The sequence below is a fragment of the Dreissena polymorpha genome, chromosome 15, assembly GCF_020536995.1.
Source record: "Dreissena polymorpha isolate Duluth1 chromosome 15, UMN_Dpol_1.0, whole genome shotgun sequence".
NCBI lineage: Eukaryota > Metazoa > Mollusca > Bivalvia > Myida > Dreissenidae > Dreissena > Dreissena polymorpha.
This window is the reverse complement of record NC_068369.1, coordinates 44,169,887-44,302,542: the sequence shown is the minus strand read 5'-3', so window position 1 is coordinate 44,302,542 and position 132,656 is coordinate 44,169,887. Positions and strand designations below refer to the sequence as shown.

Sequence of the window (132,656 nt, the reverse complement as noted above, 5' to 3'; positions counted from 1 at the left end):
GGCACGAGGCAAGGTGGACGCAGCTCCCCGTTGCTCTACTTACTCTACATCAACGGGCTTATCAGTACCTTAGAGAAATCTGGGGCTGGTATCTGTGTGTACGATATTCGGGTCAGCTCACCTACAGTCGCCGACGACATGCTGTTGCTGTCATACTCTGTTCATGGATTAAATGCAATGCTTGAAATCTGTAGCAACTATTCAAAACAGTGGCAGTACCAATATATCTCGAGCAAATGTGCAGTCGTTGTTTTTTAATGCACGCTTGAAGGGAGAGACAAACCGAATTTTCAAACTCGGTACTCACACAATCAAAGAGGCATCTGCCTACGTTCACCTCGGTTTGAAGTGCGACCCGTCTCTACGTGCTACAGGAATGGCTGATGACGCGTGCAACAAGCTTCGAGGGACATATCTGAGTATCGTTAATAGTGGAATATCTCCCCTTGCACTCAATCCATCAACATCTATAAAAGTCTATAACTCTGTTGTGATACCTAAAGCATTATATGGCTGTGAACTGTGGACTTCAATAAGTGCAGAGGACATAATTAAGCTAGAACGCTCTCATAGGTTTTGCCTAAAACACATACAGGGTCTGCCACGAAACACTGCAACTAACTTTACTTTATGTGCTATCCATGCCGTGCCTATGAAGACAATAGTTGATTACAGAAAGCTGGTTTTTCTAGGACAACTCTGTAACCTGCCAAATACATACATGGCCAAACATTTGTTTAACAGCAGACTCTTGTATTATGAAAACTTTGACAAACAACACCATGGTTTTATTCCTGACATACGTGCGTTATTATGCAAGTACGAACTACACCACATCCTGGATCAATACATTGCAGAAGGCATGTTCCCGGTGAAAAGTGTGTGGAAAACCATGCTCCGCCGACACGTTACACAAACAAGGAATGTAAATCTGTTTCAAGAGTGTTCAGAGAAGTACCCCTTTCTTGGCTCAACAATATAACGGTCTGACGGAGTGTGTGGTTTATGGACTATCGCCAGAAATAATCCTGAACTCTCCTCTCTATGTAGTAAGACCATGCGAGTAATTGGGCGACTTACTATGCCCGCGTATATAAATACATGTGCACTTTGTAATGGAGTGAATTTGAATATAGTGCACCATCGTATTCTGCTCTGTAATATGAATTCTAACATTCGTGAACAGTTATGGAATACCATAATAGACACAAACGGACTAAGTGCTTTCAACCGGATGTGTCGCTCTAGTCTTTCTGAGCAGTGCAATTATATACTCCGGATGTTTCTTAATATAAACTATGACAACCTCAATCATACAAAACTTTCATCACTAGTCTGCAAAATGTTTTTACAGTAGAAAACTCACTAAATGATTACATTGCGATTACATTAACTTATATATAGTATATACAGTATATTTAAATAGTTTTTTTCAGCCAGGAATCGTCTGTCTAGCAATTTCGTGTTTCGGTGCTAGGCTACAGATATCCTGGGGATATATTTAACTTTATATAATGATCGTGATATCACGATACTCCTAGCTCCCTGTCTAAAATTTCGCTTTTGCCTCCTAGATGGGACAACTTTGAGACTCTTCTACGTAACATAACACAGTTTTAATAAATAATATTGTTTATAAAGTTCTCTTTTTTTGCTGATGTTGATATTAACATCCATATATATCGTTTATGTTTGTATCTATCTAACCATTGTTTATATATAGTTATATTGTGTTTTGCTCTTCGTGTCTTGTATATGGAGGAATAAAAGTATATATATATATATAACACTATCCGGATTCCGTACTAAACGTCACATTGATAGTCTTCGTAAACTTGGTGAGGACATTTGTTATAATGATGTCTCAGTTGAGTTCGTTCTGGTTCGTTTTTCTTTTTATGGCTATAGTCAAAACTTATTAACAATATTGACGTCACATTGTAGTCAAATATTCATTAAAGTTGGTAAGAACAATTGTTCTTATCGTCGCTGTTCTTCGAAAACCGCGTAAGTCAATTTTTACAACTTTTCAATAGGCAAAAAAAACATTTTTAAATATACTTATTTAGATAGTCTAAAAAAGGAACAAAATATTAAAGAGAAAACTGCGTAAGTCCATTTTTAGAATTAAAATGACAACTACAGGCCTTTATATTTTCATAAATAAAAAGTATGCCCATTTTGACATAGACTATCTAAATTAATATATTTTAAAACTTCAAAAAATATTTAAAAAATGTTTTTTGAAAAGTTGGAAAAATTGATTTACGCAGTTTTTGCAGAAACAATTAGTGCACCAATGAGTGTTCAGGATTTTCTCACGTGCTCATAACTATGCCTTCCAATTGGATATTAAATCCTGGCCCCGTGTTCACAAAACATTTTTTGCAATTGAAAATCGATTTTGCTTGTCATTGAAAATGGATTTCCATTGTAGTTGATAGGCAAAAATGGAAATTGATGTCAGTTAAAATCGATTTTCGATTGCAAAATTGTTTTGTGAACACGGGGCCAGTATTTTCGCAGAAAATGACCCGTGAACCAGCCGTTCTTATAAAAACAAATAACAATTTGCGCCAAATTTGACTTACGCGGTTTTCGAAGAACAGCGACGTTATGATAGCTTGATCGAGTTTAAATAAATTTGGTTCGCCGCAAAAAAAAAAACATTGCCGCAGTTTAGTCCAATCTTCATGAAACTTGGTCTGAAAATGTTTCCTAATTGCATCGAGGCCGAGTTTGAGACTGGGTCATGTGAGGTAAAAAAACAAGGTATTTTGGTCAAATTAAAAACAAAAAACGTGTTAAGACTGATGTCAAATATAATCAGTCTGATACTTGGTCAAAACATTTCTTCTAATGATATCTTAGCCGATATATCTTGTTAAAAAAATACAATTGAAAGTTTCCGACAACTGCTAGCCATCTTGGATAAAAGTTTGTTCTTCGAAATTCTTCTTCATTTTATAGGCTCACTTGAACACATACTGCTCATGAGGAATGTTGAGGTTACTGCGATTTCCGTCGTTCGTCAATCCGTTCGGTGCGTGCGTTAACCTTTTCTTTAAATGACTTTTTCTTCCTAGCTCCTTGACAGATTTTAAAGAAACACAGGAATGACCCTTGGGTGACCCACTTTTAAAGTTGTTTAAATTTTTCCGGTCAATTGCATGCGAAGGTCATCAAAGCCAAAAAAAATTTTTTTTAATGCAATCTTGAATTATTTACTTCCCTAAATCCGCAAGGGTCAGTGCTTTAATATTTGCGTGAAGCATCGTATAGTGGTCTTTTACTAAGTTTAACTAAATCATGCCACTGTGGCCAAAACCGGCCACGCCCGAAGAGTCATATGATTTATAAAGACATAAATAGTAAATAACTGTGACAGTCTTTAATGTAACCTTAAGGTCAGGGTTTTCATTTTCAGTGTGGTTCAGTACAAAGTTTGTTCAAATAATGCCCTCTGTGTTCAAACTGGCCATGTGACGGGGTTCCTTGGTTTCCTTATATGTATTTAGGAATACCGATAACTTAAAATAAGCTTCTGTGAAACCGCAAGGACTAGAGGTTTGGTATTTTGCATGTAATATTAACCAGTGGTTTTATACAAAGTGTGTTGAAATCATGCTCCTAGGGTCAACACCAGTAAAATCGAATGTTCACAAGATTTATATAAGATTTGACACGGCGTTTATGCATAAATAAGGTGTATTTTTCCCGACAGTTCATACAACGATGAAATGCAGAAAAATGCTATTCAATTCTTATAATTACAACACAAAATGATCTTAAGCTGAAATTGTATCGAGGTTAGGGTCATAAAAGTCCTTTTAAATCTAGCGTATGAATCTATTTTTAGTTTTGGTTTCATCTCCGTCAAACGGGTATATCGTTGAAGTTCGCGCAAAACTTAAACGTCATTTCGTTATCACTGGGGGCTGACGAGGTCAAAGCGTAGTCCGTTTCGCTACGACGTCGAGTATATGTTTTACTACGAAAACATTGTTTAAATACACATGACATCGAGAACGGATAAGTCGAAAATTGTGTTTAAAACATGTAAGATTATGATTTTGTAATAACAAAACTCTGAATTTAAGCACAATGTCATTTCATAGGTCTGTTACATCAAATTATAATCCAAGATGTGTCTGGTTTATGCGGTTAAACATGAAATAAACCGCTGATTTATCAAACCGAAGTCAGGTTTCACTTTTAAAAAATGCAATTAAGGTTTACAACTGTGTTTAATTGACACAATTTTACAATTTCCATATTGATCTATGTATTGTTAAGCCACTGGGGTGTTTAGAAATGTGTAGGGTGACCCAGTTATCAGAAATAAAGGCTACATATTATTATAAGGCATGATCATGTCTCTGACAGCATACGTATATGCCTCGCTACGACAACGCTTTAGCGTGCATGCGTTTCTCACAGAAGACGTATTGGTTATCTCTCAAAGGCAAAATAAAGAAGAAAAAAATTAATACAGAGTCATGGAGTGGCTGGATGTTTCCTTTGAGACAGAGGTAGTAACAACGGCACAACATGATCCGAAGCGCACAGTCGACATGGTAATGCACATTATTATGATATAATTACATTCACGACTAGGCCAAAGGAAACGATTAAAATCGAAAATCCATATATAAGATGACAGTTGAGAGTCGAGAACCTAATGTCGTCGGTCTCAATAAAAATGACGCATCTTCACCTTTTGACAATCCCTTATACGTTCATTTTGATAGAGACCGACGATAGGTTTTCAGCATACGGTACTCTTTATCAAATGACATTCGATTCTCGTTATTCCCAACTCGCTTATCTCGAAACTCTGCTTATGTCAAAGTAAATCCCATGTTCCAACTTCGATCATTATTTATCTCATACGGATTTTGATTTTTACATTGTATATATCAAAGCGATTTTCTTGAAAATCGGTAATCGTCAACTAATTTTGAGGTGAATTTCATGTTCGTATACATGATTGTACCTGTAAAATCCACACCTGTAACAGCCGTAAGGTGTGGAAAGTAGGACCCCAATGGCACAAATCCGCAATTGCATAATCAATATATTGTTGTAAAGTTGTGGCAGTGGGTTTGTGTCACATGTTATTGTTAACTGCGTACATGACGGCCGGTAAATTTACTTCGTGTTACAATGCGGTTAAGGCCCAGTCTCACTATGATGCCGGCGGAGCCCCAGTGCGTGATCAGGCATCTACCGGGATGAACCGGGGCCCTACCGGGATGAACCGGTGCTCCACCGAGATAAACCGTGGACGACCGGGGACAACCGGTGCTCCACCGGGAAAGTATTAAAATGTTTAATACCTCCGGGATGAACCGGGAGTCACCGGGTAGGACCGGCAACGACCTGCGTGGCACCTGGAACAACCGGGACTGTACCGGGAACAACCGGGACGGCACCTTAGCTCCACCGGGGCCCAAAACCACCCCGGCAGAGCTACGGCAACGCCCCGGTGAATGCCGGCAGAGTCCCTTTATAGCTACGTTACATAAGTAAACCGGTGCTCTGACGGTACCGTCCCGGTTGTTCCCGATGCAGTCCCGGTTGTTTCCAGTGCCAAGCCGGTTATTGCCGGTCCTTCCCGGTAACTCCTGGTTCATCCCGGAGGTATTAAACATTTGAATACTTACCCGGTGGAGCCCCGGTTGTCCCCGGTTAAACCGGGGCGTTGCCGCAGCTCTGCCGGGGTCTGATGCCGGTATAACCCCGGTGAGTGCCGGCGTAGTGACGGTATACCGGGGCTCTGCCGGGACTCTGCAGGCTTTCACCGGGTTCAACCTTTTCGTTTGGATGTTCATGCGCACAGTGAAGCACGGCATCTTTTGCACTGGGAAATGGCAGTCTGCAGTAACTGAAAACTGCATGTGATATGTCCAGAAATGGATACAGAAACTTCGTTGAGCAACCTATACATTATATTTGTACTTCGTTGCGCAACCAATACATACTCTGTGCGAAACCTTTAAATAAAACGACTTGTAATTTCCTTCGAAACAAAGAATTTGCATAATTAAAATATATGTTCGTAACCTGTTTTGTACTTTAAAATGTGTAATGTACACTGAATCGAAGTAAAATGTAGTTTTATTTAATTTAAGTTACCGTAATTGGCTATTTTAACAGAATAACCACCTTATGCATTGCTTCAAATCAAAATATTTCGATTTTAGCTCAAAATAAGCTTAAAGGTTGCAACTACGCGCATTTGTTATTAGTTTGTTATTGAAAATAAGTACCTACCATTACTGGATGTTCCGTTCTCTAATCCATAAACACCAGAAAATATGGAACTCGCCTGATTAGGTAGTGTATTTACACCATGTTTTCGTAGTAAAACATATACCCGACGTCGTAGCGAAACGGACTACGCTTTGACCTCGTCAGCCCCCAGTGGTTATTGACCAATATAAAACAACGCCATTAATTTTCGCGCAAAACATGACGTCATTTTGGCAACTTGTTTATGACCAGAAAGTAGCGTCATAAATATTCATGTTTAAATTTGCATACGAAGTGGGTTCATCGGAAAAATGAAAAACCGGTCACGTGAACAAATTATCCAATCAGAATGCAGCATTCATATGAAAGTGACAGAAGTTGTAATTATAAAGAATTGGTAGTAAATTATAGTATCTCGTAAGTACCTGTTATCGAACAGCACCTATTATCGGACGTTTTGTTTTGGTTCTGTATGCACATGCGCAAAAGTGCGCATGACGTCACATTGATAAACAAATGGTCGCACATGAAGTCCATGACCTACTTGCCTACTTAGCTTGAAACAAATGCGCCAAAAACAGGTTAAAGGGATGCATTTATTGTTATTTACACCGTTTTATGTGTTTTTTGCTATTACTTTTTGAATGCATTTATCAAAATGTGCATTTACACACCAAAAAGCATATTTCCGTTTGCAATTTTGATTGCAGCAGACGCAGATTTTTTCGCCAAGTCCGGGTCACGTGATAGTCATGTGACTTTGTATATACTGGAGTAGTATTTATGAAGTGTCGGGTAAAAAGCCATGTTTACATCGGCCGCCATTTTGTTTTGTCTGCTAGAGGTGACAATAACCAGGGAATCATTGTTATAAATTCTTGAAGGAAGTTTGCTGGAAAACTTTACAGATAAATCATTCAATGATTGAACTGTTAGTCATTTGTTAAAACAAAATGTTTTTGTCATTTTAAGTGTTTCAATTTTAAGGAAATTTAACGTAATTTCTTAGCTGTTCGATAACTGGTTCGTCCAACATAAATGATTTCCAAAACCTTTTGTTATTTCAAATACAAGGTACATGGTCTTACTTTTGGTGTGTAACATAGTATGGTGGTCGTTTACCATGTTTGTTTAAATCATGACCCTTGGGTCAAATTTTGCCCGCCCTAGATACTGTTTTTCTATATATATCGTACGATTACCGTAAGTCGACCATGACCTAATTTCGACCACTTTGTTTACATAAAGAACGCGGCCATTTGGATGACGTCACACGCAAGCGCTCCGAGTATTTCGATGAAGTGACATAACTACGCTTATAAACAAAAACAAATAAAAACAAAATGAGGAAAAAACAGGTAAAATTGCATTTCAGAATAAAAATTTAACGAAAATTACACAAATTTAACTATATCCCATACATTTTATTGGTCCTTTTTATTAAATTCCCTCAAAAATTGAAATGTAAAGAAGACGATCTTAACATAACACTTTCATTGACAGCGCTTCATATCGGAAATAGTAGTAAATCGTTGTAAATTTAAGGCAAAGTTTTGGGGTTTTTTTAAATTGGTTTTCAGACCTCTTCTTAATGGTGATTTTTTTTTACTTGTTTTCTTTTTAGGCTTATCCAAAACGACTTTTGTAAAATGGGCACAGTGTGACAATAGAGCCTGCAACCACTGGGTACACCTGTCATTTTGTACAGAAATAAAAGTCATCAGAAGAGCTGCAACATTTATGTGCCCATGCTGTGCTAAAGAAGATTGAAAATTGTTCTTAAGAAAAGTGAAAGAAACTTGTTCAATTGTATTTATAAAATATTGAAAACATATTTAATATGTATTGACTGTTTTAGTTCTTGTTAAAATTGTTCAAAGAAGCGAAGTTAAGTTGGCCTAATCCATTACCACTAGAGTGCTGTCCCTTTCCTGGATGTGACGTATCGACTTAAGGTAAACAACGCGCGGAGTTAATGTTCTTGTAGTGTGTATGGAACTATCGGCTTTGCGTAGTAAAACATGCTGTAAATAATCATTTTTGACATTGATTTAACGGGAATTAAATAAATCTCTGAAGGTAAATAGTATATTGCTGCATTTTGTTGCGTAAATTTAGAAATTCTTTTACTTGTTTCCTTAACCGGTCGACTTACGGTAATTGGAGGATATATTAGGGAAAATCCTTTCCCCACAAGGCCCAGAGGTTTATTATTTCGTATGTTACATCGTATAGTTTATGTATGTAACATCTGATCTGCTCAGTTTGTTAAAAAGATTCCCATTGGTTAAACAAGTGCCACGCCTTGGAGGGAAAATCTATCTAATAAATTTTGCTCTAAAATCCCAATGTGGGATTTAATATTTGGTATGTAGCATGGTATACTTTTCCTCAACTTATTTTGTTTATAGCATGCCCCTTTTATTATGGGAAAACCTAACCACGCCCAATAATCACATGATTTATAAAGACGTTAAGAGTATATTATTTTTAGAATTGTATTCTCTGAAACAGCGAGGGCTATATTTTTAATACTTTATGTGTCTTATGGTGGTTATCAAATGAGTATTTTTGAATTAAGCTCAACGGGTTAAAATTGACCCCACCTTAAGTGTTACTTGTTTCTTTAAATATTATTTTTATATGAAAATCTTTTATTGGGGTCTGTTACTGTCTCATACCATATAAAATATGTGTAATACAGACAAACAATCTAGATTAAAGCTATAGTTATATCACAAACATCCACAAACATAGCAGTTCAGATTCTAAATGTATAATGTCTTTGCGTGCACAATTTCTACATAGAAATGTAAGGTCAACAGTTGTGTGTTACACTATTAACAGATCAAAGTCAACGTCATTGTTTCTAAAACTGATGGCAATTGGTGGTACTTTAAATAACGTAAGTAAGGATCGAGACTTTGTGCACACAATTTTTGTGTAGGTATCTTACATGCTGAACTAGCGAGGTTTTGCACTTAGGGCCATAATAATTGTTACTGAAAATAAAATAAAAACACTTGTAAACTGTTGTTTAATTGGAGCTTTTGTTGACAAACGTTAAAATAAGTTGAAAATTCTTGTTTTTAGATTTGGATATGACAGGCGGCATATCACAGGTGGTTTCTAGAAGTTTTAACTCATAAGTATGAGTTTTTAGCCTAAGTTTTGACACATTTTTGAGTGTGGAGTTTTATCTCAAACAAAGTAGAAATCAGAGGTCTGATCTTAAACAAATGTTTGAAATATTTTAAATGAAGTGTCACCTGTTATAAACATGGACAGCTCGTTAAATGAAATCAGACGATGTGTAACTTCCGATGACAAAAGCATCATTTCACCTGAATACATTTATCAAATTGGTTTACCTGTATCCCTCTTAATTATCAGCAAAATGATTAACAATTGTATACAAGGCATTTTCGTAACTTTAATATGGACTTTGACTTCAGTATCAATTTTGTTGATACTGAATACAATGAGTATTTCGAAAGCTTTAAGATAATGAGGTTTATAAACTTTATACACTACTGCAGTATTTAAAAATTGTGTCTTCATGCTACACATTCTGATGTCAATAACACTCATTTTATAAATAAAACGAGTCAAAACTATAGTTAATACATAGCTTGTTACTCAAACGATAGTGCACAATACCCATTCAACATGGAAAATTCTGTCAATTCTGTACAGACAAGTTCAGATTTTGTGAAGGACTGTGTTTGCAGTGCTTGCGAAAGTACAAATTATGAAGAAAGTGCTGATATTTTTTGTGAAACATGTACGAAGTTTTATTGCGGAAAATGCATTAATCAACATGATCAATTATTCAAAAACCATTCCAAATTCGGGAGAGGGGAAACAAATAAATGGCCTCTCACAAAGAAAATGGAGGATTTGCTTCTGACATGTGATATCCACAACAAGAAACTAAACATGTTTTGCCAGGACCACGATCGGCTATGCTGCTCTGATTGCGTTCTATTGAATCACAGGTAGGTGACGCACAATCATAAAATAAATTAAAAATAATTGAGGTAATATAAATGCTGCAGTCATACTCATCAATCAAATATCTTTATAATGATCATTTTACACCTTCTCTATGAATTAAAATGTGCAAAAATAATTATAGGAGGAATTAAAAGAGTGCATATATTGTTTTTATGCCAAGTGTTCTATATATTAAGGGTTTTCACTGGTAGGGTACTACTGTATTTATTGAAAATATTGCCAAAGTTTTCTTTTTCAATTTGTTAATAGTTAGTTAATATTAGGAGACATGACGGCGATTCTTGTATGATAAGTTTCGGGACGTTATAATATAATGTATTTTAATATATTATTTACGCCAAGTTTGAAACATTTTTTTTGTAAATGATGTACTTTAACCAAATATGTTATACGTCAAAATGGTTAATTTGTTTATGATGCTAAATGTTTCTTTTTCAGACAGTGAACCAAGGTGGCTCTAATTTCTGAGTCAGTCAAAATGTTTTCATTCGATATGCAACAGTTGTCAATCAGCCTTCAAACTATTCTTAATCAACTTAATATGTTTAAAAGGACACAAGAGGCAAGCATTAAATGCGTTGATGTATCGTACGGAGAAAAACTGCAAGAAATCCGAGACATGCGTAACAAATTGAATGCTACTTTGGATGAGCTTGAAAATACAACCTTGAAAAAACTGGATGAAATAAGGAGCACTTTGCAAACCTCTCTGAAAGAAGACGTTGAAAACTGCAGAAGACTGAAGGATAAACTGCAACAACTTAGTGAAGCTGTACAGAACCTGGGTGAAAAGAGCAATAACGAAATTCAGTTCACAGCCTGCAGGAAATGTCTAGAAAAAATACAAGAGTCTGAGACCTTTCTGAAGGAAAACCCTGTAAAGGGTCTGAATACAATGAAATTCCAGGCAAACATTGACATTCAGCAGTACCTGTCTAAAAACTCATGTCTGGGAAGGTTTGTAGTAATGAATCCAAACCAGGTATTGACAGTAAAGAGGAAGTCCGAGTATAATGTGAAAAGATCGAATGACACTAGTTCGACTTGCTTCATCGTAGGTATTTGCAGCCTTCCTACTGGCCATGTTATTGTTGTTGATCATAACAATAAAAGAGTAAAGCTTTTTGATCAGCAGTTCAATTTAGTTAGTTACTTCGAAATGTCTGGTCAGCTAAGGGACGTTTGTCAGATTACATCCAGTGAGGTCGCTGTGACTGTTGAAAGTTGTGTGCAGTTCATCTGTGTGAAAGACGGACAGCTTGTTAATGGGGGAAGGCTTAATTTACGGCATCGTGCTGTCGGCATTGCCCATCATTATGGACAGTTATACGTCACCTCTAGCACTGCCCTGTACCACTACACTATGTCTGGGACACTTGTAAAAATGCTGTATGAAGATACAGGAGGTGGATGTAGAGGTATATGTTTTTTAAACATGTAATAATAAAACGCATACACAGTGCATTCATGTACCGATATTTAAATCCAACAGAAGGTCTAATAGAAACTCGTGTGAACTATTACAAAAGTAAGTTTAGTTTTGTTTGTGCAATGAACAAAAAGATTTATGTATTTAATCCTGATTTACCTTTATTTTAACATGTTTAATGTTTCACAGTGTTTAAGTGTGCAGTTAGTCCTGCTGGGGACAGGATCTATGTCACAAACTGCAACCAGCACACGCTCCTCACACTGGCCATGGATGGCAACCTGATATCCACCTTCACTGACACTGGCCATGGATGGCAACCTGATATCCACCTTCACTGACACTGGCCATGGATGGCAACCTGATATCCACCTTCACTGACACTGGCCGTGGATGGCAACCTGATATCCACCTTCACTGACACTGGCCATGGATGGCAACCTGATATCCACCTTCACTGACACTGGCCATGGATGGCAACCTGATATCCACCTTCACTGACACTGGCCATGGATGGCAACCTGATATCCACCTTCACTGACACTGGCCATGGATGGCAACCTGATATCCACCTTCACTGACACTGGCCATGGATGGCAACCTGATATCCACCTTCACTGACACGCAACTACAACAACCATGGGGTGTTCATGTTACCAATGAAGGGCAGGTGTTGGTCTGTGGAAGCAGCTCCAACACTGTAATACAGGTGGATCGTGAGGGCAGAAAGAAGCTTGCAACGCTGCTTTCACGGAAAGATGTTAGAAGACCGTTGTCTGTCTGCTCCTATGATAATATTGACCAGATCACTGTGGGACTAGACTTAAACAACAAAATTATTGTTCTGGAACGCCAATAGCATTTTCTGTTGAATATGTATATATATATAATGTTGTTAATGTAATTGACGATTAGTTTTTGAGTGACACCATTAACAATATCAGTCTAGACCACGTACTGGAAGAATCCTAGCTGTAAACATGTACAAACTGTTTATTGTTTTGTAAATAACTATAAAATATTTAATTTGCAATTAAGCTTCCTTAACCAGGTTTCTTAAAGAAGTAGCTTACATGCACGTGTATGATAGGATTGCAAATTGGGCAAGCTGGGGCAAGGTGACTGTTACTAATGGTAGAAAAAAAGGTTTCCATTCAACAACTTAAGTTTCCATGGAGGTTATGCGTTGTATTTATCTTTTTTTGGGTGTAGGTAATATATATATATATACACCTTTCTTGCTAAGTTAAATGAAACCAATTTAATTTATTTGTAAAATGGTTTAATATCTAGTTTCTTTTCATGTTAACGTTTGTGGTAATCATTAATAATTATTTTGCTTTAAATTTACATATGCTATATATTACCAATAATGTTATTTAACTTCATATGTGTATTTGTGGTGATAATATCAGGGGACTGACAAATGAAGAATAGTCGAGCGTGCATGTGTGTGTGTGTGGGGGGGGGGGAGGGGGGGGGGGGGGCTCTCGTTCGTCCAATATTTATGAAACCTGTGAAAACCAGCCTATTAAAACTAAGAATATATATATTCAATAATTTCTTAAAGTTTGAGTCGAACTTGGCATTAACGACCTCTTGTTCAATAGTTCTTTATGAAATAAATTTTACGTTAACGCCATTGGTAGCTTTATAACAATCCAAAACAGAACATTTTTCTATTGGATCATAGTATATTCTTTATTCTTTACCCATTTATGCCTAGTGGACTCTCCCATCCTTCTAAATTGGAATAATTTATTTCAAAAATTAGGGATGTCTAGTATATTTATTTCTAAATTTAGAATATTTCTTACAGAAATTCCTTTAAGCAAACAGCGCAGACCCTGATGAGACGCCGCATCATGCGGCGCCTCATCTGGGTCTACGCTGTTTGCCAAGGCCTATTTTTCTCGACGCTAGGCATAAATGGGTTAATTGAACTTAATTCTATGAATGGGTTGGCGAATAAAGGCCTCGGACTCGTAGGCTTGTGCTAATTTCTATGGGCTAAACATTAGGTTTTTACACTTAAGTTTTCCACCATTTTATATCTGAAGTGTATTAATGTTCATATACACGGTTATGTGTTAGAAAGGTTACTGATATAATTTCAACTGTCCACAGTAAGTTATAATTTGGTGCCTAGATCGAATATTTTTGTTTCATAAAGTACTACAAAATAATTTGTATTCGTCCGCAGGAAAAATCGCTGTTTTTCAATGATGACAATTTTGTGGAAATGTAAATTTGTATATTCCAGATTTTGGCAGATAAAAATCATAATTTACGTCGATCGTTTTCCGATGCGTTTTTAATTCTTTCCCGAAAAAAATCGCGATGTGCCGCGGGAATGACTTAGGTTGTCTGTATTGATCATATGCCATTTATTTCGTGCATTGTTATGATATGAAAGTAACGAGTAATGTTTATTGCATGTAAATTAACTAGGTAACACGTCATTTTTTTATTTAATTTATTAATTTCGACCCGCTGCGTGTTGTCTGTTTATGATTCAACATCCCTGAAAAACATAACACAGACGCTGGGCAAGATGGGTTTAAACATTTAGCGCTAGGCTCATCCTTAATAGTACATAAACAAAGTTAACGGCATCGAAACAGTTTTACAAGAAACTGTCAGCTAAATCAGAGGGGGTAATCACGTGATAGTCAAGCTGGCGACGCCCATGCCGAGACAGTTATACCCTTACTTACTTTTTTCAATTTTTTAATGACGCTCAATTTCGAGACAAAAGGTGTAAAAGGTGATAAGCGTTTATTTTGTATTAAAAATCGCTTTATATCTCGACTTTACTCCCCGCACATTTTCTTACTGGAGCTATAATTTGGTCATCCCGTAAAGAAATTTCGCAGCGAGTAAAGTCGAGATATAGATCGAATATGAATACAAAATAAACGCTTGTAACTTTCTTGCTGATATGGCTGGAAAGTGAGCGGCATTTTAAAAATTAATACAAGTAATAAAGGGTATAAAACTACAAAAATACCTGCCTCGGCATCGACGTCGCAATCTTGACTATCACGTGATTACCCCATCTGTAAGTACAAAGATTAATGTACTAGTTACCGTTTGTTTTGTATCTGACTTTATCTGAATTACAAAACAACCGCAGCAAGTGTGCGTGGATTACGTTTGATATGAATGTATTTTATGGCTACGGTAATATGGTCTGTAAAATGTTAAAACGGAAATAATTATTAGTTGGAAATTTAACCCGTTTATGCCTAGTGTCGAGAAAAAAGGCCTTGGCAAACAGCGTAGACCCAGATGAGGCGCCGCATGATGCGGCGTCTCATCAGGGTCTGCGCTGTTTGCTTAAAGGAATTTCTGTAAGAAATATTCTAAATTTAGAAATAAATATACTAGACATCCCTAATTTTGGAAATAAATTGATCCAATTGAGAAGGATGGGAGAGTCCACTAGGCATAAATGTGTAAAATTCGAAGATCAGTCGACCAACGCAGTCGATACATTTATATCCCATAAATAATAATGATTTTACATTTATTAATTCAAAGTTTGATTCCTGCAACTGTATGCACCAGATTTCATTGAATAATTAAGTCTTAATACAGGTCTGTAATCTTTATGAAATATATCAGTGTTAGAATTCAGTACACACAAAATATTTTAGCTCATCATAGCAAGGCTTTCTTATCCGCTTTTGTTTACCGTGGCATACCCGTTGTCAAAGTCTCTTTCAAGTTCGCCGTGGCGTTATAGATGAGGTGTCCGCCTAGCGATAGGGAGGTCACGGGTTCAATCCCCACTCATGGAGCATTCTCTAGATCTTCCACAAAGACACCAAGTTAACTTAACCAAAACATTCCCACAATGCATTTTCTAATGACGTAATTTTCGCGCGAAGTTTCACGCTTCGATTTCGTTAACAAACAAAATAAGCAGCGACATGTATTTTTTTTAATCAAATTTATTTACAAATGAATTCACAAATAAATTGTACATTTTAACTATGAATTCATCAAATTATGAACATATAACCAGGGAAATGTTTTTAATGATGTCGGGATTAGCATTATTTAGCGGAATCTCTGTTGCTTCCAACTGCGAGAGGGTGCTTGCAAAGACGCCTATTTTTCTTGTTGTTTTAAGTGATGTAACATATTCGTGGTCGTCGTAACATGCTAGCCTATTCTTCTAATTTGGCTTATAGCCCGTTTTCATGACTGCGTTATAAAATAATAACTTTCGCCAAATAACGATTTTTACACATTCAAAGCACAACGCTGGGTAGATCATTAACTTAAAATTACATCCGAAAATTACTCTGTCTGCAGTCCAATATTGACAAACTTCAACGAATGCGATCCTTTGATATTGTATTTGCTTAACCCATTTATGCCTAACGTCTAGAAAAAAGGCCTTGGCAAACAGCGTAGACCCAGATGAGACGCCGCATGATGCGACGTCTCATCTGGGTCTGCGCTGTTTGCTTCAAGGAATTTCTGTAAGAAATATTCTAAATATAGAAATAAATATACTAGACATCCCTTATTTTGGAAATAAATTGATCGAATTTAGAAGGATGTGAGAGTCCACTAGGCATAAATGGGCCTTAAATGATTTTATAGTTCCGGATTGGGTTTTGTAAAGTGCAGAGAGATAATATGGTATATAAACACTTTCACTGCATTGATTTAATCAAGATCGAGGTTTTCATCCACCACAATGTTATCATAAGAGATATTCAAACATTGAGCACCGCTCATATTGTATGCAATTTAGTAAACAATTATAACCCAATGTTAATCTTAAAGAGAGTATGTACGATTTTGTCAAATATTTATGAATTTATATAAAATGTGTAAAAAAAGTAAGCCAGATATTTAATTCTGAAATCGAAGATGTCTGTCGAATTCGCCAGCATGTATATCATTCATGTACGATGTGAATCTAAATTTAGTTTCAATGATCATTTTTAGATTTGAGCTTTAGCTAACGACTAATGTAGAGAGGCAGTTTTGCAAGTCAGTCTGCTTTAGCTACGCTTGGCACGACAACTGCAAGTCAGTCTGTTGTAAGCTACGCTAGGAACGATAAACACTGCCTGTCTGCACTACCTGCAGTAAAAGTATGCGGACGACGAATGCTAGGAGCGTCTGCTCTACTACTGCAGTGTAACAGCTTGTAAGACGACATTGGCCAGTCTAGTGTTTATCATTGAAATCTGTACATATTGGCTGCTTTCAGGGAAAACGGGGCTTAATGCATGTCAAATAAGATTAGCCTGTGCACACTAATTAGACTGTGCAATGCGCACAAGCTAATCAAGAACGACACTTTCTGATTTTATGGTGTTTTTCGTTTAAAGACAGCCTCTGGTACTGGGATGACAATTAATGCATATGCATTAACCCCCGTTTTTCCAAAATGAAGCTTAAATTCTCTTTTTTATTAATGATTTGAAAAAAAAACCCATCACATCTCAACCTGTGCTTTAAGACACACTCTTTATAAATTTGAATGTGGTGTGTTCTTTTCAAACGTTCGATATAAAAAGCTATAACATAATTTTGAAAACTGAGTTGCGTTTAAGATTATACAACAGCGAACAACTTCAGTGCCTTCAGCGCGTTGATAATTTCCTGCAAGGATATCTCTTCATACGACACACGAATACTAACTCCGATCCTAATAAAAAGACGAATGCTTCGGTTAGTGTAGGAAAATATGTACGAAATATCTTCGTCACAACCGGCTCGGGGCGCTAATTTGTCTTTGCTGCATTTTATGAAATTCGTCTTTAATGTATAATTGTTCTTGCCTATTTTGTGCTATTGTAACATATTTTTTTCAATATATTACAATTTAACGCATTTAAAAATCGTATAATCTCAATTTAAGTACGGTCACTTGAGTTAAGAAGATAATACAATTTCATAGCGGTTATTTACTAGTATTTTATATGCTTTGCCAAAGTATCGGTCATGAAGCATCTTAGAATCGTTCTTTAATAAAAATATCATCTCCAATTAAGTGTGTTAGCCACCTATATCCTTGATCTTTCATGAACGTCATTATTTTGTCTCTATGTTGATCCGTTTCTATGGTGAAGACATCAATGTCAATTTGGTTCCAGTCTATGGACTCCAGGATGTACAATTCCGCGCCTTCAACATCCAGTGAGAAGTAATCCACCTTTCTCGTCCCAATCACGTCCAGAATGTCCAAGAGGCTGTAACATTGAACGGTAACGGCTGTGTTGTACGTTTTGTCATTTTTAAAGTTGGCACGTTCGCTGTTTATTCTATACCTGTGTTGTGCAGTCATGACTGCATCTGCACTGGAAATCATACCGGCGATAGTAAATGTCAAGGACGTATTCGTGTATCCAAGACAACAGTTGATAGCATAACAGTTTCTGTTTACAGAAGCTATGTAAGAAAACATGTGGGGATTGGCTTCAATCAAAAGTCCCGTCCAGTTGTTCTTCATTTCAAAAAGTAATGTGTTTGATAGAGACTGTCCTTCATACGCTCCGATTTCAACAAAAAACCCATTTCTCTTCGACCCAAAGTGATTGCTAAGGTACTTATCTTGCCCATACTGCGAGAAAGAATCCTTGTTCCGTAGATCTGGGTGCAAATTATAACTGCCGTTCCCATGTATCAGTACCTGCCGAATACGATCGCTGACAGTGGGTGTGGAATTTACTCTCTGATCGGAAGATGCTTGTCCATCTGCCTTCAAGTCGACTGGGTCCCAATTCCTTCTTGGGTTTGTTAAGCTGTACACGTTTTCCGTTTTAGTCCGCAACACCACCACTACGACATAAAAAAGAAATGCACAAGTACAAAATCCCACAGTAAACGGCTTCCATGCGTTGTGTAACTTGTTCTTAAACATTTTAAATTACACAAAAAAACTTCAATGGGGTGTATTCCAAGTGGCAAATAAAACACAATTATTCGAAAGCATTTAAAATTACAAATCTAGTTAAGTGGCGTGTAGTTAACGCGTGTGTAAGCGGACCTCGACTCATTCTACCCGCCTAATCGAACAAAAGTTAGCGTGCCAACTACAAAATAACTACTGAAGCGTGATGTAAAGAAATGCAATTTACATTGTCCTGCAAAAAAAGAATTGACTTTGTTTACGTACTTTTGTGTGGTATTATTTACAAGTTTTATTATTTATATGAACAATTGTGGTCTTAAGAACCATTAAGAATTATCTAGCGAAATCAGGTGTACGTGCCTATTTGTACTTCTTTTTTGACCTTGCAGTCAATGATAACCCATGAAAGTGCAAGCACTTATTTCCAATGGAGTTCTTTGTTTTTTGACGAAGAGACAGCCAGCAGAAGAGACAGTATTGAGATACAAGGAATTTGGGTGCGATACCCTAGCTCTTTGCGAATAGATCCCTTGGTTCTTTAACGTGCTCAGTGTATAGCACCGATACACGCGAGAATTACCTGGGTTTCATACCAGTATATCTCTAGTTGTGTGGGAAACACTTGAAGCATTTCTGAAATTTCGAGTGCCCCGGCCGGGAATTGAACCGGGGACCTCTGGAAGACCAGTGTGTTACCACTAGACCACCGCACCACCTATGTACCCACATTAAGCAAATATAACAATTCATATACTTTTTTCAATCATCTGACAGGCGTCGCCAATCGCTTATAATGTGTCACTCAATCAACGCAAACAGGAAGAATTTTGATACAGGCGGATATTCGTTCTCACGTTGTTTTGACAAACCGGACATTCGTTTCTGCTTTATATTTACAAATCGGACAATGGTTTCTACATTGTTTTTACAACCCGAACATTCGTTCCGACGTTATTTTGACAGCCGGGCGTTGGTTCCTACATAATTTTGACACACATCATTGGTTCCTACCATAAGATGCAACACTTATTAACATAGTATACGCCGACCCACCAGCAAATATTAAAGATCGCGTATTACATTGTATTGTCAGTATTTTGATGGCAGCAAGTCGATGGTTGATACCGGTATCGTGCTAAGTGCTGGCCACCGAATTCGTCTTGGGCATTAGGGTGTGTTGTATTTGTTAAAAAATGATTTTATAATGCCGGTCTGGGTCTCTTAAAGTGTAGAGGGATTATATGGCGAATAAACACTTTCACTGGATTGATTTAATCAAGACGATTTCAGACTTAACCTTTGAGGTTCCCATCCACCACTATGTTTTCATAAAAGAAAGTCAAACATTGAGCACCGCTCATATTGTATGTAATTTAGTAAATAATTATAACTCAATCCTAATCTTAGTACGGTCACTTAAGAAGATAATACAATTTCATAGCGGTTATATTTTTTATTGCGGTAATGAATTGGTTATGTGCCATTCTTAATATTCAAAGCTCGGCATATATCAAGCACTCTAGTCATGATTTGTGACATGTATACACAATTCTGTTTGTTTCGGTACGCCAAGTAGACTTGATTTCGGACTTTTTATTGCATGCTCGATACATGTATTGACGAAAAGCAAGTTCAAATAAATCGATAATTAATTAAGGCGTCTTCTGTAGATATAAAATATTGTGCGAATATTGAAAGTGTGTCATCAAATAATATATTTAATATTGATTCCGTATACAATGTATTTATTTAAGGGACAGAGTTTCTGATCTATTATGTTTGACATGTATTTGAACATAACGCACAGCTAGTATGTTTGTATAATCAACATTTTGAACGTGATCATTTCGAAGATACACGAAAATTCGAGTGTACATCATCAAACTATTTTAAATGTTCTGTAATTTTGGCTTTGAACTGGTTGTAATGGTCTGACAAATCTGAAGCGATTTCGTCGTCAGTCATTTCCGCAGACTTTACGCAGATAGACTTTCCTGCGTGTTGTTTTCTCCCTAACTGCGTTCGTCCGAAAATAAATAAAATTGTTTCCTTACTTGCCGTAAGAACAACAATGAAAGCCATAGTTCTTTAGAAGGCTTTACTTTCATTCGTTTCAAATTTAAAAGCATATGTAATGTGATTAAACCATTTTGTCGTGAAAAAACCCCCCAGCTGATCAGCTACTCAAACACCAAAACACAGTGCAAACACAAAATCATATTCATCTATATCTCATTCACATTAAAGGCATTAACCTCCCCCCCCCCCCCTCCCCCCCCAGGGGCATCCACAGATAAAACCAGTTTGACCTAATGTTAAACAAGAAATATCTTTAAAAAGATATTCTGCGTGTATTTTCTGTACCACTTATCGTACAAAACGTTCTGTAACAGTGAAACGTTTGTGGGTTATAACATTACGTTTCAGGAGTTATATTCAAAACTTGACATGCTCTTCAACTACACCATGCTCTTTAATTACACAAGTATATCATACTCAACTTTATGTTACGTGATTTCACATGCCAATGTGCATGCACTTATCATTTTTCCCTTTTGATTATTGTTTTTTCTCTAATTCAATAAGCTAAGGCATGTTTGTTCGTTAAGTACGGCAATAATTTCATGATGATTCTTGAAAGTAGGCATGAGCACATATAGCCGGACCCGTGTCGTAAGAGCACTTAAATACGTGAGTTCGCCCATGAACACATGGTAAGGTTAACTTAATCTCCGCGATATGACCTAACATGTGTTGAAAACAGCAAACAATCTCAAACAAACGAATGAATTATCAAACATAGTATGTGCACTGAAGTGGCTCTGTAATTTCTGGTCCCACCAATACTAATGATAAATGGAATTGAAATGAGAATAACCAAATAAATGAAATAAACTATAAAATTGAACATAAAAAAAACAGATCTGCAAATATTATTTATCAGATTTTTTTTCCAAATCATTTAATACACATAACTACACGCAAGGCATATAAAACACTCCGGACTAAAATAAATATAAAACCAACAGCACTTGCAACTAACAAAAGAATTGAGAATAGTTATACCAAGATAATATGCATAAATCAAATTTGCTCTTTGAGTTGTTATTAAAAACATATACTTAAAATTAGCCTAATCCTGTGATAACACCTTTGTAAGTGACTTTCTAATGACTCTGTCCGTCTTATTAAAGATAATTCACGTGCAATATTACGCGTGACCTACTGCAGCGTGCCAAAAATATTCATGCTTTGCCAAAGTATAGGTTTTGTAGCGTCTAAGTTGCGTTCTTTACTAAAAATATCATCTCCAATTAAGTGTGTTAGCCACCTATATCAGTGGTCTTTCATGAACGACATTATTTTGTCTCTATGTTGATCCGTTTCTATGGTGAATACATCAATGTCAATTTGGTTCCAGTCTATGGACTCCAGGATGTACAATTCCGCGCCTTCAACATCCAGTAAGAAGTAATCCACCTTTCTCGTCCCAATCACGTTCAGAATGTCAAAGAGGCTGTAACATTGAACGGTAACGGCTTTGCTGTACGTTTTGTCATTTTTAAAATTGACACGTTCGCTGTTTATTCTATTCCTGTGCTGTGCAGTCATGACTGCATCTGCACTGGAAATCATATCGGCGAGCGTAAATGTCAAGGACGTATTCGTATATCCAAGACAACAGTTGATAGCATAACAGTTTCTGTTTACAGAAGCTATGTTAGAAAACATGTGGGGATTGGCTTCAATCAAAAGTCCCGTCCAGTTGTTCTTCATTTCAAAGAGTAATGTGTTTGATAGAGACTGTCCGTCATACGCTCCGATTTCAACAAAAAACCCATTTATTTTCGACCGAAAGTGGTTGCTAAGGTACTTATCTTGCCCATACTGCGAGAAAGAATCCTTGTTCCGTAGATCTGGGTGCAAATTATAACTGCCGTTTCCATGTATCAGTACCTGCCGAATGCGATCGCTGACTGTGTGTATGGATTTTACTCTCTGATCAGAAGATGCTTGTCCATCTGCCTTCAAGTCGACTGGGTCCCAAATCCTTCTTGGGTTTGTTAAGCTGTACACGTTTTCCGTGTTAGTGCGCGACACAACCACTACGACATAAAAAAGAAATGCACACGTACAAAATCCCACAGTAAACGGCTTCCATGCGTTGTGTAACTTGTTCTTTAACATGTTGAATTACACAAAAAGTTCAACGGCGTGTATTCCAAAACGCAAATAAAACACAATTGTTCGAAAGCATTTACAATTACAAATACAGTTGAGTGGCGCTTACTTAAAGGGGCCTTTAACGTTTCGGTAAATTGACAAAATAAGAAAAAATGTTTCAGATTAGAAATTTTCGTTGTAGTTATGATATTTGTGAGGAAACAGTAATACTGAACCTTTACCATGCTCTAAATTATCCATTATATGCATCTTTTGACTATTTAAAAACCTGCAAATTATAAAGCGTTGCAACGCGTAACGATTGGATAATTTGGAGAGTTGTGTTGCTGTCGTTATATTTTGTGATACTACGAAAATTGCTTATAAGTATAACATTCACCACTCATTGTATGAACGCGGATGGCCGAGTGGTGTAAGCGATAGACTTCAGGGGTCAGTGGTTCGAGCCCAGTTGAGGGTTACTTTTTTTCTTTCTTTAATTTTATTCTTGTTTTTTACTGGAGCCTTTTAGATCCAATGTTTACATTTATCAATATGAAGCACTTAATGACAAACTTCAATAAATACCAAAATCTGTGAAAAGGCCCCTTTAACGTGTGTATAAGCCGACCTCGGATAACCCGGCTTATCGAAAAAACGACACGTGATGTAAAGATAAAAACAATTTACATTGACCTGCAAGTTAAAGTTTGATAAGCATTGGCTTTGTTTACGTAGTTTGTTGTGGTATGTTTACAAGTTTCATGATTTATATGAACAATTGTGGTCTTTAGAACCAGCCCCTCGTTCATTTCCAAAATACCTACGTGACTCGGACTCCAAAGAAATTAAATGGATATATTTTTAGTTTGTAATTTAGTAATTTCCTTTACAACTGTATATATTAAGTCAGGTCGCGTTTTGGATGTACATGTACCTGCTTTTAAAGCTTGCAAACGCTGAGCGAATCAGATATTATTACGTAGTTAGATAGTTCATGTGTTTCAAGTTCGTTCAGCCACGTTATCGCGCAGTTAATTATGGCCAATTTACATGTTAATATATGCAGGTGTTATGTATACTTTATTTTTTTCGTGATGGATGATAGCAATTTTGGGTGTTATTTACTACATATGCGTCGCCGGCTACTTGATGCTCGTCATTTTTGCTTCCGTCGGTATATATTTGGATGTAATTGAAATAGTTATTTGTTATGTGAGTTTGGGCATGCAATAGAGCCACTATCTGGGTCGTTGTCAGATTTCTTAACCATAGTCGTAAGTTGAAAGTCGATATCAGGTCTTGAGAGTGTGCTTTGGCTAAAGAAAGAGGCACTTGCGTTTTAATATCATTAGTCTGGTAGTACCTGCCTAGCTCGAATCGTTCTGCGCGTAAGGGAGTCCGAAGGGCGTGTTTTGATTTCTTTTAAAGTAAGCTTGATTTAAAGCTACACTCTCATTAATTGGAAGATTGCTTTTCAGAGGGGCCGTCCGTGCGCGGAATTTCAATTGGTTAATTTCTCTTTGTTGGCTAAGTCACATCGCGGAACGCCCTCGGGGCTCCAACATGGGTGTTTTAAGTTGAAATCTCCAACAATAATATTATTATCTCTTTTATTCATTTTTGAAATATTTTATAATACTTTTTAATGGTATCTTTTGTTTGTGCATATACCCATATAAAAAGATATAATTGGTGTTTAGTCAGATACAGTGTGATGGCACACGATTTAATGGGACATTCCTGATTTGTCTAATTCGGCAAAGGGAATGCCCGATTTAACATATATTGCTACCCCAGTGCCCAGATGTTTTTAGTTGTTCGCGATAGCGGACAACTAATATAGAGGGAGTTTTGCAAGTCAGTCTGCTCTTGACTACGCTAGGAACGATAACCACCGCATCTGCCTGTTTATACTTCACCACTGGAACACTGCAGACAGCAAGTGTATGTGTGTATGTAATCAGTTTTGTTTGACAGCTTGTGCGACGACATTGGCCAGTCTAGTGTTTAACAGCTTGTGCGACAAAATTGGCAAGTTTATCATTGGAATCTATACATATTTCAAGATAAACTAGGCTTAATGCATGTGCACACTGATTAGCCTGTGCAATGCTCACAAGCTGATCAAGGACGACACTTTCTGATTTTATGGTGTTTTTTCGTTTAAAGAGAGTCTCTGGTACTGGAATGACAATCAATGCATATGCATTAAGCCCTGTTTTCCAAAAATGAAGCTTTAAGTATCTTTTTATTAAAAATTTGAAAAAAAAAGATAAAGGTGATAATAACTTCAAAGTAACCTCGCTGACAAGGCAAATACACAAAATCAGTTTTGAATCAAATAAACAACCAATGAGTTCTTAATTTTTACCTTGTGGCATTTTTTAGTAAACATCTAAAAAAAGACCTTTTCACAGTTTGTCATTAAATGCTTATTAATGATAAATTTTAACATTGGATCTTAAAAGCTCCATTAAAAACAAGAATAAAATTAAAGAAACAAAAAAGTGACCCTAAACTTGGCTCGAACCACTGACCCCTAGCTGGAATAAAAGTCTATCGTTTATACCACTCGGCCATCATTGCTCATACAATAAGAGATGTATTTGATACTTTATATGTATAAGCAATCATCGTTGTATGAAAAACATAACGACAACTAAAGAACTCTCCAAATTATAAAGTCGTTTAATTCTGTCAATTTTCCAAAACGTGAAAAGGTCCATTTAATGTCTTCAGACTTGAAAATTGAATGAGTTCAATACACTGTCAGATCTTACATCATGAATAGCTTACAGGTTAAGTGGTTGCCTGTTCGCCTGGGTCCAGAAGATTTAAGCCCAGGAAACTCAATTTCAAATTTGTTTCACAAGGTGCCTAATCCACGTGACTTTTTCGGCTATGTGTGGGACAATCTGATGTAAACAAAACGTCGATTCAGGTAACGTTTTTGATAATTTCTTCATTATTTCAAAACCATTTTCAAAAAAAAACAAAGACGAGTGCCCGGTCATTGTAAAAAGACACAACTTCGTTAAGTTTGCGCAAAATTAATTAAGTATTTTTTCCAAAAAGTGCAACCGCGTGTTTGAAAACACATGAAGTGAAATGCTATGTGTGGTATATTTTTTGTTCAATCAACAAAAACATTGATTATAATATTGTCGAGGGTTTAAAAAATAGGGCGGACATTGTTATTCTTCATAGATAAGCTACTTACATTGTATGTTTGCGCAAATACATCTAATTCGGAGTGTGTGTATATAAATGTTATACTGCTATGTGTGGGGCACATTTTTAAATGCTATGTGTGGTATACAAGAAGTTGCCCGTCAGTTCTGCATTTAATCTGAACACAGTTTTGTAAGAATCTAGAACATAAACTTTAGTCTGTCCTGAAAATATATCAAATTAACCAAATGTTACATTATTGAATACTGAAGTAATCGTGTAATGATTAAACAATTAATGTTTAACTGAACATAATTCTTATAAAAGCATACATGTTATGTTGAAATATAATGTTTCTTTGTTTTACTTATTGTCTTTCAATAAATATAATGATTGATATTTCTGCCTGATTATTGATTTTGGTCCATTTTTTAATGAATGACAAAGAAAATAAGAGCACATGCTTTAAAATGGGTTTTACTTCTGCCGTTTTTCAGACTTGAAAAGGATTAGTCGAAAGATCTGTAACGCTTTTAAGGTTCGAAGCTGTGTAAGAACAACATGAACACCATCAAACCACACGGAAGGTGATATGTGGTAAGTTAATTATCAAAACCACAGTGACAGAGACAGGTAACCCGCTTCATTCTGTGATGTTTATGGAAAGCTATTTCAACTAACTATGCAAACATACCATTTAACATGTATTTTTGCATAAGCAAAACAAAGTGTGTGTATTGATATGTGTGTATATCTATGGGTTTTGTATCTATGTTATTACTAAAATTGATTAGATGAATATAAAATCTGATTATGTGTGTTAATAAAAGAGGTGTTTCATAACAAATAACAATTTAAATCCAATGATGCTTGTTTGTGGTCTATTCCAATATCATTTCCATATGAACATCTTCGAATCCAATAATGCTTGTTTGTGGTCTATTCCAATTTTATCTCCATATGAATATCTTCAGTATATCAAAATAAACACGTCATTGATAATTAAATTACTTTATAACTAGCATGCACATGTAACAATAGAAATTAAAGCACCAAATACATAAAGAAGTACATTAGTATTTACAAAGAAATTGTAATCAGTCAATATATGAATTTGCAAATCTTGCTATTCAAACATATGAATGCTCCAATTAAGTCATAACAAATGATCATCGCCAAAACGTCTTGACTTGTGGGGGTTATTATACCAACAAACATATTGAATTGCATCAATACTTCATTTACTCAAATTCAAATGAAATCTGAATAACTGAAAATAGTTTGAGATGTTTAATGAAAATACTCATTCGCCCCGGTCATGAAAGGGCGCTGCAAGATCTTGTTACCACTGTACCAAGTAATTAACATTAAATCATATAATGTTGTTCAATTTGTTGAAATGTCAAATTTTGATGTTGTGTTTACTTTGATTGTTTTCTTTCCCTGCAATACTTGCACCATCTGGTAATAAAACAAACAGTCATTTAAACTTTGGAACATTTACTATACATGTTTGTATATGACAACTTTTCATTGATCAAGATATCAGTACGTCTCTTGAAGGTGCTTCCAAAAATACTTTAATCTCCGTGAAAAGAACAAAATACAAATGAAATAAACTGTTAAACTTACCAAAAAAAAAAGCATGCGTGATATATCAGATAGCTCAATAGGATTTAGATACAAATACATGATTTTCCAGAAAAAAAAATGTTATTGATCCTAGTGTCTATTTGTTTAAAAATGCTGTATGATCTCTTTATGCTTATTTAATAACTATCGTTACAGTCAAAAATGCCTACACATTCCTGTTTAAAAACACACAACTAACACTTTTTGTAGTTTTGTTGCAATAATATTCACATGACATCTTGCACAAACAATCCTTACGATTTTGTGTATTAAACAAGTGCATTAGTTGGCAGTAACAATTCACTGAAAATTCAACATTTTGTAACAATCAATTTTATAGAAACAAACAAGAAAAAGTTTGCCCAACGGAACTATTTTCCTGTCCATGCGTGGGTGGCTTTGTGTTTGGAGTTCCCCGACCGTGTTTTGACCTCTCTGCCACACTGTTCGCAAACAAATGGCATTCTAAAAGTAAACAAAATATGAATACAAGTTATCGACAATCATGATAATTTTGAGTAACATGGCCGTCTTGATTATCATATTTAAGGCGCGCAAAACACTACCAACAATGTTTATTGACCAATTTTTGTTATTCAGACAGACTTTAACTATCATTGACGTTAATGTCAATCTTTCGATTCTCTAGTTTTGTTTGTATACCAAACATAGCATTAAAAAAAAATTTGTCCCACACATAGCATCATTACATTTTCATACACACACTCCGAATCAGATGTATTTGCGCAAACATACAATGTATGTAGCTTCTCTATGAAGAATTACAATGTCCGCCCTTTTTTTAAAACCCTCGACAACATTATAATCAACGTTTTTGTTGATCGAATAAAAAATATACCACACATAGCATTTCACTTCGTGTGTTTTCAAGCACGCGGTTGCACTTTTTGGAAAAAATACTTAATTAATTTCACGCAAACTTACCAAAGTTGTGTCTTTTGACAATGACCGGGTACTCGTCTTTGTTTTTTTGAAAATGGTTTTGAAATAATGAAGAAATTATCAAAAACGTTACATGAAGCGACGTTTTGTTTACACCCGATTGTCCCACACATAGCCGAAAAAGTCACGTGGTTCAGGCACCTTGTTTCATTTGGGCTAAAAAGCAAGGCAACTAGCTTTTTCAAAGCTTGAGCAACTCAATCCAATTAAACATAAAATACAAATTGGCGACTGTGGTTCAATAAGGCCTAGGAAATTATTCAATGCCGGCTCACAACAAGACATGATACATTAAAAGTATTAGATACACATAACAGGACATGTACATGATTCTAGGCTTGTTGTTCTTTAGCAAGGCAACCAAAATTCTAAAGATGGTTGCCAGTGCAGCAACCAATTGCGAAAAAAAAACATAATTCATTGTTGTTATTTTGTCTGAGTTATCTCTATAACATAAATATGAGGACAAACAGTGCACACACATCTCGACCTGTGCTTTAAGACACACTCTTTATATATTTGAATGGGTTGTGTTTATTTCAAACTTGCGATAAAAAACGCTATAACATAATTTTGAAAACTGAGTCGGTCTAAGATTATGCAATAGCGAACAACTTCAGTGTCTTCAGCGCTTTGATTCGCTTTGTTTAGATCGTACATGTTCTTGGTAGCCTTTTAGGTTAACTTGCCAGTGATTGCTTTTAAAACTTGTTTCCTGTAGACATATAACATGCACATCATTATTGTTAACATAATGTTGTAACTCATACTTTTGTCATTTTAGTTAGGATTCCCGACCCCTCGGGCGTTCCACGACATGACGGTTAGATTGCGCTTATTTTTCTTAAAGGCAACGTGAGAGCTTAGTATGAATAAGGGGCTCAATAACGACCGTACGCGTAGCGGAAGAATACCGGAAACGGAGGTGCGAGAGCGCTCCATTTGCGGAGTCTTGTGTGAATGAGAGGGGGGGGGGGGTAGAACTATTTCTAGCTATGCGCAGCGGTTTTCTACGAATATATAGGGGCGAATATGCATAGTTCTCTTGTTTATTGGGCTGTTGCATTTGATTACATAGTTGCTTAATGTTGTTGTTTGGGTGGTTGAGTGTTAAGTTGGTGTTTTAGTGGATGTTGTGGTTGTGAGGTGGTCGGTTTTGATGTTGTTTAGTGTGTTGTTGTTTTGCAGCGGTTTAATTATTGTTTTTGTGTTGTTTGTTTTAGTTGTTAAGTAGCTGAGTGTTGCTGGATGAATGATGTAGTTTGTGCAGGTTGTTCGGTCGGTATTGGTGCAGTTTGTTCACAAACATATTCTGCCTCGTTTTCGGGAATATTTGTTTAAGGATAGAAATAATTTCGGTTTCCGATTTCCCAACCAACTGTTCAGCTAATTCTGCCATATTGGGTCGTTTGTTAATAGATTGTAAATCATTATGGTATTGGTTGGTTACTTTCAGATTTTTTGTCACGAATAGTAGATAGATATTTAATGTAAACCGGGCATCCTCTTTGAGCCGCACTGTGTCCCCCGCAACAGTTCGCGCATCTCTTTTCGCTCATCGACCGGCAGGCCGCGTGAGAATGATTATGGGCACTTCATGTTGTTGGTACATACTTTAGCCGAATGGGCGAACATTTGGCATTTGAACATGTGATGTTGGCAAGTAGCGCAGGTTTACATTATGACCGAACATTTTTGTATGCGCGTTTTCCGTCTTCAATGTTATGGTAAGGGTATTTTTTTTAGACCACTATAGACGGCTTCAACGTTTGCTTTGCTTTTTATGTTCTCCTTAATTATACCAATATCTGCGTTTTGAGGAATGCATTTGACGCCCTTTGCTAATTTTGGTTGTTCTATCGAATGCACCGAACGCGAATTTGTTTGCGTTATTTAGTCCGTCTTTCCTTATTTTAAACAGTAGCCCAGATCTTATGTCTTTTAGGGGCCGCACTGTATCGGACCCTAGAATTTAATAACGGCGTCCCCTCTTGTCTTAGCTTTTTTGCGAGGAAAGATAACGCCGTCGGTGCTAACGCATATTGTTAACCAAATAGCATGGGCAGGTTCAGGTTTCTGGGCAACGAAAGGCCCTTAGTTCGGAGGCGGGATATGCTTAGGAGTTTGATTTGAGGCAGGGATGGGGCTGACGCTAGCTGCCTCAAGGAGTTCGATTGGGGTTTCAGGGACGCCATTTGGGCTTTTCATCTTATTAGGGGTGCCTGTCTCCGAGTCAAAGGACAGGTCTTTGACGCGTAAATTTTCCCTCTTTATTTTCGGCGTTTCAGAGAAGGATGCGGCCGCGGCGGCGAAGGACTTTTAAATTTTCCTAACAGCTTTCTTCATTTTTAGTACTGATTTAGATCTTAAGATTTGCCGATAATGTTGTTTTGGCTTTTAATTTTTTTTATTGTATTATATCCCTAATTGTTTCTTAAAGTAAAATGTTTTGTTTCGGGGATCGGTCTGTTATTTTCGGCCGCAATTTCAGCCACAATCAGCCCAAGTACCAGGCTTTTTCGGCCCCATTTATAATTTGAATAAATCGTTTTAAAAATGTTGGTCGATACTCTTTATAACTATGGGATATTGTTTAATACAATATTATATTATCTTTATTAAAGTTACCGGTAATTCCATTTTTAAAATGTTTCTTCTGTCTTTTGCTTCAGGTATGTCGTCGTCGAAATGAGGCGTAACATTGCTAGAGACGGCTTTGAAATAAAACAATCTTCAAATTCATTAATATTACATGTATTTGGATAACTTTAACGTGATAACAATAAGGAATACACACGTCTTAACAATACATTCAATACAGTTTTGTAACACACGCACACACAACCATTTATGTATATTTGGCTTACAGTTCTCACACACAAACACATCATACACAATGGCATACATTTCATTTTACTTTAGTTTTTTTTTATTTTGCTCATTTTAATTTCAATAAAATGTTCAATATTTTTTCATATAAAACTAATTTAAACAACAGAAAACAAATTAGCACATAATAATAATAATAATAATAATAATAATAATAATAATAATAATAATAATAATAATGATGATAATAATAATAATAATAATGATAATAATAATAATTATAATAATAATTTTATTTTACGAAGATAACACATTAAGAAAAAAACATATCTTTTTTACAATGTGGTCTTCAAAAATACATTATTTATAAATATAACTCAACAATGTCTCGCATACTGCAGTCAGCCTTAAAATAATTACAAAAGAAACATAACTATAATAATAATGATAATAATAATAATAATAATAATTTATTCATTCATTAATATCAACATGCAATCACAAGTATAAAGAAGAAAAAATACCCCAAAAGGTGTATTACTCGAGACAATCGACATTCACATCAAAACAAGTTTTGCGTTGGTAGCACATCACACAAATATAAATAAATAAGCGATCGGGAATGCATGCAATGTGTTTGCAAATATCGTCATAAAATAACATAAAAAATAAAAGAATATGTATATAATTAATTTTTGAATTGCCACTAATGAACGAAACTGTATTTTATTTACATTAATATAATGTCCATAAGCAATCAAAGTAACACATTTGGTTCTAATTGACAGCATGCTATTTCCCGACGTGATACGCATGCATCGTGCGTATCCGTGTGTTGATGGTCCAATCTTTTTTCGATCTCAACTCGAATCCATCGCGTGTCCGAAGTCGGGTAAAATTTCAAGTGAGCCTTAAAATTAATCCGGACGACGCCCGATGCTTACCAAAATGACCAGATGACCGCGCGATCATCGGCCGGGCTCCAAGCCGATGAGCGGAACAATACGTCGTCCGCTTATCGGACGGTGATAGGTCTCTATTTGTGACTGAGGTATAAAACTAATTCCATCATCGGACGGCGGACAGCTCATACGTGTCCAGTCCTACCGATGCCTGGAGATCGGACATATCTGCCAGCGACCAGATTATTTGTTATTAAGGCATTATTTAGAGGCTAAACCCATACAAAATGGAGTGATTGTAATACAATTGCCTGTCAATACAGCGTAATTCCGTTAACCTCAGGCCTCTTGAACAGTATAACTCGAGTGGTATCGAGTGTCAGACTTCACCTTCGAGGTCCCCAACCACCACTATGTTCTCATAACAGAGATCGAAGTAGAACATTGAGCACCGCTCATATTGTATGTAATTTAGTAAACAATTATAAATCAATCCTAATCGTAGGTACGGTAACTTGAGAAGATAATACAAGTTCATAGCGGTTATATACTAGTATTGTAGTGCGGTATTAATTGGGTTATGTGCCATTCTTAATATCTAAAAATCGGCAAATATCAAGCACTCACGACATGATTTGTGACATTTAGACACAATTCTGTTTGTTTGGGTACGCCAAGTGAATTGATTTCGGACTTTGTATTGCATGCTTGATACATGTATTGACGGAAAGCCAGTTCAAATAAATAGATAATAAACTAAGGCGTCTTCTGTGGATATAAAATATTGTGCAAATATAGAAAGTGTGTCACCAAATAATAAATATTGATTCCGTATATTTATTTAAGGGACAGAGTTTCTGATCTATTATGTTCTATAATAATTGTATGTGTTTAAACATAACGCACAGCTATTACGTTTGTATTCTCAAAATTTTGAACGTGATCATTTCGAAGATTAAAGAAAATTCGAGTGTACATCACCGAACTAATTTACATGGGCTATAATATTCGCTTTGAACTAGTTGTAATGGTCAAACAAGTCTGGAGTGATTTTGTCGACAGTCATTTCCGCAAACACTAGGCAGATAAACTTTCTTGTCATTTTCTCCATCCGCAAATAAATCAAATCGTTTCCTTACCTGCAGTAAAAGCAACGTTAAAGCCAAAGTTCTTTAGAAGGCTTTGCTTTCATTCGTTTTAAATTTAACAGCATATGTTATGTGATTAAATAATTTCGTCTTGAACATAACACAAACAGCTGATCAGCTACTAACACACACACACACACAAACAGTGCAAACAGAAAATACATTAGTCTGATAAGATCACATTCATCTACATCTCGATCACATTTAAGGCATTCTTACTCGCCCTGGGGGCATTCACATACAAAACCATTTTGACTTCATGTTTAAAACCCTATCGAAACCCTTGTCTAGTCGCCCAACGCCATATTGCAGAGAGCCGGGTCCCACCAATACTAATGATACATTGAATTGAAAATAAACAGATAAACTATAAATTTGAACATCAAAAATACAGATGTGCAAAGAGTATTTATCAGCTAGATTTTTTATTCCAAAAGAGCATTTAATACACATAACTACACACAAAGCCCATAAAACACTCCTGACTAAAATATCTATAAAACCAACAACACTTGCAACTAACAACAGAATTGAGAATAGTTATACCAACATAACACTCATAAATCAAGTCTGCTCTTTGAGTTGTATTAAAAACATATACTGAAAATAAGCGGAATCGTGTGATAAAAGCTTTGTAAGTGACTTTCCGTCTTATTAATGATAATTCACGTGCAATACTACGCGTGCCCTACTGAAGCGTGCCAACAATATTCATGGTTTGCCAAAGTATCGGTCATGTAGCATCTTAGTTGCGTTCTTTAATAAAAATATCATCTCCAACTAAGTGTGTTAGCCACCTATATCCGTGGTCCTTCATGAACGACATTATTTTGTCTCTATGTTGATCCGTTTCTATGGTGAAGACATCAATGTCAATTTGGTTCCAGTCTATGGACTCCAGGATGTACAATTCCGCGCCTTCAACATCCAGTGAGAAGTAATCCACCTGTCTGGTTCCAATCACGTTCAGAATGTCAAAGAGGCTGAAACATTGAACGGTAACGGCTGTGTTGAACGTTTTGTCATTTTTAGCATTCATACTTTCGCTGTTTATCCTATTCCTGTGCTGTGCAGTTATGACTGCATCTGCACTGGAAATCATACCGGCGATAGTAAATGTCAAAGACGTATTCGTGTATCCAAGACAACAGTTGATAGCATAACAGTTTCTGTTTACAGAAGCTATGTAAGAAAACATGTGGGGATTGGCTTCAATCAAAAGTCCCGTCCAGTTGTTCTTCATTTCAAAGAGTAGTGTGTTTGATAGAGACTGTCCGTCATACGCTCCGATTTCAACAAAAAAACCATTTCTTTTCGACCCAAAATGATTGCTAAGGTACTTATCTTGCCCATACTGCGAGAAAGAATCCTTGTTACGTAGATCTGGGTTCAAATTATAAATCCCGTTTCCATGTATCAGTACCTGCCGAATGCGATCGCTGACTGTGGGTGTGGATTTTACTCTCTGGTCGGAAGCAACTTGTCCATCTGCCTTCACATCGACTGGGTCCCAAATCCTTCTTGGGATTGTTAACACGTTATCTGTGTTAGTCCGCGACACCACCAACACGACATAAAAAAGAAATGCACAAGTACAAAAACCCACAGTAAACGGCTTCCATGCGATTTGTAACTTGTTCTTAAACATTTTAAATTACAAAAAAAATCAAAGGAGTGTATTCCAGGATGCAAATAAACACAATTATTCGAAAGCATTTAAAATTACAAATACAATTCAGTTGCGTGTTCTTAACGCGTGTATAAGCGGACCTCGAGTGAATCTACCGCCTTATCGAACAAAAACTTAGCGTGCCAATAACTACCCAATATAACTACTGAAGCGTGATGTAAAGAAAGCCAGTTTAAATTGTCCTGCAAGTAAAAGCATTGGCTTTGTTCACGTACTTTAGTGTGGTATTACTTACAAGTTTGATTATTTATATGAACAAGTGTGGTCTTTAGAAACATTAATTATCTTCATTTATTATCTAGCGAAATCAAGTATACGTGCCTATGTACCCACAGCAAATTCACTGACTTTTTTCAATCATCTGCCAGGCGTCGTCATTCGCTTATATAATGTTTCAATATATCAACGCAAATAGGAAGAATTTCGATACATGCGATATTCGTTCTCACGTTGTTTTGACAAACAGGACATTCGTTTCTGCGTTATATTTACAAACCGGACAATGGTTTCTACATTACATTTACAACCCGGACGTTCGTTCCGACGTTATTTTGACAGCCGGACGTTGGTTCCTACATTATTTTGACACACATGATTGGTTCCTACCATAAGATGCAACACTTGTTAACATAGTATTCGCCGACCCACCAGCATATATTTAAGATTGTGTATTACATTATATTATCAGTATTTTGATGGCAGCAAGTCGATGGTGGATACCGGTATCGTGCTAAGTGTTGGCCACCGAATTCGTCTTGGGCATTAGGGTGTGTTGAATTTGTTTTTAAATGATTAAAGAATGCCGGTATGGGTATTTTAAAATGTAGAGGAATTATATGGCGAATAAACACTTTCACTGGATTCAGGGCCGGATTAAGTTGTTTTATGGCCCAAGGCTGCATATGTTTCGGGGGCCCCCTCCCTCTAGCCACTTCTGTATATTGAAAATTATACTTGATACTACAACTAAAAGATCAGAAAACTTGAATTTGAACACAGTTGACATTTATTTATAACAATACAACTTAGACAATGTATAACTATTTTATGAACTGAAATGTACATGCATGTTACATGTAACAGATTCCAGCCTGTAAGCTTCTTTTACGACAACTGTGTAACCATTCTCATAGCAGAGTTGTCGTTCGTGCCTCAACATACATCTCTGCAACTGGCTCACTGCTAGGAATCTTGGCAAAACACATCAAAGTTATTGTACGCTCTTTCATGGAAATATCTAGGACCCAAGGCATATTATTTTTAACTAATTACCTTAACAACTGCATATATTGTTAATTTATCGACATATTTAATAACTTTTATGAGAACTATTTTCACGCCCATTTACGCAGATAACATCACTCCGCTAAAATGTAAACAAAAACCGAACTGGTGATGAAAAGCTTGTGTTTATCTGTAAACAAATTGAAAGTTACATATCGTGTATGTTTATGTTAAAGATGTAATTATTGCAATGGTAAAACATAAACAGACTGTTTACTTTGGTCAATATTTAAATGTATTCAACATTTCTCATTCACTCAAAATCTTGTTCAAACAGCAACTCATTTTTGCTGCTTCTTGATAATTTAATATTATTTTCTAATAAAGATAAACAGCTTTGTCTCATTGTTAATATTGCAATATGTTAATGTAATTAAATATGTTCACGAACTAAAATTTAATAGCACGCGCCCAGTTGTAAACTTCAAATACTAGATGTTAAAGCACAGCCGATGGGCGCAGCCATTTTAAATATACGCATGCTCATGTGACTAAAAGTCACGTGCGGTGGAAAGTAGTCCGTGAGCCCACGACAAAGTGAATGAAATGAACCGCAGTGTTAGAGAGTGCTGTGTAACGTATAGTTCTCGGATGACTTAATATTCAGTAGACAGTAGCCCAATGCTGTCAACTTTTCCTGACTTATGATGTTCCGTAGATAGTTTTTAACACGTGAATATGTTGAAAATTACATCCTACCTGGACAGTTATCAACTGGAATTATTCGTAAAGCGATCACAAAGTTAAAAAAAGTTGTCTGCAATTTTACGCCATCCAACTTCAACAGTTTACTTATGTGGTTGATGGTTCTGTCTTGGTCCGCTTCTAAGATGGCTTTGAATGAACGAACTCGTCAACATAAGACGCCTCAATGTCATCTGGACTAGATTTCACTAGATGCGTTGCACATTCCCGTAGATCACCCAAGGTGAGAGACTCAAACTCTGTCATGAAACCAAACAGTTTGTCAAGACCAGAACATGCGCTCAACCGCTTGGGAAGTTCAACAATGAGGCAATCAACTATGCTGTAGAATGTGTGAATTAAAAAATTGTCGCGTGCCCTAGCTCCGAAATTGCATCTAGTGTCGTACTTTCGTCACGAAATAGTTTCCGCCGTTTCTTACGCTTTTTCGCATCCTACTTTTCGTTAATTGCAACAGACGCTTTGGCCTTCTCTTCAATGTCGTCAAACGTGACCAGATGATGTCAAGGCCATACGGGCAAGTCGTATAATAAACAAAAAAACGAATGGTTCTGAATGGATATACAACACAGAAAGAAAACAGCATAGTAAATCAAAGCGAACTAAACGGTTACAATTCGACATACATCGGGTGACTGGTAAAATTACACAATAAATTTCTACTGCAATACCGTTAGAGTCGTTCAATGGCGTAAAAAAGAAAGACTAAACATTGGAACACTGGTCTGCCGTTGGGGGCCCTTGAAAATCGGGGGCCCAAGGCTGCAGCCTTATTAGCCTAGTGGTTAATCCGGCATGACTGGATTGATTTAATCAAGATGGTTTCAGAATTAATCTTCGAGGTTCCCATCCACAACACTGTTCTCATAACAGATCGAAGTCAAATATTGAGCACCGCTCATATTGTATGTAATTTAGTAAACAATTATAATTCAATGCTAATCTTAAGTACGGTCACTTGAGAAGATAATACCATTTCATAGCGGTTATATACTAGTATTTTATTGCGGTAATTGGTTATGTACAATTCTAAATATCCAAAAGCTCGGCAAATATCAAGCATTCTAGTCTTGATTTGTGACATTTATACACAAATTTGTTGTTTTTTTTTTTGGTACGCCAAGTACACTTGATTTCGAACTTTTTATTGCATGCTCGATACATGTATTGACGAAAAGCCAGTTCAAATAAATCGATAATTAACAAAGGCGTTTTCTGTAGATTTAAAATATTGTTCAAATATAGTAATTGTGTCATCAAATAATATATATTAAATATTGATTCCGTATATTTATTAAAGGTCACAGTTTCTGATCTATTATGTTCGACCTGTATTTGAACATAACGCACAGCTTTTATGTTTGTAGTATCAAAATTGTGAACGTGATAATTTCGAATATAAACGAAAATTCGAGTGTAGATCACCAAACCAATTTACATGGGCTATCATTTTTGCTTTGAACTGGTTGTAATGGTCAAACAAATCTGGAGCGATTTCGTCGTCAGTCACTTCCGCAGACACTGGGCAGACAGACTTTCTTGCGTGTTATTTTCTTCATCACTGCGTTCGTCCGAAAATAAATAAAATTGTTTCCTTACTTGCAGATCGAACAACATTAAAACCATAGTTCTGTAGAAAGCTTTATGCATCTTTTCGGACCATTGTGTAGTTAAAGTCGTTACCAAAGTACAAAAAGAAAATATCAAGAGTCAAACAATAAAATTTCGAAATTTTGAAAACATAGCCAACGACCTCAATGAAATGTCAATTACAGCAGACAATGTAGATACTTTTGTAGAGCAATTTGAAGATGAAATCTGTAGAATTCTTGATAAACACGCTCCATCCATTGAGAAAAACAAAATTTGTCGTGCACCAAAACCATGGTTTAATGAAAGCATTCTTGAACTAAAACGCAAAACACGCAATCTGGAAAGCATGTGGAGAAAATACAAACAACCAGACCAATATGAACTTTTCAAAAATGCCAGAAATAAATACACTTTCGAGTTGAATGCAGAGAAGCAACGATCGCTTAGTCAACAAGTAATTGATTTTCACGGAGATTCTAAAAAACTCTACAAGTTTGTATCAGAATTAACAGGAAAAAATAGTGATAACCCTATGCCGGAAGGTGAAAGCGACACCGCGATAGCTGAAAATTTTGCCGATCCCTTCCTGGATAAAATTAACAAAATTCGAGATGCCCTTGTAAGTTTCGAAAAATTCAAACCCGATCACCAGGAAGTACGGTTGGTATTCAAATGCATTATTTTTCTCTTTCCGGGATATTGTTTTAGTATGTTGATGCTGCATTTACAAATATAAGTGTATATGAAGTGAAAACACCAAAAATAAACAACGGTTGCGATAGACACACATAAACATAGCATATACTGTTAGATGCGCATAATATCACTTTAAAAAATCTATGGAAACCCTTGTCCAGTTGCCCAACGTCATATTGCAGAGCGCCAGGTCCCACCTATATTTATGATACATTGAATTGAAATGAGCATAAACAAATAAACTTTAAACTTGAAATCAAATAAACAGATGTGCAAACAGTATTTATCAGATCGATTTTTTCCCTAAAAATGATCACTTGATACACATAACTACACGCAAGGCACATAAAACACTCCATACTATAAATATCAATAAAAACAACAACACTTGCAACTAACAACAGAATTGAGAATATATTTTTACCAAAAATAATATGCATAAATCATGTTGCTCTTTAAGTTGTTATTTGAAATATATATTTCAAATAAGCGGAATCTAGTGTTAACACCTGTGTAAGTGATTCTCGAATGACTCTGTCCGTCTTAGACGAATTACGAGCAATACTACGCGTGACCTACTGAAGCGTGCCAACAATATTCATGCTTTGCCAGCCCAAAGTATAGGTCATGTAGCATCTAAGTGGCGTTCTTTACTAAAAATATCATCTCCAACTAAGTGTGTCAGCCACCTATATCCGTGGTCTTTCACGACATTATTTTGTCTCTATTTTGATCCGTTTCTATGGTGAAGACATCAATGTCAATTTGGTTCCAGTCTATGGACTCCAGGATGTACAATTCCGCGCCATCAACATCCAGTGCGAAGTAATCCACCTTTCTGGTTCCAATCACGTTCAAAATGTCCAAGAGGCTGTAACATTGAACGGTCACGGCTGTGTTGAACGTTTTGTCATTTTTAGCATTATTATTTTCGCTGTTTATTCTATTCCTGTGCTGTGCTGTGCAGTCATGACGTCATCTGCACTGGAAATCATACCGGCGATAGTAAATAGTAACTACGGAAGCCCTTGAGGGACATTTTTTGTTACATGTTACGAGTTATTTGTTATTACTTATTAGTTATTACTTATTTGTTATGAGCTACTGTCTTACGCGGCAATCGGCCTTTTTGATCGTCTGCACTCAAGAACGACGTAGGACGTGAGTTTTCATTGATATTGGGAAGGTGATTGTAAGCTAGTGGAGCTTAATTAAAATATAGTTTTCAGTTTATGCATTTGAAATAAGTGAGGAAAATTAAATTTGGAAAATGTCCGAAAGATAGCGAACAAATAACAAATTTGCTAGATCGAGCTTCGTTATCAGCTTGCTTCTGAAGTAGCCATCGTTTTTATCTTTTCATTTAAGTGTGACTCTGGTCCTTCTTTTTGTACTTTATTTATTATCGGCTGGTAAAATTCTGGAAAATGGTCCTCGGCTAGTGGCTGAACGAAATCATAAAAATTTACTGTATAATTACCTAACTCAAGTGTTTGATCTTGCTTACTTGTACGCAGTTTACTTGTACGCTCAAGATGTGTAAAATGTGAAGATGTTAAAATGTGATGCATGTTTATTTTCAAAGATCATCACATAGTTGAGCGCAAGCGTATCCAAGAGGGTGAGAAACTGTTCAGTGCTGCTGCTTAAAACTAAACGAATGGCAAATGCTATATTCATCAAGCTGTGTCTATATATATATCTACAGTTTTATGCGTAGAGGGCGTAGTTCCGTCAAATATTCCAAATTCTGCGAATGGTCTCACAAGAAATGAACTTATTAAAATTTACTTTTTGGAAGGACTAAAATACATGGATATAGTCCTGTTTTTGTTCTGCCACCACAACATTAAAATAAGTGTTCGTCATTTAAAGCGTATCTTACGAAGTTTAAATCTTCAGAGACGCCCTACTCATTTCTCTGCGGTGCGCGATACAATAAATATAGTAAAACAAGAGATGAAGGTTAGTGGAGGGTGTATAGGTTATAGGACCATGTGGAAAGGATCATGGGCTTTCCGTAAAAAGAACTGAAATCATGCAAATAATGAAGCATCTAAGCCCACATGCTACGGAAGAACGAAAAGCACATAGGTTACAACGAAGGATATATACGGTTAAGGGGCCTAATTATTTGTGACACGTTGACGGGTATGATAAGCTAAAGCCGTTTGGCTTCTGTATTCATGGATGCATCGACGGTTACAGTCGCAGAATAATGTGGCTTGAAGTATCATCTAGCAATAACAATCCAGCAATTATCGCAAAATACTTCCTAGACTATTTAAAACATTTTAAACTTGATCCGCGAATTTAAGGGCAGATAACGGAACAGAGAACAGTAAGCCGAGTTTTCTACAACCACTCTTTAGATATAATTCGACGGACAATATGGCCGGCATTAAGAGTTTTATTTCTGGAAAGAGCACCGCAAACCAGAGAATAGAAGCATGGTGGGGACACTTCGGAAGCTTGGAATTCATTGGTGGATCAATTTTTTCAAAGACATAAGGAATTCAGGACTGTTTCATATCTAGAACCCAGTGATACAAGAATGTTTGAGATTTTGTTTCATGGATGCTTTACAAACGGATTTGGATAGAATTGCTCATAATTGGAATTCTCACAGTATCCGGTGCCAGAAACGGTACGCTGAACTGCCTTCGGGAAGACCAGATGTCATGTATTTTGTTCCTGAACTGATAAATGGGTACGACTTTAGGACATGCGTGAATCCTGAAGATGTAAACCTGTGCATTCAGTTGTATGGAAAAGAAAAAGCTTGCAGCAAGAATTTAAAGAGTTAGTCAACATTATACAACCTGGTGTTCGAATTCCGTTCCATCCCTATGAAGCATTGCGACTATTCATCTAGCTTAACGATATTCTTGAAGGCTACACATTTTAGAAATTTGATTTACATAAGTCAATTTGTTAGTACCGTTTCGTTTGGATTGCATATATGTTTTCGCCTTGTTCACGATGCTGTGTTGTTCTGTTGATATAACTCAGTAGAAACGTCATATAAAACGTTGAATTTCATCTAAATGAAGTCGGGTAAATGTTTCTATACCCAACCCAATTCATACACTTGGAACATCGTCCATGGGTAGCGTTTAACAATCCTACGAAAAGAACGCAACAAGTATGCAAAGGTTATGAATGCTTTTTTTTAAGAATTTTATTTTTATTCTGTGAAAAATATGAAACTGTTGTTGTACATGAAAATTGCGCAATTAGTTTTTTCCTCTTTATCGACAACCCTGCAGAAAAAATATTTAAAATGCCAAATTCTTGTGAAAGCGTCCGTGCTAAACTATAAATTTTACGACTGCCGTATTATCTAACCCTGGGTTAACATAAAATAACTAATTATAGCAAAGGGAATCTACGTCTCTGCTTAGAGAAATATTGTATTTGTCTAAATATTAATTTTTCGAGTACGTACAAACTTTAAAAGCATATGACTACATTATAATTGCAAAATTTGAAATAATATTAAACCCACTACAGGCGGGCCTAATGTACGAATGCCTGACAAGGAATGTTGTACATGATTTGTCGTTCGTCCCTCCATCACAGTCTACGGTTTTGCAGACGACCACATCGCAAACAAGCGATTCAAACCTACATCTTCTTCTGTTGAAAGAACTGCCATTCAAGAACTTAAAAGGTGTGCACTCGTTATTAACAACTGAATGAGAGAGAATATACTGAAAATGAACGTATCAAAAACGGAATTCATCATGTTCGGTAGTAGACCCCAATTAAATAAATGTCAATCTAAAGAAAAAGATATTGCTGGTGACACTGTTAAAGCAGAAAAATGCATACGGTATTTGGGTGCATATTTAGACGAAACACTAAATTTTAAAGAACACATCAAAATTAAGTGCCGTACAGCCATGTACAACTACCTTAAAATCAAAAACACAAGGAAATACTTAACAAAAGAAGCAACAGAAATACTCGTTTTGTCTTTGGTAATATCCCATCTAGATTATTGTAATCTCATCTTGTATGGAACAGCTCAATGTGAAATCAACAATATGCATCGTACCCAAAACATGTGTGCCAAATTGGTACTCGTCCGACAGAAATATGACAGTTTAAAAGATGCCTTGTATGAACTACACTGGCTACCAGTAAAGGCTATGATAACATTCAAATTACTGAACTTCATGTATAATTGTTCTGTTGGTAACGCGCCAAAATACCTTACAGAACTTTTAAAAGAAAAAGTACCAGCACGTAACCTACGATCTACCGTCTCGTATGACAGATGTTATGATGTGAAACGCACAAAGAGAAAAACTTTCATGGACAGGAGTTTCGGAGTTGTTGGTCCGAAACTGTGGAATGACCTTCCATCAAGCATCCGGACTTCCGCATCAATAAACATTTTCAAAAGGAATTTGAAAACATTTCTCTTCAGAGACTTTTACAACCTATTTTAATTTGAATACCTGTGATAAAAAAAATAAATAATCGAGACTCAGTTGAACGGGCTTATTTGTCACTAGGACTCATAGGACCAAGCAATTAAAGAATTGTGCGGGCTTCTTTGCTCGAAAAGGATATTTATTGTACAAGTGACTGGTAACCAAGAATTATTGGGCTTTTTTGCTCAAAGATTGAATTGCATCAACCAGCTGTCTTTTAGTCATGCTTAGGTCTTCTAGTTGTGTCTTATAGTCACACTGTAATTTTAACCTTCAAGTTGTGTCTTGTAGTCACACTTGGTCAGTATTTTTGTGACTTGTAGTCACGATAGTTCAAATAAGGTTGAAACCCAAAAGAAGTGTCCTTAAGTATGACAGGTGACCGGTAGCTGTGGGATCCGACAGCCAGAGTGCAGAAATATCCTTTTACGTATCCTTTTAGTTAATGAAAAGCAGTGTCTTTATGTTGCCAAATATTTGCTCATATTATCATTATAATTATTGTCTTAACTCTAGTTACTGTAAACGTATAGAAATTCGTCGGTATGAAATTTCGTGGTTTAATAAAAAACAACTAATTCGTTGACACGTAATTTCGTGGATTGCAAATGAAAAAACTTCTAATTTGTTTATACGTAATTTAGTAGATTTCAAATGTTCAGTGAAGACTGACCATCATAATAATTAAACTTTTACTAAAACAACCAGAGTAATAACGAAGCATAATCAGCTAATCTGTGTTGACAGCAAGACTTGAGGTTAATGTGCACTGAAGCATGAAAGTGTAGCCGATAATTGCCGAAAAGAGCGATAAAGTGGCGCACTTGTGTCCCCGTTGGCTAATTGTCATCAATGTTGTTATGACAATATTTGCACTTTTCAGCGCAGTTGGTCCCCTTGTAGTAACAATTGAGTAATAAGGTCATCAAAATACATGTGTGTAAACCGTTATGTGTCTTATAACTTTAATTGGCACTTATTCATATGTGATAAATCTGCAAACTGTTAATTTGACGACGTCACGTAATAGAGAACAATAGTTAGTGTACAGTTTAAATACCGTGCTTGATTTAAAAAGTATTATTACCCAAACACTTATCAAGAAAGCAACATATTGTATTAACTAGCATATCTCAATCAATAATGTCTCTTTCAAAATGTTTTCGGATTAAAAATGTATAAATAATCGTTGGTACTTGAATTCATGGTTCAGCGGACCAACGAAATCCACGAAAATTCGTACCACACGAAATTTAATGGTTTTACAGTATATAAATTTATAACATAATATTTTACTTTTACTGTGTTTTAATAGTGTAGCCGGTATTGTTTTATTGCTTAAGTTCCTTACAGCATTCTTATTTTTATCACACATTTTAAGATCATTAATCCTTTAATTAATGCTGCATAATATTATCAATACCTCTTATTTTTTATCAATTTTATGTACATATATATGTTTTGTACAACGCCATGGAATATAATTATATAAATAGGCGTTTCATCAAATTAGCAAGTTTCAAGTTATTTATGCATTAGTTCTAGGAATTATTATGTGTATGAATAAAGGCACCAGGGCATTGTTATAAATCTTTATTGAGATATTTTAAGGACGTTGTCAATAAGCATTTAATAATCAAGCTTGTGTTCACCTAAATTCTGAACACAGCAGCGCCTTTTCTCCATTTGTTGCTTTTTATTTTTTTAACAAATCATTTTACAAACAAAATTAGCTGTACGCGCGGGGCTATTAAAAGTTAACCGAAAGAAGCTATTTTGTTTGATAATCAATTGAAACTAGTAAACAAATGAAATTATTTGTCAGCACCGATGTGAATGCGAAAAATAATTTATCTTAATATCTGGTTTATTTATGAATCCCGTACGGCCAGTCAGTCTCCATACGGCACTCCCGTGCGGCTAGACTGCAACATTTTTTTGAATATACAACGAACATAAACTTTTGACCGACATTGATTCTAGCCGGGTCCGTACCTCTAACCACTCCAGACCATTGAGTAATTTACGTGCGTGTGTGTGGGCGGTGGGCGGAGAAAATTATGGAAAAAAATCACTTCACAATACCAAGTGCAGCCAATGTGCTTCTGCATCCCGTTCCTACATTTTATCATTCACATGTACATGTAATTATTAACTCTGGATTACCGATGGATGATGCATGTGACCGGGTGACCTGAAACCAACAAAAATGACCTCCGCGAGTCGGAAGTGTCGCAAAGAACGAATCTTTCTTGCATATCAGACCAGATAATCTGCCGTTTTAACTAGTGCTAGAAAACCCCACCTTACACCCTGCTGTTGTTAGAATATTATTGTGCGTTAAATGACGTTGTTTTTTTTATTCATAAATATTTTATGACGTTACGTATCGCACGTTTATGACGTCAAATGAACATTTAGGATTGAAATTCTTTTTTTAACGATATGCAAGAAAAGCAAGCAAACACTACTTTGCGGTACATACCAGGAAAATCTAGCTCTCGGAAAAGCCTCGTTACCGCCTTAAACAGCATCGAGCTAGATTTCCCTCGTGTGAAGATGCATTTGAACTGAATCTAACGGTGTTTTAGAAGTTGAACTTATCAAAATAAAAAGGAAGGTTATGTGCAGATTAACAGTTCTTGACAGTGCAGGTCTTCCCAATAAAATCTACCACATAATAACTTTCAAGTACATAGCTTGCAAAGTAAACGAAATATGGCCTTTACATTAGTAAAGAATGAACGTAAATTAAGGGCAATAACCTAAGTTATATTTGAACCAGAGTTCAAGTTCTTGTGCACTGTTCTTCTTCTCAATAATATATGTCCACACAATGCAAATATGATTAAATTGTGTTAAAATGTAAGTTTTTAAAAGGAGGCGTGTCAAGTGGTATTCACACTTTTCCTCGAACTTTGCAATGTATGCACATCCGATCCAGTGGAGATATTTTTTTAAACATTTATGGAACTAGTGTTACATCATGGATATTATATATATATATATATATATATAGATATATATATATATATATATATATATATATATATATATATATATATATATATATATATATATATATATATATATATATATATATATATATATATATATATAGACACAACATTAAAAAATTGTCATTGAAAGCGAATTGTGTCTTTGAACTCCAATAATATGTGCACTCATCTGGATAAAATAGCAAAAACGACAAAAAAGGTCATTGACAAGAAACTCTAATTACATTTTTATCACGTGTAGTGAGATGGACGCGTATAGTGTACATGTATGTTTAACACAATATATGTTATACATAATAAATGTATTTCAGGAAGTTTTACCATTTCTATCTAAAGAGATTACACTTTGCGTATGCCAACCCCTATTCTTTATCACGCAATGGATTTCATTATAAATTTGCATATCACATCAATTTTGATTGTTCAAGTTTCCAAATAAAAGCGACAGTTATACGCTCTGATATATGATAATTTTTGGCTCAATATTGATATTATAAAACATAAATAATAGAATCTTAAGGTCTCGAAAATCCAAAGACAACTCATGCATTCAGCTGCACTTCACCACTAAATGTCTAGGTTTTTCCAATCTTCCTTAGCAAAATATATATGTTGTAATGGAGACCACATTGCCTCTATAAACAGACATGTTGTCATTAGCACCAACAGAGTCCTTCAAACCCGTTTTCAAATCCACAACAGCAATCTGAGTTCTATCCGGAATCACTATACTTCGAACAAGTAAAAAAAATCACACAATCAGTTTTTAATTTTAATTTTTATGAATTCAATTATCCCTTTTTTAAGTTTCATACTGAAGCCTTATATAATTGTTTGTTAAAGGAGATAACCAATTTTGAGGACAAAAAGCACTTCACAAATAGACGACTCCCTGACCTCAAATTATCAAACATGAAAATATGTGTTGCACGATGAAATATGGTGACACGTTGAAATTCTAATTAATATAACGTTTTTGTAAGTGACACCCATATGCCCAATAACAGAGTATTGCCATGTGTCTACGATATTGTTGGACAGCTCTCGGAGTTGGTTCGAGCGATAATTACTCTGTTATGTAATAAAGACAAACGAGTTTATGAAATACTGTTCCTGGAAAAGAAAATTCATCATTTTCTTTTCAATGCATTAAACATCGCTATATCGAATAATCGTTTCAGTATTTTTTACAACCTAATCATTCGTGTTAAACCAAGTCGAATACACGTCAGAAAAGGGTTGAGTCAATCAAGCGTAAACTATAGCAGCAGCAGTAGTAGAAGTAGTAGTAGTAGTAGTAGTAGTAGTAGTAGTAGTAGTAGTAGTAGTAGTAGTAGTAGTAGTAGTTGTAGTAGTAGTAGTAGTAGTAGTAGTAGTAGTAGTAGTAGTAGTAGTAGTAGTAGTAGTAGTAGTAGTAGTAGTAGTAGTAGTAGTAGTAGTATCAGTAGTAGTAGTAGTAGTAGTAGAAGTAGTAGTAGTAGTAGTAGTAGTAGTAGTAGTAGTAGTAGTTGTAGTAGAAGTAGTAGTAGTAGTAGTAGTAGTAGTAGTAGTAGTAGTAGTAGTAGTAGTAGAAGTAGTAGTAGTAGTAGTAGTAGAAGTAGAAGTAGTAGTAGTGGTAGTAGTAGTAGTAGTAGTAACAGTAGTAGTAGTAGTAGTAGTAGTAGTAGTAGTTGGCTTTGTTAATTGTTGTTGTTGTGTTGGTTACTGTTGTTGCTGTACCGACCGTTTGAAGTTCTTTTTCTGCTGCTCTTCGTGTTCTTGTAACATTTTCGTAGCAATAAGATTGATGTGATGTGTTTTTATATTTATAACATGGTTCTTAGCATTAGGTTGGAGCAATTCAACGGACTGTTGATGGACGAATGAATCACCATGTAGTACTTTGCTTTATTATAAGTCTTTTTTTTAATTGATAAAATATTGCTTATCGTTATAACAAGGAATGAAGAAGCTCTTACCTGGCATGTACAAGTAATGTGTTTTCGTGAATTCACACCGTTTTCATGTATACATCCGCCATTCGGTCTCTATCTACAAAAGTTCCACTGAATAATTAATAGTGTGTCCTTACACTTATTTACAAATACACAAACGAAACAGCGTAGGAATAAAAGAGGCAAACCAGATGTGTTATTTATGCTTAAAAGAGACTAGGATATACTGACGTGCTTTGTCCATTGCTTCAATAAATTAGCATCAACCTTGTATTGGGTCATTGTATCCTACGAACAAAATATGATCTATGTGTTCGCATTGACGTACTGGCATTGTATAATATAATGTTCTTTTCATGAACATCATGAATATAACATGGAATTGGTTGACAAATATTGAGCCTTTTTGTCAACTTTGTCGTTTGCATCCTGATACATTTCTGCAAATATTTTCATCGTGCTATGCATTAACTGTGGGGGTTTTTTGCAATGAAAAGAACCAATGTTTTTTTTTAGCGTCAAGTATCATATTTACATTTTTCTATAATGTTACTGTCAAATGTTTATTGACACTCAACCACTCCAAAATGCAATGGTTGATCTGAACATCAACATCACCATACAAATATCATTTCAGCACAAAGAACATTTACGAACATTTTATACTTATGCTATATTCCGTGTCAGTAAATCACCTTCTTAATAAACTGTCAAATATTTTCAACCAATTCTCAGAAAATTCGATGGCAATCGTTCGACGTTATTATTTAATAATAATTTACACGTACAGCTTTAACGATAGAATCAAGTTCATTTTTTGTCTTCGTGCTAAAGCATATTTGTTAATGATGTTGTCCACCTCAACCACGATGCCTTGTGTTTGGGTTGCCGATAAAAAAATTGCTATTTCGGGGATCTCTCAATATAAAACGTGCGGAGCTTGATAGTGTACTCATGTTATGCACATCTTCACAGTCATCTAAGATAAATTGCGGTATACAGCCCGATACAAAACCGAATGAGCCGGATTAGACGTGGAACGATGCCGATGGTCACAGAATGTGTCTGGTCCCTAATCGACCTAGAGAGATACTCAAACATCCCGATTTTGCAAAATTCGCCTTCGTGAACAATCGGGAGCCCAAACGGCAATGGAAGCTGGTGGGAATATAACTAAAATTAATTTTTCTCATTTCTGATCGAATTATATATATATATATATATATATATATATATATATATATATATATATATATATATATATATATATATATATATATATATATATATATATATATATATATATATATATATATAACCTGGTGACCTAGTTATTTATCCACGTGACCCAGATTCGTATACAGCCTTGGTGTTGCCACAATTAACTTCAAATCATGTGTCATGTGGACGGTATAATGTTAACAAGGCTTTTGTTACATTCGACATTGTGGACTAGTTTTTTACTCGCGTAACCCAGATTCTAAGTCAGTCTAGAAAATGTAAAGGTAAACATTACAGTTATCAATCATACATTTGAATGTTTGCAAACCACGAACAATGCATGACATTTAAAATATTTAACAAGGCCATAAGTGAAAAAGAAACCCAATCGTATTGTTTAAAGTATTGTTTAAATATCGGTTCTGTTGAATGCCTCACTTCTCACCGCCAGATAGATCAGCTCTGTTGATGAAAACATTCGATACTGAAGTTCCATTGTCACATTGCGTCTCCATCAAAACAATTTGCGTAAAATGCACATGAGCCGTGCTCCGTTATAAGGGGGTTTAATGAATGTGCGTAAAGTGTCGTCCCCGATTAGCCTGTGCAGTCCACACAAGCTGATAAGGTACGACAGTTTCCGATTTTATGATGTTTTACGTTTCGAGAGAGTCTTTTCTGAGCAAAAAGCAAATTTTGGCGGAAAGTGTCGTTATATCAACCGAATCTTGTATCGTCAATTTTACCGACCGTTTTATTGTACATGTATGTAGAAATTGCTTAGTGTGGAGTTGCAACTACACACAACATTAGTTGAAATTATGATCTATCACAGTTTCAATCAAAGCGCTGAAAGCACTGAAGTTGTTCGCTATTGCATAATCTTAGACGCAACTCTGTTTTCAAAATTATGTTATAAATTTTAATATCGCAAGTTTCAAATGTTCACAACCCAATCAAATATATAAAGAGTGTGTCTAAAAGCACAGGCCGAGATGTGTGTGCACTGTTTATCCTCATTTTTATGTTATAGGGATAACTTAGACAAAATATCAACAATATGTCTTTTTTTCGCAATTTGTTGCTGCACTGGCAACCATCATTATAATTTTTGTTGCCTTGCTAAAGAATAACAAGCCTAGAATCATGTATATGTTCTGTTATGTGTATCTAATACTTAATCTAATTTCTTTAAATAATTGAGCAACAATTTTGCCGACATGACAGCCTTTTAATACATCATGTCTTGTTTTGAGCCGGAATTGAATCATTTCTTAGGTCTAATTGACCACTCGCCAGCTGTCAATCAAACTCACGTTATAATTAATCAGATTTCGTTGTTTATTGCGGCTACATGGTCCGACAAACAAAGACTGTCGGAGTAATGGAATAAGCGTTTTATGAAAACACAACTTAGTGGGCGGAGCGATCGCGTATTTGGTGACTCGTCAATTGATCCACAGTCGCAAATTTGTATTCTCTTTTTATTTGGATTGAGTTGTTTAAGCTTTTAATGTATTAAAGTAATATGTCAAAGGACTTCTTGACCTAGATACCGGTAAGTTTAATGAAGTTTGGATTCAAACGTGTTAAGTAATAGAGTGGACAAGACTCTGGTGTACAGATAGACAGACAGGCCGACATTTGTAAACTAATATAACCTGGCATATCTGATGGAGGGCATAATAAATCATGTCAACACAGAACATTTTGTAAATTTTACCAAAAATCAAGCTTGTCTTATTTTGTTATAACTTATTTCTTATGTGTTATTTCTTATTACTTTTTAGTTATTTCTTACTAGTTATTACTTTTTACTTATTTGTTATTAGTTATTACTTATTTCTTAATACTTATAAGTTATTTCTTATTGCGTATAAGTTATTTATTATAAGTTAACAATATGCCGGGTAAATATGTAAATATTGACAAATATTGATGTTTCAGTAAATGAGACAAAAGGGACATGATTGCCATTAACATCTCCACTTACAAATTGACTGCAGTTTTTACCATAATTATTTTACAAATGAGACCCAGATTGAAATTGACCAAGAGGACAAGCATTTGTACCATAAATCATGAAGGTTGGACCAAACTTCAGTTCTCTATAGCATTGAAAAAGACTACCGGTATTAAAGTTTAGTATTTACCTAAAACCATTATTTCTTGTCCCAGGATTAAGTGTCCTAGTATCAGGTAATAATCATGTCTTAAATTGTTTAACCATGTGATGATACCCAACTGAATAAAAATAACCATGTGAATTTTGTAAAGTTGGGCTGTTAATTTTAACCTGTTTTTAAGAATGGGACCCGAATTAAGAACTTTTAAGGCAGTGCGAACTCTTTCCACGAAAGGGGCTAAAATTTCCTGATCATAACCCTAGCATTATAGAGTTAAGATTCGAAAACCGCTTTACCCTATCCAGGTCACTATGACCTTTGGCCAACTAACCTGACAAAAATCAATGGGGGTAATTTGCTGGTCATAGTCAACCTCCCTGTAAAGTTTCATGATCCTAGGGCCAACTATTATTGAGTTATCATCCGGAAACGGTTTCACTGTTCTGGGTCACATTGACCTTGAGCTTAAACCTACTGACCTCAAAAAAAATAGGGGTCATGCATCTGCTGGTCAAGGCCAACCTCTCTATCAAATTTCATGTCCTAGGTCAAAACATTCTTGAGTTATCATCTGTAAACTGTTTGGTATACGGACAGACCGACCGACATTTGCAAAGCAATATACCCCACCTTCTTCGAATGGGGGGGGGGCATAACTAGAGGTCCATATGAATTTCAATTCCTTGAGTAATCTTCGTACAAAAGGACTTTTATTGTGAAATTATTTACAACTCAGGAGGCAGTTTGAATGAGTGCTGAACACATTGGACTAGGAGTCAAAAATATAAAATTATATTTTCCAATTGGTTGCTATGCCAATGAGAGTTCCATTCGGACTTCTTTTCCTTGAGAAATTTGGCAGAGGACTACTCAAATACTATTTCTGTGAAATGAGTTTCCAATCAGGCTAGTGTTTGATTTTTCTTTTCTATTTTTAATAATATTTTCCAATTGGTAGCTTTGGCATGCAGACTTCGATATGAATTTAAATTTCTTGAGAAATGTTAGTAGAGGACTACCCAAGGATCAATTCTATGAAATCATTTACAAATCTGGCTGGTTATGATACCTTAGGAACTGGTGTATGTAGACTTTTTCTTTCTCGTTTCCTTGCTCATGTTAATCCTCCTTTACTGTATTTATTTATTTATTTATTTAACGACAATGGCACAGTCTCTCGGGTTTCTTTTGTAACAAACTTGATGCCTGATGGGGATGTCAGCTAGAAATATAAAATTACAAAATATGACAGTGACATAAATAATTGGTAAATCGAATGGGAATGATTTAATAATTGTTAGGAAATATGTTTCACATGAATGCATCGGAAAATATATGTATTAAGTAATTAAATTTAGCAGTTATTCAAGTTGATCTCCCAGCAATTTAACATCTGGTTATATAAATGATATAACCTGGGCGAATTCATAAAGTCATGTGACCTGTGACTATATACAATGTAATCAGCAACTCACGGGGAATAAGGCAGAACTGCTCGCACTGTCGGTGAAGAAACATCGGTCCGATAGTAGTAAAGGTAATTAAGCTACATACGTGTGTAAGTGATACATGTAGCTAATTCTGCATTAACTGCTTTCGAATACATCGTACCAAACTTGTTTGGGCATTGAAAAACCAGCAGGAGCTAGACATTAGAAAGACTCGCTATTCCTTGTCCGTGAATATTATTGCACACGCATTGCGTTTTCTGCGATCTATGAAGCGACAAGGATATTTTGATCTGCTGACTAGGCTTATAACAACAAGAGCTAGCGTATTACACCCTAACGCCAGTGTTCCTTGCGCCTGTCTGCTCAGTGATTACCATTCCCTGATTTGAGTTGTCCATCCAATCTTATTTGTAGATCCCATCTCAGTTTTGAGGTTCATCAAGTTTTGTCTAATTATCAGGCAGGTAGCCCCAAGAGAAATTTATATGAATTATTTTGGGCTCATGTTAAACCTTCGTGTGTACTAACGAATGTATTCGTTGCTCTGAGAACCCCGCGGGGGGGGTCCCAAATTTTAGGGTAGGGGTGTCCCGCTGAGACTTCCGAAATGTGACCCATTTTTATACCGGAACTCTGATAAGGTAGACCCATTTTGATACAAGATTTTTGAAAAAGCATACCCATGTGTATACGATACCATTGATAAAGTGGACCCATTTCAATACTAGAAGTTTCATAAACTGGACCAATTTAAATACTAGAATTTGATAAAGTGGACACATTTCATACTAGAAATGTAATCTCTTTCATATCAATACAGTATACTTATTGAATTTGCTATTATGTCTTTCCCGCTACTGAAATTTACTTTTTGATACCCATGTATATACAAGAATGACATTTATCATACTCATTTTGATACTGATACTTTCAAATCTTTATGCATTTATATACAAGCAAATTTCTAATTTCAATACCCAAAACTATACTTAGATGCTCAAAACCATACCCATATCTATAATTTTAGTCGAAAAACACACCCCATAAAATCGGCATACCGCTATATAGGAAGTTACCCCCCCCCCCCCCCGAGTGAGAACCACCACAGTAGGGCTAGTTCCTGTTCGTATTCCATACAGTACATCACAACTCCTTATAAATACAAATTTCATCAAGCAAGTCAATGGCAATAGATCTACAGTACTTGCAGTACATAAGAATAATATACGATAATAATATAAAATAATAATTATAATGTTAAGGAAAAACTTACGGCATTTAAAATAAAAATAAATGATTCCGATCCAAGTACTTCTATGGCGGGAAATAACAAGGGAGTACACTATGCACAGCACTACCGGTTAACGATCACTGAAATTCTCTCTTTCTCACTTGAGCCTTGAGGTATCCTCCTACATCCAGATTGAGCCACTCCTGAGAGAATGATTTTGAAGTAAATCGAGCTCTCTTAAACACAATGGCTGAAGAATGAATAGAACATCAATCCAACATTATATATATATATATATATATGTTTATTTACAGAACGTGTCACACGTATTAATTGTTACAGCTCATGTGTATCCGTTTATCAATGTATGAATAAATCTTATAAATAAAAAAATAATATACCGCAGAATCGCCGTCACTAGAGCTGTTCACCATTTCCATGCTTCTGATTTTTGCGCGTATAAAACTCGTAGCTATTAAGTAATAAGTAATAACAAACAACTAGTAACAAATAACCTATAACATATAACAAAAAATGTTCCTCCAGGGCTTCTGTAAGTACCAGTTTCTGATTACAGAAACTAGGAGAGAAAACAGGTGTGGAATGGCTTCAATTATAAGTCCCGTCCAGTTGTTCTTCATTTCAAAGAGTAATGTGTTTGCTAGAGACTGTCCGTCATACGCTTTCAACAAAAAAAACATTTCTTTTCGACCCAAAGTGGTTGCTAAGCTTCTTATCTTGCCCATACTGCGAGAAAGAATCCTTGTTACGTAGATCCGGGTGCAAATCATAACTGCCGTTTCCATGTATCAGTACCTGCCGAATACGATCGATGACTTTGGGTGTGGAATTTACTCTCCGATCTTGCCCATCTGCCTTCAAGTCGACTGGGTCCGCGGCACAACCACCACGACATAATAAAGAAATGAACAAGTACAAAATCCCACAGTAAACGGCTTCCATGCGTTGTGTAATTTGTTCTTACACATTTTAAATTACAAAAAAACTTCAATGGGGTGTATTCCAGGATGCAAATAAAACACAATTATTCGAAAGCATTTTAAATTACAAAATACAGTTCCGTGGCGTGTACTTAACGCGTGTGTGAGCGCACCTCGAATGACGCTACCCGTCTTACCGAAAAAACGACTCTGAAAGATAAACAGATTACATTAACCTGCAAGTTTAAGTGTGATACTTTGTTTACGTACTTAAGTTTTTTTTTAAGTTTAATGATTAATATAAACAAAAGTGGTCTTTAGAACCTGACGTAGTAGTCCGCCTGAGTTTGCATTAGCGTAGTCACGTTTACGTGCCTATGTCCCCAAATCAAGCAAATGTAACGCTTCACAGACTTTTGGCAATCATCTGCCAGGCTTTATGGTGTCATTCGGTTGTAATGTGTCAATGGATCAACGCAAATAGGAAGAATTTTGATACAGACGGACCTTCGTTCTTTTGTTTTGACAAACCGTTCTTTTGTTTCTGCGTTATTTTGACAAACCGGACAGGTTTCTACATTATTTTTACAACCCGGGCATTCATTCCAATGTTATTTTGACAGATGGGCGTTGGATCCTACATTATTTTGACACACATGATTGGATCCTACCAAAAGATGCAACCCTTATTAACATAGCCAACGCCGACCCACCAGGATATTTTTAAGTGTGTGTTTATTATAATTTAGTAGTATTTTCATGGCAGCAAGTCGATTGTGGATATCCTAAGTGTTGACCATCGAATTCGTCTTGGGCATAAGGGTTTGTTGCGAATAATTATTATTTACTCATGGATATGCGACTATGTATATAAATGTACATGTGCGATTCTTTTCGTTTGTTGTACTTTTTGGTGCATGTTTCAATGCGTACATTTGTCTATAAATTTTAATATGAACTTTTCCTTTCTGTACTTTCTTGCTCATAACATCGCTATCTCAAGATATATGTTTATGTGGTTTTCATGTTTAATTACATTCATAAAATGGAGAGGGGAGAGAACTTGGTAGGGCCACCATATGATGTTTTACACCAAATATCAAACCCATGATTGAAGTTGTTTAAGAGATTTCAAAAGTCTTGTGACCCTTAGGTGATGCCACTTTTGACCCCAGAGCCATGATTTCACCAAACTTAGTGGAGGACCACCAAACAATGATACAAGTCAAATAACAAACTCCTCGGCCTTGCAGTTTCAAAGATTCGTAAACGTTTTTACTTAATACATTTTAATGAAACAAGAGGTCCCTGGGTTGCTCACCTGAGAGACTAAGATGGAAAGAAACAAAGATTAAAACTCTTCAGCAAATATTTCAAAGTATTGGTATGACAAGACTGACTTTAAAAATAAGGTGTTCCAACGTATTCACAATAGGCCTAAACAGAAAATTACCCCACCCACCCTGGCGACCATGTTTTTAATACCCAGATATATTTTAAAATATAACATAAGGAAAATGCTTCTTACATACATATAGAGAAAATGGCCCCACCTCCTGGTAGCCATGATTTTCCACTGATCACGACCATTTTCAAACTCATCCGACATATCAATAAAACCAATGTTTTGACCAAGTTTCATGATGATTGGTAAAAAAATGTGACTTTAAGAGTGTTCACAAGCTTTTTTACTATATAAAGGAAAATGACCCCCCCCCCTGGCAGTCATGTAACTAGATGGATAAAAATAATTGTTGAACTTAACCATTGTATTCAAGAAACAAATGTTCCTACCAAATTTCATAAAGATTAGGCAAGAATGTGTCTTCTAGACTGTACACATGTTTTCACTATATACATATAAAAGAAAACTACCCCACACCTGGGGGCCATGTTTTTTTCACTGATCACGACCATTTTGGACCTCGTCCGAGATATCCATAAAAGCAATGTGTTGACCAAATTTCACGATGATTGGGCAAAAAATGTAACTTCTGTAGTGTTCACAAGCATTTTTATTATATAAATGTAACTATTGCCCGCTGTCGGCAATGTTTCTTGACAGATCAAAACCATTTTTCAAACTCAACCATCATATACAGGAAACAAATGTTCTGACCAGATTTTATGACGATTGGACAAAAAATGTGTCTTCTAGACTGTTCACATTTTTTCACAATATACATATACAGAAAACTGCCCGCCCCTTGGCGGCCAATTTTTTTCAAGGATCTAGACTATTTTCAAACTCGTCGAAATATCAATAAAACTTAAGTTTTTAACAAGGATTCATGAGCATTGGGCAAAAATTGTGACATCTAGAGTGTTCACAAGGTTTCCCTATAGCCATATAAGGAAAACTGCTCCGCCCCCCTGGCGACAATGTTTTACAACGGACCAGAACCATTTTTAAACTCAACCAACATATCATTAAGACAAACATTTTGACAAAGTAACATGAAGATTGGGCATCAAATGTGACTTCTACAGTGTTCACAAGGTTTTTCTTTTTTTTTGACCTAGTGACCTAGTTTTTGACCCAGCATTACCCAGTTTCGAACTCAGTCGAGGTAACATTGGGACAAATGTTCTGACCAAGTTTCATGAAGATCGGACAAGAAATGTGGCCTCTAGAATGTTCACATGGCAAAATTTTGATGACGAACGACTGACAATGGACAAAAGGTGATCACAAAAGCTCACCCTGAGCACAAGGCTCAGGTGAGCTAAAAAGAAATACCCAATGCCAATTTAAACCCAAGACAGATTATTTTAACAAACTCTGTAGAGGATAACAATACAATTGTACACACTCAATATTAAACCACTGACCCTGTTGCTTTCTTAAAAGTATATATAAATCATGTGACCTCTGAGACATGGCCAGTTTTGGACAAAGGGTCATGACTTACACAAACTCAGTTAAAGACCACAAAATGATGTTATACACCAAATATTTAAGCCCTGTGCCCAGATGCTGAATAGCAGGCCAGTTAAGGTTACAATCTGTTAACTTCACATAAAATTAATTTTGAAAGCAATCTTATTATCAATATTATCAAACATAAGCAAATACCTAAAGTATACACATTTTTTTAAATTAACATATATGTTAAATGTAAAAACAAAACAGTAATATTAATAATTTAATCCACAAATTAACAGCTGTTAGCTTTACTGGTTTGTCAGTTTTGAGCAACCAGACCCCTGTGGTTTCAGAGAAGATTAATACATTTTCATGTTTGAAATCTAAATCTAACTTTAATGACCTACATACAAAATTGGCTAGGTTGTTTAAACAACTTTGAAGATGTTAACCCAAGAATCATTCCTGTGATTTTCATTAAAATCTGCCGAGCGGTTCAGGATGGGAAATCCTTAGAAGAAACAAGAGGGCCATCAGGCCCTAAGGCGCTCACCTGAAAGCCAAAGGAACAAGACTATTCTGAAAAAATGCAAGCTAATTCATGAAGATTATTTTGGACCAAAAAAGTGACTTTTAACATGTTTTTTTTTATATTTGACCTTGTGACCTAGTTTTTGAGCTCATATGACCCAGCTTCAATCTCTGGCAAAATTTCATTGGGATAAATGTTCTGACCAAGTTTCATGAAGATTGGCCAGTAAATGTGGCTAATATAGTGTCAACAAGTTTTCACTAAAGCCATATAAGGACAACTGCCGCCCCCCCCCCCCCCCCCCCCCCGGCGGCCATGTTATTCAACAAACCATAACCATTTTCAAACAACTCACTCAAGCTATTGTTAGAACAAATGTTCTGATCAAGTTTCATAAAGATTGGATAATAAATGTGACTGCTATAGTGTTAACAAGGTTTTGTAGTAAATAGCCATTTAAGAAAAAATGCCACGCCCCCTTGCGGCCATGTTATTTAACTGATCTCAACCATTTTTTAACTTAGCCCAGATATTATTAGTTCAAATATTCTGACCAAGTTTCATGAGCATTAAACCACAAATGTGACTTCTAGAGTGTTAACAAGGTTTTACCATACAGTAAAGCCATATAAGGAAAACTGCCCCGCCCCATGGCGGCCATGTTTTTCATTCAACTGGAACCATTTTCGAACTCGTCCAAGATATTATTGGGACACATGTTTTGACCAAGTTTCATGAAAATTGGACTAAAAATGTGACTTCTAGAGTGTTAACAAGGTTTTACTAATGCCATATGAGGAAAACTGCCACGCCCCCTGGTGGCCATGTTTTTCAAGCAACCGGAACCATTTTCAAACTCGTCCAAGATATTATTGGCACACATGTTCTGACAAAGTTTCATGAAGATTGGACTAAAAATGTGACTTCTAGAGTGTTAACAAGGTTTTACTATAGCCAAATAAGGAAAACTGCCACGCCCCCTGGCGGCCATGTTTTTCAACCAACCGGAACCATTTTCAAACTCGTCCAAGATATTATTGGGAAACATGTTCTGACAAAGTTTCATGAAAATCGGACAAGAAATGTGACTTCTAGAGTGTAAACAAGGTTTTACTATAGCCATATAAGGAAACTGCCACGCCCCCTGGCGGCCATGTTTTTCAATCAACCGGAACAATTTTCGAACTCGTCCAAGATATTATTGGGTAAGATGTTCTGAGTTAGTTTCATGAAGATTGGGTCATAAATGTGGCCTCTAGAGTGTTAACAAGGCAAATGTTGACAACACACGACGGACAAAAGGCGATCACAATAGCTCACCATGAGCACGTTGTGCCCAGGTAAGCTAAAAAATAAATGCACAGACTGAAGGATGATTATGCGCTCAGGTGAGCTAAAAATAATACCAATGACAACACAAAAGCAGCTTTGACGAAATTGTGTGGAGACATGTAAAATCTTTTTTAATAAAGGCAGAAAATTAAAACATATAACTACTGTTGCATAAACTGAAATCACAAACAATCTCTCAGTGATGATTTATTTACACATAAATTATAAGCACTTACAGTTAGCAATCAACATCATTTATTCTACACCATCAAATTACCGCAATTAAACAAAACTGTAACCAAAGACATCAATCAAAACTAGGTTCCTGTTCTAAATGCTGAACACCAAGTACCATAAAGCAATGAACAAATGCACAAGCTGTAGCAGTTCCAGGCATACCAGGCATACCAGGCATACCAGGCATACCAGGCATACCAGGCATACCAGGCATACCAGGCATCATGAAATTGGGATTTCTGGGTTGAAACTTAATTTATTGTTTAAATAGAAATCATCAAAATACCAACATAACCACAAAGAATCAAATTACATAAGCATTTTAAGTGGAAGTGAATATGTTGTACACATGTTGTGTCTACCACCATGATTCAATTCAGGGTTCAGAAAGAATATTGACATAAGTGAGTAATGTGAGATGAACGAAACGGTCACTGAATGAGCCTCTATCGGACAAAACTGGGTTAAATTCATGTGTGTAAAGTGTCGTCCCACAAAAGCCTGCGCAGTTTGCAAGGCTAATCATGAAGATTCTTAAATGTCTTTTTTTGTCTGCAAGGAGTCCATTTTTAGAGAAAAATCTAGTTGAGAGTGTCATCCATGATTAGTGCGCAGCCTGTGCAGACTGTGTGCACAGGCTAATCTGGGCTGACACTTAACGCACATGCAATAAGCCTAGATTTCCCAAAATGAGGTTCAAATAATCTGCTCCAGATTGCACCATTATTCAGAAATGTTCTACGCCCAGCACTCCCAATTTCATTCAACCAATGTCAGTCAGCACATGTTCAGGCGCTCTATGACCCGACTGTAGACCTCGGTCGTGTCCTCGAAGGCCTTCTCCAGGTACTGGTGGCGCTGTGGCAGGGTCATACAGCTCAAGGTCGCTGACAGCTCATCAGGGGCCAGGGCCTTCTGAAGCTTCTCAAAGTCACGACCATTTTTCTGAAAAATGTGTCAAACAAGGTGAGCAACAATCTCACCTGAGATTCAAAAGAACTGACCTGTTCTGTGCAGGCCAAGATGTCAATAGAACAAAATGTTCTTACCAACTTTCATGACTAGTGAACACCCTGGCAGCCACGTTTTTCAACAGACCAGAACCATTTTCATACACATCCAAGATATCATTTAAACAAATATACTGACAAAGTTTCATGAAGATTCATAAGTCCATATAAGGAAAAATGCCCAGCCCACTGATGGCCATGTTTTTCAAGCAACTGAAACCATTTTCGAACATGTCCAAAATATCATTGGGACAAATCTTCTGACAAAGTTGTATGATGATCATACAATAAATATGGCTTCTAGAGTGTTAACAAGGTTTAACTATAGCCAAATAAGGAAAAATGCCACGCCCCCTTGGCGGCCATGTTTTTCCACCAACCGGAACCATTTTCAAACTCATCCAAGATATCATTGGGACAAATCATCTGACCAAGTTTCATGATGATTGGACAATAAATGTGGCCTCTAGAGCGTTAACAAGGTTTTACTAAAGCATGATATATAGCCATATTAGGAAAAATGCCCCGCCGCCTGGTGGCCATACTTTTTAAGCAAACAGACCATTTTCAAACTCATCTTAGATATCATTATGACAAATCTTCTGACCAAGTTTCATGAAGATCAGAAAAAAAATGTGGCCTCTAGAGTGTTAACAAGGTTTTACTATAGCATTATAAGGAAAAATGCCCCGCCCCCTGGTGGCCATGTTTTTCAACCAACCGACATCATTTTTGAACTCGTTTAAGTTATTATTGGGATGAATCTTCTGACCAAGTTTCATAAAGATCGGACAATAAATGTGGCCTCTAGAGTGTTAACAAGATTTTACTATAGCCATATATAGCCATATAAGGAAAAATGCCCCGCCCCTTGGCAGCCATGTTTTTCAAGCAAACGTAACCATTTTCGAACTCATTCAAGATATCATTGAGACCAATCTTCTGACCAAATTTCATGAAGATTGGACAATAAATGTGGCCTCTAGAGTGTAAACAAGGTTTTACTATAGCCATATAAGGAAAACTGCCCCGCCCCCTGGCGGCCATGTTTTTTCACCAATCTGGACCATTTTCAAACTCGTCTGAGATATCAATGAAACCAATGTTTTAACCAAGTTTCATGATGATTGGGCAAAAATTGTGACTTCTAGAGTGTTCACAAGGTTTCTCTATAGCCATATAAGGAATACTGCCCCGACCCTGGCGGCCATGTTTTTCAACGGACCGGAACCATTTTTTAACTCAACCAACATATCATTTAGACAAACATTTTGACAAAGTTACATGAAGATTGGGCATCAAATGTGACTTCTACAGTGTTCACAAGGTTTTTCTTTTTTTTGACCTAGTGACCTAGTTTTTGACTCAGCATGACCCAGTTTCTAACTCAGTCGAGGTATCAATGGGACAAATGTTCTGACCAAATTTCATTAAGATCAGGCAATAAATGTGGCCTCTAGAGTGTTCACACGGCAAAATGTTGACGACGGACGACGCACGACGGAAAAAGGCGATCACAAAAGCTCACCACATGCACGTTGTGCTCAGGTGAGCTAAAAAGATAAAAAGATTGTAAATATTTATGATTTGTTGGGGATCCGATCATAAGACATGGTACAATTGATGACTTATGTTTTAAACTCACAAAACATATAGTTAGTTCTGGAAAAATTAGGGCTTAATGCATTTTAATTAAGTTTTTTTCCCAGATGAACCTGAGCAGTCTGCACAGGCTAATCTGAAATGACATTTCCGGATATAATTGCAGCTGCCTACCTGGAAGGGTATGTTGAGTCTTCTCTTGACATCCAGTCTGAATTGAGTGTACTCCTTTTTGTTAGTGTGGTCTGTAGCTTTCATACGCAGTATCTCGTACACACGACGGATCTGGCGCTAAACAGGAAAAAGAGCACCGCATTACGGGTGCCATGCTGGGCTGCGAAAGCTTGTCAGAATATTTTTTTGGGTCTCACAGTAAATTATGACCATGTCTGACATCACTGACAACCAAGGACTGTGGTTTAAAAGAGATCATAGCCAGAGTTGATCATGTATCTATTGACATAAGTCCACAGGTATGTAATGAACATCAAAGAAACTATAATTATATCATTTTAAAAAAACTTTGACAAATCAATCATTTAGGTTATAACTAATCAAAATAATAAATCTGTACAGTAACTGTGAAAAGGACTTCAATTCTTGGTAAGGAAATATATAATATGAGATTTATAATTATATAAATTACTTCCCTTGAAAATAATTGTCTGTAACAAATCTCTATTTTTAGTAGCAAATAATAAAGAGCCACTACCGTGACTGTAGATTCACCACTTAAAATGTGCAGCTCCATTAGATGCACATGCATGCCAAATATATAAAGTGGCTATGTTCAATATTGAATAATTTTCTCCCTTTTAAAGCTTATTACTTCCCTTAAATCTGTATTTTTTACCGTAGACCGTAAAGGATGACCTTGACATTTTACCACAATGTGTTTGTCAGAAATGCAATGCCGCCTACTGCACCGTTTTGATTTATTAAACAATAATATATAAGTGGGATGGTCAGATAACTATGTCCATTTAAAGCTTATTACTTCCCTTTACTTTGTTTTTTGCACCCTAGACCTTGAAGGATGATGTTCACCTTGAAATTTTACCACTCAAAATGTGCAGCTCCATGAGATACACATGCATGCCAAATATCAAGGTGCAATCTTCAATATTTAAAAAGTTATGTCCAATGTTAAGGTTTTAGCACGACGGCGGACGGCGGACATCGGACGACAAGCTGGCTATGACAATAGCTCGGGTTTTCTCCGAAAACAGCCTCGCTAAAAAATCCTGTACTTAAATAAGAGTACAGATTTAAATAGAGATCATTGATTTTTTGGACCCATTATTGTTTCCTATTGTTAATGACCAAATTGTGACGCAAGCTTCAAACTGTTGCATCTGCATAAGAATTCTATAGAAATTACAATAGTTTTGCTTTCAGCTCTTTAGTATCTCTCTTTAACCTTAATTTAGTAACAATACTACCACATAATGACTTTTGGGTGGTTGGAAAAACAATAGCAGAAGACAGTGCGCTCGACTATACTAGTGTTTGACAGTATAACGTAAGCCATCATGGGGAAATTGTTCATATTCAATAAGGTCAAGATAATATAGTCATATTCTAAGTGGTCCGGAGGAGGACCATAATTGAAACATATTGATCGCTTGTGTTTTAAAGAAGTTGTTCTTTATAGACGATTCTGAGTTCAGGTATATTTTCCACAATCTATTGAACATTTGTAAAGACATAAAACAAAGTAATAAGATTTTATTTCAAGTTTGATAGCAATAGCTTGGTGGGATTTCAAAAATGAAATAAATAAATATGTGTTTTTTTTTTACCATGTTAAAAAAAAAAATTTGGGTGGGGGGGGTGGGGTGGGGGTGGAGAGAGGGGGTATAATGTGGAGGGGTGGTCATTTATTAGATTATCTTTCAAAAAAAAAGAAAAAAGATTTTATTTTTTTGAGGGGGGGGATTCTGGGGTGGAGTGTGGGGAATGGTTTGGGTGGAGTCCATTGTGGTATGTCAGGTAAGTGTTGTTTTGTCAAAGTATAAATCAAATCTGATCATAAATAAAAAAGTTATGGCAATTTAAGCAAAATTTATTAATTTGAACTTGAGAGTCAAGGTTAATCAAAGGTCAAGGTCAAATTCAACTTCCCAGGTACAGTACCCTCATGATAATAAGAAAGTATTTGAAGTTTGAAAGCAATAGCCTTGATACTTTAGAAGGAAAGTGGATCTAAACACAAAATTTAACAAAATATGCAAAGTGACTAAGTCAAAAAAGGGCCATAATTCCATTAAAATGCCAACAAGAGTTATGCAACTTTTCCTGTACAGTTCCCTTATGATAGTTAGCGAGTGTTCCAATTTGGAGAGCAATTATAGCTATGATACTTTAGGAGTAAAATGGACCAACACACACAACTTAACCAAATGTTCAATTATATACCGTAAGTATCAAAGGGGCCATAATTCTGACAGAATGCCAGCTAGAGTAACATAACTTTGCCTGCACAGTCCCCTTATTATAGTTAGTAAGTGTTGCAAGTATGAAAGCAATAGCTTTGATACTTTAGGAATAAAGTGGACCTAAACACAAAACTTAAACCAATTTTAAATTTTCTAAGTGAAAAAGGGCCATAATCCTTACAAAATACTTGATACAGTTGTCTGCTCTTGTTTATAGATTGGGGTCATGTTGGTAAAGAAGTATGCAAAATATAAAAGCAATATGTCAAGGGACATAGAAAATATTTGAGGTGGTACGCAAACTATAACATTTGCACGCTCACTACGATGCTGGGGCGAGTATGATAGCTCCACTATATATATATATATATATATATATATATATATATATATATATAGTCAAGCTAAAAACGCATTCACTGACTGTTCAAGGTGAACATTTTTGGTAAGTTATTGTAAAATTGATACAATAAATGATACAGTTCAGACATCTAAACCGCCATAAGTTGCAGCTTTATGCAAGTGGACAAGAAATAAATGCGAATAAAATTGAGCCTCGCTCAGGCTTAAAGCATAAAGTGTCTTCCCAGATGTACCTGAGCAGTGTGCACTGGCTAAACAGGGACAACACTTTCCTGTACCTGAGCAGTGTGCACTGGCTAAACAGGGACAACACTTTCCTGTACCTGAGCAGTGTGCACTGGCTAAACAGGGACAACACTTTCCTGTACCTGAGCAGTGTGCACTGGCTAAACAGGGACAACACTTTCCTGTACCTGAGCAGTGTGCACTGGCTAAACAGGGACAACACTTTCCTGTACCTGAGCAGTGTGCACTGGCTAAACAGGGACAACACTTTCCTGTACCTGAGCAGTGTGCACTGGCTAAACTGGGACAACACTTTCATGTACCTGAGCAGTGTGCACTGGCTAAACAGGGACAACACTTTCCCCAGATGAACCTGAGCAGTCTGCACTGGCTAAACAGGGACAACACTTTCCCCAGATGTACCTAAGCAGTCTGCACTGGCTAAACAGGGACAACACTTTCCCCAGATGTACCTGAGCAGTCTGCACTGGCTATACAGGGACAACACTTTCTGCCCCACCTGAGCAGTCTGCACTGGCTATACAGGGACAACACTTTCTGCCCCACCTGAGCAGTCTGCACTGGCTATACAGGGACAACACTTTCTGCCCCACCTGAGCAGTCTGCACTGGCTATACAGGGACAACACTTTCTGCCCCAAATGGATTTTAAATAAGAAGAGACTTACCCAGTACTGAAAACGAAAATACCATTAAAGCAGAGAGTGTAGACCCTCATAAGCCTGTGTAAACTGCACAGGCTAGTCTTGCATGACACTTTAAACACACATGCTTTAAGCACAGTTTTCCTAAAGCCCAGTTCAATCGATCAACGAAAGCTACAGTTCCGCTATGCTCTGACTCCTTAACTGCCATGATCGGCAACTTTAGCAAGTGGGCATGACATAAAAGCAAATAATTGTTTATATTTCATCCTTGTTCAACTAATTTAGTGTTGCTATTACAGGTGAACGTACCCTGTTGAGCTTGAGCTTCGTGCGTGCCTCCCTCACCATGTCCTCATCAAAACCCTTGCGAAGTTTGTCCGGTTTGAAAGACTTCAGAGCCATGCAGTTCCTGGCATCCACAAAGTCTCGAAGTCTCTGGAAATCTTCTGACGGGTCTTCAACTGGAAAATTTTATATACCGATTTTGTTCATTAGACAAGTTATTGGTGAATTGAAAAAATGTTTACATGAAATTCAGTACAGAGGCCCTGTCAAATTAATACAAGAGGGCCATGATGGTCCTGAATCGCTCACCTGACTAACCTTGCTTCATGAACTTAAATTTTATTAGACCCATATACAATCCCAAGCCAAATTTCATTAATTAATACATTCTGACAAAATTTCATTAAGACATGATGAAAACTGTGACCTCTTTCATCTACACAAGGTTTTACTAGAATTTGCCCGGTGACCTAATTTTTGACCCCAGATGACCCATATACGATCCAAAATCAGATATTATCAAGATAAACATTCTGACCATATTTCATTAAGATCATATGAAAACTATGACCTCTATTGTCTTCACAAAGTTTTTCTATGATTTGACCTAGTTTTTGACCCCAGATGACCCTAATACAATCCCAACCCAGATTTCATCAAGATTAATATTCTGGCCAAATTTCATAAAGATTTAATGAAAACTGTGACCTCTACTGTCTACAAAAGTTTGTTTTTTTAATCTGACCTAGTTTTTGACCCTAGATGACCCAAAGTCAATCCCAATCCAGATTTTAACAAGACAACATTCTGACTATATTTCAATTAAATCTGATGAAACTGTGACCTCTATAGTCTACAAAAGGTTTTTCTATTATTTGACCTAGTGCCTAGTTGCTGACCCCAGATGACCCAAATACAATCCAAACAGGGCTCCTCTTGCCCAAAAATTTCTGTGGCCAACATTTTAGCCAAATGGAATTTTGTGTAGCCAAATTTTAGAAACTGTAGCCAAAGTTTTAGCAAAGCATTTGCAGGGGTCAAAGTTGGATATTTTGAAAATCCTGAACTTAAAGCTGGGGGCCAGGGGGCCGCAGGGCCCTCGGTGGGTCCAGGGGACAAGGGGGCAAGAGGCCCCCAGAAGCTCCTGGATTCGACACATTTAAAGGGTGCCTGTACCTGTTCTGGTGATTCTATTTTCTTAAAAAAACAACATACACATATATTTAAAAATCTTCATGTATTTGATAAAGGACACAAAGTTAGTCAAAAGGCAATTCATTCACATGCACCCTCTGTCTGGCATGGACTCGACTGCAGGTGTTGCTTTTGAAGAACCAGATAAAACCTGTAACAGTGGTTACAAATTATATTTTTCACACATACTTTAAGTCAATAATACATGTTTAATTAATGCAGAATCAAATGTCACCATTTATATTCACAGAATCATGCTGCCAGAAGCCTCCACATACACCTAAGAAAATTGGGTATGGTGGCTTCTGCTAAACAGTTAAAATTGAAAACTTCAGCATGGGTTCCCTTAGTTTTTATCCCAATCGTTGTTTGAATGCTAAATAATTGTATCCTGGTGTGACCCAAATTTGACGATGTAACGGTTACATGAAGCAATATTTAGCAAATAATTTAAAAAATAATGAATGTTTAATAGCACAAAATAATAATTTTAAACTCGGCTGTATTACTTTGAAATGATTCCAAGACAATAATCATCCATTTAATCGATAAAAATAGAACATCATCGAATTAAGGTGTCGGCGAATTTGGATTACGGTAGGTTGCCCATATTTGTTTTACAAAAAGTAAAAAAAACAACATTTCTTGCTGCTGGGCTCATATGTTGGGGACAATAAAACATTTTGTTTAATTAAAAAAGACCTGTCCCAGTCAGCAAAAATGGCGTATTTGATCGTATTTTCAATTACTGTTAAAATTCTTTTCCTGATTTATGCTTTATTCAAAGGTCAAAATGTTTTAAAAGCTCACAATCAATGAATCATACGTTATTAATAAAAAAAAAATGGCAAATTTGCTAGATCTATCTTGCCGATTTTTGATGCAAAACAACCTAAACAGTAAACTATAGCAACAGAAAATACGACCAAATTCGGGGTGTTAGTTTAAAAAAATAAAAACCCTACCTGGTTGGTCTTGATGGTTGTTATATTCTTTATGTGATAAGGGCCCTCTGCGTGAAGAGACGCAATGCCTTCTTCACACAAGACTGATAATTCAGGGTTTTCTTACAAACTTCTCAACCGCTTTTCCACAAAGCTTCCACTTTTCTCAACCAGTTCACTACCCGCCCGTAGACTACAGCATGGAATGGCCACCCATTATGAACTGTACGCTGAAGTTTCTTTAGCTACCAACAGGCAAGTATCTCGTTGCCATTTTTCTCAACTTAAGTCTAAACACAGTTTCCCATTCGGCATCAAATATACGCAAAAAGTACTCAAATTGATTTAAATCGGCAGCAATCTTTAATCTTTAATCAGATGTAATTGTTTATTTAATCCTCTACGATGTACGATTTGTTTATAAATTGTTTTCACATCAGTAATTTGTCTCGATGACCGGTGTTAATGCCGACTGCGTATGAATTTTTCAGGTCAATAACACAGCGATGTATTGATGCACAGTCTACAGCTGAAAGCGGTTAATATCTGGGACGGCATGTCAGGAAAAAAATCTATACCGATAATTCGCATTGTTCATTAATTAAGCAACAATTAATAACAATTATCCTTTATTTGTTTTCATGAAAGAAAAACCATAATAAAGAAAATTTTATTCTCTTTAATCTGATATATAAACAAGTTTGGAAAGAATTGGATGAAAAATTTGGACTTTATTGCATAAACACCATTTTCTCAATTCAAGGGGAGGTAATTCTGTACTTCATGGACCAATAATGCTCATTTTTTGTAGGGTTCGTGTCCTCATTGATATTAAGACACTGTGCAAATTTGGAAAGGATCGGACAAAAAATGTGGATGATTTTTGAAAGTTTTCACAAAATAGGCAAAAACGAATAAACATGCAAAGTTCAACGAGCTCCTGCGGCCATGTTTTTTGACGAATCAAATTTCTTTGAACAACTTTTTCAGGGGAGCCTTCAAAGGTCATCCCTGTGAAATTTTTGAAAATCTGACGAGCGGTTTCTGACAAGAAGATTTTTTAAGGTTTTTACCATATATGGTCATGGCGGCCATCTTGGTTATGTGATCAAATTTTTTTTAACAATTCTTTTGTCCCATGACCTAGGGATGCTCCACATGAAATTAAGTTGAAATTGGCTCAATGGTTTAGTAGAAGAAGATGTTTACAAATTGTTTACAGACAGACAGACAGACGGACGGACGCCGGACGCTGAGTGATCACAATAGCTCACCCCGAGCTATCGCTCAGGTGAGCTAATAATACAAAAACACCTCGATCTTATTCTCAATATGAAATATGGCCGTTGGTTTATATGATAAGGAGATAACAAAGTGTAGTTTTTGCTTATGGTCTTTTACAGGAAAAACTAACCTGAATATATACAGTATTATTATCTTTTTAAGATGTGAAATGTTCAATTTGGATTGAACACACAAGCAGTTATTTTTTCATGAAATTGAGAAGACGCCCTAGCCTGTCAATTTATAGAAGAATAAGTGCATGATATGATGACAGGAGTATGCAAAACATCGGAATAAACAAGGGCCCAAAAAAGCCCTGAAAATACACTTTGTCATACAAAATTTGACATTAAAACATTGGTCTGATAATAGGATCACATTTTTTACCTGTGATATCTAGGATCTCACTGTCTCCATAGCAACGGTTGTAGAACGTCTGCAGCAGGTGGGCACCATGACCTTGCTTTTGGAAGGGTGGCAGTATGAGAACCTGGCTGTGAAAACCAATTCTAATTGTTAAAGGGGCCTTTTCTCGTTTTGGTAGATTGACAAAATAAAACAAGAGATGTGTTTGTCAGAAACACAATTCCCCCTATTGCTCCGCTTCGAAAAAAATTTCAATATATCATTTGGCAGGTTTAGAAATTATCTCCCTTTTAAAGCTTATTACTTGCCTTGGATTGTATTTTGACTTTTGAACTTGAAGGATGACTTGACCTTGACCTTTCACCACTCAAAATATGCAGCTCCATGAGATACACATGCATGCCAAATATCAAATTGCTATCATCAATTTTGCAAAAGTTATTACCAAGGTTAAAGTTTTGGGACAGACACACACATACAATGACAGACAGACACATACAATGCCAGACAGGCAGGCCAAAAACAATATAACCCCGATAATTCGATCCGGGGGCATAATCGCAAATTTTCTTTGTAGTTGTGATCCTTTGTGAGCGAACGATAATAATGAACATTTACCATGCTCTAAAATAATCATTATATGCATCTTTTGACGATTTAAAAACATAAAAATTATCAAGTGTTGCAAAGCGAAACGATTGAATAATTTGGAGAGTTCTGTTGTTGTCGTTATATTTTGTGACACTATGAGGATTGCTTATATAAAGTGTAAAATACATCACTCAATGTATTAGCATGAATGGCGGAGTGGTCTAAGCGTTAGACTTTTACTCCAGGGGTCAGTGTTTTAAGCCCAGTTGAGGGTAACTTTTTTTTCTTTCTTCAAGTTTATCCTTGTTTTTTACAAGAGCTTTTTAGATTCAATGTTTACATTTATCAATATAAAGCATTTAATGTCAAACTTCCAAACATGCCAAAATCTATGAAAAGGTCCCTTTAATTCTTTTCTTTAATTCTATGTTTGCAGACATCCTATTTATACTTGCAGAAAATTATTCTGTCATTTTAAGAAATAAAATTTAAATGGTTAAAAGGTATGTCCCTTAAGCATACTAATTTTGTGAATTTCTATAACAACGTTCATGGAATTTGTGTCTGTAACCTCAGTTTCAAAATACTTTATGAGTTGTTTTATCGTTTTTACCATTTCTATTTGACAGAAAACAAATTGAAATAAAAAATCAATCATGCAGAAAGCGATCATGAAAATGGAAAAACACATTTCAGTAGATTCTTAGTCTTTTTTGTTATATCGTTTTCCTTCGTACCACATTCATTTTTAATTAGCATATTGTGACCTTTAGTGCGGCCTTTACAATTGTTGTAAGTTTATATAGACACCGGTTCGGCCTGGTGTCTATATCAAAATGTACTTCTGTAGTAAAAAATTCTAGAAAATGTTGGCTGCTAAACGCGGATAGGCAAGGAAACTTTCATTTATGCGTGCGCGCCCCATATATTTAATTTGTAACGCAACTCATATCATCGGGAAAAGACGTTGTGAAGAGAATATTCTCAGTTTAAAAAGCTCACATGGTGACAGCTTCAGAAAATATTCCGCTCAAATCAACATTGCGATTCCATCATCATTCCACGTCTTTAAATACAAATAACATCATTGAAAAAAGATTTCCACTGGGTTGCCATGGATGGATTGTGTTGGAAACAAAATAACTCATCATCCATGATTTGTCAATAGACAATTTACTAATAGATACACACAACCATTGACAATGTGAATTCATAACGATTTTATCAATTGGAATAAGAATACTGAGAATTATCAATGCCCGAAATAAGCTAATTTATCCAGAAATATATTAAAGTTTTTATGAAATTGTCAATAACAAATTGACAAAAAAATTACTTTTTTAGCAAATAAACTAATTGTTACAAAAAGCTTGTAGTAAAGACTAATTGACATGTAATATTCTCTGTAGCCCTGCTTTTTCTTAAAATCACAAAACATCATTGGCTCATAAAAAAATAGGCATACTGTTCCAGACCATGCAAAAACAGATGGAATGCAGAGAATTGCCATTCAATAATACTTTTTTTTGGTGAGTTTAAGTCGTCTTTGTACACTGTACTAACCTGATTCTGGGGCGTACTCTGCTTGGATATGCATAGTAACTGTACACGGTCATGTAGCCTACTGTCGCATACATCACACTGCCATCGTGTTTGTACTTCTCAAACCTTACAATGAAAGACAAACAACTCTTATACCATTCCGTTGTGGGACCAAAGCAAAGTAACATGACTTTGAGCGATTGTGGGTCCCAACTTTGTGGGACCCACTGTTACACTTGCACCCAACTATAAAATTCCATTGTTGAACTCTAATTAAACTATGCCATTCCACTGTTGCACTAAAAAAAAAAAGACATTTCACTGCAACACTTACACAAAACAATGCCATTCAACTGTTACACTTACATCCATCTATGACATTTCACTGCTACACTTACACCAAGCTATGCCAGTCCACATTTACACTTACATCCATCTATGACATTCAACTGTTACACATATATCCATCAATGCCATTCCATTGTTACACTTACAATCAACTATGAAATTTCATTGTTACACTTACACCCAAGTATGACATACAACTGTTTCACTTACACCCTACTATAACATTCAATAATTACACTAACATCCAACTACGACATACAACTGTTTCACTTACACCCATGAAATTCCATTCTTATACTCACAATCAACTATGATATTCCATTGTTAAACATACACTCAACTTTGACATTCCATAGTTACATTTACACCCAACTATGACATTCTATTGTTACACTAAGACCCATCTATGTTATTCAACTGCTACACTTACATCCATCTATGACATTCCATTGTTACACTTACACCTATCTATGACATTCCATAGTTATCCTCAATTTCAACTATGACATTCCATTGTTACACTTACACCCAACTATGACATTCCATTGTTACACTTACACCCAACTATGACATTCAACTGTTACACTTACAACCATCTACGACATTCCATTGCTACACTTACACCCATCTATGACATTCCATTGTTACACTTACACTCAACTATCACATTCAACTGTTATACTTACAACCATCTATGACATTCCATTGTTACACTTTAAGTATAACACCTATCTATGACCTCCGTTGTTACACTTACACCCATCTATGACATTTGATTGTTACACTTACACCCATCTATGACATTTCATAGTTATCCTCAATTTCAACTATGACATTCCATTGTTACACTTACACCCAACTATGACATTCCATTGTAACACTTAAATCAAACTTTGACATTCCACTGTTACACTTACACATTACCATAACATTCCACTCTTTCACTTACATCCAACTTGACATTCCACTGCCACGCACAACTATGACATTCCACTGTTACATTTAAACATTACTATAACATTCCACTGTTTCTCTTAAATCCAACTTGTCATTCCACTGTTACACCCAACTATGACATTATCCTGTTACACTTTCACCCAACTATAACATTCACTGTTACACTTACACTAGGTAGAAGCTCCATCTGTCGTCATCAACGTCAATGTATGAGGCTGCATCAATGAAGAACAGAATGAATGTCTGCAGACGACTGTGGTAGTCACGGAAACCAGGGCACGCGATGTCTGTCCGGTAGATCTCAAACTGTCTCTCCCGGCCCTCTGAAATACCAGAAACCATATTGCTAGAAAAACATCTTAAACTAATCTAGAATGGTGCTGCAGCTTGCTCCTATGTAGCTCTTCTCTCCTATCCCTCAATGTTGGAAAAAAATAATATATAATTTTTTTTTGAAAAACAAATTTCTGAAAAAGTTCAAGGGAAGAAAAGTGTTCTAACCTTCAACAAGATGTGTTTGTGAAACACAATGTCCCCCTATATGACGTTTGACCTTGTAGGATGACCTTGACCTTGTGAAGGATGACCTTGACCTTGACCTTTCACAACTCAAAATGTGCAGCTCCATTAGATACACATGCATGCCAAATATCAAGTTGCTATCTTCAATATTGCAAAAGTATTCATAAAATAAGCGATTTCGGCCACATATATTTGACCTCTGACCTTGAAGGATGACCTTGACTTTGACCTTCCACCACTCAAAATGTGCAGCTCCATGAGATGCACATCCATGCCAAATATCAAGTTGCTATCTTCATTTTTGCAAAAGTATTTATAAAATAAGCGATTTGGGCCACATATATTTGACCTCTGACCTTGAAGGATGACCTTGACCTTGACCTTTCACGACTCAAAATGTGCAGCTATATGAGATACACATGCATGCCAAATATCAAGTTGTTATCTTCAATATTGCAAAAGTATTCATAAAATGAGCGATTTTGGCCACATATATTTGACCTCTGACCTTGACCTTTCACCACTCAAAATGTGCAGCTTCATGAGATACACATGCAGGCCAAATATGAAGTTGCTATCTTCAATGTAGCAAAAGTTATTGCAAAATGTTAATGTTGGCGCAAACAGACCAACAGACCAACGGACCAACAGACAGACAGGGCAAAAACAATATGTCCCCCACTACTATAGTGGGGGACATAAAAACTAAATTCTATGCGCTGGTCTTAGAAATTATGTAGATTTATTGAATGATACGAAAATGCAACCAAACTGGCCCAGTTTTCAAGACTGCCCCTTTCAAAGCACCCTGATTTTTTTTCCCTAGATCTTCCTCTTTCTGCAGACTTTTAGTCTAAATAGTTGAAACTTAAACTTCAGAAAAATCTATGGTAAAAACCAAAGCTAGTCTGTTTGTATTTTAATCATCTCCTGACAAGATTTCTGAGATATTCGGTACATCTTATCAAATAGACTTCAGCCATGCCTCCCGCAATATGCCTTTCTAACAGTGAATATTGCCTTTTTAACAGTGAATTATGCCTTTCTAACAGTGAATATTGCCTTTTTAACAGTGACTTAAGCCTAACAATGAATCATGCCTTACTAACAGTGAATTATAGCTTTCTAACAGTGGTTTATGCCTTTCTAACAGTGAATTATGCCTTTCTCACAGTGAATTATGCCTTTCTACAGTGAATTATGCCATTCTTACAGTGCATTACCGGGTATGCCTTACTAACAGTGAATTGTGCCTTTCTAGCAGTGAATTATGCCTTTCTTACAGTGAATTATGCCTTTCTTACAGTGAATTATGCCTTTCAAACAGTGAATTATGCATAGCTTACAGTGAATTATGCATTGCTTACAGTGAATTATGCCTTTCTAACATCTGAAGTGAATTATGCCTTTCTAACAGTGAATTATGCCTTGCTTACAGTGAACTATGCCTTTCTATATGCTTTGTTTGCTTGATATTACATCTTATATGAATGAAAATGTTGTGTTTTTTTTGGCGACCCCAATAAAAGTAAAGGGTCGGCGCCAATTCAGGAGATACGGTCAGAAGACCTGAAACGGACCTTTCTTTCTTTTTGGCCTTACAGTGAATTATGCCTTGCTTACAGTGAATTATGCCTTTCTAACAGTGAATTATGCCTTTCTAAGAGTGAATTATGCCTTTCTAAGAGTGAATTATGCCTCTCTAAAAGTGACTTATGCCTTGCTTTACAGTGAATTATGCCTTTCTTACAGTGAATTGTGCCTTGCTTACAGTGAATTATGCCTTTCTAACAGTGAACTGTGCCTTTCTAACAGTGAATCATGCTTATCTAACAGTGAATTATGCCTAACAGTGAATTATGCCTTTCTAACAGTGAATTGTGTCTTGCTTACAGTGAATTATGCCTTTCTAACAGTGAATTATGCATTGCTTACAGTGAAATATGCCTTTCTTACAGCAAATTTGGCCTTTCTAACAGTGAATTATGCCTTTCTAACAGTGAATTTTGTCTTTCTAAGAGTGAATTATGCCTTTCTTACAGTGAATAATGCCTTTTTAAGAGTGAGTTATGCCTTGCTTACAGTGAATTATGCCTTTCTTACAGTGAATTATGCCTTTCTGACACAGTGAATTATGCCTTTTTTACAGTGCATTATGCCTTTCTAACAGTGAATTATGCCTTTCTTACAGTGAACTATGCCTTTCTGACAGTGAATTATGCCTTTCTTGCAGTGATCGAGTGAATTATGCCTTTCTAGCAGTTAATTATGCCTTTCTAACAATGAATTATGCCTTCCTTACAGTAAATTATGCCTTTCTAACAGTGAATTATGTCTTTCTTGCAGTGAATTATGCCTTTCTAACAGTGAGTTATGCCTTTCGTTCAGTAATTTATGTCTTTCTTACAGTGAATAATGCCTTTTAAACAGTAAATTATGCCTTTCTAACAATGAATTATGCCTTTCTTGCAGTGATCGAGTGAATTATGCCTTTCTAGCAGTTAATCATGCCTTTCTAACAATGAATTATGCCTTTCTTACAGTAAACTATGCCTTTCTAACAGTGAATTATGTCTTTCTTGCAGTGAATTATGCCTTTCTAACAGTGAGTTATGCCTTTCGTTCAGTAAATCTGCACCCACCCTTCCCAACAGTGTATGTGTGAAGAAGCTCTCCAAACGGCTTGAATGTAGCATCTTTAGCTACAGAGGCACTGAAGTCATCGATGCTGGTGTAGTAACCAGGGGGAATCTCCTTGGAAAGGGCTCCTATCACATCATCAGGCTGCAACAAACGGGGAATCTTATTGATAATCAAGCAGTTTTTGTTAACATTTTCCTGATGTTATTTCTGTCATTAACCTTCTGATGATCATGTTATTTTTGTTATCAAATATGTAAATGTCCAACTAAATTCTCCTGCAAAAATAATTGGCATCCATTTTGCAAAATATTTTATCAACAAAACTGAGAAAGGTAAATATATTTTACATGGTAAAGAAAAAATTCTGGTCAAATGCATCATTTAAACAAGAGCTGTGATTGTCAGAAACACAATGCCCCCTATTGCGCCCCTCTGAAGTCATATATTTGACCTTGAAGGATGACCTTGACCTTTCACCACTCAAAATGTGCAGCTCCATGAGATACAAATGCATGCCAAATATGAAGTTGCTATCTTCAATATTGCAAAAGTTATTACCATGGTTTAAGTTTTAGGACACACACATGCAATGACAAACAGGCCAAAAACAATAAACCCCCGATCATTCGATCCGGCGGCATAAAATTCTCTTAAGAGGAATGCCCCTTCTAAAGAGGGAAAACAAAATTGTGATTGCAGACCTTAAGTCCATCATTCTTGTCTGGGGAGACCTTGCCGGTGTAGGTGATGTTCAGATAGGTGTTCAGTCGGGCAGCTGTGTAGTACATCTGTATGCAGAGGTCCTTGTAGCCAAATATGCTCTCCCTAAGAAACAGGAACCAAACCTCAGACAACGGTTCAACATTTTATGTTTATAGATTTTCTTTCCGTTTTGATAGTATAATGTATGTTTGATGTATGTTTCCAAATATAAGTAGCAAAACAGACAGGCAAAACTTGACCAGAACAATATGCAGACACAGACCTTATGAGTGAAAGCTGTTAGGTGAATAATAGAGCTTAAAATCATTCAAGTCCTGCATTTATTAAGAATGATCTCATTACAACATGTCTCTTCCAATGCAAATGACCTCAGCCCGATTCCCATAATGGTGAAACAAGAGGGCCCGAATGGCCCAAAGTTGCTCACCTGAGATAAAAAGAAATGAACTGTTCTTTGCAACCCAAAATATCAATGGAACAAATGTTCTAACCAAGTTTCATGAAGAATGAACAACAAATGGCCCCTTGGTGGCCATGTTTTTTAACAGACCTGAACCATTTTTTAACTCTTCCAAGACATGTCCAAATTTCATGAAGATTGGGCAAAAAATGTGTCTTTTAGACTGTTCACATGTTTTCACTATATACAAATAGAGAAAACTGCCCAACTCCCTGGCGGCCATGTTTTTTCACTGATCACTACCATTTTCAAACTTGTCCAAGACATCCACATAACTAATGTTTTGACAAAATTCCATGATCATTAGGCAAAAAATGTGACTTCTAGAGTGTTCACAACCTTTTTTACCATATAAATATATTTTTTTTTTACCGATCCAAACCATTATCAAACTCAACTGTCGTATTCAGGTGTGGTAGTGCTGTCTCCTTCGCTTATGCAAATGAACCGGTCACAGGACAGTTACGAGTTATGTAACTTTGTGAGCACTTATGGATTGCAGAAATATTTATTTGACTAAAGCTTATTTCCGGTCAGGATGACACCACTGACTGGTTGTAATTCAATTTACTAAAGGTGTCCAGCCAGAGACGCCTTAATACACTCAAAGAATTTATTTATAAGTGAAAACCAAAGCAGCTTTAACAAAAATAACTTACTTTTATTCCAAGAACTCGGAAAATGAAGAACAATGACAGAGAATTAAAAACAGGTACAAGCCAAGTCTAAGGAATCTAAGTATTGTTACAACAAGAGCTGTCAGAGGACAGCGGCTCGACTCAGGCTTTTTCCGCTCCATTTTGGGAAAACGCCACACTGGAATTTTGGGAAATATGCGTCGTGAAGACCCCCATTTTGGGAAAAAATTAATCGCAAAATTGGCTCAATTGGGAAAAATTATCGCATGATGTAAATAGTGTTTCTTATATTTCAAAGAAGCCGTTAACTGGTAAATAACGACTATTTGGATAACTTATTATTAAAATTTTACAAAATATTATGAACGTGTGATAAGTGCAGGTTTTTTAATCTGAATTTGGGTAAAAGGCTTGGCCTTTTTTTAGGTGAAAAAAAACGCGCGAAGCGCCGGATTTTGAGGAAAATAAGGAAAGTCTTAAATAATCATTAACATATTTTACAGTTTTTAAAACAAATTCAAGGCAACAGATAATTTAATTATGCAATACGTTCTATATTCTACGGATCAGGTCAACTTATATATTTTAAGGATAAAAAAAAATATAAAAAAAATAAAAAAAAATTATATATTTTTTTTTCAATTGGGAATTTTTTTTTCAATTGGGAAAAAACAATCAGATTTGCATTGAGAATGGGGCCGAATTTCGGACCCGTGGCATAGGGCGGAAAAAGCCTGCGACTATTCGAGTGCTTGACAGTATAACGTAAGCCATAATGGAGAAATTGTTCATATTCAAAAATTTATGAGAGGATCTTTCAAAAATAAAAAATGGAAACAAAAATTGGGGGGAGTAGAGGGGGGGGGGGGGGTGAGAGGGGGGGTATAATGTGGGGTGTGGTAATTTATTAGATGATGTTTAAAAAAATTAAATTGGGGGGATGAGAGGGGGGTATAATGTGGTGTGTGGTAATTTATTAGATGATGTCTAAAAAAAATTGGGGGGGGGGGGGAGGTTGGGGGGGGGGGATTCTGGGTAGGGGTGTGGGGTATTGTTTGGGTGAATCCATTGTGGTATTCAGGTAAGTGTTGTTTTGTCAAAGTAATAATAAAATGTGATCATAAATAAAGAAGTTATGGCAATTTAAGCAAAATGTTCAACTATCTAAGTGTAAAAGGGGCCATAATTATGTCAAAATGCTTGATACAGGGGTTTGCTCTTGTTTATAGGTTGGGGTCATATTGGTAAACAAGTATGCAGCATATAAAAGCTATATGTCAAAGGATATAGGAAATATTTGGGGTAGTACGCTAACTTTAAGATAGATTTATCAATAATATGCATATTCTAAGTATAAAAGGGGCAATAATTATGACAAAATGCATGATAGAGTTGTTTGCTCTTGTTTATAGGTTGGGGTGATGTTGGTAAACAGCAGGGGTGTAAATTGGCCAAAATCTAAAATCCTGAAAATAAGCCTATCGTTTGGGGGCCAGAGCAAAAAAGGGTTAATAATTCATGTAACTTTGTTAACTATTGTTTATTACTTTGTAAACAATATGTCAAAGTAAAATAATTTGTGTTTAAGATGACATTTTGTGACAATAATCTTAAAATTCCAGAAAAAAATCCTCTGATTTATATCAATTAAAAATTGGTCCTTAAGGGCCAAAATCCTGATTTCAGGAATAATCCTGAACTTTGACACCTCTGTAAACAAGTATGCAAAATATGAAAGCAATATGTCAAGGGACAATGAAAATAAATGGGATAGTACGAAAACTTTCACATTTGCTGCATATTCTTAGTGGAAAAGGGGCTATAATTATGACAAAATGCTTGATAGAGTTGTCTGCTCTTGTTTATAAGTTGAGGTGATGTTGGTAAACAAGTATGCAAAATATGAAAGCAATATGTCATGGGACAATGAAAATAATTGGGGTAGTACGAAAACTTTAACATTTGCTGCATATTCTAAGTGGAAAAGGGGCTATAATTATGACAAAATGCTTGATAGAGTTGTCTGCTCTTGTTTATAAGTTGGGGTGATGTTGGTAAACAAGTATGCAAAATATGAAAGCAATATGTCAAGGGACAATGAAAATAATTGGGGTAGTACGAAAACTTTAACATTTGCACGCTAACGCAGACGCTATCGCCGCCGCCGGGGTGAGAAGGATAGCTCCACTATATATATTTGATATATAATAGTCGAGCTAAAAAGCAATATGTCAAGGGACAATGAAAATAAATGAGGTAGTACGAAAACTTTCACATTTGCTGCATATTTTAAGTGGAAAAGGGGCTATAATTACGACAAAATGCTTGATAGAGTTATCTGCTCTTGTTAACAGGTTGGGGTCATGTTGGTAAACAATTATGCAAAATATGAAAGCAATATGTCAAGGGACAAAGAAAATATTTGGGGTAGTACGAAAACTTAAACATTTGCACGCTAACGCAGACGCTTACGCTAACGCCGACGTGAGTAGGATAGCTCCACGATATATATTTCATATATAATAGTCGAGCTAAAAATGAACAACATTCAGCAAATACCTTAATGAATGTAAACAGAAGTTCACAATCTGTCAAAAAACTGATATAAATATTAGTTACTGCAAGTCTAGAAAGTGCTTCAAAAATCTAGTTTACAAAATAGGTCTAACTTAATCTAAAGAACAATATCGATGGAGATTAGGAAACTTCAGTGAATCAAATGTAATAATAAGAAGAATTTACTAAAGTTATTGAAATAAAATAAGAGTCTTTCTAATTTAGAAAATATCAAATAAAAATAATCTAAATAATAATAATAATTTAGAAAACAATGCCAAAATGTCTTGATGCTGGTGTTGAAATAATTCAGAGATTAATTATTTCAAAATTCCAACCTTTTTCAAGAGCTGTTACCTTTTCAAGAAAGCATCAAGAGGTGTTTAAATCAGCCAAAACAGCTTATTTTATACAGCTCAGAAGAGATCAATGGCAGAGTAGTATATTTCCTTCAGAATAGTCAATTTATCAATGATCAATATCTTCCCAAATTCCAGAGCAGAACTAACAAGAAATATCTTTTAAAAAAGATATACGGCGTTGATTGTGGTTGATGTTTATGAGATAAAAAGTAGCGGATGCCTTTTTTCTGCGCAGTTCTTAGCTACATCACAAGCAAATCAATTACGGGGTGTTGCGCCAGATTTCGTGGCTTATTTTGCTTCATGTGATATTATTACTCAGATATCTATATTTACAGAATAGAAAAACACAAGAAACATGAAAATAAACGAGTGCATATAGGTCAGCCGGCAATACTCGAATCTTATTTAATTGCATAATTATAGTATAGTGAATTATTGTGCTCATGCTTAATAAACTGGTCTAAATGGATAAATATTTCTAATTAATTTTATCAAAAATGGTCCTTATTATGCAAATGTTGAAAACATATTAAAAATCGATGATTGACATACCACAATAATATCGCCGAATATCTTTATTTAGTATCTTTCTGATCAAAACAGACTTCAAGTGCACAAAGTTTACGAGACGGCGTTTATATAAAGATTTCTGCAACTGACCGCAAACTGACCTTGATACCTTGCGGATTGGAATGCAATGCATGAAAGTTAGGTAACAATTCTGCTGCTGAAACGACGGCTTGTTTACGCCAACTGTACACGACCAAGGCAACAGCTGTGCCTAAAATATTGATATATCGACAAAGCGACTAAACGAACTATTTACTCCATCAGACAAAAATAGCATAGATTCCAATTTTTTCCTTCAATGAAAAGATCGCAACCCCTTTTGCGAACTCCGGTGATGAACTGTATATAAACTCTGACTTTCACACATTGACCCGAAACCTCGCGGGTTGGAATGCAATGCAAGTAAGTACTAAATATGAGAATATAGCCTTTAGTATAAACGCTTTTGCGCTGGTAATTCTCTGAAAATAAAAGGTGAACGCACAAACTGTATTTATGTCGAAAATTGATTGTAAAATTGTTCTATCTCCTCTATCTATTGAGCCTTTTCATTAGAGATAAAATTGTTTCATGCAGTAAAACAGTGTTACAAAGACGCGGATATGTTTCCAATGTTCTGGTGTTATACTCAAATCAGCCAATGGAATAAATGAAGTGTATTCATGCGTACCTAGCCGCGGGAAATTTTATTTGAATATTATTGGACACTTACAAAGGTCAAGTCAGGGTGAAAAGCTGGCTTAATACAGCTTACGCCGAAAAATAGATTACTGAACCAGGTTAAACAAGGGAGATAAATACTGCAAAATCATGTACATGTTGTCTTTCTTTCAGCTATCTCTTAGTTGATAGGCTTATGCTCATGACTAAAATTGTTATGTGAATTATGAAAATTCTGTGTTATGAAAAATTACATAATACGTTTAATGATACATAATAATGACATAATAAAACCAAACTTTACTACACAGGAAACAAATGTTCTGACCAAATTTTATGAAGATTGGGTAAACTAGAGTGTTAACAAGATTTTACTATAGCCATATAAGGAAAAATGCCCCACCCCTAGGCAGCCATGTTTTTCAAGGAAGGTTACCATTTTTGAACTCATTCAAGATATCATTGGGACAAATCTTCTGAGCAAGTTTCACGAAGATCTGAAAATAAATGTGGCCTCTAGAGTGTTAACAAGGTTTTACTATAGCCATATAAGGAAAAATGCCCCGCCCCCTGGCGGCCATATTTTTCAAACAACCGGCATCATTTTCGAACTCGTCCAAGATATTATTGGGATGAATCTTCTGACCAAGTTTCATGAAGACCAGAAATAAATGCGGCCTCTAGAGTGTTAACAAGATTTTACTATAGCCATATAAGGAAAAATGCCCCGCCCCTTGGCAGTTTTTCAAGCAAAAGTAACCATTTTCGAACTCATCCAAGATATCATTGAGACCAATCTTCTGACCAAATTTCATGAAGATTGGACAATAAATGTGGCCTCTAGAGTGTTAACAAGGCAAATGTTGACGCAGCACGACGGACGACGGACAAAATGCGATCACAAAAGCTCACCATGAGCACGTAGTACTCAGGTGAGCTAAAAACACACTGAATTAACAAGAATATTGCCAAGCAATAAAAGTCCCCTATCGATGAAACTCTTCAATTTCCAGCAATTTTTCTAGTCTATTTGTTGCCATAGCAACCAGAATTCTTGATGTAGGAACATAATGATATGACGTGCATATTCTCCATATTTTGCCATCTTCATGAAAAAATATGAATAACTTTTTAAGTTATTGCAGGATCCAGAAAAGTGTGACAGAGGTAGGACTAATAAATGATAATTTGTAAGCAGTAAGGGCGAATTTTAAACCTTCATCAGCCCAATCTCAGTCCTTCAAGACAACTAGGTTAGTCTCATAAATTCTCAGTGAAAAACACATTTACTGAAAATACAATCGGAATGTTATTTTAGACACAAAAGAAGATTTTTGTATACAGTTCACTCTCGTTATCTCGACATTGGATATCTCGATATTTTCGATATGTCGAAGTAAGCTCAATGTCCCAATTTTTTTCCTTCTTTATCTATATAAATAAACATTGCATATCTCAATTTTCGTTATGTCGAATTATTCGATATCTCGATATAAAATTTTGTCCCGACTCCTGATTTTACATGTATTTACTGTGGTTTATCCCAAAGTGCGAATAACTGTCCCAGTGTCTGCAAAAGGTGAGAAATTTTTTCTTTGATACTTCACTGTCCCGCTTCGCCCGGCTGCTCCCGATACTGTTTGTTAGGAAATTGATCCGTTAATTGCATCAATGATCACACGTGTGTAATGTCGTTATTAGCCATTTACACTTGAGTAAGGCCTGTCACTTTAACTGTCACTTTAACATAAATTAACTGCAATTAATACACAGCCTGCTGAAATTTATTTGATCATGTACTAACAATCGATTGAACTTTGCATTTTACATGTAAAGTTCAGTATTGCGGAACGTGATTTATACATGTTTAGATGGAAAACCCTCATCAATTGCATCATAACTTTAAATAGCAACATTACCAGATGTTAACTCGACAGTTTAGAAAAATTATAACCGCATGTGTTCATGCAATTCTGTAATACTTAAACGTCATTTTAAGCATTTAAATAGCAAAATTAATCGTGCCTCGTAAAAATGCGTTTATATCCGGTAGAGTATTATGCTACACGGTGACTGCTTTAGTTAGACCACTTAGCAGGTATTTAGATGTTAAAAACAATGAACATTTTCGTCTCATTCTTTCTTTGAAAATGCCTACATCGGATATCTCGAACTCTCGTTATCATGATATTTTTCTTGTTCCTGCCGACTTCGAGATAATGAGAGTGGACTGTACATATAAAATTAAAAGTAGCGTAATAAGACATTTTCAGGGGTAAAATGCATCTGCATATATGAGATGTTTTTATTTAGTACTCGAAGATTCCCATAATGGTGGCAACATCTTGGATCAAAAAGTATACCTCGGTACTTACAGGAAACACAAATATGATTAAGATCTGACTGGAACTAGCAAAAAAAGCCCACTCAAACTTACTGATCCCCGAAAACCTGATGGCACATTTCTGGTCTAAATCCTTCATTGTTTCCAAGGTCGGCAACGTCACGGACTGAAAGAAATTAAAATAAAAACAACTTTTTAAACAAGTCTGAATATGGCCCAATCATCAAAAAAATCTGAATGTATCGGTATAAAAAAATGGAGTTACTTAAAATAATTGTTTTGTCAGAAACTACGGGTGTCCGAAAATTTATAGAGTAATTTCAGTAAAACTCAGATTGGCAGTCATGTGTTTTAAGAACATAATCATATTGGTAACATTGCAGTCATTTAAATAGATATTGCGCAATTTGGTCAGCAATTATTTTCCTTTTTTAACAAGGGCTGTTTGTAAAACATGCATGCCCCCCATATGGGCTGTCAATTGTAGTGGCAGCCATTGTGTGAATACTTTTTTTGGCACTGTGACCTTGACCTTTGACCTAGTGACCTGAAAGTCAATAGGGGTCATCTGCAAGTCATGATCAATGTACCTATGAAGTTTCATGATCCTAGGCCTAAGCGTTCTTGAGTTATCATTCAGAAACCATTTTTCTAAGTTGAGTCACCGTGACCTTGACCTTTGACCTAGTGACCTCAAATTCAATAGGGGTCATCTGCGAGTTATGATCAATGTACCTATGAAGTTTCATGATCCTAGGCATAAGCGTTCTTGAGTTATCATCCAGAAACCATTTTACAATTTGGGTCACCGTGACCTTGACCTTTGACCTAGTGACCTGAAAATCAATAGGGGTCATCTGTGAGTCATGATCAATGTACCTATGAAGTTTCATGATCCTAGGCATAAGCATTCTTGAGTTATCATCCGGAAACCATTTTACTACTTCGGGTCACCGTGACCTTGACCTTTGACCTAGTAACCTGATAATCAATAGGGTCATCTGCAAGTCATGATCAATGTACCTTTGAAGTTTTATGATCCTAGGCATTAGCGTTCTTAAGTTATCATCCGGAAACCATTTTACTATTTCGGGTCACCGTGACCTTGACCTAAACCAAGTGACCTGAAAATCAATGTACCTATGAAGTTTCATGATCCCAGGCATAAGCGTTCTGGAGTTATCATCCAGAAACCATTTTACTATTTTGGGTAACCGTGACCTTGACCTTTGACCTAGTGACCTGAAAATCAATAGAGTCATCTGCGAGTCATGATCAATGTACCTATGAAGTTTCATGATCCTAGGCTTAAGCGTTCTTGAGTTATCATCCAAAAACCATTTTACTAGTTCGGGTCACCTTGATCTTGACCTTTGACCTAGTGATCTGAAAATCAATAGGGATCATCTGCGAGTCATGATCAATGTACGTATGAAGTTTCATGATCCTAGGCATAAGTGTTCTTGAGTTATCATCCGGAAACCATTTTACTATTTCAGGTCACCGTCACCTTGACCTTTGACTTGGTGACCTCAAAATCAATAGGGGTTATCTACGAGTCATGATCAATGTACCTTTGAAGTTTCATGATCTTAGGCCTAAGCGTTCTTGAGTTATCATTCTGAAACCATCTGGAAACAATTTTACTATTTCGGGTCACCATGACCTTGACCTTTGACCTAGAGACCTGAAAATCAAAAGGGGTCATCTGCGAGTCATGATCAATGTACCTATGAAGTTTCATGATCCTAGGCCTAAGCGTTCTTAAGTTATCATCCGGAAACCATTTTACTATTTCAGGTCACCGTGACTTTGACCTTTGACCAAGTGACCTGAAAATTAATAGGGGTCATCTGCCAGTCATGATCAATGTACCTATGAAGTTTCATGATCCTAGGCCTAAGCATTCTTGAGTTATCATCGGGAAACCATCTGGTGGACCGACTGACATACGGACCGACATGTGCAAAACAATATACGCCCTCTTCTTCGAAATAATCGTACTTTCCTTACCAAGGAAAAATTACAAAATCCCAATTGCAATGTGTTAGGTTCCCAAAAGGATGGAAAGGTGTGGCAATTTTCAAAACTAAACATTTTTCAAGTGAGAAAATCCAAATAGTAAATTTATACGGGCAAAAGCCCGCGAAGCGGGCGTTGACCGTTCATACATATGTAAATTTAGACATAAAATTACATAAGAATACCACATATGGATGCGTCTAAAAAAAAATGCCACGCGACATATATTTTCGCGATGCTATTTATGACCTTGAACAAATAGAAAACACTTTGACAAATGCTAAATCACATGTAATTACATACCTCAGGAAAAATTTTATCAATGGCATCATAATTGTGTAGCAAATCGCACTTAATATTCTCGCATTATTTGTTTTTCTTCGCAACCGTTCCAGAATTAAGTCATTACTCAATTATCTCCCCTGAATACTCATCTTCAGTGGGTATAAGCCGAAGACTGGTTTACTGCATATAGTGACAGTCTTTACCAAACACAATTTATGTGAACATAACCTGTCTTAAATATATTGCTGAATCTCAGATTTCTGTCGAATTTATTTGCTTTGATATTTTCAATATCTTATTGTTATTATAATCCTGACAAATCACAAACACTTGTTAAAAAATTATTTGTTTTAAACATTATAGTTGGCATCTCTATTCTTCCAGTATTATCGCGGTATTTCAATAACGACACCCTACTGTTTATTTGTCAGAATTCGTGACGCATTTTCCATTCGCTCTCAGAAAAAAGTTGTACGTGTGATCATGAGCAATATTCTGGTAAGTTGTCGTTGTTTTCCATTAGAAACACATTTATTCACCAAATTTACAGATATTCCAATCTAACTTTTTAGTCTTTTAGCTTTAATTTTGAACGTATTTACACCTCGTCTGCTCCACTTTACCGATATCCCGAAAGGTTACATATCACTATAAATATAATAAGTTTAGGCCTAAAACCACAAAATCTGATACCTTTGGATTTTCGTACCACAATTTTACGTAAAAAATCTTCCAGATTCGAAGTCAACAAAAAACAAGACATTTATAAATTGTCTGCATTATTGATCAGATTTTAAGATATTTGTTGGTTTTCCGCCTTTAGAAGCTGTTCTGCCACGGCAAGAGCTGGGCATCACACAAGCCATTCTATCCAGCAAAACTGACAGTTTTGATTTACAAAAATCAACAAAGGAGGGATTCCTGAACTATCAAAATTTCCAAGCTATACACACAGTTATTATCTGTGGTGATCTTTATTGGTTCTGTTGGTTTACTTGGATGGAACATGTGTGAACTTTTATAGAACTTTGAAAAGTCTATATCTGTCTATATCTATAAACAAAAATCAGCTATGGTATAATAAGATCAGATGTGCAAACAATGTCAAAGGGTTGTTAAATTAACAATTTGAAGGCAATTATGCTGAAAAAATATGCAAGTTCCCATGCAAATTTAGTCTGTATATCGACAAGTGTCTGCCAATAAATGTCAAACTAGTAATACAAAACTTACCACAAGTATGTAAAAGCACTAAGTACCTGTTGTTATCATTTTTAGTAAGATAGTGTAATTCTAAACAGTAGCAAATAGCTTGTTTAGTAAATGCATAATGCAATTAATATGATTTCCTTTATATTGTGTAATTAATCAATTGGTTGTTACTTGTTAATTCATGGTACATGTAAATGTTTTATGGCTAGTACAAAACCAGCATTGTTAATTTTGTAAAAGGAAATAAAATACCACCACTTTGTAATTTCATATACGTAAATATTGTGTACTGTAGGTTGATGACAGTGTTTTAGTATTACTTATTTTTTAACTATTATTTTATGTGCAAAAAAATGATGTGAAGTTTTTTGTATCTCCACATAATACCACATACCTTTTTACATATGTACTGTGTTATGTGTTATTTGAATGTTTAAATTAAAAAATATGGATGATATAACATGATGCATTCTTATATTTGCATTCAAATTGTAACTATAGAGCTAAGTGTATGCAGTTTAGACTGTGATTTAAGAATTGCTACAAAATGGCTAGTTTTTTAGAGGCGACAAAATTTAAACTGTTCAACAATAGTTTGCGAAAGAAAATTAGAAACCTGTCAGATACCAGTATTAATTAAATATTTAAATTGCGAAACAAGTATGTTGTTATGCTGTTACACATAATTATACATTGATAATAAATAAGAAGACAATTAGCGGTGTTAACGTTTCCCAACAGTAGAAATCATTCTTCTGATGAAGTCAGTCAGTGGTATACAGACGAAAGCTCCAGGTTTGGCTTTCAATACGTAGTGTGTGTTATTTGACAGTCTAAAACTTATTGGATTAAAAAAAATCCTGTCAAATTTGTAAATCAAAATTGATTTGACACATCACATGATTTTGATTATGTTAAATCAGTGTACTGTATGCTAAATGTAACTGCTTTAGCAAGCTGTCATGTTGATTGAGACATTTGATGAAACAAACTGTTTCCGGGGTAGGACCAGTACTTGGTGTCTATACATGTATGACGTATCATGACGTCGAAAGTCTACAAGACTTACTACATAGAACGAGAAATGTACTTCGACGTACAATTTTCACCGACCCTTGAGTGTTAGCGAATCAGAAGACACCTAACAATTACATCTGTTGCTTTTAGAGATATTTGACATTGAACATTTTTATTATCATTATTTATACCAAATTATGCGACTATCGACCGCTTACTCATAGATATCGTGCGTATTTTTTGATCGGCGTGGCGGAAGTAACCTCTGACTTATGCAAGTTATGGTTATTACAAAATACGACCAACGGGGAAGTTATTATACATTATTTATCCCGTTAATGTTTGGTAACTGTTTGGTTACCGTTGGGAATTTCCTACACAGTAATGCGCTGGACGGTCGTGATACTCCGCCCCGCATGAATAAATACTCACAATAACGTCGCTGTCGTTCTAAAACCTCGTAGCTCCAAATTTTTCAAAAATGTTTTTTCGTCTTTTCCGAATATATGAAGTCTGGCGCGTGTTTTGTGCTATATCTCGTAGCTCTACGCCAATCAGAGCCCTTGAAAAATGCACGTGACGAAATGTTGTAGCTTGATTGTTGGCTTTCTTTCCGGCGAAAAGTCGTAGCGACGTCATTTCACCTATAGGTACGTCATTTCGTTTGGACAATTTTGACAAAAACGTTTTTATATTTGCAGCTACGAGGTTTCCTATCAGGACGAATTGTCGTACCTCATACCACGGACGCTCCGTGCTTATACAAATGACACAACTGTGGTGACAAAATATCGTAGCTACCATTTCTGAACATCAGTATGACTTATCAGTATGACTTACGCGTCTACGGCTTATACCGTATTTTGCAGCTTCATTTGTTTGGTATTTTTACAGAATTTCAATTTCTAAAACATCGCTATAAAAAAATGAGACGGTTTTTTCTCTCTCCTGAAAACTTGGCATTTTGTAGCTACGAGGTTTGAGAACGACAGCGACGATATGCTGAATAATTTTGATTTTAAAAAGGTAACAATTGAATCTTCTTCAAATTTGTATATTATCTATTTCAATGCATTAAATACTTGAAACTTCTATGTGGGTTTTTTTCCATTCTGATATTTTTATTCATTTTGTCCTTAATTAAAAAAGAGATTGTAAACATTTATTATGAATAAATCTGAAGGAAAAGCGGCTCAATAGACAAGTGTTTTGATTGGCTGTTCAAAAAATGTGTACGTCGAAGTGAAAACATGTATGTCGAAGTACAAATTGTACTTTGACGTACAAACAAATACTTTGAAGTGTATTTTATATTTGTATGTCGATGTACAATTGTTGTACTTCGACGTACATTTCTCTTTTTACCTAGTAGGTCTTCTTGACTTTCAACCCAAATGGTACGCCATAGTATGCCTTTAGGGTTATCTAAAGAATGCTCCCACTTAAGGGATCAATACAGAGACCTCCCAGTGACTAAGCCAGTAAGCAGACACCCCATCCATTATACCACAGCCATCGAACCAGCTTTAAATTCCTTTGGCTAGAAAACAAAAAAATTATAAGATGCTATATCTTTAAGCTTGGAACATGTAACTCGTTTTAAGATTGATTTTTGAAGATGCATTACTTAATTATTGCAACAATTATAATATTTTGAACACAATCATGTCCATATATTTATTAAAAATACATGGTTATCAAAAAAAAATTAAAAAGCTTTTGCCCGTAAATTAGGTAGCACCTATTATCATATTAATATTAAATGAGATTTGTTTATAGTTCATTTAATTGTTTACTAAGTTCATTTTACAAGCAATTCAGATATACATGTATGTACACAACAAAGTGTGTTGTGGAAGCCTACGGCTTTCAATGCAATTGAGCTGAAATGAATAGTTGTTGAGTCTTAATGTAAATAATTAATCATTTACGGTAAATAATGTGTGCGTGTTGAACACATCAATTTCTGGTAAGGTTAAATAAGGCGTTGTTAGATAAATTATTGAGACCTGCTCTATTGTAGTCGCGTCTATATTAAGCAGACAGGTCGGGTTTCATTAACTTAAGGGATTCATTTTCCGCATGTACTATTTATACCCCCTGCGCAGAGGTCACATTTCATTACGACAAAATTTAAATAATGTCTGCGTGTTGAACACATCAATTTCTGGTAAGGTTAAATAAGGTGTTGTTAGATAAATTATTGAGACCTGCTCTATTGTAGTCGCGTCTATATTAAGCAGACAGGTCGGATTTCATTAAGGGATTCATTTTCCGCATGTACTATTGATACCCCTTGCAGGGAGGTCACATTTCATTACAACAAAATGTGTAAACATTGCAAGTGTTAAACTATAACACTTGCCTTTTAATAAACGAATTTCTGCTGTAAACTACAAGAAAACAAGCAGCTGCAAGTACTTGCCTTTTAATTAACGAATTTCTGCTGTAAACTACAAGAAAACAAGCATCTGCAAGTATGTGACGAATCAATTTGTGTTTAAGCGTTACAATACACGAAATAAAAAGAGCTTGCGGTAAATACTACTGTCGAACAAATACTCCCTAACCAGTAATTTCCAAATTGGGCAAACAAAATTTCTGATATAGATAAATTTGAATAATTATTTTGATAGAATAACAAAGTGTACCCAATTTAAATATCAGGACATCATTGGCATCACATTTGTACTGCTCCAGTGCACTGTGAATAATACCTGCAAAGACACAAATCACATTTACACTAAATATTTGATCACTTTTAGTCAATGTTTAGTATCCCTTATTCTCATAGTATTGACCCTCCTCATAGTATCGTACGTTTAACGAAAAACCCTAAAGAAGTGCTGGAAATTTAATGTTTTATTACATTTTTAGAAGTTGTAATTTATTTGATGGTTATCCATGACTATTACAACGATCTTACTCATGATTTCCGGTGTTAATTGGAAAGTAGGTCATGTTTATTCCAGTGTGATGCTATGATTTTTAATTATGTAACATACAATTATGTTAGTTTGTTTATGGATTCAAAGTAGCTTTATCAAATGTTTTATATGCCGCTTATTTTTTAATAAAATGTAAAAATATTTTAAAAACAACATGAGCAAGAGTTTCTTTTTTCAATTATAATACTATTTTAAAAACAAACACATGCACATAGCAACAAACCTTAGCAACCAATCAGAAGGGCCGATATTATGAGAACCATAGTACATGATACCCATTTCTACAGAAAGCTAAGTCTAGCCAGTATTTTGTCAAAACAATGCCAATTAAAATGCAGTGTATGTTGTGTCCAATAATACACATTTAACTATAGATTGACATATAACACATGCGTGTATTTGTATTTCTTCACTTCCAAATTGCGTATGTATTCATTATTAAGAGAGCCGATACAACGGAGAGATATGCTACAACGAAATGCCTGTGACCAGTGTGAGAAACGGTTTCGTTATTGAAAATGCCCTGTATAGTTTTTATTTTGCTATCATGCAGGGAATAATCTAGAATTTACTATCTATGGGTCCCTGAACTCGCAGATTTTAGACCAATGAGTCCCAGGCCAAAATTAATGAGTCCACCTTGAAAAAGAATGGGTCCCAAATTTTGAAAGAAACCAAATAGTGAAGAAAATATGTCTTAATCACACTAGCTCAATAACTATACTTGCATTAAACTTTTAATAATATCAAAAACTTGTTGAAACCAAAAAAACAAACAATTTCAGAGTTATCACTATCTTGTATGCCTTTACATAGGCTATAACATTATCTGTTACATGAATGTAACCTGTTATAACATTTCAACTTGATTCAAATCGATGATAATATTATTGTTAACATCCGAATTGCGAGCCGTTTACCTACCATTATTAAAGTTTAGATTTGTTTGTTTTGGATTATTAAGCTTCAACACCTTATTTCGGAGGCATTTTTTCTGTATTATTTATGACTAAGTTACACAAAGTTAAAGCAGGTTTTCATCAGGGGACTCGAGAAAATATCATAACACATTCTATTTTAAATGGTAGATTCTAATTGGTTCGTATTAAAACATCAGCGGCTCGACTAGAGCCAATCAAAAGACTTGCTGGAGTCTTCAAGCCTCATTCGGTTAAACTGAGCGCTCATTGCTACACTTTTGACTCGTACACAAGATGGTTCGTACCTATCAGGACTTTGCGTATGCGTTAACAGATACAGTTCAGCAATGCGTCAGAGTGGACACACATATTTCAAAACGATGCGTCAATTTCGATATTTGTGCGTCATAGACGCGGGACGCACATGTAGATTATTCCCTGATCATGTCCAATTTAACTTGAAATTAATCTGAACCAATGATCCATGTTATTTTGACCTTTGAATTTAAGGACCCCAGTATTATTTCTAGAAAAAGTGCTGTATCTAAAAAGAAGAATCCGAATGCATTGTCCGAAAACAATTCAATAACTGTCTGACAATATTGCGCATTTATTTTAAACGGTTAAAAACCCTGTTACGATGGGTTAACCTTTCCAAACATGAGAAAAATAAGGTGAACATAATGCCTGAAAATGAGCTGTCAAAAAGCTGACTAAACAAGTAGAAAATAGACAGCTGACACGGGTTTTCGCAATTTCTTACCCGCCATTTTTGAGCATTTGGTAAATTGTTTGGTTACCAGAACCTAACGGTTAAACCGGTTGTGATGTCTCGTGAGTTAATTATGTTATTGATGAACAAATTTAAGTGATCAACACAACATGTTGTAAAGGAATATCATTATTTTCAATAAATAATATGGCACAATGCATATATTTACGTGCTTATAAAAATTACAACAATTTAAAAACGCAGCAATTGTAAATTAAAGCGCTGAGGCAAAAACCTAGAGAGTATTCTTTGACTGAGGGTTGTTCACGTACTATTATATTGGGCACAACAAACTACATACAAAATATTCATAGTCCAAACATTCAATTAGAGCATCGCCAGTTTAAATGTTCTTATTCAAAATGTATCTAGATTTTGTAAAATCGTAAATATTCGAAAGGTTGATGCACTTCACAATAGCATGGATACTCATGTAATATATCACGACAAACAGGTATTTTAGAAATAGTTTGATGATAATTTAGGTTATATTTGTACCCAAGATCATTTGTATTTGCCAATTTGCCAGTCTGTTGAAAGGAAAAGGAACATAACATACCTTAAATCAGGTATTTTTGTTTAATGGATTTTTATTTCCTATTGCAATGGGTAAGTTAACTGATAGTAAAAATTATCTATAAATAATATTTTTATGCACACATTTTTATACATTATTGAACGCCTTCTAATTTATTATTTTCCTGTTACGTTCATACTTGCTTTTTAGCTTTATAAATATTTAATAACTTGTGTTTAACCAAAACATTATTGTGGTATTGTCCAATCACATAAAGGTATAGCTAGGGTCACATGAGCTCTTCGTCCAATCTTGGCATTGTTGCTCGGATTTTTTAATTAGGCAGTTTGCTTAAGCAATTTATAATAGATAATTGTGGTTAAAATCAAAACTCAACTCCACATCTTCTCCGCATTAGGGTCGATTCGTGTATTTATTATGTTATGTGTTTTTAAATAACATTTTCATAAATGTAATTCTTATGAACAAAAATCTATTAATATTATTGATAGATCTTATGACGCATCTAACGTTTTTCACGTGTAAACCTGTTTAGAAGGTGTGTTGCACCTGCTTTTGTGTACCTTTTGGGGCGTGCTTTTTCGCCCGTTACCTCATTCAGGAAAGCGTGGCAACATCAAAATTATGTTTTGTATTTGAATACACATGTAATATAAAAATACTGAATACGTTAAATTTCCGAACATAAACGGATAAAGGTCGTATTTCCTATATTCGGAAGAAATGATTCAAGTGCATTGCCACAGTCGCACATTTTTACTTCGTGGTGTTCGTTCCACTGGGTTCGTATTTTTTGCGAGCTGCTGCTATTCTAATGAAAAATATATGGTAAAATATGTAGTTACACTTTAAAGTAATTTTGTCATTATCGCTTGATTTTTTAATCGACATTTTTAGTCTTAAAACATTTATTTATTTACATTAAATTTATTACAGATTTGTATCCGATCAGCATTTCCGCACGGATTATAAATGTGATTACCTGATATATATACCAGTTATACGTGTTCGTATAGATTGGAAGCTATAGTATAAGTGTATGTGCCTTACAATACACAAGTATATTTTGAAACTATGGGGGCGTTCTTTTACCGCCCATAATGCCATTCAGGAAGCAATCTGATATATTGCAATCTGATATATTGCTATCCTTATAATATCCTTATATATTTCATAATAAATGTCTTTTTTTGCGTGTTTTTACCCCCATTCGTTCCCATTCAGGAAAGAATATGTTCTGTGTTAAGCTACTTTATGACATTTTATTATAATGCCCCTTTTCCAAACAACACAATTGTGATTGTGCCTTTCTTCAGTTCATACTAGTCGGTCCGGTCTATGACTTTGTCATAACCACCTAGGACAATATACGTAAACCAATTTGTTCACATATATTTGAGTTTATTGGGTAACATAAGCTTTTTAATCAAAATCATGCGGCATCTAGTTTTATCACGGAGTTTAATTTCTGGTATTCAAGAGTATGTCAATTTATTATTTTTACCATTAAATAATTTTCTAAAATTATATGCAGTATCATATATATATCTACGTCTCTGTTTTCTTTGCATTAAATGGAATTAATTTAGCGTACTAAATTCACCAACTAATCAGTTTTTCTATTGCGTATATTAACTTTCAAATCTGAGGATTTAATATGAAATACGCACCAACTGAAATCTTACACACCATCGCCTTATTGTCTCATCTATCTGACAGAAATTCAGAATCATACAAATTTGTTTGCTATATTGGAAGTATTTTGAGTATATTTTTAGTTTATAAAACTAAGATAATAAAAATCTATTTAATAATATTTTCATTAATATAAATTAATGTCACGGAAACCATTAACTTGTATCATTTTTTAACAAAATGTCATCGCTTTAAAACATTGAACACAAAACTTTATATGATGAAATACATTCGCTGTCCAAAATAAAAAAGCTTGTCATTTTAATGTCAGTGCATTCTTTAGATATTAAAGAGTGCTTCAAATAAATAAGTTTTTTTTTAATTCACTCATACATTTTTGTATTTTCGGACACGTTTAATGATATTATTGTACAAATTTGAGTAATTTTTATCTTATTAGCTAATGGACATTTAAGGACGCGGGATTTTTGCCAGTATATGCAAAAAAGTAAGCATTCTTTAAGTACAATTTCGCTACACTTGAGTTTGTGGGTATTAGCTGGGAATGGATTATTGCAACTTATAAAATTTATTGTATAAAAGTTACCAAACAAATGTGTATAATAACAAGAAACGTCGGAGACGGGTGATTCTCCCCAAAGTTTTTTTGTCACAATGTTGCACTATATATTCAGATAAAAGGAAACGTCTAGTAGTTGGGGGGGGGGGGGGGTGACAAGAATTGCACTATATGTACAGTTTATAGAAAATTTCAAAGGGCCATAACTCTGTGAAAAATCATTCGACCAGAACCGGCTGATAATATGCACATCTCCTCTCTCCTCAGCTTCCCTTAAAGTTTAATTGAATACCGGTCATTAATTGCTGAGAAATAGCCCGGACAAATATTGTGCACGGACGGACGGAAACACATACGGACAGACGAAGCGGCGACTATATGCTCCCAAAAAAAATTTGGGGGAGCATAAAAATGCAATACTGCTCCAGCAGCTGGAGTTTCACTTCTTTCTATTAAAAGAACTCACATTTGATATAAAAATGATTAAATGTTAAATTCCGTTTCAAATCTTGGCAAGTTTCAACAATATTAAGTTCTATTATTTAATCCAAAAGTATGTCTATTACAACCTTGCACTATATATTGTTCGCAAATATATTTCATTGTCACGTATTTAAAAGGAAGGTGTGTAAATCTATCAGTTTAGTGTACCACCTCTTTTCATCGATTGAATTATACTGATAAGCTTCGCAATGAAGCACGACTTTTGTTGACTGTTGTAGTTTCTCACAAATGAGGTGTTGCACATCCTATTTGCATACCATATAAACAATAATGAGTTCAGAGGTGGAATGGCGGCGAAAGTGGAAACCAACGCTTACAGCGTATCCATGGCAACCGATCAAAATTCATGGCACGGTTTACATGATCAAATATAAGTTCACCCCAAACTCGTATGAATTGCTTCTTACAGACTTAAAGCATTTTTGGTACGAAGAACTTGCGGATAATAAATTGCAGAAACGTGTGAAGGTATATCATCCGGAGAACGATTATCGAACGGTTAAGAAAACGAGTAACATAATTTCTGAATAAATGCAAACATATTCCAATAAATATAGGGTTTATAATAATAATATACGTCTGTAGAGAACGTCTCATTGTTTGGACCACGGACTCTAGATTACACAGATATGAAACGGGACCGTTACGCCAAATATCTTGTTGTGTCTAAGTCACGTGACCGTGCCGTATCTGTCGATCTTTTATCGAAGCGCCGAGGTTATACATTTGATGTACCCACTCACGTATTTTGTTAAATTATAGTTTAATTTCTAGGCCGATTTTGACAAATTATATATCATTAGAAAGCTTACGTAATGTAGTTTTCAGATATATAAATATATATTAAGTTTTTCTTCTGATTTTGGCAGCTCGGCGAGTTATAACTTTAACTTTTGCAAATATCATACTGTTTTGGAGTTTTAGAATCTAGATTTACGGTTGACATGTTCGTACTTTATACCGATTTGTAGCGTTTATATTTGGAGTTCAGTTTTAAAAATAACATCTTGCTTAGGAGAATAGAATTCTGTTTATGATAGAAAAAAAATTGGTTTAAAAATGAAAGCAAGTAAGGAATGAAGGCGGAAATAAGTAGCGCGCGGTCCTAACGAACCGAACTGATGGCGATTATGCTTTTGTTTAGATACCGGCCATCAGGGATGAATACATCCCTGCGGCCATTGAATTTCCTTTGCCACGATTATTATATTTTTTATGGAATATATTGAAATATTTTGTTCTAGAGACATATCCATAAAGCTAAGTATTAATGAAGCTTAATAAATTTACGATTTCAGCTCTTGATTATAACACAGAAAGGGTGTTAATTTTATGATGAAACAGCGTATACAAATGTATAGCGGACCCTCTTGATATTTTTCGGCTTTGCATACTTCAAATATAATGGGTGTCAAAACATTCATCGTTTGTTGTTTATTATCAAAAAGGTAATTATGTAAAATTATATGAAAGGTTATTAACCATAAATTATCAATTAATTAAAATTATTTAAAGATTCTTGAAAATCACGGTCAACTGTCTATGCATGTATATTGAAATATCTTTATAAGTAAACAGAGTTATAAATATATAGAATTCTAAATTAAAACTCTGTATTATTTGTATTTTTCGGAAAGATTATTTAACCCCGTTGTGGTCAAATGAGAATGCTGTTTTTAATTATGTTGTTCCGTACACTACCATACACTCTTTATAAGACTACGAAATGACGGAGTTTTTTTACCGGTACCCGCTAAATACGTTAAATGTTAAGTATTAGATTTTTTAAATGTTTAAAATGTACATGTATAGGTATTAAGCACTTATAATTATTGTGATTTAGCTGGCTGACATCTATACAGTATTTAGTTTATGGCAATCTGTATGGGCAGATGACTATAAATGTTTTCAATACGCTACATATCTTACAAACGCAAAATTGAGTATTTGGCGTTACATTACTCCAAGAAATGACCACTAATACCACGAGAAGACATGGAGGTATCATAAAAAGTGTAATCTGACCAGACATTGCCACCTGTGGTTAGGGACCAATATACAAGTATAGGTCCCTGCTGTGGCGTATGACACCATAGTGTTATTTAGTATTGGTCGGCACAGTTTCTGATCATAACGAGATAATTGGTTTGTGCTGAACACAGGGGCAATAAAACCACAGATCTATCAATAGACCGTTCCATAATTTAGTCATTACATAATTATCTCCCCTGAATTCTCTCCGCGTCCGCCATTACACTGCTGCTTAACAATCGGTAACATATATAAGAGAGCACCGATTATTCAACGGATGAATTTCTTTCTAAATTCTAAGGCCGTCATTACATGGTCTTGGTTTTCTTGGAAAACTAACACATTGACACATTAAAAAAAGCATTTAATTAAATTAAATGCAATATTTTTCATTTGATTATTTGCATCAATCTTTAAATCGTGTATGCCTTTGCATTCCAGTGTTTAATTGCCCCTTTGTTCTGCATAATCCGATTATCTCGTTTTGATCAGATATTGTCCAGACTTAACTAACCACATGGTGTCATAAACCACACTGGGTGGCAGATGACAGTCTGGTCATTAAACACAATTGATGATGCCACCATGTCTCATCTTCCTGGTAGTATTAAGCAGTCATTTGGTAAGATAATTTACCTCCGACATACTTAACAGTTGCGTAAATAAGATATGTTACATATTTTACAAATTAAAAGTTATGTCCAATATAGAATATCAGAAATTGTACACCGTAAAGATACTAGCCCGTTTAAATTATGAAAAAATAAAGTATTTAAAAAAATATAAAAATAAAACATTTAACGTATTTAGCGGGTATCGGTTAATTAAAACTACGTCATTCCGTATGAAGATTTGATGTTATGGCAATGCACGAACGATATCATAAAACAATAAATTACATTTGACACCAAACAGAGGTAAAAAATATTTTAAAAATATATATATGTTTATAAATATATGTGTGTTAAAATGTTAGATATGTGTCACTCATACTCACTAGTAACGAGTTTTCAATATACATGAGTACACAGTTCAATTTGCATCATATGAAGTTGTGTTTTTTCAGTTGTATGTTAATATTCCTCAATAGGGTCATTCTTTGTACAAAACCCATCAAATTAAAATTACATGTAAATACTGTCATGTCCTTTGCTTTTAATATGGCTTTGTAGTATGTTTATTTTCAAAGCACTCCTTACACTTTCTAACACTCATTTATTTATCACACTAGCGTCCTCATGCCATTGATAATTATATTTTTATAATTAGATGTATAAGTATTGTAATCTATTGAAGCTTTTCTGCAAAAAATATTACCGCTTATGCATAGAGCTCTTTATTGTGTCAAAATGTCGGCCTTTCAGTCTTCAGATAATCTTTAATTTGATGCTTATGCCGCGTTTTTAAAGTTGCAAATAAATGTATTAATAAATTCGTTTGGCGCTTAATAATATATTTTTGAAATATTATTTAGGTGTTTTTTATCGGAGTTTTTGTGTGTGGATTAATTGACTAAACATTTGGTGTCGTTATCCATATGTTTTGCGTTACTTCAAAGACCTATAAAATACAATTTTTAGTATTTTTAGCTTTATAGCTGTTAAATGATTCAAAGATGAAAATATAGATATATCACATAGATCGCATTCTCTTCATCTTCCGAATAATCACATAAAAGGTCGTCAAGATCAATATCACTCTCTCATGATAAAAAGCTCGTTTTTTAACGTGACAAAATTCCATCTAAAAAAATTAATATAAATCCAAACCACATTTTTTTATCTCTGATATCAGTTAGAACAAGAAAAATAATGGAAGGCGTATCAAAAATATCATACTTAATATAATATGTAATGATTTTGGAATGTAGATTTTTACCAAATGAGATCAATTACAAACAATTAGCGGTAATTAATTGCGCGAGAATCTTTTATAAGTATTAATTAAAATAAGTATTAATTAAAATATAATCTGCTTGATGTTGCGGCTATTAAAATCAACACAACAATACATGCGTGAATTGTTTGTGAAACGTTAAAAGTAACAAGTCTAATCAAAGACATAGTATGAGCGACTGAACCGGCAAATTTTCGCTGATGATTACCACTTGATTACAGATAAAAAAAAACAAATACACGAAAGCATTTTAAACATTTTATTTGTAACAATCAATCTCAACTTCAAACAATCATTTAAACAACAAAAATGTGATAATCACCTCACAGTAATTTATTTATCCGACAACGGTGAAGCGGGTATTCTCTACGTCTTTTGCTTTTGGAATCGCAGACTCACACAAGTTAGCAGCAGTGTAATGGCGGACAGTCACGTGACTGACAATATGGCGGCGGTCAATTTATCGATTATGGAACGGTCTATAAACAAGATTATTGAGATATCTTTTTTTGAACACCGCGATAAAAATGCTCAAACCATGGACTCTAGATTACACGGATAAGAAACATGGCAACATTCTCAGAATCATCACTGCTATATGTGTAATCACCTAACAATTCGTCTAAAAATAATTTATATATTTGAGTTGAAGACGATGTACTGTTGTTTAAGTCTGAATAAACTATCCGTCTGCCTGTCTAAATCCAAGCCGTCATCGTCCCGGTGAAAAAAATCTGATTTTCAATAGTTGGACATGATGCCCTGATGTCAAAATACGAAATGACCCGCGTAACACGGACCGTGATTTTCAAGAATCTTTAATAAATTGATAATTTAAGGTAAATAACATTTCAAATAATTATACATAATTACCTTGTTGATAATAAACAGCAAACGATGAATGTTTTTGACACCCATTTTATTTCAAGTATGCATGCAAAGCCGAATAATATCGAGAGGGTCCGCTATATACGCTGTTTCATCATAAATTTTACACCCTTTCTGTGTTATAAACAAGAGCTGAAATCGTTAATTTATTAAGATTCATTTATAATAAGCTTTATTGATATGTTTCGTGAACAAAATACTACAATATATTCCATAAAAAATATAATAAGATGGCAAAAGAAATTCAATGGCCGGTTTCTAAACAAAAGCATAATCGCCAAGACCGTAGCATCAGTTCAGTGCGTTAGGAACGCGCGCTACATTTTCCCGCCTTCATTCCTTAATTACTTTCGTTTTTAAACAAAATTTTTTTCTATCGTATACAGAATTCTATTCTCCTAAGCAAGATGTAATTTTTAAAACTGAACTCCATATATAAACGCTACAAATTGGTATTAAGTACGAACATGTCAACCGTAAATCTAGATTCTAAAACTCCAAAATGGTATGATATTTGCAAAAGTTAAAGTTATAACTCGCCGGGCTGTCGAAATCAGAAGAAAAACTTAATATATATTGATATATCTGTTTACTACGTAACGTAAGCTTTCTAATGATATATAATTTGTCAAAATCGGCCGAGAAATGAAACTATAATTTAACAAAAGACGTGAGTGGGTACATCAAAATGTATAACCTCGGCGCTTCGCTGTACGCTAATCGTAAAAGATCGATAGCCACAACACGTTAAAACGCGCGGTGGTAAAACATAAAATGTGTATTTCTTGTGTTTAACTCGCTATAAATCCATTAATAACAACGGGAATATACTAAAAGTTATATTTTTGAAAGAGGAATTAATAAGCAACAAGATAACGTATAAACCAATAAAATCGGATGAATAGTTTTTGCATAAGATTGAATTTACTACAGTAAGGGTCAAATACTCGATTCATCTCCTGTCAATATACACTCCGTGTTTGGACTAATGCACACAATTCAGCAACAAATGGTTTACCTTCAAAGATTTATTTTATTTCCCCTTAAATCCATGTCAAATGTTTTTATTTAAAGAGTGTTAAACCATGCATAGCGGATAGTTCCACACACATTAGGCCAGCTAAGCTTAAACAATTTATTCACTGAACAACTTTTGTATAAACTTAATTTCTTGAACTGCAATTCAACTTTTGTTTACAATTTAAAAGTTTCTGTTTTATTGGTCATTCTGATGGGTGCATCATACAGTTCTATTGCTAGATTTCAATAAAAAATGGAGAGGTAGTCAAAGTAATTTTTTTTTATAAATCAAATAGATCTAAAAGTGCTGTGTTTACACTAGTAAAGTCGTCTGCTGTATTTTGCAATTTATGTGGAAATTTAATGAAAAGGGCCAATAAAATTGCATGGAATATGGATAAATTTGGATTATTTTAGTTAAAGTGAGATTTTGAAATGTAATCATACCTATCTTTCCTAATTTTTAGCCGGATTTTTTTCGAAAAAATCTCGGCTTATAGATTGATGTTGTCGGGCGGGCGGGGGGGGCGGGCGGGCGGGCGGGCGGGCGGCGTGCTCAAAAATGTTAAAGTTCTTATTTCATGGTATAACTTTGGTATGCTTGGACCTAGAGTCTTCAAACTTGACATGAAGGTTGGCCAGGATTAACAGATGACCACTGGTCATTTCAAGGTCATTCATTTGAAGGTCAAGGTCACTGTGACCTTCAATATAAAAAATGTTAAAGTTGTTATAACTTTGGTATGCTTGGACCTAGAGTCTTGAAACTTGACATGAAGGTTGGCCATAACTAGTTAGTAACCACTGGTCATTTCAAGGTCATTCATTTGAAGGTCAAGGTCACTGTGACCTTGAATGTAAAAATGTTAAAGTTCTTATTTCATGGTATAACTTTGGTATGCTTGGACCTAGAGTCTTCAAACTTGACATGAAGGTTGGCCAGGATTAACAGATGACCACTGGTCATTTCAAGGTCATTCATTTGAAGGTGAAGGTCACTGTGACCTTCAATATAAAAATGTTAAAGTTGTTATAACTTTGGTATGCTTGGACCTAGAGTCTTGAAACTTGACATGAAGGTTGGCCAGAACTAGTAAGTAACCACTGGACATTTCAAGGTCATTCATTTGAAGGTCAAGGTCACTGTGACCTTGAATGTAAAAATGTTAAAGTTGTTATAACTTTGGTATGCTTGGACCTAGAGTCTTGAAACTTGACATGAAGGTTGGCCAGAACTAGTAAGTAACCACTGGACATTTCAAGGTCATTCATTTGAAGGTCAAGGTCACTGTGACCTTGAATGTAAAAATGTTAAAGTTCTTATTTCATGTTATAACTTTGGTATGCTTGTACCTAGAGTCTTCAAACTTGAAATAAAGATTGGCCAGTACTAGAAGATGACCACTGGTCATTTCAATGTCATTCATTTGAAGGTCAAGGTCACTGTGACCTTAAATGTTAAAATGTTAAAATTGTTATAACTTTGGTATGCTTGGACATAGAGTCTTCAAACTTGACATGAAGGTTTGCAAGCACACTTAGATGACCACTGGTCATTTCAAGGTCATTCATTCTAAGGTCAAGGTCACTGTGACCTTGAATGTAAAAATGTTAAAGTTCTTATAACTTTGGTAGGTAAAAATGTTAAAGTTCTTATTCCATGTTATAACTTTGGTATGCTTGTACCTAGAGTCTTCAAACTTGTTGTTCATGTATATGCATGCATTCAAAACATAACACAAGGTTTGCTCATGCCTTGAAAAGTACTTACATTTCATTTTGACCTTTGAACAATATTTCAGTAATTTAAGTATTGCATTGACAAAAACACGAAAGGTACTTTCCTGTCATTTAAATCAAAAATCCGGCTTCAATGCGGTCATCTCCGACCGCGGAACTCTTGTTGTTGTATTTTTCATTATTTTCAATCATTAAAATGCTGACAAATCATAATACTTCGAGCGCATGAGTGTGTAAATAAAATTGATAGTAGGTCACTGTACCATTATCACTTAAGTTTTGTAATAAGAATGTTTTAAAATTAGGGGGTGCATTTTGAGTAACCCATGTCCAGAATGTTTAGTCAGAATCTATGTTTTTGCAGTATAGTTCTTCCTTTAAAGGGGCCTTTTCACATAGTTTGGCAGGTATTGAAGTTTGTCATTAAATGCTTTGTATTGATAAATGTAAACATTGGACCTAAAAAGCTCCAGTAAAAAACAAAAATAAAATTAAAGAAAGAAAAAAAGTAACCCTCAACTTGGCTTGAACCACTGACCCCTGGAGTTAAAGTCTATCGCTTAGACCACTCGGCCATCCAAGTTCATACAATGAGTGATGTATTTAATACTTTATAATTATAAGCATCGCTTGTAGTGTCACAAAATATAATGAAAACAGAACCCTCCAAATAAGTCAATGGTTTCGGGTTGCAATGCTTTATAATTTTCAGGTTTTTAAATCATCAAAAAATGCATATAATGGATATTTTAGAGCATGGTAAATGTTCATTAGTGCTGTTTCCTCACAAATATCATAACTACAGCGAAAATTTGCCAATCTGAAACATTTTTTTAATTTTGTCAATTTACCAAAACATGAAAAGGTCACTTTAAACAAAAATTTCCATAAAAGCAGAAAGTGTTGTCTCTTATAGCCTGTTTGGACTGTTAAAGCTCATCTGGGATGACACTTTATGCACATAGTTTTTCTAGAGACAATTAATTGATATTTCAGAAACTCAACCCAGGCATAGAGGCTCCTCTAACAAGAATCCTCGATCAGGTCAAAAGTGTGTTGGATAAGACTCAGGAGGATCCAAACACAGCCATTAAGGTAAATGAAGCCTTCAAATACTATAGATTGAAATAATTACATTTTCTTCTTCTTCTTGTCGATCACTTAGATGGACTAGCTGTTTGTGCAAAGGTTGATCTTTCCCATACCTCTTCGTCTCGAGGATAGATAGCTAATGCATGTATTCCAGACTTCCTGAAACTCAACAGCCTTCAGTCAGACATTTGGTCTGACTGGTCAGAATTTTCTGTGAGACCTTAGGTTATTCTTTCAGAATAAAGAAAATACGTGAAATTAAAAAAAAACACTGAGAAACATGTAAATAATAAGAAATACTGAAATATTGCTTTATCATTTTATTTTTTATCATACATGTATTTCTTGGAGTAACGAAGTAAAGCAACAAAGTTTATAAACATCCACTTCCTCATTTTTAAAGTACTAATAAAATCACTTTATGAAGCGTATCTATTTAAAAGCTTAATGTCATCTTCATTGTCGTCTTGTTCCCAGTCTTCTTCATCGTTCTTCGAGTGTCAAGGCTGAGGCTCATTGGGGGCAATTGCTCTGGAAAGAAAAGATAACATGATTTTATTCTTAATCACATTGTCAGATTGGAACTACCTGTCACAAATGTATTCACAGTTTTTAACTAACACAATGTAACATGGCTCGATCCCCCACCCACCCCAGAATATTCCAGACAGGCTGTACATGTCATGTTACCAGTTTCTGGATTAAATGACAACCATGGTCTGCCTATCTTCCAAGGCTCAACAAATTTAAGAGGGGGGCGCTTATCCTTGTATTTTTTCCACTTGCTCACGGGCATTTGCAAGTTGTCATCTGCAACCCGTTTTGGACTTTCAGGCTTTGAGACATTCAAAAACTTCCACATTATTGATATTTTCTTATTTACTACAAAGTTACTTAATTCAAAGAAGGAAAATGAAAACGAAATCACCTGGTTATAAATCCCCGTTAAACTCTGTGCGTGTTCCTCGATATCGTTGATAAATGCAAGCTGTTGTTTTGTTTAACTTTCACTTTTGTTTAAACTAAAAGTCGATCGAATGGAGGTCAAATGTACCGATCCCGGCTTGGAGCATGCACTTATTTACTCATCGACAATATGCAAGGAACCAAATGTATTCCTAGAACATTAATCACCAAACCACGGAGCGTATATTGAGAGTTCTTGCCCAAACACAGACAGATTATTTCCAATTTTTGACAAGAAGACTTTGGACCAATCAACAGCGTGTTATCGAACCGGCGAATACACTTGTCTTTCACAAAATCAGCAAAGTGTGTGTCTTTCACAAAATCAGCAAAGTGTGTATTCCGCCGTATTTCGCCGATGTTCTATAAATACTTGTAATTTCTTGGGAAAACCGAAATATATTAGTGTCGAACATTTTGGGCCGACGAATTAAGAATTTTGATCAGCCCTTGACTGTTTGTGTCGGACATGTCCGTAGGTCCGACGGAGTTTCAGGAAGTCTGGTATTCATCTTTTTGACTGTCAAGCTTGGAATGCCCTCTCAGGAGTAAACACCCCCTCAGGGTCATAAAGGCACACACACAACCATACGGTGTTAAGGAAGCAGCCATGTGGCAGAATAATTAATAGATTAACTATATTATGAAATGTAAGGAACTTTCATAGAAAAAGATCAAATATGTTAAGAAGAACTTATTTGAGATATAGGTGAGCATTTGAAGTATGTTTGATAGTTAGCCTATTTACATGTACACAGAGGCATATTTAAAGGGCGTAGAAGCAGTATATTCCTTCCTCACAAGTAGAAGCAGTATATTCCCTCCTAACAAGTAGAAGCAGTATATTCCCTCCTCACAAGTAGAAGCAGTATATTCCCTCCTCACAAGTAGAAGCAGTATATTCCCTCCTAACAAGTAGAAGCAGTATATTCCCTCCTCACAAGTAGAAGCAGTATATTCCCTCCTAACAAGTAGAAGCAGTATATTCCCTCCTAACAAGTAGAAGCAGTATATTCCCTCCTCACAAGTAGAAGCAGTATATTCCCTCCTCACAAGTAGAAGCAGTATATTCCCTCCTAACAAGTAGAAGCAGTATATTCCCTCCTCACAAGTAGAAGCAGTATATTCCCTCCTCACAAGTAGAAGCAGTATATTCCCTCCTCACAAGTTAAAAGTTGTGTTATCACAATAAATAAATGTGTGCATTTTGTTAGTTGTAATGTTTTCATTTACCATTGCTGAAGATTTTTCATGAAACTATTCTGCTAAAATAAAAAGTTATTACATAGTTTGGATATATGTATCCTAACATAGACATATATTTCTTGCCTGTGTTTTTTGTTTGGTTGTATCACACAAGTTGATTGTGCGAGTATGGCATGGCAAGTGGAATGCTGTGCAACATAATCCACAAGTGAGATGCACTCTCTGCCATTTATTATTAAATGATAAAAACAAATGTAACATGTTTTTGAAAACAACTTTATTTTAAACCTGTGCTTTTTACGCAAAAGGAATACAAACAAGTTTTGAAAAGGTGCACATTAAAACATCATATCAAGCACACAATTCAAAAAGTTTATTGCGAAAAATACGGCGAGTTTTTTCCCAGTTTAGCTTTGAACGCTACTGTTAGATATTGTCGCTGTCATTCTCAAACCTCATAGCTCCAAAATTTTCAAAATATTTTTTTCATATTTTCCGAATATATGAAGTCTGGCGCGTGTTTTATGCTATATCTCGTAGCTCTACGCCAATCAGAGCCCTTGAAAAAGCCACGTGACATGACGAAATGTTGTAGAATGATTGTTGGCTTTTTTCCCTGCGAAAAGTCGTATTGACGCCATTTCACCTATAGGTACGTCGTTTCGTTTGGACAAATTTGACAAAAACGCTTTTATAATATTTTTTATTTGCAACTACCAGGTTTCCTATAAAAAAATGAGACGGTTTTTAGCTCACCTGAGCGAAAGCTCGAGGTGAGCTATTGTGATCACTCAGCGTCCAGCGTCCGTCCGTCTGTCCGTCCGTCTGTAAACAATTTGTAAACATCTTCTTCTACTAAACCATTGAGCCAATTTCAACTAAATTTCATGTGGAGCATCCCTATGTCATCGGACAAAAGAATTGTTAAAAAAAAATTGATCACATAACCAAGATGGCCGCCATGACCATCAATGGTAAAAACCTTAAAAAATCTTCTTGTCAGAAACTGCTCATCAGATTTTCAAAAAATTTCACAGGGATGACCTTTGAGGGCTCCCCTGAAAAAGTTGTTCAAAGAAATTTGATTCGTCAAAAAACATGGCCGCAGGAGCTCGTTGAACTTTGCATGTTTATTCGTTTTTGCCTATTTTGTGAAAACTTTCAAAAATCTACCACATTTTTTGTCCGATCCTTTCCAAATTTGCACAGTGTCTTTATATCAATGAGGACACGAACCCTACAAAAAATGAGCATTATTGGTCCATGAAGTACAGAATTACCTCCCCTTGAATTGAGAAAATGGTGTTTATGCAATAAAGTCCAAATTTTTCATCCAATTCTTTCCAAACTTGTAAGGATTTAGCATGGTTCAAACAAGGGAAACAACTACGGTTTATGCATGTTCTTTTTATTACAGATTTGCCTCCCTTTAATTCATTCAAAATCTCATTTTACAGCAGAGATTCCAAATCTGACCTGTAAATGAGCCCCATATTTACTGCTGGTGCTATGTTACCTTTTCCCATTTGATCATTCTTAAGTATTGGTCTTGTAATGCTGCTACTGCTACTGCTACTACTACTACTACTACTACTACTACTTCTACTACTACTACTACTACTACTACTACTTCTACTACTACTACCACTACTACTACTACTACTACTACTACTACTACTACTACTACTACTACTACTACTACTAGTACTACTACTACTAGTACTACTACCACCACCACCACCACCACCACCACCACCACCACGTCTACTATTACTACTTCTACTACTACTGCCACTACTACTACTACTTTTACTACTACTACTACTACTACTACTACCACTACTACTACTACTACTACTACTACTACTACTACTTCTACTACTACTTCTACTACTACTACTACTACTACTTCTACTACTACTACTACTACTACTACTACTACTACTACTACTACAACTACTATTACTACTACTACTACTACTACTACTACTACTACTACTACTACTACTACTACTACTACTACACCACCACCACCACCATTCACAGTGACAAAAAACGTATTCACACAATGGCTGCTACTACAACTTATAGCCCATATAGGGGGGCATGCATGTTTTACAAACAGCCCTTGTTTCTATGGGATTTTAACCACAACTGTTCATGTTTATCTCTGACACATATTTTTAGGTCACCTGTCATGAAGTGACACGGTGAGCTTATGTGATCGTGTGATGTCCGGCGTCCGTTGTGCGTGCCTGCGTGTGTCCGTGCGTCCGTCCGTCAACAATTTGTTTGTGTAGACAGTAGAGGTCACAGTTTGCATCCAATCTTGATGAAATTTGGTCAAAATGTTTATCTTAATGAAATCCGGTTTGGGATTGTATTTGGGTCATCTGGGGTCAAAAACAAGGTCACTAGGTCAAATAATAGAACAACCTTCTGTAGACAATAGAGGTCACAGTTTTCATCCAATCTTTATGAAATTTGGTCAGAATGTTTATCTTGATGAAATCTGGGTTGGGATTTTATTTGGGTCATCTGGGGTCAAAAACTAGGTCACTAGGTCAAATAATAGAAAAACCTTGTGTAGACATTAGAGATCACAGTTTTCATCCAACCTTTATGAAATTTGGTCAGAATTCTTGATGAAATCTGGGTGGGATTGTATTTGGGTCATCTGGGGTAAAAATCTAGGTCAAATAAATAGAAAAACCTTGTGTTGACAATAGAGGTCACAGTTTTCATTCAATATTTATGAACTGTGGTCAGAATGTTTATCTTGATGAAATCTGGATTGGGATTGTATTTGGGTCATCTAGAGTCAGGAACTAGGTCACTAGGTCAAATTATAGAAAAACATTGTATAGACAATAGAGGTCATAGTTTTCATCTGATCTTAATGAGTCAGGTGAGCGATTCAGGGCCATCATGGCCCTCTTGTTTCTCTCTCCTGAAAAGTTGGCATTTTGTAGCTACGAGGTTTGAGAATGACAGCGACGATATGATACATAACATGTAAATTAAATCCACGTTCCCAATCAACATTCAAATTTTATCTTCCTATTGCTTTCACCGCCTTTGACTTTATTATTGAGTTTATACTTAACATGTACCTAGTTGTGTGTTGAGCATGAACTATACCATCATCATTTTACTTTACATGCATATCCCATAGCTTGTGGCAATTTGAAATGTTGTAGTGAATTCTAGGATTATTTAATTTCGATAAAATATCTTTTAAAAACAAAAATAATGCAAAAACAGCCACTAGTGGATAATAGACTCCTTACATTTTCTTATATCGCAAATCCTGGGCTTTATATCAGAAACAGGGACACTCTTCTGTCTTTTTTTACTGGTCGTTATCATTTTTATCCGATGAAAAAAGACTGCTTCGCTTAGTGAAAGCTGCATAATTTTGCTTCATCAACTATTAGCTGTCTACAAATGCGTCTGTTTTCAGATCTCGTTCCAGACAGAGGACGGCGGTCAGGATGTACGTGTGCTCATGTCACTGACCTCCCAGCTTGCCGGGCTGCCCTTCTCATGGAACTTCCACTGCCTGCCCGCTGAGCAACACATGGTGAGATACGGATCAGATTGAAAATTGAGCCTTGTTCTGAGAAAACGGGGCTTAATGCATGTGCGTAAAGTGTCATCCCAGATTAGCCTGTGCAGTGCGCACAGGCTAATCAGGTACAGCACTTTCAGCTTTTATGGTATTTTTAGTTTCAATGAAGTTCCTCCTTACCGAAAATCAAGTTCAGGCGGAAATTGTCGTCCCTGATTAGCCTGTGCAGACTGCACAGGCTACTCTTGGACGACACTTTACGCACATGCATTATGTCCAGTTTTCTCAGAACAAGACTCAATTTATCTTAGCCTTGATCTGGAAAAGCTGTGCTAATCGCAGTCATTAGCACACGTAAAATGCATATTAAGATATACTTATTAATGATTGTTCTACTTTCTAATAAACAAGTTGCCAAATGTTATCATTGTCTTTCAATCAAATCTTAAAGAGGTTGCTTTGCTTTGATCAATAGCTTTTTAGTGTAGTACCAACTGACATGACAAGGTTACCTTTGGTAGTCAATAAAGAAAGAGACCTGGAACTCCCTAAAAATACATTTAAATTAAAAAATCCTTCATTAAGGAGCCTTGCTCTGGGAAAACCAGGCTTAATGCATGTTTGTAAAGTGCAATTGGGAAAACCAAACCTAATGCATGTTTGTAAAGTGCCATTGGGAAAACCAGGCTTAATGCATGTTTGTAAAGTGTCATTGGGAAAACCAGCCTAATGCATGTTTGTAAAGTGCCATTGGGAAAATCAGCCTAATGCATGTTTGTAAAGTGCCATTGGGAAAACCAGCCTAATGCATGTTTGTAAAGTGCCATTGGGAAAACCAGCCTAATGCATGTTTGTAAAGTGTCATTGGGAAAACCAGCCTAATGCATGTTTGTAAAGTGTCATTTGGAAAACCAGCCTAATGCATGTTTGTAAAGTGTCATTGGGAAAACTAGCCTAATGCATGTTCGTAAAGTGTCATTGGGAAAACCAGCCTAATGCATGTTCGTAAAGTGTCATTTGGAAAACCAGCCTAATGCATGTTTGTAAAGTGTCATTGGGAAAACCAGCCTAATGCATGTTTGTAAAGTGTCATTGGGAAAACCAGCCTAATGCATGTTTGTAAAGTGTCATTGGGAAAACCAGACCTAATGCATGTTTGTAAAGTGTCATTGGGAAAACCAGCCTAATTCATGTTTGTAAAGTGTCATTGGGAAAAGCAGGCTTAATGCATGTTCGTAAAGTGTCATCCCAGATTAGCCTGTTCAGTCTGCTTTCCATTTTTATGGTTGTTTTCGTTTGAAGTAAGCCTGTTCTTTACAAAAATCGAGTTTAGGCAGAAAGATGTGTCCCTGATTAGCCTGTGTGAAATACAAAGCCTTATCAAGGACAAACCCTTTATGCCAAGAAATGCAAAGCCTTATTTAGGACAAACCCTTTATGCCAAGAAATACAAAGCCTTATCAAGGATAAACCCTTTATGCCAAGAAATGCAAAGCCTATCTAGGACAAACCCTTTATGCCAAGAAATACAAAGCCTTATCAAGGACAAACCCTTTATGCCAAGAAATGCAAAGCCTTATCAAAGACAAACCCTTTATGCCAAGAAATACAAAGCCTTATCTAGGACAAACCCTTTATGCCAAGAAATGCAAAGCCTTATCAAGGACAAACCCTTTATGCCAAGAAATACAAAGCCTTATCTAGGACAAACCCTTTATGCCAAGAAATGCAAAGCCTTATCAAGGACAAACCCTTTATGCCAATTCATTTAGCCAAGTTTTACCAGAATGCGACTCACATAAACCTATTTCACATCCCCTGCAGGGTTCAGAGCACCTGACCTTGCCTCTGATGGCGATGGTGAGTGAGTTGTCACGGCGACAACGGGAGCTGTTCCAGGTCATCCAGGCCAAGGACAAGCAAATAGACGACTACAAGGGGCAGGGAGCAAAAGTGTCACGAAGTATGTACCAGAACAGTTAGAGGGTTGCTAAGTATGTACCAGAACAGTTAGAGGCTTGCAAAATATGTACTAATACAGTTAGAGGCTTATATATTTGGTAAAACAGGGTTTAAAACATGTGCATAGCACCACAGGCTAATTTTGGGTGACACTTTCAATGTGTTTTTTGTTGAAAGGACATTTGAACTTAGCAAAAATCAAGTTATTGTCGTGCCAGATTAGCCTGTGAGGCCTGTGCTGACTGCATAGGCTAATCTGGTACAACACTTTACGCTTGTTTGCCCAGAGAGAGGCTCATATCAATTAAAGTCTCGTTTTGATGACAAATCCAAATTGATATAGAATAAAACAACATTATTCATTTATTAAATAACTGCTTAAAATCTAGGATTTGCTTGTGGAAATAATTATTAAAATGTAGACACTTTTATGTCATTCTAAAGAAAACCTAAGTGTGAAACATTTGGAGGTGTATGACAACTAGAAGAAGAAATGCAATAATTATGTATGCATGTACATAAATGACTGTTATGTACTCAGTTTACTGCCATATCAAACTAAGTAGGTTAAATTTATCCCCTCATTTCACTATTTGCATAAAGCCTCTACAAGATTGGCCATATAAAATAAATGCCTACCACTGGAGATATAAAAGTAAGCAACAATCTGGATGGTTTTCTACACAATCAATGCACCGTTCTTCTTCAGACATTTATGCCAATGTTGTCGAACATTAGCCTGTGCTTACCGCACTTTCCAACTAAACTGGAATTTTGCTAATAAGAGAATACCAAAAAAAAAAAATAACCATAAAAGCAGAACATGTCATCCTTTTACAGGTTTATCTGGGATGACACTTTACTCACATGTATTAATGTGGCTATGTCACTGTTTCTTGACTGAACTTGAATGTATCATTTTCAGAGCATATAGAGACCACAAAGTTTGTGGAAACTGCGTTTGAAATGAGCATGATGACCTCACAGGTACCTTTATAGTTTTAACATATTTTTTATAAAGGTCAGTACTTAAGTCTGTGATATGAAATTTATTATACCCCCAAAAACGAAGTTTAGGGGGGTATATAGGAGTGAACTTGTCTGTCTGTCGGTCAGTCTGTCGGTCTGTCTGTTGGTCCGTATAAAGTGTCTGCTCTCTAATTCAAGTAGTTTTCATCCGATCTTCACCAAACTTGGTCAGAAGTTGTATCTACATGATGTCTAGGCCAAGTTCCAACATGGGCCTTGCCGGGTCAAAAACTAGGTAACGGGTTCACTTAGTGAGTTTTAAACATTCAGCACGTTGTCCGCTCTCTAATTCAAGTAGTTTTCATCCGATCCTCACCAAACTTGGTCACAAGTTTTATCTTAATGATCTCTAGGCCAAGTTCAAACATGGGCCTTGCCGGGTCAAAAACTAGGTCACGGGGTCACTTAGTACGTTTTACACATTGAGCATGGTGTCCACTCTCTATTTCAAGTAGTTTAAATCCGATCTTCACCACACTTGGTCAGAAGTTGTAACTAGATGATGTGTAGGTCAAGTTCCAACATGGGCCATGCCGGGTCAAAAACTAGGTCACTGGGTCACTTAGTGTGTTTAAAACCTCACCATGTTGTCCGCCCTCTAATTCAAGTAGTTTTTATCCAATCTTCACCAAAATTGGTGAGAAGTTGTATCTTGATAATGTCTAGGGCAAGTTTGAATATGGGTCATGCTGGGTCAAAAACAAGGTCAAGGGGTCACTAAGTGCGTTTTAAACATCACAATGTTGTCCGCTCTCTAATTCAAGTAGTTTTCATCCAATCTTCACCAAACTTGGTCAGAAGTTGTATCTAGATGATGTCTAGGTCAAGTTTGAATATGGGTCATGCCGGGTCAAAAACTAGGTCACGGGGTATCTTGGTGCGTTTTAAACCTCACCATGTTGTCCGCTCTCTAATTAAAGTAGTTTTCATCCAATCCTCACCAAACTTGGTCGCAAGTTTATCTAAATGATCTCTAGGACAAGTTTGAACATGGGCCATTCCGGGCCTAAAACTAGGTAACGGGGTCACTTAGTGCGTTCTTTAACATTCAGCATGCAGTCCGCTCTCTAATTCAAGTAGTTTACATCCGATGTTCACCAAACTTGATCAGAAGTTTTATTGAGATGATCACAAGGCCAAGTTAGAACATGGGCCTTTCTGGGTCAAAAACTAGGTCAAGGGGTCACTAAGTGCGTTTTTAAAATTGAGCATGGTGTCAGCTGTTTTTTGTGAAGCAGACATGCAAAATATTATGTGTCAATGCGCTATGTGGGGGTACTCGTCATGTCTGTGACAAAGCTCTAGTGTTATTTTACTTTACATTTGTTAAGATGAGACTAGATTCGAGTTAAATGCTTCATTTCCGACCCTTAGATACTGATGAGCAGCAAACAGCATAAAACCTGAACAGACTGTGAATTACTCATAGACTTTTTCACTTTGCTTCTGAGTGGAAAAGTGTTTAAGTATAGAATTTTTCCATTTTTGGCATAAGTTTTTGCATTAGTTCCCAAGTCGCTTGGATCTGCCAAGCTTAACTAGAAAAAATATTGTGAACTGGTTAATTGACATTATTTGACAGTAATACCAGTTAAACATGGCATGTTATTTAGCCAAAAAGATGTAATTGATATCGAGATAACCTAAGGACTGGTAGGTCCAGCTTTGTTGTCAACTTGGGCAATATCATTAAGATCTTTTCAAAGGGACCAAGTACTGGTTCTTCACAGGAAGTAGACTTGACAGTGTCTCTTTAAGCTAAAAACTGAAAATGCAGCGGAGCTGATATAAATAGGATTGAATTGACCATATTTTTCTTGATCTTTGATGAACAGGGTTTTGAGGACCAGATGAGAAACTTTGAGCTGGATACTTTCAACAGTCGAGGTCAGGACCTTTACAGGCAGATCATGACCAAACACGCCTGGGTACACAGTCCTACCAAAGGTACAACAAGGTCAAGGACATTTCGGGTCTCATATGAGTTGTCAGTGCACACAAACATTCAGTCTAACATACTTAACATTTGTTGCTTTTTTTATCAAGACTCGGTCGTTTGTGTGGATGGCAAACTACCATTTACTTGAGAGGTATATTCTGTATTTAATTGTCTAGTTACAAAAAAGAAACTATTATTATACCCCCACAAAGGAAGTTTAGGGGGGTATATAGGAGTGAACTTGTCTTTCTGTCGGTCGGTCCGTGTCCGCTCTCTAATTCAAGTAGTTTTCATCCGATCTTCACCAAACTTGGTCAGAAGTTGTATCTAGATGATGGCTAGGCCAAGTTTGAACATGGGCCTTGCCGGGTCAAAAACTAGGTCACGGGGTCACTTAGTGCGTTTTAAACATTCAGCATGTTGTCCGCACTCTATTTCAAGTAGTTTTCATCCAATCTTCACCAAACTTGGTCAGAAGTTTCATCCAGATGATTTCTTTAACATGGGCCATGCCAGGCAAACAACTAGGTCACGGGGTCACTTAATGCCTTTTAAACATTGAGCATGGTGTCCACTGTTTTTTTGTGAAGACAACATGCTAAATATTCTGTGTCAATGCGGCATGTGGGGGTTTTCATCACGTCTGTGACAAAGCTCTAGTTTGAATAGCTCCTTAACTTTATTTAATGTTACTTGCAGACACTGATGACATAGTTAAAGACATAATGTTTATACATTTATGTAAATTAACGCTGCATATGAATGAAATAATAAAGATAACTCAATAATTTTTAAAAGTGAAGTATTCTCTAATTGTTAATGACTTCAAGATAATTTGTGAAAAATAGACATACAACTAAGATTACAGACACATTTTATCTATCTCTGATGTTGAAATAGTGCAAGTTAGGGATGCAAGAGGTTACAAAAAACATTAACCGCTTAACCTTAAGTAGTTAAAATGTTTAAGTATACGTTAACAATGTCAAGCCGCTCGTACATGTGCTCTCTATAGAAATGAAAGTAATTTTAAATCGCTTGCGTTGATAACATGTCTGTTTCTTAATAAAACGTATTGTAATATTTATTTAAATAATTTTGTGAATGTTTGCTATATACATGTGTATTGTATTTATTTTTCCTGCGTAAAGAATATGAGTAAAAACTTTGAGAATTACACAATGTTCATTCTCGTGTCATCAACTTAATTTCGGTTGGGCCGTTGACATTAAGTTCGCGTCGTACAGCTCACAAATGGTGTGTTTCTTGGTTAATTCTGTTTTAAGCTCACCTGTCATGAAGTGACTTGGTGAGCTTATGTGACCGTGTGATGTCCGGCGTCTGTTTTGCGTGCGTGCGTGTGTCCGTCAACAATTTGTTTGTGTAGACAGTAGAGGTCACAGTTTTCATCCAATCTATATGAAATTTGGTCAGAATGTTTATCTTGATGAAATCTGGGTTGGGATTGTATTTGGGTCATCTGGGGTCAAAAACTAGGTCACTAGGTCAAATAATAGAAAAACCTTGTGTTCCAGGTAGACAATAGAGGTCACAGTTTTCATCCAATCTTTATGAAATTTGGTCAGAATGTTTATCTTGATGAAATCTGGGTTGGGATTGTATTTGGGTCATCTGGAGTCAAAAACTAGTTTACTAGGTCAAATAATAGAAAAACCTTGTAAAAACCTTGTGTAGACAAAAGAGGTCACAGCTTTGATCCAATCTTAATGAAATTTGGTCAGAATGTTTATCTTGATGAAATCTGGGTTGGGATTGTATTGGGTCATCTGGGGTCAAAAACTAGGTCATTAGGCCAAATAATAGAAAAACCTTGTGTAGACAAGATAGGTCTTAGTTTTCATCTGATCTTAATGAAATATGGTCAGAATGTTTATCCTGATAATAACTGATTTTGAATCGTTACAGGGCTCCCGCTGCCGTTCGCTAGATTCGCCAATGGCGAAAATTTAGCAAATTCAGGGAATAAAATAAACGTTTGGCGAACGATTTTTTTCTGACAAATGCCGTCCCAGATAATAAACTCTTTCAGCTGTAGACTGTGCTTCAATACATCGCCGTGTTATTGACCAGAAAAATTGATAGGCAGCCGGCATTAACACCGGTCAGAACCAGTCATCGAGACAAAGGAAAATGACTGGTGTGAAAACAAAACAATGGTGTAAGCGTACATCTTATCAGCTTAAATAAACAATAACTGATTAAAGATTAAAGATTGCTGCCAATTTCAATCAATTTGAGTAAAAGCCCTTTGCGAATTATCAACTTAGTCATACAATGAACGTAAGTTGATAATTGATTTTTATTTTGAGAAGTTCGTAATGTTTGTAATGATTAAAGGCTAAATGTGTTACAATTGTGAATGAGAATAGATGAATGGGTATAAAACCCTTGACATTTTCGGCGAAAGTGTCGGAAATTGTGACTGCCATTATGGCGACCATAGGCAATAAGCGTCCTTTGGACTCTGACGAATCTAATGACTTGGTCTAAAAAAAAACAAATCTGATAATAGATCATTCAAAGATGTTTGGCTTTCGGAACTCAAGTGGTTATACTATAATGCAAAATCAAAAACGATGTATTGCAAAATATGCATACAGTTTCAATAATCAAATTCATTCACTTTGGGTGTAGTATGTTGAAAAAAGACAACATTTCAAAACATGAAAAATAAAAAGGTAATAAAAAAGAATGACAAATTGACAATCAATATTAAAATGAATATACATGAACAATTGTTATACATGTATTATTAATAATATATTAAAAATAACAATAATATTCATTATAAATATATATTGACACTTTTCAAAATGAGCTTTTTGTTTTGAAATTTAGCATATTTAATTTTGTTTATTTGAGTTCACAAAGAGGCCTCACAAGCTTGAAGTCTGAAAACATCAATGACAAATGCGCAGGCTTCAGCAATATCCAAAAGTGAAGAGGCTGTAGTGTCTGCTATGACTAATATGTACTTTGCTGCACAACATACTCTCACATCATCTCTGGTTCCAGACCTGAACAGATTGTGTGTCTTGCAGGTAAAAAAATAAAGAAAACATCTTTAAAACAAATTTGATTTGTTTTAAATTGATTGATAAAATTTGATTTTGTTTAAGTTTGCTACAAATATTGAGCAAAATATACTTGAAATCATAAATTATATTTTCAGGATGCAAATTTGTATTAATATATTTTCAGGGTGCAACCCAGCTCAATGACCTTCGAGTTGACAGCCACACGTCATATGAACACAGCTCCAGTGTGTCGGAATTTCAAAATTGTATGGCAGACGTTCTGAGGAGTGATCTTCTCCAGAAGATACAGACATCATGCAAGTACAGTATTATGATCGATGAGAGTACAGACATTTCAGTGAAGCAAAATTTAGTGACCTATGTTTTGGAAACTGATGAGTTTGGTATGGCTGAACTTCAAAGAGCAAATGCAGAGAGCATATATGAGAATGTAGTTAATTTGCTTGGTAGAAAGGGAATTGACATTCAACATCTCTCAGAAATTCTATTTAAATTGAAAACTTGGAGAACTTTTTGATTTTGTCCACAGACAGCCCACCAATGGAAAAGTTTGATTTCAAACGTGCTTTCAAGATTTGGGCTGGATTAAAGTTGAGGCGGATTATGGCCTTCTGCTAAAATGTATGTTCAGGATATCATGTGCTCATGTAATGTAAATTTATCATGTGCTTATTTTATGAACATGTGCTTGAGTTATGATGTGTGTACTTCTATAAATAGTTTGTTGTAAACTGTTTATTTTTGTTATGCACACGTGATGATTATAGTAATAAACATATTAAAGGGGCCTTTTCACAGATTTTGGCATATTTTGAAGTTTGTCATTAAATGCTTTATATTGATAAATGTAAACATTGGATCTTAAAAGCTCCAGTAAAAAATCAAGAATAAAATTTAAAAAAGGAAAAAAAAGTAGCCGGTACCAGGGCTCGAACCAATGACCCCCGGAGTCCTGGAGTTAGTCTGAAGTAAAAACGCATTAGCCCTCTCGGCTATTCCGCCGGATATACCAACGCTTTATTTTATACCTTATATAAGCAATTTTCGTAGTTTCGTAAATTTAAACGACAACAACAGAACTCTCCAAATTATTCAATCGTTTCGCGTTGCAATGCTTTATAATTTTTAGGTTTTCAAATAGTCAAAAGATACATAAAATGACTATATTGGACTATGGTAAATGTTCAGTAATACTGTTTCCTCACAAATATATTAACTAAAACGATAATTTGCGAATCTGAAACAACTTTTTTCAATTTTGTCAATTTACCAAACCGTGAAAAGATCCCTTTAAAGGTTTTATTTATAGTTCCTTCTTTTAAACCCCTTAGCCTAGACTTACAACAGGTGGTTCCTTATGCTTTGCTAAAACTTTGGCTACAGTTTCTAAAATTTGGCTTCACAAATTACATTTGGCTAATGTTGGCTAAAGCAATTTTTGGGCCAGGGGGAGCCCTGATCGTATATGGGTCATCTGGGGTCAAAAATTAGGTCACCGGGCCAATGCTAGTAAAACCTTGTGTAGATGAAAGAGATCACAGTTTTCATCACGTCTTAATGAAATTTTGTCAGAATGTTTTAATTAATGAAATCTGGCTTGGGATTGTATATGGGCTGATAGAATTTAAGTTGATGTAGCAAGGTTAGTCAGATGAGCGATTCAGGGTCATCATGTGATGTGGCAAGGTTAGTCAGGTGAGCGATTCAGGGCCATCATGTGATGTGGCAAGGTTAGTCAGGTGAGCGATTCAGGGCCATCATGGCCCTTTTGTAATTTTATTGTAAATGTTTATTTATTAAATCAGTTTAATTTTTTGCTTTCTTAAATGAAACTTGCCTCAGGCGGTAGTGGAGGCATTGTGGATGAAGTAAATTACTAACAATGATTTTAGTTTCTGATAGAACATATAAGACGTTAACAACAACGTTGACAAGATTTTAACTAAGAATGCAATTCTTTATAAAACTGTTTCTTATAAAAACTTTATTTTTGTGAGCAATCGGTGTTGGATATTGGTTAACAAAACATCAAAATAAGCCATCCAATGTCTCAACTGAATTTTATCGCGAATTCTATAAACGTGTAAAATGGCGTCTTCTCTAATAATGGCCCCCACTCCCCGCAGTTCGCTAGCTGAATTTCGCGAGTTAAGCAAAACTAAAGTTCCAATTAACAAAACATACCCCCTTTCTGTGACCACTAAGGTACTGATTTATTGCTTTATTGCCATTGTTGTTGACACGTTATATATTACCGTTGATGGTGCGGAATGTTGCTCTTACTAGTCGCCAGTGCAAATTGGCAGTTTGTCGCGCGCAAAACGTAAATCGTACGAATTGTATCATGAAAAAGAGAAAACAATATTTCAAGAAAAAAGAATACTAAAATTATTTTGTCAGGTTAACCTTTTCCCAAAAATGTAAACGGTAAATTGGTCATTTCTGTAGATGAACCGGTTAATCTCTTGCATCCCTAGTGCCTAGTAAATGTGCAGGTTGCTGCGTATGCATATAATTACACATGCATGTTGTTTTATATACCTTTGATTACTTGCATAGTTTGTTTTGTGTGCATATAATAACACATGCAGGTTGTTGTGTATGCATATTTTATACATGCAGCTTGTTGGGTATGCATACACATGCAGGTTGTTGTAAGGGCATATAATTACACATGCAGGTTGTTGTAAGGGCATATAATTACACATGCAGGTTGTTGTAAGGGCATATAATTACACATGCAGGTTGTTGTAAGGGCATATAATTACACATGCAGGTTGTTGTAAGGGCATATAATTACACATGCAGGTTGTTGTAAGGGCATATAATTACACATGCAGATTGTTGTAAGGGCATATAATTACACATGCAGGTTGTTGTGTATAGATTTAATTACACATGCAGGTTGTTGTGTATAGATTTAATTACACATGCAGGTTGTTGTGTATAGATTTAATTACACATGCAGGTTGTTGTGTATAGATTTAATTACACATGCAGGTTGTTGTGTATAGATTTAATTACACATGCAGGTTGTTGTGTATGCATTTAATTACACGTGCACATTATTATCTATACATATAATTACACATTCATGTTCTTATCAATAAATGCATGTTTTTATATATACATATAATTATAAATGCATGTTGTTATCTATACATATAATTACACTTACATGTGGTTATCTATTCATATTATTACACAATGCATGTAAGTACATGTGCATATTGTTTGGTATACATATAATTACACAATTCATGTTATTACAAGTGCATAGTGCTTGGTATACAATTAATTACACAATGCATGTAATAGCTCATACAGATTGTTGGGTTTATATACGAGTCGCGTCCTGAGAAAACTGGGCATAATGCATGTGCGTAAAGTGTTTCCCCAGTCCGCATAGGCTAGTCAGGGACGACACTTTCTGCTTTTATGACATTTTTCATTTCAAGGAAGTCCCTCCTTACCAAAAATCAAGTTTAGGCGAAAAGTGTCGTCCCTGATTAGCCTGTGCAGACTGCACAGGCTAATCTGGGATGACACTTTACGCACATGCATTAAGCCCAGTTTTATCAGAACATATATACTCATATATACACATGTAGGTATGAAATCGGATGACGACAGTCTGCTAGACGACATGTCTAGTAGCGAGGACAAGAAGAGGTCTACTGGGGACTCCTGGGGGAACTCACGTCTTCCACCCTCCCTGCAGCAGTCCAGATCTCCCAACAAGACACCAAGCCCAAACAAGACACCCAGTTCAGCCAAGACATCTAACAACGCCACACCTGAGTCCTCCCCTGTAAAGGGACATGTACGTATACACTACTTTTATACATTGCTTTCTCAATATTATGGAGTACTCTTTGTTGGAATAAAAGTATGTCAGATGTGAATAATATAACAAATGTAAAGATGAATATTCCATTTCAAGTATAAATTATGTCATATTAGCTGTACAATTAGGAGGGCCCCCTTCTTTTCTCCTTTTCTCTACTTTTTAGATCAAATATGTCATTAATAATTCAAGCTCAATCTGTACACCCATGTCTGGGGGTCAACTTTATGCTCTAATAATTGTTAACGTCCAAAATCTTCATCACACTGTTTCTACACAGGTTTTCAATTGAAACTCCACAAATGTGTTCAGGGTCATTGTATGCGGCCACTGACAGGTTATGTATCTCACCAGCAATTAAGCAGAAATTTGCCCCATTTTTGTACATTGAAAGTTGGTTAAGGTAAATGTGAACCATCTCACTGCGCCTGATTGTATTATGTAAAATTCAGGTTAATGTTAGCCTGCAACAACTCAGTATTTCTATTTCTACTACAGATATGCATTTAAATCTCTTTAATGGATGATGTTTTTCATTATTAACAACCAGTTCATAACAGTCATAAATATCATAAATAACAAGCATTTGTAAATAACAAGCAATCATAAGTAACAAACAATGTTATATTACAAACATAACAATGACACATAACAAACAACATGAACAATAAACAATGATCAATAACCAACAATGATAAATAACAATCAAAAAGAACACAAAATTAAATTTACAACCAATGATAAATACTAACCAATGATAAATAAACAACAATAGTAAATAGCAAAAAAATGATACATAACAAACAAACAATTATCAATGACATGTACTGATAAATTACAATGATTAATAACACAAGAATGATAAATAACACACAAACAATGATAAATAACAATCATACATGACAAACAATGATAATTTTTCTTCAATGTTAGGACTCTGAGTTGCTTCGAAGGCAGGCCCTGGAAAGACGGCTTGAGGAAGAAGAAGCCAAGAAGATGGAAAAGGCGCGCAAAAAAAAGAAGATCGCATTCTGACATGGTGGTACGCACTGTATTCTGGGGCTGTAGTACGCATTCCTGGTTTGTTGAAGCGGTTGGCACTTATGGCTTAAATGAATGTTGTAGGAGAAAGACAATCGGTTGAGATTAGAAGGATATTGAAAAGTGGTATGTGCATTGAGCATTCCTGGGGGACCAAAGGATAACTTTCAGTTGTCGATTTTTTATGCCCTCGGATTGAATGATCGGGGGTGTATTGTTTTTGGCCTGTCTGTCTGTCATTGTGTGTGTCTGTTACTAAACTTTAACCTTGGTCATAACTTTTGCAATATTGAAGATAGCAACTTGATATTTGGCGTGCATGTGCATCTCAGAGCTGCACATTTTGAGTGGTGAAAGGTCAAGGTCATCCTTTAAGGTCAAAGGTCAAATATATGGCTTCAAAGCGGCGCAGTAGGGGGCATTGTGTTTTACAAACACAGCTCTTGTTGACTATGAAGCAATTTATTTAGCATTACTCCTCATTATTAAGTTATCATGTTATACTACTTACCCATTAATCTGCGTCTGAAAAATGCTTAAGTTATGAATCATCAGTCCTATGTGCCTGGACCAAGTTGCTGGAAACTTAATCAGCAAACAAAGCAGACAGACAGACAAATTTCAGATGTTTGTGAAAATTAATAATACATGTAACTTTCTTACCAAACTATAAATTGCTAGTTCAAACCATATTTTATTTTCATTTCACAAATAAAGGTTTATTTTTTTTATCTTTTAATAACTTCATCCAAAAGTACATGGTTGATCACTTTTTTCTTTATTAGAATGTCAAAGTTTTCAGGAATTGGTCTGATTTTTGAAAGAAAATCCTTGTTGTATTGATGTTGATTATTCTGTGCATTAACGATGGATGCAATGTAACTATTCAATCAAGAATTTTCGCAATGTGATAAACTATGAGTTATAGTACTGTACATGTTTGAAACCTGATTGATCTATGCAAAGCTAATGTCAATATGCAGTTCTATCGGTATATATGAGCCACGTTCTGAGAAAACCGGGCTTAATGCATGTGCGTAAAGTGTCATCCCAGATTAGGCCTGTGCAGTTCGCACAGGCTAATCAGGGACGACACTTTCCGCTTTTATGGTATTTTTCGTTTAAAGGAAGTCCCTTCTTACTGAAAATCTTGTTAAGCATTTTATCCCATCATCAGACGTGCATTGTCGAAATAAACCACTGTGGAATAAATTTTCCTCTATTTCAGCAGTGCTGAAATATAGCTGTCACGCGCGGCGGAGAATGGTCATATTACTCAGAATCAACTATAAAGTAATCATTTTTAGTAAAATCGAATCAGATTCAACAAAACAAACAATTTGATACCAAAATGTAATATATTTTTAACACATAATGCAACTCAAAAAGCAAATAAACATTATTTACAAATATTAAGTGCGCGTACTCGTGACGTCATTATTAACTCGTCATACGACACAATGCATGTTGTTTCACGCTAAAGATGCAGTTGTTAAGTGTCTTTTTTTGCATTATTTCTTAAAAAAAGGGGACGTAGAGGTATGATAAACAGAAAAACAGGTTAGTTACCGATCTTTTTGTAATGTATTAGGCTCGACACGATTAAAATAATGAAACAATGTTTGCTTAAAATAACTTTGGGATTTTCCGTCTAGTTCGATTTTCCTATTCTATTTTTAAAGAAATAATTTACGACTAAGAAAATTGATGGGATAAATGGAATACTAGGTCGGTGCCGAATAAAGCAAAGTTTATCTTGCTCGGCACGAAAATCTGAACCACACGCAAAGGCTTGTGGTTCAGATTTTCTAAGCCTTGCAAAATAAACTTTGCTTTATTCGGCACCGACCTAGTATTCTCTTTTTATCCCATCATCAGACATGCATTGTCGAAATAAACCACTGTGGAATAAATTTTCCTCTATTTCAGCAGTGCTGAAATATAGCTGTCACGCGCGGCGGAAAATGGTCATATTACTCGGAATAACTATAAAGTAATCATTTTTAGTAAAATCGAATCGATTCAACAAAACAAACAATTTGATACCAAAATGTAATATATTTTTAACACATAATTCAACTCAAAAAGCAAATAAACATTATTAACAAATATTAAGTGCGCGTACTCGTGACGTCATTATTAACACGTTGATGACCATACGACACAATGCATGTTGTTTCACGCTAAAGATGCAGTTGTTAAGTGTCTTTTTTTCCCATTATTTCTTAAAAATCGGGGACGTAGAGGTATAGTAGTTCGATTTTTCTATTCTATTTTTAAAGAAATAATTTACGACTAAGAAAATTGATGGGATAATAGAGAATACTAGGTCGGTGCCGAATAAAGCAAAGTTTATTTTGCGAGGCTTAGAAAATCTGAACCACGAGCCTTTGCGTGTGGTTCAGATTTTCGTGCCGAGCAAGATAAACTTTGCTTTATTCGGCACCGACCTAGTATTCCATTTTATCCCATCATCAGACGTGCATTGTCGAAATAAACCACTGTGGAATAAATTTTCCTCTATTTCAGCAGTGCTGAAATATAGCTGTCACGCGCGGCGGAGAATGGTCATATTACTCGGAATCAACTATAAAGTAATCATTTTTAGTAAAATCGAATCGATTCAACAAAACAAACAATTTGATACCAAAATGTAATATATTTTTAACACATAATGCAACTCAAAAAGCAAATAAACATTATTTACAAATATTAAGTGCGCGTACTCGTGACGTCATTATTAACACGTTGATGACCATACGACACAATGCATGTTGTTTCACGCTAAAGATGCAGTTGTTAAGTGTCTTTTTTTCCCATTATTTCTTAAAAATCGGGGACGTAGAGGTATAGTAGTTCGATTTTTCTATTCTATTTTTAAAGAAATAATTTACGACTAAGAAAATTGATGGGATAATAGAGAATACTAGGTCGGTGCCGAATAAAGCAAAGTTTATTTTGCGAGGCTTAGAAAATCTGAACCACGAGCCTTTGCGTGTGGTTCAGATTTTCGTGCCGAGCAAGATAAACTTTGCTTTATTCGGCACCGACCTAGTATTCCATTTTATCCCATCATCAGACGTGCATTGTCGAAATAAACCACTGTGGAATAAATTTTCCTCTATTTCAGCAGTGCTGAAATATAGCTGTCACGCGCGGCGGAGAATGGTCATATTACTCGGAATCAACTAAAGTAATCATTTTTAGTAAAATCGAATCGATTCAACAAAACAAACAATTTGATACCAAAATGTAATATATTTTTAACACATAATGCAACTCAAAAAGCAAATAAACATTATTTACAAATATTAAGTGCGCGTACTCGTGACGTCATTATTAACACGTTGATGACCATACGACACAATGCATGTTGTTTCACGCTAAAGATGCAGTTGTTAAGTGTCTTTTTTCCCATTATTTCTTAAAAATCGGGGACGTAGAGGTACAGTAGTTCGATTTTTCTATTCTATTTTTAAAGAAATAATTTACGACTAAGAAAATTGATGGGATAAATGGAATACTAGGTCGGTGCCGAATAAAGCAAAGTTTATCTTGCTCGGCACGAAAATCTAAACCACACGCAAAGGCTCGTGGTTCAGATTTTCTAAGCCTCGCAAAATAAACGTTGCTTTATTCGGCACCGACCTAGTATTCTCTAAATGCCCAGTTTTCTCAGAACGTGACTCATATTAATGTAAACCAATGTAAATATACGATCTTGCTGTTTATTCATGTTTAACAAAAATTGTTATTTATTTCATTTGTTTATGTATTTCTGAAGTCCTTGATTTGACTTAATTTGCAAACATGTTTTGTTATGCATGGACTATTTGATTATCATGTTGAATTTCTTTTTATTTAAATACTGAAATAAATGAATTATTTAATTTTGTATTTCTTTTGTATATTTTGAGAAATTATATTTGGAATTGTGTTGCTCATTTTGCAATATAATATTTGGTAAAAATAAATTATCTACTGTTTTATATGCAAGTGCTCATTGTGAGCTTTCATAATCACCCTTTTCTTCATGTCCGTTTTTACTCACATAACTTATGCTCTTTAACTGCGATGCAGATTTTTATTCAAATAACTAACGTTCTTAAACTATTAAGCAGGTATTCACTCAAATAACTAAATCTCTTTAACTATTAAATGGATATAGAAAAACCTTGTTAACACTCTAAAAATCACAGTTATTGTCCAATCTTCATGAAACTTGGTCAGAACATTTGCTCTGATGAAATCTTGGATGAGTTCAAAAATGGTTCCGGTTTGTTGAAAAACATGGTTGCTAGTGGCTGAGTCATTTTTCCTTATATTGCTTTAGTAAAACCTTGTTAACACTCTTAAAGTCTTAAACTTGGCTGCCAGGGGAGGGACAGATCACCTTATACGTCTGTCTTGAAACCCTGTTGACACTCTAGAAGTCACATTTTAGTCCAATCTATATGAAGCGTAGTCATAACATTTGTTCTTATGATATCTCGGCTGAGTTTAAAAAACCAAATGTTCCTTTTTGTCGAGACATGGCAACCAGGGCACGGAACATTGTCAAACAGGGGCGGGACATGGCAACCAGGGGGCGGTACATTTTAATAATATGGCTGTAGTGTAAGCTAGTTAACACTCGAGATCACATTTTAAGCCCCGTCATCTTGAAACTTACTTAACAGATTTGTTCTAATGATATCTAGGTCCAGTTAGAGAATGGTTCCAGTCTGTTAAAAAACAGTGGTCGGGTAAGTTTTCCTTCTATGGCTATACTAAAACATGTTAACACTTCCTTTCCATAGTATTGCATGAGCCCCTAGTCTTGACAAGTGACTTTTGTTAACAACAAGTAAGGGTTCCACAGATTTCATTCAGTGAATAACTCGAAAGCATGCGTATAAAGTCACATTGAATGTGCATATTGTAAAATTAAGAATAACTATCACAACCCACATTTAAATGTCTAATTGCCTACTTGAGGTTTAAACTTCATTTGTCTCCATTAAGAAGAAATTATTTGGCGAGTGTGGGCAACTTTTAATAAGCATTTCAACGATACTGATGGATGCTTTCCGATTTAACGCCTTTTTGATACATTGGTTTATAATGTGGACACGTTTTTTAAGGAGCAATAACTCCCTGAAACGACGTGACAACATGTTCATCTCCACCGTGTCGGCATACTGCAACTACATTAACGACGTGACACTATGTTCATCTCCACCGTGTCGGAATACTGCAACTACATTAACGACGTGACAATATGTTCATCTCCACCGTGTCGGCATACTGCAACTACATTAACGACGTGACAATATGTTCATCTCCACCGTGTCGGAATACTGCAACTACATTAACGACGTGACAATATGTTCATCTCCACCGTGTCGGCATACTGCAACTACATTAACGACGTGACAATATGTTCATCTCCACCGTGTCGGAATACTGCAACTACATTAACGACGTGACAATATGTTCATCTCCACCGTGTCGGAATACTGCAACTACATTAACGACGTGACAATATGTTCATCTCCACCGTGTCGGAATACTGCAACTACATTCTCGTCAAATTCAGACCATGACTGATGAGTACATGTGATCTGACACCGAACGTGAACATCATGTAAACATGTTATATTATTAAGGCTCGATTGGTCATTCGGCTCGGGTACTACTTAAATGTACCCCGGGTACTTTTTAAGTATTCTTAAATGTACCTCGCGTACGGAAAATATACTGAAACGTACTCGACCAATTTAGACTGTACCCGAGTTTTATTCCCGCTCAAAAACCGATGTTGTAAAACGCGCTACGAAATGCGACACAAAATTTTCTTTGACAAAAAACGTGCCTCAACATTCTTTTTTGAGTATGAGTTTCGATGATATAGAGGCCATTTTACAGAATATCCGTGTACGTTTCAGTATATTTTTTTTCGTACCCGGGGTACATTTAAGTATACTTAAGAATACCCGGAGTACATTTAAGTAGTACCCGAGCCGAAAATGACCAATCGAACATTATTGACCGCTTGGCATTAACTGCCTGAACAATTTTGGAGCGGAACAACCTGGAAATATACACATGTCCAAGCACGCAATAAGAATACTGCGTATGATGTGTTATATATTTTTTATCATTAGCTTTTGTGACCGGTCTTTGTCCGTCGTATGTCCGTCCGTCCGTCCGTAAACATTTGCTCGTAAACACTCTATAGGCCACATTTCTTGTCCTATCTTCATGAAACTTGGTCAGAAGCTTTGTCCCAAGCAAATCTCGGCCGAGATCGAAACTGGGTTGTGCCGGGTCAAAAACTAGTTCACTAGGTCAAAAAAAAAGAAAAACCTTGTAAACACTGTAGAAGTCACATTTCATGCCCAATCTTCATGTAACTTTGTCAAAATGTTTGTCTTAATGATATCTTGGTTGAGTACAAAAGTGGTTCCGATCCGTTGAAAAACATGGCCGCCAGTGGGCGGGGCAGATTTCCTTATTTGGCTATATAGAAACCTTGTAAACACTCTAGAAGTCACAATTTTTGCCCAATCATCATGAAAGTTGGTCAAAACATTGGTTTTATTGAAATCTCGGACGAGTTTGAAAATGGTCGGGATCGGTGAAAAAACATGGCCGCCAGTGGGCGGGGCATTTTTCTCTATATGTATATAGTGAAAACATGTGACCACAGTAAAAGTCACATTTTTGGCCCAATTTTCATGAAATTTTCTCAGAACATTTGTTTCCTTGATACGAGAGTTGAGTTCAAAAATGGTTCCGGTCAGTTGTATTACATGGCTGCTGGGAGGGGGGAAGTTTTCTCATTATGCCCCCCCCCCTTTCGAAGAATAGGCGTTATATTGTTTTGCTCATGTCGGTCCGTCCGTCCACCAGATGGTTTCCGGATGATAACTCAAGATCGCTTTTGCCAAGGATCACGAA

The 132,656-nt window shown here is 35.7% G+C and overlaps 5 protein-coding genes and 1 long non-coding RNA gene across 9 annotated transcripts; 3 read left to right on the top strand and 3 right to left on the bottom strand.

Annotated features, from left to right (window-relative positions):
• Window positions 1–9,746: 9,746 nt before the first annotated feature.
• LOC127859897 (uncharacterized) lies at window positions 9,747–13,992 on the top strand. Of its 4 annotated transcripts, none has more exons than XM_052397497.1 (4): window positions 9,747–10,253; window positions 10,711–11,690; window positions 11,891–11,993; window positions 12,314–13,992. In XM_052397497.1, the coding sequence occupies exons 2-4, from the start codon at window positions 10,751–10,753 to the stop codon at window positions 12,558–12,560; spliced, it is 1,290 nt and encodes a 429-aa protein (XP_052253457.1). In that variant the 5' UTR covers window positions 9,747–10,253; window positions 10,711–10,750; the 3' UTR covers window positions 12,561–13,992. The 4 variants fall into 4 exon arrangements, with proteins under 4 accessions (XP_052253457.1, XP_052253458.1, XP_052253460.1 ...); XM_052397498.1 differs by having other exon boundaries at window positions 11,891–12,033; window positions 12,314–12,459; XM_052397500.1 differs by having other exon boundaries at window positions 12,274–12,455.
• A 7,525-nt stretch (window positions 13,993–21,517) lies between these two features.
• LOC127859906 (uncharacterized) lies at window positions 21,518–22,875 on the bottom strand. The gene has a single exon (XM_052397509.1). The coding sequence runs from the start codon at window positions 22,770–22,772 to the stop codon at window positions 21,921–21,923; it is 852 nt and encodes a 283-aa protein (XP_052253469.1). The 5' UTR covers window positions 22,773–22,875; the 3' UTR covers window positions 21,518–21,920.
• Window positions 21,518–35,188, bottom strand: LOC127859900 (uncharacterized). Its single transcript, XM_052397503.1, has 2 exons — window positions 34,194–35,188; window positions 21,518–21,915 (listed from the first exon to the last, which is right to left on the bottom strand). Exons 1-2 carry the CDS (start codon window positions 35,042–35,044, stop codon window positions 21,807–21,809), a joined length of 960 nt encoding a protein of 319 aa, XP_052253463.1. The 5' UTR covers window positions 35,045–35,188; the 3' UTR covers window positions 21,518–21,806.
• Window positions 35,189–60,652: 25,464 nt separating this feature from the next.
• LOC127859898 (histone acetyltransferase type B catalytic subunit-like) lies at window positions 60,653–95,241 on the bottom strand. Its single transcript, XM_052397501.1, has 11 exons — window positions 95,162–95,241; window positions 93,182–93,247; window positions 86,088–86,160; window positions 78,380–78,503; window positions 77,678–77,819; window positions 74,683–74,836; window positions 73,230–73,334; window positions 71,097–71,203; window positions 67,312–67,463; window positions 63,484–63,600; window positions 60,653–61,642 (listed from the first exon to the last, which is right to left on the bottom strand). Exons 1-11 carry the CDS (start codon window positions 95,166–95,168, stop codon window positions 61,475–61,477), a joined length of 1,215 nt encoding a protein of 404 aa, XP_052253461.1. The 5' UTR covers window positions 95,169–95,241; the 3' UTR covers window positions 60,653–61,474.
• A 3,359-nt stretch (window positions 95,242–98,600) lies between these two features.
• Window positions 98,601–127,650, top strand: LOC127859899 (non-homologous end-joining factor 1-like). Its single transcript, XM_052397502.1, has 8 exons — window positions 98,601–98,895; window positions 106,999–107,097; window positions 112,730–112,849; window positions 114,662–114,800; window positions 115,725–115,786; window positions 117,664–117,775; window positions 124,438–124,649; window positions 125,607–127,650. The coding sequence occupies exons 1-8, from the start codon at window positions 98,698–98,700 to the stop codon at window positions 125,706–125,708; spliced, it is 1,044 nt and encodes a 347-aa protein (XP_052253462.1). The 5' UTR covers window positions 98,601–98,697; the 3' UTR covers window positions 125,709–127,650.
• Window positions 127,651–128,166: 516 nt separating this feature from the next.
• Window positions 128,167–129,604, top strand: LOC127859911 (uncharacterized). Its single transcript, XR_008039526.1, has 2 exons — window positions 128,167–128,561; window positions 129,160–129,604. It is a non-coding gene; the product is annotated as an uncharacterized LOC127859911 (long non-coding RNA).
• Window positions 129,605–132,656: the final 3,052 nt, after the last annotated feature.

Bases quoted from the DNA above. Each gene is read 5' to 3' on its own strand.
- LOC127859897 (XM_052397497.1), top strand. From the start codon at position 10,751: ATGTTTTCATTCGATATGCAACAGTTGTCAATCAGCCTTCAAACTATT. The intron at 11,691-11,890 runs GTATATGTTTTT...AATGTTTCACAG, and splicing joins TACAGGAGGTGGATGTAGAG to TGTTTAAGTGTGCAGTTAGT. The intron at 11,994-12,313 runs CTTCACTGACAC...CCTGATATCCAC, and splicing joins GATGGCAACCTGATATCCAC to CTTCACTGACACGCAACTAC.
- LOC127859906 (XM_052397509.1), bottom strand. From the start codon at position 22,772: ATGTTAAAGAACAAGTTACACAACGCATGGAAGCCGTTTACTGTGGGA.
- LOC127859900 (XM_052397503.1), bottom strand. From the start codon at position 35,044: ATGTTTAAGAACAAGTTACAAATCGCATGGAAGCCGTTTACTGTGGGT. The intron at 21,916-34,193 runs GTGGCTAACACA...CCACTGATATAG, and splicing joins ATGAAGGACCACGGATATAG to GTGGCTAACACACTTAATTG.
- LOC127859898 (XM_052397501.1), bottom strand. The intron at 86,161-93,181 runs GTACACTTTGTT...AATTTCTTTCAG, and splicing joins TGTCCTGATATTTAAATTGG to TCCGTGACGTTGCCGACCTT. The intron at 61,643-63,483 runs GTAGGCAGCTGC...CACATTTTTCAG, and splicing joins GACTCAACATACCCTTCCAG to AAAAATGGTCGTGACTTTGA.
- LOC127859899 (XM_052397502.1), top strand. From the start codon at position 98,698: ATGAGTTCAGAGGTGGAATGGCGGCGAAAGTGGAAACCAACGCTTACA. The intron at 107,098-112,729 runs GTAAATGAAGCC...GTCTGTTTTCAG, and splicing joins ATCCAAACACAGCCATTAAG to ATCTCGTTCCAGACAGAGGA. The intron at 117,776-124,437 runs GTACAACAAGGT...ATACACATGTAG, and splicing joins GGTACACAGTCCTACCAAAG to GTATGAAATCGGATGACGAC.